Source organism: Hibiscus syriacus, unplaced genomic scaffold (genome assembly GCF_006381635.1).
Source record: "Hibiscus syriacus cultivar Baekdansim isolate YM2019G1 unplaced genomic scaffold, ASM638163v2 tig00110299_pilon, whole genome shotgun sequence".
In the NCBI taxonomy this organism is placed as follows: Eukaryota; Viridiplantae; Streptophyta; class Magnoliopsida; order Malvales; family Malvaceae; genus Hibiscus; species Hibiscus syriacus.
In genome coordinates, this window is record NW_024062668.1 from 239,912 (window position 1) to 384,090 (window position 144,179).

A 144,179-nucleotide genomic window follows, 5' to 3' on the forward strand; every position below is an offset into this window, starting at 1 on the left:
AGAAAGAAATGAACAATTTTTATGATCAAAGAACCTTTCCTCCCACCACCGATAACCAGTGGTCTAATGAAATGAGACACTAGATCCTTAAGCAAGGTCAAGGGTTCGAATCTTAATATTGTGAATGGAGCAATTAGGTTGGGAGGATCGCCCCCATAATGGGTCAATGCAATACTCGATCTGATTAGTCAATTAATACATTGGATATACTTCTAAGGGTGCGTTTGGTTCACGGAATGTAAGATTACCAGTGGGAATGTAAGATTACCAGTGAATAAGATTACTGAGAATGTTGTATTTTGTGTTTGGTTGGTTTAGCAGGAATATAAGATTATCGTGTTTGGTTAAAGAAATAAAAGATTATTGGAATGTATATTTGACCAAATTGTCCTTATTATATATTTTTTTTAACAAGTTGAAAAATATTTATATATTTTCTTTAAAAAAATTAAATTCATAAAATTTATATAATTTTTTTTTTACAAAATTGAAAATATAAAAATGTTTAATGAAAGGGTAAAATTTTATTTTAACCCTTGAACTTTATATAACATTTTAATTATATAATTTTTTTATAAATCTAAAATAGTTTAAGGATAAATTTGTAATTTAATCTTCGCAAAATTTTTATTATTCAATGACTGAAGAAGAATATTTTTGAAAGAAAAAAAATAAGGGCATTTTAGTCCAAAACGCCGGTAATCCAACAATACCTAAGGAAATGGAGGCAATGACATTCCCGGTAATATACCCAAAAAATTCACTATTAATATTCTTACATTACCGGGAATGGTATTCCCGGACTAACCAAACGAGAGAATGTGGATTCCATTCCTATGGGAATCTCACATTCCCCCATCCAAACACCCCCAAGTCAATTTCAAATAAAAACCCAAGCCCTCTGTGCATTCACTTGAGACCCTCCGGCTTGAACATCAAATCTTTTCAATCATGGTGTCTTCAACATCCCAGTAGGTGTAAAAATGGTATTGGTGGTAAATGGGAATGTTGTTTTCCCTAAAGAATTCGAGTCCTAACAGTTGTGTCTGCAGGGTATATGTACGTCATCAATAGACTAAGAAAAATTCTAAACAAATACTAACTTGTAATCACCAGACACTTCCACAATTACCAATGAATTTCCCCGAAGATGATAGAAGCCATCTAACACGGCTGCACCAAAATTCTCTTGAAGCCTGCTCCTTTGTTGTTGTTCCCTTGCTCTTAGGCCTTAACCATTCATACTTGTTTCTTTAGCTCTTTTCTTGATAATCTCAATCAACTGGCCTGCTCTTGATACAGCATTTCCGGATAAAGTTCGATGCTTAACGAGTTCTCTCGGATCATTACATGTTTTTAGCATATCAGACATCGCTTCAGCTTTCCGCATTATGGACGTCCTCCTTGCACGTGACGAGTCCTCGTCTCCGACATATGTATTGGGCAATTTTTTGGAAGAATGGACAGACCCCATCATATCACATAGTTTCCTAGCCATCTGAGTCATTCCCCTTTTCTTTAACTCGTTATTCATTCTCTCAAATGTGAGGTATTGTGGAACTATACCTCTTCGTATCATGTCCTCGAACTCTCCGAAAGCATCTTCAAACCTATGCATTTTGCAGAGCAAATGAACCAGCATGGTGCTCGAAGCCAAGTCCCTATCATATCCCCTCACCGTCATTTCTTTACTAACCTGAACAGCCAAATCCAACCTCTCCTCCTCGCACAGCAGCTTCAACAATAGCTGGTAAGTAAGTCGATCAGGAGTGTGACCGGACTGAATGATCTTTGTATAAAGGTTCATCGCTTCCTCGATTTTCCTGAATTTCGAGAAGTATCTAAAGAAATAATTGTAGGTCGTGGTGGTTGGGATGCAACCCCTGCTAATCATCATCTTAAGAACTTTACTAGCCCCTGCTAAATCTTTGGCCTTGCAATGACCTTTCACAAGAGAATTATACGTTGAAATATCAGGACCCGATTCACACAACAGAAATCGTTCCATCATCCCTAATGCCTCCTTTAATCTACCTTCTTCCCCAAGTGAATCGATGATCGGATTGTATACTTTTGAATTCGGATCCATTCCCGCTTCCTTCATTTCATCCACCAATTCCACTGCCCTCTCAACACGACGCATAGTACAGTATCCTTCTATAAGGGTACCGTATGTTACGACACTAGGCGGCACACCATTCTTTTTCATATCCGACCAGAGTCTTTCGGCATGCTTCAGCTTTCTCGACCGGAACCATCCATTCAATAGTATATTATAAACCTTGATTGATGGAACCCAACAAAGATCCGTCTCCTTTTTTCTAGTGAAATATTCTGATGCCACCCTAACATGCCCTTCCTTACATAGAGAATCCAACATTATTTCGAAAAGATTAGTTTTCTCATCAGAACTGCAAATTTGATCTAAACTGGTTACAAATTCAAACGTACGTATAGCAGCCTGAGCCATACCTGCATGATTGAATACTGCATAAACATCACTAGTACCAAAAGAACACTAATATTCAACCTTTTCCACTTAAACTGCAAACCAATTTCATATCATACAACTAGATGCATAAAAGGAAATATTTTTCATCCTACTATTTCTATCCCAAATATTTACCACACCAAATGCTTCAAAATTTCAGGGTCACCATCCTATACATCAATGGGGAACTTAAAGAAATTTAAAGCAGGTTTATTTTCTGATCATGTATTCAATTTAAGCAACCATGATAGCTTAATGATTCAAAAATAAGTCATATCTATGGATTTGTAAATTCATCATCAAATCAACGATAGAACTTGCCTTAAATGCATAAAAAAACTCAATTGGACGTCAATAATGCAAATAGTTGACACAGAAATAGAATGGGAAGGCTAGTAAAACAATTGGTCCATCAAGAATTCAAATTTTCAACATCAAACTTCTAGGAAAAAGCAAGTTCAAATCTTTTTATACAAAACATAAAGGAAATTACCTGATCGAGCGTACCGTCTGATCAAAATTACAAAGGTGTTGACGGAAACCAAATTGGAACCCTCCCTCCCATCATCACCAATCCGATCAAGAACCAAACTCCAGGCGTCCTCAAAGTTCCTAGCTTTACCAAGAACATTGACCATCGAGTCGAACAACGTTGCAGAGGATTCAAACCCAGGTTTCTTTTCGGCCCACAGAAATAAATCATGCAACAATCTTGGAGAAGAATCGAAGTGTTGGAATATTGCTTGGAGCATATCGGGATCTGGGTCTACCTCAGTTTTGTCGAGGGCGGAGTGGAGAGAAGAAGAGGAGGTAATGGTCGGGTCTCTGAGGAGATTGGTGATGATGAAAGCAGGGGTGGAGATTGGCTGAGGCCTGACATTGATGAAGGAAGAAGATGAAGAGTTGATTGGAGGATTTCGTTTTGAGGAAAGCCATGATTGATCGGAGAAGAATAGCTTCGGCAGATGAAGAACATTTAGAAGAGGCAATTGGCGTTGCTGCTGGAAGAGAGTCTTCATTCCTTTTGCTTACCTTGAAGAACTCGAGGTTTTAGGTGGGTTTTAATGATTTGCATTTGGGTAAAGTACCAAGAGAATTTGGAGATCCTTTTTTTAAGCCCATCAACTATATTACTTGAATAATTAATATGTTTTTATATTAAATAAAAATCATTAGTCGACTAAATATTAACACATTGTTAACATATCATTGTCACATGTTTATAATAACATGCGTTGATAGCTACTCAACTAATTGTTTTCATTTAATATTGATTATTTCAATTCAAAATTGGAATATTAAAGGACAAAATACTTTTTAAAAAAGGAAATAAAGTCTAAAATGATAATTCAAGTAAAGGGTTAAAATATTCTAAAAAATTGAAGACTAAAAATGACCGAGTAAACATTAGAGGTTAGTTTTCATTTTTCCACAACTGATCCAAAGGCATGCAAAGCTCAATCCAATCTTACAAGAAAATAGTGCTAATATAAAGTGGCAGGCATTGTGCATATGGTAATGGAGAGAATGTTTAACAAAATTAGTTGATACATAAACTTTGTATTAATCACTGCATGGACCTCCCCATCACCTTTCCAAGGAAGCAATTAACATCCCATACAGCAGCATCGGATAATACATAGAAAACAAGTTACATTTCCCATACGGCTGCTAGAACAACATACAAAAAGGGAGAGAAAATCCCACCACCACCCCAAATGGAAGTCATTTGCCTACATTTCCCATTTCCCATTGTTATAAAAGGTGGGGGGCAAAAGGGTAAAACTAGAAGCAAGGGGAACCGACATTTTGGGAGGGCGGTTAATAGGCCGTTGGTGTTGCCAAAGGAGTTACCAGTACAGCGGTGTTTCCGGTTATTGGTTGGCGACTGGCTGCATTTTCTAGTCGTTCCCATGCTTCCTTCCGTTTCTCGGCTAATATGCTTAGCTTTTCTTCTTCCTCCTTAAAGTGAATATGGCAAGACATGAATAGTTGATCATCCATCTCCATGAACATCTTTCTGACATTTATTGTTAAGTTAAGCACTGCATGATTCCAATGATTCTGTGCATTCTTTTCCAAGGCTGGAAGTATGACGGGTAATATCACATGCCGGTTATGTGCGATTAAGTTTACAATTTGATCATTATTCCAAAAGAAAAGTGCCCTTTCAGCCACCTGAAACAAGCATGTTAATTAGAATAAAAACTTATAATCGTCTTCTCCACAACTCAAATTAACTAGAAGGCCAAGAAAAGTTTTAATGCCAATGAATTAAGCAATATTTAGATAAGGAAAGATATGATAACCTTATAGACTTGGAGAAACAAACAAAAGAAATTGCAATCAATAACTGAAGTTGAATAATTTTGGTTAGAGATGAAGGCATAGGCAAGCACATTGTCATTAAAGCCAAACGGATGGCTACGAACACCCATTAAGATAGTTTATAGACAACTTCTAGTCAGTTATTTTTCGTTGCATTAGGTAGAGAAATCTATTGCTATAAAAGATGCAGAAATCGCCCATAGCTTGTTAGATACAATGTCTATTAGCTGTTAAGTTGGATATTTATAAGACTGAACCAGGCATTATAAGCTCATTCTCATTAAAACCAACAAGAAGGATATCAACCCCGAGATCTAGACATTATGCAAGTTACTAAATCAAGGCCTACCCCAAAGTAATTCAGAGTTGTGCACATCTCTAATCAAACATGAAACAAAAATGTTACAAGGCCAACAATTAATAAAATTGATATGCCTCAATCATGAATAAATGCAACTAGAGTTACTTCACATTAATTAAAAATGACAGGGAACAGTTCACACAATTCAAAGAAAAGTCTAGTCATTGATTTTCTTAGGCATAATGCTAAAAATAGTCAATAACATTTATCAAAACAGTCATTTTAACCCTTATTCTTTTTTTTTGAAGCATTTTGGCTCCCGACGTTTCACTTTGGGATAAAAAGCTCCCTCTATAGATGAAAACTATTAGTTAACATAGGATTAATGTTCCAAAATAGGAGCCTTTTTAACCTAAATTGAAAGGTCAATGGCTAAAATGCCCCCTCAAAAAAAGAATAAGGGACAAAGTAATTATTCTGTCAAATGTTGGGGGCCAAAATACTCCAAAAAGTAGAATAGGGGGCAAAATGACCATTTTGGTAAACGTTGGGGGCTAATTTTGACATTATGCCATTTTCTTAACACATTAATAGATACATCTTTTAATGTGATATAGTAGAAAGTTTAGCACAAAAAAAAGAGTGAGATGGAAGGTGTAGGGCGTAATAGAAACTAGTAAAAAAGGTCGGTTCATAACCTTGGATAAAAGGAAGAAAAGAACATACTAAGCATGAGATCAGCAATTAAGGAAAATTGCACATTTAATGTCAGTCAATATATCCATATCCAGATATAAAGAAAATACCTGGAAATGGAAACTGTTAATGCAATAGCCTATCCGCCAGAACAATGGGACCATAACCTTTTGGAACTCCACCATGTTAATGGCTTCCAAAATCTCTTCCAACTCACCAAGAAACATCAACTCCTTCTGGCTGTTCGTTATGGGCCAGTATTTCAACAAACCCCTTATCACGGTACTGCACAACTTCGGCTCCTTCTCAATGAACTGAGTAACACAAAACGACAACTGCTGAAAGTAAACCCCCAAAGATTTTGGCTTGTGGAGAGGAATCAAAACCCTCCACAAGAAGATCTTATGTTCCTCCTTCAATGGCAAAGCAAATCCACTGATTATACTGCCAAAAATCTCCAGCAACTCAGAAATCCCATTATGTCTCTCCGTCTCAAAAACAAACCGGTAAAATATATTGCTTATAGCCTTCCGAATAAAAGGCCTATGGACCATGAACTTCCCATAAACCCTATGCAGTATAGTCTTCAAACAATCCCTTTCCCTTGGATCCTCCGAATCAAACAAGTCAAGCAATCTCAAAATAAAGGAATGATCTATATACTTTTTTGCTACTTTTGCATCAAGGCCTGAAGAGGCGATAAACTTAAGTAGCAAATCATACACAATTTGCAAATGTGGCCATGCTGGATCAAACATCGGCTCATCATCATCATTTTCACCACCATTACTTGCAGTAGACCGATAATTAGGTGGGAAAACTCTAAACAAATTCACAGCACACATCCTACACATGGCTAAAATTGCAGGTTCGCTAAATCTAACGTTCCCAGACACAAAATCCAAAAGCTCAAGCAAAGTTTGTCTTTTAACATCTTTCTCAACTAAATTTTTAGTCGGGTCAGTGAAATCGAAAGTTACACAACACAGGCTAACTTTACTCACAAAAAGATTCATCCTCTCCGAACTGGGAACATCTTTGAACGGCAACAATGGCTCGATTCCCGCCACAACACTTGCAGGAAAAACAGCTGATGATGTCCGTTTTGGAGCACAGGGACGGGCAGAACCCGAATTCAAGCTGTTGGATCGGTGTGGTTGCGGGGTGGACCCCGCTGTTGTGCATGAGTTCGACCGAGCAAGCTCAGGCGAGTCCGATTTCCCCGATTTTCGAGGGAGCTTACTGAGGAATTGCCTTAGCATTGCAGATTTTATAGGAACGAGAACTAAAACAAAAAGGGAAATCTAAAACAAAGACCGAAAGGGGTACTAAAACGAAAACAACCACATTGTCCTGGGACTAATCTGGTGAATTACTAACACAATGTTGGAAACAAATATGGAAACCCTAACCCTAGATTTTGTTGACAGATCTGGGGGAGAAAGAAAAGCGTTTAGATCAACACAAAGCAGTGAAACGGGTTCTATAAGAGTGGTAAAAAGGAGAACATTTTTCAATCACATACATTTTCCCCAAAATAAAAGCACAAAGAACAAATTTCACAACTATCAATTAAAAAAAATTACAAACAAAAAAGAACTGAGAAAAAAAGACAGATAAATTTAGATGATGGATCGGAATCTCATTACTCTGAAAGGATTGCAAATTTATGTAAGAAACTTTCCCGAAGATTTCTTGAGAGAGTGGGAAACTGGGTGTTTGTAGAGAAGGTAAGAAGAAAGAGAAGCTGATTGCTTTTTTGAAATTTCCTTTTTTGTTTGTTGTAGATCTATTATATATGAAAATTCTAATTTTATACTTTTTTTTAATTAATCTAATTTTATACTTTAATTCTTAAAAAAAATAGTAGTAGGAGTAACTTTTAACGTTCACTTTTTTAGGTTTAAATATATATTTTCTAAGCAGCTTGGTTTTAAAGAAATTTTATTTCTATATTAGTATTTCAACTTTGATTTTATTTATTATTTTAACATTTTATTTTTATCAAATGATGATATAAAATTATTTTAAAATATTTTTTTAAAACTGTAATTAAAATTCTAATTTAATAATAAATTATCTTAAGGTCGCACCATGTTATCAGTCGCTGCACCAAACAATGTGATACGAACCTAATTATTCTTGCGTCAGGTATTAAAAACCTCAACAATCCCTTCTACAACAATTGTTGGTGTCTTTGAATCCATTAGGTATCTTCCATAGTAAAAATAATGTCATCATTTATAAAGAATTTATGTTCGAACAACTATGTCTGTAAGAGGTGTATATATTGTCAATAACTGATAAAAATTCTACACACATATTATTTTATAATCATCCTATAGTATTCTAAAAGAAAAACAACTCTTCTTGCTCCTCGATGACGTAATAAATTTTCATACTCCAAATTACATTAATGTACATGTTACACACATAAAAACAATCATAACCCACACATCTAAATCAATAATCATAAGCCACACGTCTAAATCAACGCATGCTCAAGCAAAATGTAAACATGAAGTAACGAAAACCAATTACAATTTTTATGTAAAACTATATACGATTTTGCATGTAAACTGCAAATTGAGCTTTCTTCACCAAACACAAAAGCCCCCAAAAGCAGAGTATGGGGAATCAGAGGCAAGCAGCAGCATTCATCTATACAACCTTCAAATGTTATATAGGCCATTCACCAAAGATCCCTACTTGTGTATACTTTGTATCCGCAAACACGAACACGCAAAGAAGAAAGAAAGAGAAAGGAATACCACTAGAATGCTTTGATAAAGTCAACGGGGGCTTTTCAGTGCCACGGGTTATAGAATCAAGTAAAGCGTTGTTATAAGGCAGATTATGGGAAAAGAGTGAGGAATGTTCAAACCAAGCAGTCTCATTGCTATGATTAACATCTTTAGCTTTAATGTTATAATTTGCCTCCCTTCTCATGAGAGGTATGTATGATGCTGCATAGGGATTCAACAAAGAAGTTACTAGCTTCATGCCTTTGCGGAGTAAGAAAACTGATCATTTAGACAAAAGAAGAAAAACCTATGAGAGCTCCAAAGAATGACTATATAACTTCATTTCCAAAAGAAGAATCCGCAGAAGAAAAGGGTTATATGGGTTGAAACAATTAACAATAGTATAGTGAAAGAACCATTAGCATTAGCATATCAAAATTTATATCTCATAAGAACCATTAGCATATCAAAATTTATACAACTATAAATACTCAACACGAATTGCCAGGTCTACAACAAACAACGAAAATGGGTACTGGGTACTATTATAGTATTAAATTGCAGCCCCAACGCTATATAACGGACGCATCGTAACAATTTTCAATATCACCGCGATACCGCAAACCACATCCTCGACATAAAAACATCCACAACCACAACTGCAATTTAGTACTATGGGTACTATTCACATCTGAAACAGGTTCGTTTCTGATTATGGTAACATCCACTATTAATGTATAATGTCAGTTCTAACATGCAAATTAGTTTAGTTTGTCGATATTATCAATAACTTTTGACAGCCACACCAGGTCGATATCATCAATAACTTTTGACAGTCACTCCCGAAGTACAAAACTCTGATGCATACTCGGGATCAAATATGTAAACTCTGCTAAGCTTAAGCCTACATTTTAAAAGCCTTAATAAACTATTTGGTCAAACTTAGCTTAATCAATTTCATCAATGATCATATGCTAATAGGACTTCCAAACAAGATAAACACGAACAGCAATTAGTAGAAGTCTATAACACTACAAACTACATAAAACAGCTCATATAGCAATTGATATATTACTAAAAAAATAAATTCGTATTTATTCAGAGAGAGAGAGAGAGAGAGAGAGAGAAACCTGATTGCTATCTCTCCGTGCTGAGAAACCAGAGTAGCTAGCTGGTTGAAGATGGTACCTAGCTCATGAATAGTGGATTCCACATTTTAAAGAGCTTCAGCCCTGCTCTGCATGTAACTGTCTTGCAAGGGAACCATTTGTTGCTGTTGTTGCTCCTGCTGCTGGAGCAATGGTTGACTGTCCCCATCCATCTGCTTTCTATACAATTAAGAACTAGAGATGAGTTTCACTAGTCTACAGAATTACAACTTGATATAGTTCATATAAGAGTTGAATCCAGGTAGACAAAAAAAAGTCAACAACATTTTATTGAAATGAAAATAAATAAAAGCAAATTCAACATCATTCAACCACCAAAAACAATGAATGCACTGCACGCACATGAACAAAAGATAATGTGGCTATTCTGGAAGTAAGAACAGCACTATACAGTTGTCAAATACGGCTAAAAGCATACACGATCGATTTTAAGAAACGTTTCATGAGAACTAAATAACAAATTATGCAGGGATGGCAGCAACTCGGATATATGCAATTTCTGTAAAATATGAATCCGCAAATCTGCTTTAAAATCTGAATCTGTTTATTATCTACATTAAATCTGAATATTACTATCCAACTCTAAATCCACATTAATTATTTGTCAGATTTCCAAATCCACTAAATATTCTCATTTAGTAAGTAAAATAATATTTAAATAAAAATTTAAAATCAAGGTGGGTATAGATTCGGATATCAGAATCCATTATCCAAACAAATAAAGCAGATCAGGATTATCCATTATCTGCAAAAGTAAGCAGAGTCAGATAATGGATATTCGAGAGTTAATATCCGCATCTGCGCCGAATCTGTTGTGACTGGTGAATGGTAATTAGAATGTTCAAATTTGAATACCATTTGAATCCACAAAATCCAAATCTGCAAAAAGCATGTTAGGTATCGGAAAATATCTGAAAGTGCACAATCCATTGCCATCCCTGAAATTATCGTCGAACAAACTTGGGGGTCCCTACAGAAAATTCATGACCAAATGGGCTAAACTATTTTCTCCAGTTAATGAGTCATATGTATATCACTTGCACAAAAAAAGAAAAAAGGAAGTCATGGGTATATTTATGCAAAACATTTGATAAGCCATTACCTGGGAAACAATTGAGACGAAGATGCAGAACCATTAGCCCACTGAGGAAGGCTCTTTGAAGCTCCAGTTGCTGATTTGGCAGCCAGGGGGCGCTGACGTATAAAGGATTTGGAGAATCCTTTGAAGCAGTAGAGAAAATAGCTGTCTTCTGTTCTCATGTACCTTTAAATTCTGTACAAGGCAATTCAATTACCATATATTGTAAAAGGATGTGTTACCAGAGACATAACATGAAGGAATAGTAGTAAAATAACTGCAAGTGAACTAAGTGAGCAAACAAAAACACACGGCCTTACCTCTGTTCGCATGGTGAGTACTTCTTTGAACTCTTTTGTAGCACTCATCAAGCGATTCTTCAAGTCATCTACGACTGTGGTTGAATGGCTAGACGTATCACTAGAGACACTACCTTCATTTCTAGAATTGCAAAAAGGCTGAAGATCTACCACTGCAGAATTAAGTGCAGTGATATCCTGCTTTATAAAAGCAGTGAGCTCTTGGATTTCCATTGTAGGGTCATCAAAAACTGAAGTCCTCTTGGCCACTGCAAAGTAAACAAAATACAGGATTTCTTTATCATATTGAATGAAGAATATGTGGGATCATAGCAACTTTGACAACAACATCCATGACAAACTGCTACAACATCGTCTGTTTATCTTCTCCTACAATCAGTCATTGATGGTTGAGCAAAATGGATTTCACCAACTTCAAATGCAACAATAGTAAAATCTAAACCAAGATGGGATCTTTTTCTACTTCAATTCTAATTGACAGACCCTAACATTTGTTATTTCAATTCCTATCAGACCACAGACAGAAAAGGAAAAGGAGAGGCACAGAGCTGCAGAAGCATGGTTTGAAGTTCTGTTATTAATATTTTAACTTTTTTCTTGTAATTATTTTTTTATTTATTAATTTAAGATAAATTAGAATCTTAAGATTACCCCTGATATTTTAGTACTCGAATTCGATACCTCAAGAAATAATAACAATTTTTTTTATCTATGAAATCAATTGATTTGTGTTTTTCTTGTCATAACCAAAATAGCATATAAAAAATACCGTAATATTATAAACAAATATTGGAATTGGTTAAGTGGTTAATTTTTTAATAATCAATGAAAATTAGATATTATATGAATTAAAAAAATTTAAAAAAATCCTTACATCATGTAGTGACATATGTCATCATTTAATTAAATATTATTTTTTTTAAAATAAATTAAATTAAATATTAATTGATAGAATATGTAAGTATTGAAGACAAAATGTATAAATATACTATTTTTTTATAACCATATCACCTCCTTCATTAAATGTTAACGGTATTGAATCAAAGAAAAAAAAAACGGATTGGCAGCACTTCAATAGTTAAATGATCTTATTGACAAAATTAAAAGATTAATGTTTAAAATAAAAATGAGAAATAATTAGATGGCCATACGTATAGTTTACCCTCCTTATTTCAATGAAATCTAATATATAATTTACAGTGGAGATCATTGAATTTAACTTCAATTTTTACTTGTAAAGTTTTAAATTTAATTTAATTACAACACTCATTTTTTTGTTAATGATGAATTAAATTATCCATACTAAAATTATTAAATAATTTTAAAGAAAACTACACGTTTATCAACTAAATTATTATATTTGTTCCGTCTTTACATTTAAATTTTATTTTTTTAAAATTATATATAATATTTAATTTAAGTTTTAATTTAATACTCATCGTTAAAAACTCGACATCAATGACGTAAAATTAGTTTTCCTTTTATGATGTTTCACACGTATATATACATAATACTTTTCCTCTCCCTCTAACCTCTCTTCTAATACCATGGACAAACCTCACTTTCTCTGCAACTGCTTTTTACTAGTTTTCTTTTCTGAATCTTTTCTCTTCTTCTCTTCATCTAGAAATGATCTTGGGTTGCTGAGAACCTACACTCAAAGCAATGGCATTGATGGAAGGCAAGGAATTCCAAAACGTCTCGTTCTTGATTTTGGACCATTTCTAGTGAAACATCTTGATTCACATTTTGCCAAATATTGGTTCTGATGCACATTAGAAGCACCAGAGTTCCTTTTTGATCATCTTAAGTTAGATAAAATATCGACATCAACTGTGCGTTGATCATTCTAATTCTCTACCGGTGTTTTATATCAATGGTTAGTTGTACAAGTGATCAAAGCTCGTATCGATTCAAAAAAATATTTATATATATATATATATATCATACATAGTTATAAAAAGTTGTTTAAATTAAATTAAAATAAATTAGTATTATATTATTATAACTATTTATAATTAAATTTAAATAAAAATAAAAACAATTTAACTATACTGAATATTTATAAAACTCAAAAAATTTCAAATAATATTTATGTTATAAAATAAAACTAGTCAATATTAATTAAAAAACTTTTAATTTGACTCAACTTTTTAGTGCTCGCTCTGATTAGCCGGTCCATTTAACAATTAATTGAACTTTTTTATTTTCACCACGTCACTCTGACGCCCAACGACAGCAAACTCGCGGTTATAAGTCTAAATACGTGGCACTGCTCACATATTACCCCGCCACGTGTTCACAAAAAAGCGAGTTCTCTTCACGTGTCATTCTAGCGAGTGACTTTTCTCACTTGCATAATGGCGCCTACTAAACTCAAAATCCTGGTGGCATTGTTGCTATTTCTTCTAAACATTAGGGCTATTTACCTAATAGAAAATGGAAATGTGGAATAAAACCTTTTCATTTCCATTCCAATCTACCGATTTGAGCAAATAGAGCTGCTTAACTATCCCACATCTCTGATATTAATTCAAGATCTTGACCGTCCACTTTCAGAATTGCCGATCGTGGCCGCTCCTTAATCTCCTTGTTTTCCACGAAAATATCGATCCGTATTAATTAATCAGGCAACTTTAAAACAAGATCCCCACCGCAAGTTTTAAATCCGACAGTTAATAAATTGCCACGTAGCTGAATCGAGAAGCCAAGTTTAGCATACATTTTACCAATATTTTCCATTTTCTGATTTGGTTACTCTCGTGAAACCGAAAGAAACTCTAGACTCATCCCGTCTCTCATGGTAAAAAATATAAAATAAAAATAAAAATAAAAAGAATTTCAGAAAACAAAATTTATCTTGAAATTATTATTTTTTTAAAAAAATCGACAAATCTATTAGGGATTTAGGGTTCCAACTCGCAATCCCTAGATTCTAACCCTAGCCTAAACTCGTACTCTTGATATCCACGATTCGGCGGAGAAATTGGTGTTCTTTTTTTGCACCGATCCAGGTAAGTAATGCATTTTAGTTCGTTTTCTTTTCTAATTGTTTGATTTGTTGAATAAGTAAACTGAATAAATGGGATATTGAGATTGATCGCTGAATTTATGGGAAATTTGAGGGATTTTTCATTTTTCTCGTTTTTTAGGTGCAATTTTGGTTTTACAGATCTGAAACATGTGTGATGTGAATGTGAAAATTGGGAGATTCAGTTTTTCCTGTTTGGATTAAGGGTTCGTTGATGGAAAATAGAATAGGAAACTCTCATGGAGCGGAAATTCCTAAGAAATCAAGATCTCTGGATCTTAAGAGTTTGTACAAATCTGGTGATTCAAAGGAGTCTTCTAAGAATAGGAGTTTGAAGAGGAAAGAAAGTTCACAAGAGTGTGATGGTGAGAAGAGGAGTAATAATAATTCCAAGAGAAAGAAGAGTAGGAAATCTCTTCCTCTCAGTAGTTTTAGAACCGTCCATGATAGCAATAGTAGCAAGAGTTTTACTGAAGTGTATAATGGTGGATTCAGTTCAAGATTGCATGATCCAGGAAGTTTGAATGAGTTGAGCTTGAGTCAGAAATCAAAGAACGGTAGCAGTACTGATGAGGCTCCAGCTAGTTTGGGTAACAATGGTACAAGGATCCCAAAGCGAAAGCGGCGGTTTGTGGGGTGGAGCAAATTTGAGGATGGTCAAGTGTTGAAGTTGGCAGGGCGATCTAATAGTAAAGAAGTTGGTAATGAGGAAGTGAAGTTAGCTAGTGAAGACTCTGGCACTCAGAATGAGTCTTTGAAGGTTAAACAGGAGAAGATTATTGATGATTTTAAGGAGAACCGGAACAGTGTGTCAAGTTCAATTCAGCATTTGAAGGAAGAAGTTGGTATTGCTGGTTACTCAGCTGTAAATAATGACGGGGACTTTTGCAAAAAAAATCACGGAGGAAGCCTAGGAAGAGGAAGGATTCAGTAAAGGGTGATAAAAGTGTTGCTAACAAGGCTGAGAGTTCAGTAGAGGCTTGTGATGTCTTTCAAGAAGATGACGAGAATCTTGAAGAAAATGCAGCAAGGATGTTATCATCACGGTTTAACCCAAGCTGTACTGGCTTTTCTTCAAACAGCAAAATTACTGTGTCACCATCTGAGAATGGATTATCTTTTTTTACATCTTCTGGTCAGAATGCTAGTCCCTGGTCTAAGAATTTGTCTGGCTCTGAATCTGCTTCTGCTGATGCTTCTGGTAGGATATTGAGACCACGGCAAAGTCATAAAGAGAAGGCCAACTCATGGAGAAGGCGCCATTTTTATGAAATTTTCTCTGGAGACTTGGATGCGCACTGGGTGTTAAATCGAAGGATCAAGGTGTTCTGGCCTTTGGACAAGAATTGGTATTATGGCCTTGTCTACGACTATGACAAAGAGAGAAATCTTCATCATGTAAAATATGATGACTGTGATGAGGAATGGATAGATTTACGGAATGAGAGATTTAAACTCTTGCTTTTTCCTAGTGAACTTCCCTATGAGTCTCAACGGAAAAGATCTCGGCGAGATAGAGGTTCTGATGATAGAATCAAGAATGTGAAGCTCAACAAAGAGAAGGGTAAGAAAAATTTCATGACAGAAGATGACAGTGTTAACGGGAACTATATGGATTCTGAGCCCATCATCTCCTGGTTGGCTCGCTCCAGTCATCGTGTCAAATCCTGCCCTTTGCGTTCCGCGAAGAGACGGAAACAATCTGTTTTATCTCTTAGTTCTCCTAGCCAACAATGTTTGTGTAATGATGCTGAAGATGAAAATGGTGGTCTCTATGGAGGTCCATTGAAGGGAAGTAAAGTTAAAATTTTCAACACCACTGCATTGTCGGACAGACCTGTTGATAGTAGAAGGGTTGAGGATTCTTCCTTGGATAGCACTAGTTACCCCAACAAAAAACATCCTATTGTATATTTTAGAAGGCGTTTTCGCAAGATGGATAAAGTATTGTGTCAGGCTTCTAAAAGCAATTGTATTGGCAGTAATGTGTCTGAATCTATCACATCCCTTGGCTGTGTTGATGAATTTCAGGATTTGAGTGGACTTGATGCTTGCGTGGGATGGTTGGATCCTGAACGAGATTTGTTGCTTAGTGATAATGCAGGGCAGTTACAGTTAAATATTTCATTGATACATTCAAAACAGTTCAGGTTTGGGTTGAGCGCCCCTGTGCTATCTGTCTCAAATAACTTATTTGGTACAAATGGCCTTTGGCTGCTTCGGACTTTATTTTTACTGCAGTGTGGAATGGTGATGACTGTCTGGGCAATGGTTCACTTGGAGATCCTTTTTGTTGATAATGAACTTGGATTAAGGTTTTTCCTGTTTGAAGGTTCCTTGAAAAAGGCTATAGCTTTTGTTTTCCAGGTCCTTATGGTATTTTATCGACCTACTGAGCAGGGGAAGTGTCCTGATCTGCAGTTGCCTATAACTTCAATCAGGTTCAAATTTTCTTGCTCTCAAGATCTTAGGAGGCAATTTGTCTTTGCTTTTTACAACTTCCATGAAGTGAAGCATTCAAAATGGATGTTACTGGACTATAAGCTGAAAAGACATTGTCTGCTTAATAGGCAACTACCTCTTTCCGAGTGCACTTGTGATAACATCAAGGCACTTCAGAATGGAACTAATCGGCTACTTGGTTCTCCTGCTTGCAAAGGCTCCTCAACAGTTGAGGTATGCTTGTTCTCCATGTGATTTTGGTGCTAAAACTTATGATTGCATGGAAATACTTAAGTTTATCTTTTGCTTTCCCCCCCTCGTCCATGCCTCAGAAAAAAACTCCATTTAGTTTTAGTTTTTAGTTTTTAGCTTTATGTTCTGTCATTTTTGGTTATTTAACTATCAACCATGAGCGCTGGTGAGTCTTACAATTGCCTTACAGTCATATTAATACTTTCCCTTTTTTGTGGCTGTATTAGATGGTATGAAATTTGTTTGTTATTGACCAGGGTTTAAGGAGGAGAAAGTATAGGCCAGGTATCAGCCGTATGGGTGTCTCCAAAGAATCTAGTTTTCTGGAAGTTGGCCAGTTTTCTTGCAATTCTGAGAAGCATAGAAATCTTCCTCAGTTTGCCCTTTCTTTTGGTGCTGCACCTACGTTCTTTCTTAGTTTGCATCTTAAGCTACTTATGGAACGTAGTCTTTCTTCCATCAGCTTTCGCGATCATGACTCCATTGAGCAACCAGGAACCTCTGGGAATATGTTGTTGGATGACAGTTGTAGTAGAGATGACTGTATGAACAATTCTGAAAATAGTGTAGAAAAAAATCTGAAGGATTCATTAAAGGATGTTGCTTTTGATGCTGAGTTAACAACTCTTGGTCTCTCTGTTTGCGGTAATGTATGCCTGGAAAAGTCCTCACAGAAGTGCAAAAATGGTGATCAAATCGTTGATGAAACTTCCGCTAGCTCTCATGAACCTGAAGAAATTGGAGCCATAGCCATTGGTTCATCAGAGAAGCAACAATGTGACATTTCAGTGTCTCAGCAACTTGTTTTGTCATCAAAGTCCCCAGTTGATGGTAATAAGAAGAATGGAAGCGGCTGTTCTGTTTTGAATGGTATTAGGGTTGAGATTCCACCCTTTGATCAATATGGAAAGCATGTTGACAGTGAATTACCCAGTACTCAACAGTCTACCGATTTGATTTGGAGTATGACGGGTGGCATTATCCCAAGTCATAATCCTACTGCTCCTAGAAGTACATGGCATCGAAATAGAAGTAGTTCATTGATTGGTTATCATGCTCATGGTTGGTCAGATGGAAAGGCTGATTTCTTCAACAGTAACTTTGGAAATGGACCTAAAAAGCCACGAACTAAGGTATCATACTCGATGCCCTTCGGAAGTTTAGATTACAGCTCAAAAAATAAAGGCCAGCAGCAGAGAGCCCTTCCTCACAAGCGAATTAGGAGGGCTAATGAGAAGAGATCATCTGATGTTTCTAGAGGCTCCCAAAGGAATTTGGAGTTACTATCTTGTGATGCAAATGTACTAATTACTATTGGTGACAGAGGATGGCGAGAATGTGGAGCGCAGGTTGCACTAGAGCTTTTTGATCATAATGAATGGAAGCTGGCTGTTAAAGTGTCAGGGTCTACAAGGTACTCTTACAAGGCACATCAGTTCCTGCAGCCTGGATCCACCAATCGTTTTACACATTCTATGATGTGGAAAGGAGGGAAAGATTGGATCTTGGAGTTCACAGACAGGAGTCAGTGGGCTCTTTTCAAGGAGATGCATGAAGAGTGCTACAACCGTAATTTTCGTGCTGCTTCTGTGAAGAACATTCCTATTCCTGGGGTTCGCTTAATAGAGGAATATGATGAAAATGCGACGGAAGTGACATTTGTTCGTTGTTCTCCAGAATATTTGCGCCAGGTTGAAACTGATGTCGAGATGGCTTTGGATCCATCCCGTGTTTTATATGACATGGATAGTGATGACGAACAATGGATTTCGAGAATTCGCAAATCTTCAGAAAGTGATATTGGCAATTCTTTGGAATTTTCTGATGACATGTTTGAGAAGGTTATGGACATGTTTGAGAAGGCTGCATATACTCAACAGTGCAGTCAGTTTACTTCTGAAGAAATCCAAGAGATCATGGCTGGAGTTGGGTCCGTGAACGTAATCACAGCAATCTATGGGTATTGGCAACAGAAGAGGCAGAGAGTTGGAATGCCTTTAATTCGTCATCTCCAGGTATCTTTTGAAAAACTTTGGTTTTCTTATTCATGCATATGTTTCTTTTAGTAAATGCTTTTTAGTTTTACTAGCAGATTGAATTGTCAACATCTTTTTGGTGCAAGGTCACCTGAAGTACTTGTTTCTGCACAGATGTATTCAGTAGTCTGAATGGTGTTCATTTATCGACTTATTCATATGTAATTTCTTCACAAACACATGTACTTTCCATCAAGATCATGGAAAGAAAAACAGAATCTTTGTTAATTATTGTTCAGTTATTTAACTAATTTTGTTTGTTTGTTTCTGTTATTTATTCATTTACTTCTTTTTTTTAAACCTAATTATTATGGAGTCTATGATAGGTTTATTGAATTGTATTCCATCTATTTCCTATCCTTTTTGAGAGCCTGAATATTTCTCAAATTCATCTTTCAAGGCTCTGATTTTACCTGACAATTTTACTATGTTACCGTGGTTTGTTTGTTCATGTGTTTTGTTTTCTTGAACATTTTATGACGTCAACTTATTTGAACAATATTTTGCTTTTTATTCAGCTGCCATTGTGGGAAAGGTACCAACAGCAACTGAGAGGGTGGGAGCAAGCAATGTCTAAAGGTAACTCTAAATCCATTGAGAAGCCACCCATGTTTGCTTTCTGTATGAAACCCCGGGGTCTGGAACTTCCGAATAAAGGGTCAAAGCATAGATCCCAGAGGAAAATTTCAGTTTCTGGTCAAAACCAACATGCCTTGGGAGATCACGAGGGTTGTCATTCCTTTGGTAAGTGTTCTTTACACTCACTTTACTCGTTTTTTTCTTTTTTATGTTTCCCTTTGCAAACTGAATTCATTTGTTGTCATTTCAGGCAGAAGATCAAATGGGTTCCTGTTTGGGGACGAAAAGTTTCTATATCATGCGCATAACTATGATTCTTTAGAATATTCTCCGCTGTCTCAAGTTTCACCGAGGTTATTTTCACCACGAGATGTTGGTAGCATGGGGTACTTCCCAATGGGCAGTGATAGGTTTGATAAGAATCATCTCCATAAACTTCAAAGAAGCAAGTCAAAGAAGTATGGCACTTTTCTTCCATCAAATGAAGCACAGATGGTGGATTCATACAATCAGAGGCTAATTGGCAAGAGAAATGGAATTCACAGATGGAACAGCGACTTTCTTCAGTGGCCAAGCCAGCGGCATTACCTTCCTGATGGCTTTCAAAGGCAGGGCCCGGAACAGTGGGATAATTCTGATATCGACGAGTTCACATTGCATGATGCATCTAGCGCAGCGCAGCATGCACTTAAAATGGCCAAGTTCAAGAGAGAAAAATCCCAGAGATTGCTTTTCAGAGCAGATCTTGCAATTCACAAGGCTGTGGTTGCTCTCATGACTGCAGAGGCAATTAAAGAATCTTCCAAGGACTTAAATGGTGATGATGGGTAGGAGAACGACCCGATGAAACTTGGAGTGTTGATTGAATGAAATTAGCCAGCACCATTCAGTTCTCGAGCTGATGAAATACGTAAAGAATCAAACATTCTTTTCCTCGAAATGGTGGCCCGGAGTTTTGATTGATTGAATAAGCATAAAAGTGCCAACACGAAAGCTGTGACCGGTATTTGCTTCTGCCACATATAGTTGCAGTTATTATGTGCCAAACTTCACAGCTCTACCGGCCTCCGTATTTTCTTTTTAATCCTCGCAACAGGTTACACAGTAGCACAACCGTTGTTTTGATTCTTCCTGTAGGTGGTGTATGGAATTTTGACAGGTGATATCTGTACAGATTTTTTTTTCTTTTCCGGTCCATGACCTCTTAGTTCGATCGCTTATTCGTCTTAGCCTCGATATGATCATATCACAGTAGCCCAGATTAGCTCAAATAATACAAGCATGTCTTTTGGAATCAAATTGATGTACCCCTATGCGATTGAAATGCTTGGAATTTGGCGCATTTGGTAGAGATATATGCATGAAAACAAAAGTCTACATCTGAATTGAGAAACAAAAAAATGCTGTAAGTATTATTATTATCATTATTACCATCATCTTATAACATGTTCACAGAGATTCATTAGGAGTCATTTCTTGGTTTGGCTTCCCCATTGTTGTGAGATCGTTTTATTTTGAAATGCCATCGGCATCTGGTGAACTTGGTCGTCATCCTCTTTTGTGCGTGGGTGTATCTCCCACTAGGAGATTGAAATTTGAAACGAGGATAAAAATTCGATTCGAATTGACTTGAGAAACTTTCAAATAAAGTTCTTATAGTTAGTAGATTGATTTTTAAATTTGAGTTGTTCTTTAACCCCGACCCGAGACGGACGACGGCGGCGGCGCGCGAGAGTCCCCCTTGTTCTCTATCACTCAACAAGGAAGTGGGAAAGTCAAGCCTTAAATACTATTTCCAATAGCGTTTCCAATATTATGTGGGATTGAGCATTACCAACACTTGTTTCCAATACAATGTGATTATTCATGAAACAATTAACAATCATGAACCTTAAAACAACTTAATTAGCAACCAATTGCATTAGTATTATATGATTAAATATGTCATAATTAAAAGTCAATCTACAATCAATCGCGATTATTGCAATTTTAAGCAAAACATTCAAAAATAATATCACTATTTAAGGCTCAATCCCATATAGTATTGGGAACAAGTGTTGGTAATGCTCAAATCCCACATAGTATTGGAAACACTATTGGGAATAGTATTTAAGGCTTGACTTTCTCACTTCCTTGTTGAGTGATAGAGAACAAGGGGGACTCTCGCGCGCCGTTGTTCGTCTCGTCTCGGGTCGTGGTCGGGTCGTGGCCGGGGTCGTGGTCGGGTCGATCTCCACTATCGCAACGCGAATTTGCGATAGTGGAGATCACAATGCGAATTAGAGATCGCATTGCGATTTTGTTGGTCATTTTCGCAAATCCAAAAAAAGTTGATCAAAATCGTATATTATCTGGGATTTTTGGTCACTGAGATTATTTTATCTTTAATAAATTATCATACTAAAAAACATGACCAAAATTAGTATTATTTATTGAAAATAATTTAAAATTCCTTTTATCCTCCTCTTAGAATTTTTATAATTTTTTCAAAATAACGAGAATGCATGTGTTTCCCTAGGGTCTTAATGAATCTGTCCTGGTGTCTAGATTGTAGAAGGTTTCAGTCCTCATCGATCTTGGTTGGGGTATTTATAGTAGTTTTCAAGTGACAACATCATATATAAGACTATTATGACTATTCGTAAGTTAGTAAACTAGATAAATATGATAATAAGTTCTTAAATTTTATCTTGATAGATCATGTGAGCATGTCATGAATCATGTATAGAGTCTTCTATTGTTGTAGCTTGAAGATTAATGATGCATTCGTTCTCGGAGGTCAAGGATCTTATAACAACTCTGGTGGGAGGTAAAGTATGTCTAAATCTTTTAGTTGATAGAGAGTTGATAGTTTATAGATATCATCTTCGAAGATATAATAAATAATAATAATAATAAATTATAAAATACCCTAATTATAACTTTTGTTTCATTTTGGTCACTCAATTATTTTTTTCAAAATCATTCATAACGTTATGGGTAAAGTGCACAAATGATCCCCGACTATAAGTTGTTGTTTTTAGTCCCTCAATTATTAAAAGTTATAAAATAGCCCCTTAACTATAGGGTGTTACTTTGTTGAATCATTTGACTATTAAAAATTACAAAATGATCACTCGGCTATTCATATGTTCCAAACTCATCATTTTTCCGTTAAAAAATTACTCGTCTGAGCTGGACATTAATATGTTGATTGAGATATATAAAATAACCCCATAATCGTTTGAGCTATATTTTGTGTATCAAACTCTTCATTTACACCGAGCTAGTATTTGAAAGCAACGGTGATGTCAGTAGACATCATTAAAATATGATTTTATCATATCCTAATCAAAGTTTATGTCTACTCATATGAATGTCAATTTTTAACAGAAAAGGATGAGTTTGGAACATATGAATATTCAGTAATCATTTTGTAACTTTTAATAGTTGGACTCAACAAAGCAATGTCCTATAGTCAGAGGATCATTTATGTACTTTATCCTACTGTTATGTATTTGTTTTATTTTGATATTCACTGTTAAAAAATTAACAAAATTGTTGATGTGATTTTTTAAAAAAAACTTTGCTCTTAATTTTTTTCTTTATTATCCGAGGTGATTACAAGATAATATCTTTTCAAAACACTCGACCATTTTATATGAATGTTCATACATCCTTACATACGTCAAGCACAAACCCGAGATCTCAATAGATAATAAGCATCCCTTTAATCACGGAGGTGATTTCGTTTGTGCTCTTGAGAATATATATGTGTGTATATATATATATATATGGGTCAGGATCTACTTACAAAATGTAAAACTTTTTTAGGTTTACATAAATTTAGAGCTGTTGAATGAGTGAAAATAGATGACTAAGATTGAATCCTTGTTTTTTTTCCAGTAAATATATTATCATTTCTTACTGTTAATCTAAGTCATATATTTTTACTCATCCAACCATCTTAAATATGTGTAAAACTAAAATAATTTTAAATTGTGTATTGGATATATTAAAAATAATCTGGAGTGATTACAAAATAATATTTATTCAGAACATTTTTAAACTATAGACAACTTATCCACACTCTACAAACGAATTTACTTAAATTCAAGACCTTAAAAGAAAATAATATTATTTTAATCATTGTATTCACGGGATGAATTATGCTCTTAAAAATATATAAATACAAGAGCCGTGCCCATCTAGAATTTTGTTAAGATTAATAAAGCAGCATGAAATTCACATTTCTACAATTATAATCAATAATTTGTGTGGACCCTTCATCTTTTGTGTCACATTTTAATTTAGGCACCTAACTTTACAAAAATTATAAATTTAGGTTCAAACAACCCCTCAGACTAACTAATTTAATTTAAATTTTAAAACAAAGTTAGTTAATTGAAGAATAAGTTTGATTATAAAAGGACAGGTAAATTCATTGAGAAGATTCTGCCAAAGGAAAAGGAAGTTGGTGGAAGAAGATGATAAAAGCTTTAAACAACATTAACATGGAGTAATTTTAAGCCACGTTTTTCATTAAGAAAAATCTGGATTTCTCTCTTCATTCACCATTATAACCAGTAAATAAGCAAGGAAAGGTCAACCAATGCCAAAATATATGCTGAAGAATCTTCCCTCCGCTCCATTATTTTCCTTTTGATTCTTTCTCTCTCTTCACTTTTTCTCTCCTTTTTGGGTGTTTCTGTTTCTCTGGAGCTGAAACCAAGAACATTTATTACCCTTTCTTATCAACAGTATCGGCATCATGTGTGTTAAAGATGCAGAACAGGTCAGCCATGAAATGGAGGACCTTGGTGACAGCACCAACAACAGAAAGCCTTGGCCTTTCCTTTCTGGGGGTGATTTTTTGTGTACCCAGATGGTGAATAGTGGCAGCAATCAAGTTAGTATCCAAATTCCATTTCTGGGTTTTGGTTTTTTTGGTTCAAGTTGAAATTTTTGCTGTAAATGTGTACATGGCAGCATTAAGCTCCATATAAAATAGCCACTTTTGATGTATCTTCTTTTCTTGCATGTTTCATGAATTATATAACCCTTTTACATCAGCTACTTTGATCCTTTCTTCCTTGGTTTTTGGAGGGTGGTCAGTGGTCATCAGCAAAACTGGACACCCCTTTATTCATCTGTTCATGTGTTCAATATAGTTTCTTCTGCATTTGTTGTATCCTTGTAATTGATTTGACTTTTGGTTATCAACAGAAGGAAAGAAAATAGGAGAGGATTAGGTCAGATATACCAATTATTTATCTGGATCATCGTTTTTCTTTGTTTTATAATGCCTTAATTAGTTGAAATTTAACATGTTCCTTTTTAAAATAAAAAATAAATAAATCGTGTTTAGATTTATACCATGTGTTTCTCCTGTTCACATTGAAAAAAAATCATGAGATTGGTAGGTGGCAGTGAGCTGTATTCACCTATACTCGGAATATATTTGGAATATGTGCAGAATTTAGCTTTATATAATCTGCAGAGCGTTCAATTAAGGGAGTCTGATCAGCCTTTTGTCAATGGAACTGGTATTCATGCATTTAGATTGTTTAAGGCTCTATTTCTTGTTAACCTCACCTGTGCTTCCCTGTAGTTATACAAGACATTGCTGCTGTTTTTGTGAAGTTTTACTTCTTTGTAGAACTATTGATCATTACAGTCTGCACATTCATATCTTAGGCAGTTGTAGCTGGATAGGCTTAAGTCCCTTTATTTCCTCGTCTTCCTTGACAATGCTTCTTTGTAGAACTATTGATCGGTATAATCAGCACATTCATATCTTAGGCAGGTGTAGCTGGATTGGCTTAAGTCCCTTTATTTCATCGTCTTACTTGACAATTCTTCTTTGTAGAACTATTTATTAGTATGGTCAGTACATTCATATCTTAGGCAGTTGCAGCTGGATAGGCTTAAATTCCTTTATTTCGCCGTCTTCCTTGACAAGGCTTATGGTAATTTTCTGATATTGTTGTTCTCAGCTTGAAAGCATATCTGAGGATGCAGTTTCCACAGACGGAAAACACAGCCTGTTGATGAATTTTGTCCCGGCTCTTCGGTCAGGAGAGTGTTCTGACACAGGGGGTCGTTCGTATATGGAGGATACTCATATATGCATTGCAGACTTGGCTAAGACATTTGGCTGTAGTTTAATGAGTGAAGAAGCTGTTTCCTTCTATGGTGTAAGTTTGTAAACCATCCTTGTCCGGTTAGACTTTCCAGTATCTCTGCCTTTAGTCACAAGAATATGTAACATTCTGTTTTTGACATGGAAAACAGGTTTTCGATGGACACGGAGGAAAGGGTGCATCTCATTTTGTCCGTGAACATTTGCCGAGAGTAATCGTTGAAGACGCGGATTTTCCTTTAGAACTCGAGAAAGTGGTCACCAGGTCATTCATGGAGAGTGGAGACTGATGCTGCCTTTGCAAAGTCATGCTCACTTGAGTCTACTCTTGCTTCTGGCCCTACTGCTCTTACTGCAATGATATTTGGGAGGTAAGCACCTTCGAAACCCTTTCCGGTTGGCCTTGTGCACAAATACAATCCGGTATATGCGAGTTCAGAGAACTTAACCGATCCTAGAGTCTTTCTAGTGTGCATGTAACGGTTTGTAATTTGTTGACAGGTCTTTACTTGTGGCAAATGCCGGGGATTCCAGGGCGGTACTATCGCGGAGCGGAAAAGCCATAGAGATGTCAAAGGATCACCGGCCTTGTTGCATGAGGGAGAGGATGCGGATCGAGTCTCTAGGAGGATTCATCGATGACGGTTACCTAAATGGTCAACTGGGTGTCACTCGGGCACTAGGTGACTGGCACCTTGAAGGTATGAAGGAAATGGGCGAGAGGGTTGGTCCTCTAAGTGCTGAACCAGAACTCAAAATGATAACATTGACCAGAGAAGACGAGTTTTTGATCATCGGTAGCGATGGAATATGGGATGTATTCACCAGTCAAAACGCCACAGATTTCACGAGAAGACGGCTCCAGGAGCACAACGACGTGAAGCGCTGCTGCAAAGAAATAGTCGAAGAAGCGATAAAAAGAGGAGCAACGGACAATGTGACGATCGTTGTGTTGAGTTTTCACTCGGAGCCGCCTCCCCCGTCTGTCATCACGCAAAGGGCAAGAGTCGGGAGAAGTATATCGGCTGAGGGTCTTCAAAGTCTCAAATTTCACTTGGAAGGTTAGAGCTCTTTCACATTTGTTCATCACTTCTGATACGCGGCACAAGGAGAAGTATATCAGCTGTTCAGGTAGTATCTTCCTGTATATAAACGTTCACCGATAGCGGAAACAGAAATCGAAAACTATTGAATTATGATTCATAATTTCATAGTTTTATTTCTCTTCTCTGAACATTCTTATTGGCTTCTGATGAAGCTCTTGGATAATTTGAAGAACAGAAATGATTTGTACATATGGATCACAGTTGATTGTAATTGTACTTCTTTTAGAAATATATACACACACACATGGGTGTACAATTCACATGATTTTATGTACAAATCCTAATTTATGAAACTTTAGTCGGAAATAGATTATTTTAGAAAATAAAAAGAATACTTAAATTATATAAAAATTTGTCATTTTTAAGAGGATGACCGATTTGTAACATTTTTTGTTGCTGCAACCTATCCAACTTAAAACGTTGCTCTGTCTAACCTAAAAAGATACACTCTTGATAAGATTTTTTCCGCTTTTAATCTTGTATTAATCAATTCTTACTTTAGATCCTGATTAGGTTGCTTCATTCATATTGATAGTTCTTACAATCACCCAAATATATCATGTTTGAATTACGATAAATTCAATTGGTGAAATAGTTGTTATTATTATACCTATTTTATGTTAATGTTGATGATATTTATCTTTCACCTTCGAAGAATAATATTTATCATTTTTTCTGCACAAAAAGATTAAAATCTTTATTAATAATAACAAGTCATTAAAAACAAAATAATCAATCAATCAAATTAACATTAAAGAAGCACAAAGCAAAATAACTCTTACAGAATAAAAGACATCATACTGCATTCTAGAAAGGGATTGATTGCCATTACCTCAAGCTAAGTCCAGGGGTGCTTATTGTTCAAGTCAATCGTGAGTTGAGTAGTGTTCGATTCATGGTCGTTAGAAAATTTGTTGTTCGACTCGATTCATTGTTCATTAAGTTTGATAAAATTTTGCTTGACTCATACTCATTAAAAAAATTGTTGCTCGACTCGTTGTTTGTTTAAACTCACAGAATTTTGACATTGTTTTTTTAACTATATGTAAAATCTAGTAATAATATATAGAGCTTAATATAAACATAAATTAACAAATTTAACCAAAAAGAATCAAAAGAGTGTATGAAGTAATTTCAAAGTATAAACTTCAAAATTAGTAATCTACAAATACATCAAACTAACATATAATTAAAATTATAAACCCTAACTGAACCTAGCTAGGTACTATATACATTTGAACATTAGTAGAGAAGGCTAAAGAAGTAATTAAACAAACCCTAAGCTGTATTTTGTTTAAGAAACAGAAGATGTGGTTGAGGACAGAGTACAAGACTAGGAGGTTTCAACTTTCAATTAATTGGGAAATGTAATCAGCAAACTCCAAGATTAGCTCTTGGATGGAGCTTAAAGGCAAAACAAAATTAATTAATAATCCGAAATTAATGAGTTGAACTAGGCTAGTGCTGGATGACTAGTGTTTGTCTGTCTAATTGTTTTGTCTTTAAAAAACCTAATTATTGTTGGTAGCCAATAATTTGTGATTAGTGGAGCAGTTGGGCATGTTTGAATCCCAAAAACCCGTCTTGCTTTCCTCCTACATGTCTGTGTTTTTACCTTTCTTCTTCGTCAGGTTGCTGCAATAGAAGCACCGCAGATTAATGAGATTTACCGGAGATTTAAATTACGGTGTGGTTGTGTTTTTAATTGTGTTACGTTTCACGATTGCATGTATAATGGTATTATTACAATGATTGCAATATTGTGGTCATGTAATAACGATTTTTGATGGTACCGTTACCATCATATTGATAGGTATTAAAAATTAAGATTGTAAAATTATAATTATAATTCCTATTTATTTCATTTTCTTTTGGTAACATTCTCTCCAAAGTTGTAATTAAATTAAATTTATATAAATATAAAATTAATTAATATGTTTTTTTTTCTAAATGTAATAGGTAAAGTCAAACATAATCTGAATGCAAGTGGATCCTCTCAAATTTTCTTGAATTACAAGGATGCTCTTTGGACTTCCAAATTAGTAAAAGTACACATCAACTTGTGCTATTGCGCTTGTGGAGGAGAATCTTTTCTTTTCTTTCTCAAAAAAATGTATTTAAATATTGAGGTTTCATAAAAAAATCATGTACTCTTATGATTTGAAAATAATTTATACTTTTTATGAAAAGTATTATTTATTTATGTAATTATTTGATGCATTTATGATAAAGATGTTCTTAATTTATATAGGAACAGACGCTGTATTTTTATTTGAAGTGCAATCTTAAGAAGTTATATTAAAAATTTATGAGGTAATAAATGTGAACTTAAGAAGTTATATTAAAATTTTCAAGAAGTGTTCAATAGAAAATATAAGAAAAATAGAAATTTAATTATGTGGAGACTTAAAATTTCGATAGATGTGTCCTTGATTTTATGTGTATTTAGTTAATATTTTAAATGAAAAATTTATCTTTATTACTCGTTATTTTGTATTTTTTCTATTTCAATCTTTTTATTTAATATTATATCAAAATATAATTAATTATTTAATTATTTTAATTACTATAAGTTATCTATAGATTTATATTCTAATATAAACATATGCTAAAAGATACTAACATAAGTGAATTCATTTAAAAAAAAAATTCATGAATGATACTTATTATTTTTGTTTGTTTTATTTTTTATTTTTTTATGTAAATACATGTTAATATTTGGAAGTTAATTTCAATTTCATTATATGTATTAACTTTGAGATGGTTTTATTGTTTTTACCTTTTCCATTGTTTATTTGCTTATATATTTTAATCAACTTCTTTTCTGTTAAAGTCTTCTAAATAATGGTAATTAATTAATTTTAATTAAAAAATTCATAATGATTAATATATAATTAAATTAAATATAAATTTAAAATACTTAATTTTATTTGATAAAGGCAATTACTAATGCCTTAGTTAAGGCCTCTTGGAGTATATACATATATTCTACTCGCTGCAGTCGTTACTTACCTTTGAAGTCATACCGGAGATATATATATATATATATATATATACATAATTTTTTAAATTGTAATTTTTCAAACTACTTTAACACAATTCACATTCACGTCTAAGTGTTATTTATATTTAATTTATTAGTTAATTACTTTAAATTACGTATTTTAAATATTTATTATGGAGTAATTTTATCAACTCAATTTATTTATGCTCAGCGTCATCATTCGAAATTGATTACCTACTGTGTTTATGCTTACAAATTGCTTTAACTTTCACCTTTATTATAAAATTGTTGTACATCATCAGATCTGTTGTCACTCTTCCGTTTATCAAAGATTTTAGAGGAATTTCTCCGCTAATCAAAATCTTTGAAAGATCTAAAAATTTTCAGAATTTATATCCTCTGACTAGCTACAGTCTATTAACATGATCACTGGTCGATAAAGTGATATATTATAGTCAAATATATTCTATGACAGTCATATCTATTTGTCTTACTAACTTATATATAACCATCATGTCTTTAAGTTTGACACCAATACTAACAATCAATATATAAGTCGTCATATAAGATTGGAATAACATCATTTTCCCCTTGATCACACAATCTCTCTCAACTTTTCAGTATTCATCGTCTTCTTCAACTTAACATTCTCCATCTCTTTCACAGAATCACCGACAATGACTTTCATCTAAATTAGAAATAATAATTACCTACGACCTCCCGACCCATTTTTCCATCAACAAAAATATACCCAAAGAAAGTTCAATTAGTAGTTCATTAACTCAATTGTTTCCAACAAAAGACCGGATATAGAGCCAAGCCTTTACACCAATCAAAGAGATGATAATGAACTTGGTTTGGTTTAGTAGAGAAAAAAGCAAAAAACTATAGAGTTCAAAAGGGATGGTATAGTATGGGAGACATGGAAACAGCTCCCACGTTCTCCTCATACTGACAAAATGCAGTGTATTTCTCCAATGAATTTTTAATATAATTCCCCCTTCTCTTTCTTCACACAACCTCCATAAATACTCTAATCACCATCGCCATTTCCCTCTCTTGTACACTGCTCAAGGAAAAAGGATCTCTTCTTTCATGGTGATCATGCTTAATTTGTCCCTTTTTTTCAATCTCTTTTTCCTCTATCAAAATTGGATATTGATTTTGTTTTTGCTTTGCCATGGTGTGTGTTTAGGGGATTCAAAAGCCTGCATGGTTGGACGGTCTCTACGCACAAAAATTCTTCGTGGGGTGCTGTTACCATGAAACAGTGAAGAAGAATGAAAAGAACGTCTATTGCTTGGATTGTTGCATCAGTATCTGCCCTCATTGCGTACCCTCTCATCGGTTTCACCGACTTCTTCAGGTCCGTCGATACGTCTACCACGACGTCGTGAGATTGGAAGATCTTCAGAAGCTTATCGACTGCTCCAATGTTCAGGTTAGCCACGTAACCGTTCATGTCACTCACTATTGGTCACGTTTGGTAATTGATGCTGATGATGAACATGAAATTTGACTTGACTAGGCCTACACTATCAACAGTGCTAAAGTTGTGTTTATAAAGAAGAGGCCTCAAAACAGGCAATTCAAAGGTTCTGGGAATTATTGTACTTCTTGTGACAGAAGTCTCCAAGATCCTTTCATCCATTGCTCCCTTGGGTGCAAGGTAACAAAGTATATTCACTTGAATTTACAGTCGGTAAATTAGGTTTGGGAGGTTTGGATTTGAGTAGTTACGTCTGTAGAGTGTTCGTTGTCAATGATGACTAAGACAGATCGTCTACAGAAACTACTTGACTATTAAAAAAAAGTTTAATCCTTCTATTTTATCAGGTGGATTTTGTGCTAAAACACTACAAAGACCTTGCTCTATTCTTGAGGACATGCAATACTTTGACACTCAGCCCGGATTTTCTGATCCCACCGGACATGGGGGACGAGAATGAGACGTCGCATTCAACAATCAGCGACGAGCTACAAAACTGGTCGTCGGGGTCCGAGAACTTTAGCACGGCGATGGCGGACAATTCCGATCATAATAATCCTCAATATCAAAATCGACATCATCAGATTGTGAGGAAGAAGAGAAGTGGATGTATTTGTGTGGGAGATCAGCTACAAAGGTGTCTGATGAGGACATCGCTACAAGAATGAGTAGAAGAAAAGGCATCCCTCATAGATCTCCTCTATGTTAATAGTTAGCCAAAAAAAAGCATAAAAAATAGTGGTAATAATAATAATAATAATAAGCTCAAGAGTTTAATTTAGATTTTATGACCGAATCATTAATTTCAAAATGCTATAAGCTCTGTCTGTGTCTCTTTTCAAATTAATTTAATCACATGGTCGGGGGTTTTGTCTTAATTAATGGCGTGCATCACGTGATTCCCAATTCCAAGTTAAGTGTTGTTACAATTTCTCAGTGTTGTTTTCTCTTCTCGAAACCATACCATTATTTATATTTATAGGTTTCCAAGTTAAGATTGTTTTATTATTAATTCACAAAATTTATTAATTTTTTATTTATATTTTTTTCTTTTAATATCGTCTTAATAAATATGGAACATTTATGGGTCAAATTGGTTTTTGATCCACCTGAATCAAATTCAAACATTACACCCTTTACCTATCATATGATTCGAAATTAAGAAAGTTTCATCCGATTATATTTAGGGCAAAATTTATCCATGATTTGACACAAATATACGTATAATCTTTTTTATTATTAAGTAAAATAGAAATCTAAATGAAAAATTTAAAGAGAGGATATTTTTGTCATTATCTCTAAATATTCAAGGGATAATTATATTATTATTTTGTAAGATATTTTTTTATCTTAAACTTGAATATGATCCATTAGATCTCATTCTTAAAAAAAAATCATCTTGATTTGACTCAAACTCAAGTATTAAAAAGCCTGATCCTTTAAAGTTAGATTGGATCAAAATCCCGAATAAACTTAATTATGTTACATAAAAATAAAATTTTAAATTTAAATTCAAGATTAATAAACATAAAATAAAATACCACTATAAAATAAATACACAACATTTCTTCATTTCCATTTTTCTATTTACATTTGCACGTGAATTACTAAAATTGGAATATTTATAATAAAAATATTTTAATTATTTTGATGTAATATTTTAAAAACTCGTAATTGCTTATTTAATTATAAGTTAATTTTTATAGTTATAATTATTAATATAAAATATATTTTCAATAGACAACATAAAGTTGATAATATTATAATTATCTTATATTATCAATTTTTTATGTTATAATTTTTTGTTATTTTATCCATAATATTTTTTATTCATGTATTATATATTTTTGACCAGTCAAACCCTACCACTCTTAGCAACCTTTAACAAATAACAAGCAATTTTTTAAGAACAGCTGTATAGGAAAACAAATAGTTGTAAGGCTAGCATTCACGGATGGATCAAGTGTCCTTAAAAATTTAATTGTATATATATTTTAGATATTTTATATTATTTATTAAAAATTTATTTTCCTCCTTAAAATTTTACAAGTATATATCTCCTTAAAATTTTATGAATTTACTCCTTTAACATTAAACTATGTGTTCGTCTCTACTGCTATTACCTAATAGAAATGAAATATTAACTAAGTACATAAATAATTAGTAGGACCAACCATTGCAATGCCATATATTTATCTATGAATAGAATTCAACAAAATTTTAATTAATTCCTACACCCTCAAGCTGGAGGTTTGAAAATGTTTTAACCCCAATTGTTTGGGATTCCCAATCTATTAGGTTGTCTCTTGTAAAAATAAATCTAAATTCAAATTTTGTTCAATCAGCAAAAGATGTTGATTATTTGTAATATGTCATGATAGTGTAATAACCAGGACCGTCTTGTAAATTTTGGTGGCCCTATATCATAACAGTAAAATAGGCCTTTTAAAACTAAAATATTAGATATATAAAGAAGTTTACTAATATTTTAAAATTTATTATAACTATAATAAAACGTTAAATAGTGGTAAAAATATCTTCATGTAATAATGTGGGCCTTTGACTTGAAAATTTTTGGGTCAAACATCCTAAATACACATATATACAAAAGACTTAAAAAAATTTAGAGGTCTTTACAAAAATTGGGCCCTGTGCAGTTGGGAAACCCGCACAGGCTCAAACCCGACCCTGATAATAACAGTACTTTTCTAAAAATCTCAACTCGTAGTTGAGGGATGATCGTCCACATTATAAAATATATTCATTCTTGAAATATGTCTACCTACAAGATTAACACGCTTTACATTTTTCATATATGATGTATCCTTCACAAGTATGGGTTTGTATTAACAAATAATTGAAGGCGGGGATGGCGAGAATAATCGTGGTGAAGTAAAAAATTCAAAATGGTTACATAGAAAATGAAAATACGTGCAACCGAGCTACACATTATAATATATATACAATCTCGGTGAGTTTATAATATAGTGGAATGGTTGATGATATGATTCATATTATAATCGAATATTTATATAAGTTTACAACCGATACGCCACACTCTTGAGATTCTGCTGGTGGCTTTTGTGAGCAGTTGGGCTTTCCTTCTTTGCTTTGCTAAATCATTTTCTTCCTCACGGCAGATGGGTTCCATGGACTTTGGAGAGAGGCTGAAGCCCTCAAATTCACTTTTCATAGCAGCGGGGCCGTTATCTAAGCTTGGCAACAGCTCGTCAAAACTAGGCCCACAAATTATTATCAATGTTTGTGCGGACAACATACGTGTAGAGAATATAAATGCGTTGTCAATAATTAAAAAATTTAAATAAATATCATATCGTAATCTTAAACTATTAAGAAAAGAGTAAAGTATACAAATAATCCATTGATTATTAGGCATTACTTTGTTGAGTCCCCCAACTACTGCTTTATTGAGTCCATCGACTATTAAAAGTTACAGAATGGGTTTTCGACTATTATATGTTCCAAATTCATCATTTTTCGCTAAAAAAATTGGCATCCATCTAAGCTAAAATTTAACATGTTGAGTGGGATATGATAAAATTTGATCATATAACCATTCTGTTGCATTTGTTGGATCGATTCTTCGTTTACATTATTTCGTCAAGCCAATGTTTGAAACATTGTGTCGTCGAGCCAATGTTTGAAACCAATGTTGTTATCGATAGACATTATTGAAATATGATTTTTATCGTCATTTTTTAAAGAAAAAATATGAGTTTAAAACATATGAATAATCAGGTGGCCATTTTATAATTTTTTAATAACCAAAGTACACAACAATACAACGCTCTATAATTAAGGAATCATTTGTGTAGTTTACCCTTAAAAAAACTAAACCTTTACCCCCGGTGAAAAAGGAAATGTATTTTGAATTATTAATTAGGAATTAAACCCTTAATCGTTGGTTTGTTTGAAATTCGGAATTTCAAAGCAGTTAATTGGGCAAAGGACCACAAAGCAAGTGGAGGCCATTGGACCATTTCCGTTCTTTGATTAGTTGCCAATTGCCATATACAAACAAAACTAAAGTCATTCCCCTCTCTTACTTTTAGGTTCTACGGAAAATTAGTTTTGCTGAAAATGTATTTTTTTAAAAATATTTATTTAATGAAAAATAATTTAATCAACAAAAGAATAATATATAAATTAATGAAAGACAATATTATTTTTTTAAAATATTACTGAATAATAAAAACAATTTGTAATATTTCAATTTAAAAAATATAAAAATAATATTTTACTAATTATTATACTGACAAAGATAATATTTACTAATTATTATCGTATTTTAAAATAATATTCTTGAATTTAATAATAACTAGTATCATTAACATCAAAAGAATTATATAAAATCACCCAAACACTAAAAATTATAATATTTTCTAGAAAAATAATTCAATTTCTAAGAAAATAATATATTTTTCAAATTTCTTTTACCCTAAAATATGTTTTAATATTATTTGTCTTCATTTTCCAAGTTTTCTTCCTCAATTAGACGATACTTTGAATCTTTCCTTTGGATATTTCAGGTCGTTTGTCATTTCCTACAGCTGTATGGCATTGCCAATAACCTTTGCTTTTCTTTTAGGCTTAATATCGAAATTAACCTCCAACTTTTATCAAACTGATTATTTCGACACATATTCTCTTTTTAGAGTATTTTGACTTCACACATTGTATTTTAGGATAAAAAAATCTCTAACATTCGATTTAATAAGCACTTTAACCCTTATTCTTTTTCTTCTAGAGTATTTTGTCTCATAGCATTTTATTTTAGAGTAAAAAGACTCATATTTTATAACGTTAATCGTTTGTTAACTAACAATTTCTATCAATAGATGGGTCTTTTTATCCTAAAATATAATATTAAGGGCAACAATACTCTATAAAAATAACATAGACTAAAATGATCACTTTGATAAGTGTTGGAAACTAATGTTGGTATTATGCCTTTCTTTTATATATGTGTGTGTGTCAACTACTTTTAAATTAAATGAAAGAAAATAGAATTACTGGTGGAAGTATGATTGAATATTAAAAGAGGTTGAATTATTAGATTTTAAAAATATAAATATTTGTTTGATATTTAAATTTAAAACATTTGGGATGATTTTTAATTTGTTTAATATTTAAATCGACATCAGATTAAAATATTTGTTTATTATTCTTATAATAAACACACACAATATCTCATTTAAATTAATCAACAATGGATTTAACATAATTGATTATATTATATAAACCAGGTAGGAATCAAATATTTTATATTACTAATAATATTTTAACAACAAAGGGTAATAATAGAGGATTGGTGCTAAAATTTTAATTGTTATTTGTGATTTACATAAACATTTCTAAGGTCTTGATTAAGGAACCGAGATGCCTTACATAGTAATATAATAATGAAACAAGATCGGACTGCGTAAGAAAGGGACAAGGTTTGCTACACTAACATACAGGGAACCTAAGTTTAATTATTGTCTCTCTAATGTTAACATTATCATGTTTCATGTACCTGACTTTATTTTATTAAATACATTTTTATATAAAATATTTCTTTTTTTAATTTTGATGTATACTTTTTAAATGCCTAATTAAATTTGGTGTTTTAATTTCATCCCGCTCATAATATTTAAGAAGATTTATTTTTAGATATAGTAATATCTTGTCATTTAATTACTTAATTTATTTGTCTTTAATTAGATATAATTTTTCCTAATTTTTATTCTTTGATGTTGTGGAGCATGAATAGAATTCATCTGTACCACTATATGCCCCTATATATGTTCTACCATTTATATTATGATACATGTATCAGTGACGCATAAGTAAATTAAGAAAGTTTATCATTTGGTAATATTATTTTAAAATTTTAAATAACATTCTGTTAATTTTAGTGAATTTTATTTATTTATTTTAAAACCTTAAATCCCAAACCAAAACCCTAAACCTTAATCATTACACTCTAAATCTTAAACCCTAAAATCAAAATTAAAAATATAAATAAAATTAGTTAAACTGAATTATTATAGATTATTTAATAAAAAATAAAATTTAATAATAAACAAAAAATAAATTAAATTCACTAAAACAACATAATATTATTGAAAAAAATTTAAATTTGAATTTGTTTTTATACAAAAATAAAAAATTAAATGAAAAATAAATAAATAAAACGATAAATATTTTTAGTTTGCTAATAATATATCATTATTACATGTATCATAATATAATGATGGAGTGTATATAGGGACATGTAATAGGGCAGAGGAATTCTATTCTTGGAGCACGTACCCAAAGGCTTTGTGACGAAAAATGAAAAATACTATGCAAAGGCAAGTGTACTTTCCCACCTTAATATTAACTGATTAAACAAAGAAATCAGTTAAGAAGGAAGATTAGCGTGGGATAATTGATTAATCAATTATTAATTGGACAAAAGGAGCAAGAGTTGCCAGACCAAGAATAGCCTGACACGTTTTCTCAGTTCTGGCATGCCCCAAACATGTAATAAAAAAACATTAAAAGGAGGTTGAATTAATTGATTAATTGACTTTGTCAAGCCACCCCTCCTTGTTCCATTTGATTTCAACACACCACGATGGCCTTACGTGTCATTCAATGTAGCTTTTGTGGACAAAAAGAAAGAGAATTGGATCTCAGAAACTGCCGCTTTCCGTCGGTTTATTCATTAGGTTTGTAACTTTTGTTTTTGTTGGCTACATTCATCGACCACAATAATAGGCCACCAAATTCATGTGTCGGTTCATTTTTGCTGCCCCTGCGACAACACTACACCATTCCATATGATTTGTTTATATATATATACTTTTTTTAGAATCGAAAGTAACCTAATATATTAGATTATATATGTCCAAAACAAATATAGAGGACATAAAATGTGTCGTGAACAATGCCTCGCCTGCAACGATTCACGTTTAAGAGGGTCCTATCGCGCGATGCTAACCAAAAGAAGCAGCGCACCCGCTCCGGAACAACGAGTTGCCAAATGGATTTCCACATTGGCTCGGGTACAAGCAAGGAATCCTTTTTCACGTTAAGATATGCGCTCTTCAAGCTCATCCAATGATAAATGTATAAGGTGATACGTTACAAGGTCATAAAATTTAGAGATCTGCCACATAAATATTATTTAGATTTATTTATATATGATCTTTTTGTCCTAACGATATTTTCGTTTGAAGAAAAAAAAATTCGTTTAATTCTCGAGAAAATGACACAAAAATTATAAATAGATACTTTGATAATATATTTAATCGTTTTTATGATGATTTTTGATAAAAACATCTCGTAAATTTCTAATAATTTCAAATTCAACAAATTAATCTTCATTTTCAAACTTTTTACGAGTCTTATTTTTAAAATTAACCACAGTCTACATATCATTTGGGATGTGTCTGACGCTCATGACCGTGAAATACCTATGTATACCATGATTCCAGTAACATTTGTCTTTCGTCAGCTTGAGCTTTCGTAGGGAAAATGCTGAGAAGGTAGGGTGTGACCAAACGACTTGAAGGGACCTCCAAAGTGGGGAGCAGTTTGGTCTAGTAATTGATGTTGTCTATATTCAATTTATTATTTAATTAATTTATATCAGATATTATAAAAACATGTTATATAAAATATTTTAACTTAATTTTTTTCATTTATAATATCTAAATTCGAGTTCAGCGTCAGATCATAATAAGTATATAATGAAACTTTGATTTTGAGTTTTTTTAATAATTTTTTTAACTTGTTAAGTTTAGTACTTTTTAAAAATATTTTTATACATTTTAATTGATTTTAAAAATAAAATGTCAACTATTAAAAATGAAAGAGCATAAATGGTTATTAGTGCAACAATGAAAACTGATGATGAAGGGGTAATAATAAAAATAAGTTAGAAGAAATACATATAATGTATAATTTTTTTTATCAATCTGAAGTCAGTAGAAAATAGTATATATTAAAAAAATAAGTATAATATTTTGTATAATATTAAAATATTAATGTTAAACTTTAAAAAATGGAATCACATTATTACAACATGTAAAGGTTATAGGCTAAATTTATTATTATATCAATTTTATCAACACTTAAATCTTTAATATTATTTTTAATAAAATATTTAATTTTTTATTCTTTTAAAGATGTTGGATTCATTGACACAATTTGAAATTTTTAAGTATTATATATTAAAAATATAAGGTTTATATGTTTTTGCAATCGTTAAATAGATAAAAATGAATAAATGAAATTAATAATAAAAATAGTAAAGATTTGCAAAAAATAAAATGAATTATTCATAATTTAAATTTTCAAATTAAAACTATTAAACTTATTTAATTTAACAATATATATATAATTGTCAGTTTTACAGATGAATTTTCCCCTTTTAATTGATTCTGTTTAAATATTAGAAGTGCAGTAAGGGTAGAGTTGGTAGTGAGTGAAGAGGCGGTGGTGCCCATGTCATTTTCTCAAATCCGCAGGCTGGATTGAATTCCCAATTCCAAAAACCATTTGCGTCTAAACCCGAACCTGTGGTTAGATATAACGTCTTTAACGCTTCCGCCTCCACTTTCTCATTTCTCATTTACTCCCCTCCCACATTTATTAAATAAATTTATTTATTTTGTATATCGTGTTTGATATATATTAATTTTAAATTTAATAAATTGTATTTCTTAATCAATTATTAATAAATTATATTTAAAAGTTTTTATAATATATTTATGTAATAATTTTATGATATATATATATATGTATTTTTAAAATTATTATATTTATAATGTAATATGTGATATTTTTAATTAACTGATAATATATAAATTTATTTTAAATCCTAATTATAAATAATACATTAACAAACTTTTTTATTTTTCTAAGAAAAATAAGTCATCAATGGGAAAAAGAAAATAATAACAACGACCTCTGAGCCGCAACCAATAATAATGAAAGCGACAAAAATGTAAATAAACAAAAGTTTAGGGGTAGATCCGTGAAACCAAGAATTTAAAATATCAGCCCGTCAAATTTTATAACCCTCATCCCTAACCCCTTACCCTATAAATACATGGCTCGAGTAAAGCAAGGTTTGCCCAACTGAACAGCAAAACACGGCTCTTTAGAAATTTAAAAAGAAATAGCTCTTTTCTCCCTTCCTTAACTTTCTTCTCTGCAACAGCTTAATCGAAAATGGCGGCTTCTTCTAGAAGATCTAGCGCACCTGTTCTCCGGTCCCACTCTCCATCGTCTTCTTCATCCGCTTTCGCCTATTCGAGTTCAGGTTTCTCTTCTCGCTCCTCAACTTTCTTCAATCAACATAGATCTATTTCTCCACCGCGTGTTAATCTCTGCAATAAAACTCCATCATCGTCGTCCGTGCGGTTCACGCTTGATAACCGTCCGATCTCGCCGAACCGTTCGATTACCACCGTACGTAGAAACACGGAGGCGTTGAAGAATTTACAGAGCAAACTGCCGAAGCGGACTTGTATGTGTTCGCCTACAACGCATCCTGGTTCGTTCCGTTGCAGTCTTCATAAGAGCTTCAATAACTCGCACTCCGGCTCAGGTTACACGCCGAGCAATCGGCTTAATGCTCGTAGGTCTGCAATGACGAACTCGCTGGTGAGAATTGGTAGTGTCGAAGGAGATCTGGTCAGGAGAGCTTTGTCGGCTTTGATTAGACCTTCATCTCACCAGCAACGTCGACGCTCTGCTTTGCAGCCTAGGCCTAGCCGGCTCTCCGTGATGTCAAAAGCCGAGGATTTATGAGGATGTCGCATGCGGTATGTGTAATCTTTTATCGCTTATAGGTCAAGTCCGAGATTTTCCGGTAATTTGAGATCTAGCTTCGGCGTTACGCCGGCCGGTGGCGATGAAGCCAGATTCCGACGAGGAGGTTGGAGATCTGGACGAAGGATTCGAGTTCAAGTATTCTCCGGGTGACCGAAACCGTAAAATCCGAGGAACAGATTATAACATATAGTTTGTTGGTGTAAATACAGTTATATTGCGGCCAATGGCAAATTTGAGGAGCTTTTGGACTAAAAACCAACGCTTAAAATCTCTTGAAGTCACTAATCTAATCTAATTAAATCTGCTCAAACTAACTCCAATCTAAAATTTCCATACTCGATCTCCAGATTTGCTCGTCCTCGAGTTTTGTTTCCATTTGATTTGTTCTCCAAACACTATTTCATTCCATTCGATTGCAGTTCTTTACTTTTACCGTGATCGTTATTCTTTCGAGGTTTTCCGTTCCATCAGTTTCTTCTGTTTGTTTTATTTACCCATTCCGTCCACATCTTTTTTTCGTAAAATTTGTTTTTATTTTATTTGTTTTCAGTCTTTGTAAATTCATTTTAATTTTCTTCTATTGTCTGTTTTGCAGGAATTGGAGTATAAGTCGCGGGCGGAATTTACGTATACGGATTTTACTTGGACAAAAGGTAATTTGACTGATTTTTCGACCTTGAAGTCGAAAAAACCCTAGCGTTGGAGAAGAATATGAAATGACAATATTGGGCTTTGGACCCTTGATGAAAAATTAAGAGTATAACAAGTAAAACACAGATATGAAATCATATTAATTGGACTTAACTGATGCGTAAAGGGTAGAAGTAAAATGGTAATAAGGAAGAAAATAAACTACGGGGAAATCCCGCGATGGAGCCTTGCCTTGACAACCAAGTTTCAAATTAAATTTAGCAATTAATAATTATGGCCGTTTTCTTTTATATTTAAGGCCACAGGAGGCGCGATTATTTTATTAATAATGGAATAATGAAAACTAAGAGCATTGAATCTGCAATTAAAAAAATTGTATTGGTCATCAAACCATGACTAAAAAAACTGCATTATATCAAGCCCCAACAAAACGTTCCTACCTCCTAATTCCTACCGAATCTGCAACGCCATTACAGAAAATCAATACCCTCCACAACATTTTCATTCAACCCCACCAATGCTCCATGTTTTTCTGTTCAATTATATCAAAATATGATATATCGGAATTGAAAAAAGTCGGAACATACATTAAAAAGTCGAGCAATAATATATGCAGAGTATATATTGTTTCTGCATATATTGTTAATAGTCAGTAAATTATTTTCATATCATCTTTTTAAGTATTAAGTTTTTAGGGATCATTATTTTGATGTTGATTTCAGTACTTTTAAAAGCTTAGTATTTAAAAAGATGATATGAAAATAATGACTATTTTTAATTTTACCCTTTTATAATATTGGATATAACACCCCTCACCTAAAGTGGAGATCTCATTGTCAAACTTCGGAATTCTAGCCTGTAAATGAAGGCAAGGGTTTTTCGAAAGCGATAGATGTTGACGGTAGCGTCATCCTTGGGGTTTTTTCATTGTCGTCGCGCTCCAAACCCCACAACCGGGTAAGAGCGTCAAATCTCAATTGGATTCCATTTGCCCATAGTTTTCCTCAAGATGAATTAAGATTAAAAGAAAGTAACAATTTTCGGGTTTGTATTCTACCGGTAAATGAACATATCGTGTTGCTTTTGTTGTATTCTCATTCCTAGACAATAAATTACTTTATCCAGGTCGATTATTTTAAACTTCTATTTCGTTTTAACTAAATATTTATTTAGGATTTAAAGTTTAGCATTTATACATTATAAATATTTATTTAAGATCTATTTATCAATTAAACTTCATTCATTAATAAAATTTATTAAGTGATTTCAATAGTAAAAATGAGTGTTGTTATTTTTAAATATTTTAAGTTTAAATAAATACGTTTGTAAAATATGTATTATTAATAAATTAATTTTTTAAATAGACACTATTTTATAATTACTTAAGACTGTTCGAAAAAAAACTTTATCATTAATACAAAGTCACGGAAAAAATTACTGTATTAAGAACGATTTTGTATTGCTTTCTATAATTGTAAAATAAACATTATCCATCAAGGTTAATATAGAATTTCTATATTCATACAACTCGAACGGAGAAGATGAAATTTAAATGATATAACCTTTTTAGAGGAATAGATTTACAAAATATGAGTAGAGAAAATGAGAGGAAGCTGATAATTTTTTTCATTGCTTAAAACAATGAAATGAATTTTGTTATTTATAAGAAAGTGAGGGGTAAAACTGTAAAATAGATTAATTATTTCCAAAATTTATATTTTCGTATTATTTAAGTGTTTTTTCTTAACATCTTTTATTAATAATCTAATTAGATATCATTAGAATTTTATAATATTATATTTTAAATTTTTTTAATATAATTTCTTATATTCACAATACTTTCATCTCTTATGAGCATATGAGTCCTGTAGGGATAAAAGCAAAATTTTTATGTTAAAAGATGAATTTTTAAAATTTTAAAAAATAATATTATAAAATTATAGAATCATAAACACAAATTTTAAATAAAATTATATAAAAAATTAAAATAATATAATAATTTAAATTTTTAAGCATTCATTATCATATCAATTTTTCCTTGGGAGTTTCATAGTTAACATTATCTTCTTGCGGGCTTGCCCCCACATACTCTCACTCAAACCCAAAAAGAAAGATCAAATTTCCCTGTGATGATGTAAGCACCGTACCATCCCCACCAAATGTTTTCCGCCATCCAAGTGGGGAATCTAATCATCATCAATCCATCCAGAATGGATTGAGGAGATCTGACAATATAAAATTTTAATTTTACGTCTGTTTTTATATTCTATCTTGACTCAAGAAAAGGTCCTTTTGGTCTACAACTCTACTTTAAAACCATTAAAAATCTTATCAGATAAGGTGATTTCTGATATGCTAAATCCTGCAACCCTAGTTTACCTGTTTCCTAGTTTGAGGTTGGTAATCATCCCATCCAAATTCAGTGAAGGTTTTCCCTTGTTTATTTCTAGTTTGAGGATGATGACAAATGACAAACCCCATGTGCATGAACCAACCACGTGGGACCTTTGATGATTGTTTTCTCGACACGATAGGATAAGGATGGATTAATGGAGTTTTGGAAGTTTTTGTATTCAAGTGTTGCAATGCTATAGCTGCTGCTTACAAAAACAAAAGATAATGCGTAGAAGACTATGGTGTGGCAATTGGAGTTATGGAATTCAACTGTGTTGTTTGTCTCTTTCTGGATAAAACTGGGTGTTTAAGGTATCTGTCTACCTACTGGTATTTATTTCTTTATTTTATTATCTTCTTATCCCATATAATGTGTTAAGTATTAGATCAAGTGGAGTTGGTCAGATCAGATGATGTAACCTGTAAATTAATCTATTTATTTATTTTGTAACTTATGTTGATGATTTATAATTTATGATAATATTCTTCATTGATAAAGAGAATCGTTGATAAGAATAAATGATCAAACAACATTGATTAATATCATTTTTTTTTATCTTTTTGAAAATGTCAACGAGCAAAGAAAAGAGGTTTCAGACCCTTCGCTCAATCTCGTTCGAAATATTTTATAATGATATTTAGTGTGAGTGTTAGACACAATTTAATTATTATTATTATTTATAATTAATATGGTAGATAAACTTGATTGATGTGGTTAGTTGTCGATTAATTTTAACTCTAACAAATCATGTGATGCTTGTCCAAGAGTTGTGTTGATGGGGTCATAACTTCTCTAGGTGTAATATTCTGAATAGTACATGTCGGAAGATATTTGTTATGAGTTCTTTAAAAATCTTGAGATGGGAAAGAAATTTAGAAGAAGTGTAACTAAAATTATTATTTGTATTCTTGTAAATTCTGATCTTAACGGGAGTATTATCTCTTATATATATATAATGAAGAAAGCACGTTTCTACTTTCCTTACAACAGTTGAGACCTCATTGAAGCCCAAAAACATTGAACTGAACTTGTTGCTGGTGAGGGTTAATGTCTGATAATGTGACATTAAAGTGTTTCTTGCATTGCCCAAACATTTTTGGGCTCACTTTACTTGTTCTTGCTGGTCTCTATGGTGTTTTATGGAAGCTGCTAATGGCTCTTCTTTTTCTAATTGTTTTTGTACATGAAGCTATACACGTTCCTTGTCGTTCCAAAGGCAAAATGCCATATGAATATCTTCATTTTGGCTTAAAATAGTAAGCACCTTTCTCCGATTTACTTCTGTTACGAATAATGGTGAGTAAACAAACAAGATCGTACAATAAGATCGTAAAGATTTACACGAAATATTCTAAAAAAGAAGAAGAAAAAACACGGACAAAAGAGAGAAGTTCAGCATGTCAAACCTTAAAACCATAGTTACATAAATATGGTTGTACATACTAAATCCAAGGCCGTAGCTCATCACTTGTTCTTGATTTTTCTCTCATTTTATTTCTTTATCAAGCAGTCAAAAGAAAATTCGAGTAACACACTCTTAACTCTTTGTAGTAGCTCCTTCAACCAGCATTGTTTTATGGATTCATGAAAGAACTACCAAAAGGCAATTGCAACAAAACTCCTAATTCCAGCTGTTCCACAGATTTTCAACAGCCCTTGATCTTGCTATTGCCTTTTATCTTGTAATTTGCCAGTAGGGTGTGTCCCCTTTGTTTAAATGAACAGAAAGGAAGAGCTGTATTTTTATTTGTAGACAAGCATTTAAAGAATGTAGATGCCGAGGGTTACAATATTTAGTTACATTGAATAAGAGACGCTGGTATTTATTGCAACTTGAAGACGATGACAGGCAGGCTTTAATGTCTGCAACTCAAGGCATTATAAGCATATAACACTATAAGTCTATAACAGTGTCAAACCAGGGATGGATCGAGGGCACAGACGGGACAGTCATACCCTCAAATTTTTACATTATTATATATTTAAGATATATTTTTTTATATTTTCTATTGATAATTTGTTTTTGTCCCTAATATAATCCGTACCCGTGTCAAACCATCTACAAATTTTGAAGATATGGAACTGGAAACTCAAGAACATCCTAACAAACCATATATAAACCTTAAAGCATGTATAATTCTTGAAGATTTAGATTAAATGAACTCAAAATGGATATAAACTATCTGGTATGCATGGTGATGACAATCTTGGGGCTCCCTAACCTTATATCAGACTCACATGCAAAGGCATATAGGACTTGTCCCTTTGATTGGAAGGAAACATATAATGACCAAGTCAAGTGGGTTTCATGTCCTGAAACATAGCCGCCCATTTTGTGTGATCACCATAGTTCCCACTTTCTTTTTCCTTGTTGTAGTCACCATGAATCTTTGGGCTTGGAGGTCTTACATAGTTAAGAGGTGCTGATAGTTTTGGGCTCCTACATGTGAACATCAGCCTCTCCTGTGCCACTGCAACATCAATAGGACCAGATGGTGTAGGACTCCTATAACCGAGCACCAACTTCTCCTGCGTTTCTCTGTCTAGAGGCCCGGACAATTTTAAGCTCCTAGGAGGAGCAAGCAGCTTCTTCTCTTGTTCCCTGTAATCCAAGGGACCGGATTTTGCTATCTTCCTTGTTCTTGGCACTGGCTGCTCTATGTTAACCTCCTTTTCACTCTTGCACTTCCTTGTCAACACTCCCCTCCATTGATCCCGATAACGAACCGGCTCAGGAAGCGACTCGATTGCGTAATGCTGGTGGTGAACCAACTTGTTAACACACCTGTTGAAGCACTTTCTGGTTTTGTTGATTGCCAAAATGAGCTTGGACTGGCTATTAGAAGGCTGGTCAACTTCTTTCCTGGCAAGCTTGAGAATCTCAAGCCTGTGCTTGGCAACCGAAACGCCCATGCTCTGAAGAAACTGGTGGTTGAACTGTGCTAAATCCTCTCTTTGGAGATGATTGCGGGAGAAGGCGAGGCCATAGTCACGGATAAGAGAGGGGTCAAGGGCAGTTCTAGACAACCAAGAGTACCAATCCATGGGTTATACGATAGGATGCTGAAAAGATTGGAGATTGTTTCATGTGAGTGGTCCAACCTTCCTTGAGGGTTTATATAACAAATAGACAAGAAAGGTGAAGAGTAAATAAATATGGTGGGTGTATTGGGATTGTCAACATATTGAAATTCGGAAGGTAGTTGAAATTGTGGCAGCAACTACTTGTTCTATCTTCGAGTTGAATGAAATTTATTGAATAGCTTTAATGCTAATAGACATCGTTGTTCTCCTTAAAATATTTGGATTTGAATAGTTAAGTACGACGACGAATGTGTGTTATCATATGCTAAAGTAAATTCTAAACAGATATTATCTTATAATCATAGGCCTCTTCTTTTAGAGTATTTGTACTTTCAGCACCTTCATTACTAGTACTCTATCTGGAAAGCATCTCAATACATCAACTATAACTTTGTTTAAGCAAGACAAATTGCTCATTCAAATTTTCAGGGACAGTGACTTCTGTAGTGCCACTAGTGCAGTCACCGGAAAGACGATGTTCTTTTTCGACCTGCTCCTGCTTCTTTGATTCAGCTCTAGATTCATAATTACTTGAATCCAGTACTTCACGAAAAAAACATACTTTAACTCAAATCTAAAATCTAACAATAATTTGGTTCTTCATAGTTCAACTTCAAACCTAGTTTCTAACGCCAATGGTCCATCTTCTCGTTAGGATAAGTCCCGGTTGTCTATAAAAGATAGTAATTATTTAAAGACATAATGGATAGGCTAGCTGCTGTGCTCCGTGCCCAACATTCTCAAATTTCCATTTTCTCTCCGCTTAGCACGAATTCAAAAGTTAAATGTAAATGTTCATGTTTTCCTCACTAAAACGTTTGTTTGGTAAGAGGGAGCTTAAACAAGGAAAAAATAATAAATAAAAAAGTAAAAATTATCCATCAACCAATCAAGGATGATAGTTACTCGGGTTGAATTTTTAGTCCATCTAAATTCGCCTTGAAAGTTAAACCCCTTCATTCGTATTTCGATACGAGTTTTTAAAATCCCATTCAACTTAATTTTGACGTCAGAATCTATAATTGATTTAATTTGATATATATATTCATTTTTACGAAGTAAAACAAGAATTTAATTGAAAAATAACATAAAATATGAATTATCGTAATTATTTCTAAATATATAATTGATAATTATAATGTTAGGTTAGATCAAGTTAATTTTTTTTTCATCTTAGATCTGTATTGTATCTTATCTATTGGCCACAAAGAAATCTGACTTAGTTAAAATTTAAAATTTTAAAATAAAAATCGATCCAACCGAATCGATTTAAATCAAAACTCATCGGATGGGTATCCCATCCCTACCACCAACAATTAAATAAGGAAAGAAATTTTTTTGTAGTAGTAATCAAAATCAAACTCTAAAAGACCGCCATTTTTCTCGGTCAAAAACAACCGTCCTGAACGTATTATCATCCCAACTTAGTTATTATTCCATCATCATCGGTTAAAACCAAAGAAGAAGAAAAAAAGAGTTCAAATCACCAATTCACCCAAGCCTAGAATAAGAAAAAGAATCCGTACTATGTTCTCTTTGCCATCTCTCAGGAAATCCTCACCATTGATCAAACAAGTGGTTGCTAATCAACGGTCTGTGTTTAACCAATCGAAGGAATCTGCTTCATCTTCTTCGTATTTAAGCTTGTTGAAGAAACCTTCCTCCGGTGGTGGTTCCACTCGTTCCGGTGAACACACCAGTGGAAGGGAGGAATTGTTGAGATTAATCTCCACTGGGGTTTTCGTCGTTGGGTCTGGTTTAGGGTTTTGCTACTCTTCTCATTCTGCTTCGGTTTCTTTTGCCGATGCGCCCAATGGGGCGGCGACATTGGCCGCTGACGGCTTTTCCGATCAGTTCGAACATGTTCCCGAGAAGAAAACCAAGTATCTCTTTGGTGGTAATGTTGTGGGATTGAGAAAGCACCGATCTTGAATCTTTTTCCATCGCATTTCTTCATTATAAGTCTTTAATATATACATAATTTTTTATTCTAATGTTTCAGAATCATACAGGAGGAGAGTTTTCTTCAATTATGAGAAACGTATAAGGTTGCAAAGTCCTCCTGAAAAGGTAAAAGCTTTTCATATGAACTTAAAAACCGATATGTGACCACTCTAATGTGTTGGGACCGTAATTTAATACTATATATCTGAAGGGGGTGTTCTTATGAATTGTTTCTCTATATGAGTCAGGTATTCGATTACTTTGCATCCTATAGAACACCAGAAGGCGATGTTCTTATGAGACCGGGGGACTTGATGCGGGCGATTGTTCCGGTATTTCCTCCGTCTGAATCGAATTGGATTCGAGAGGGTTGTCTGAGAGGGGAACCGGTGAAGCCCGGGGAGTTACACTGCCCTCCGTCGTATTTTTTCATGCTTTTTGATACCAACAATGATGGACTCATATCTTTTGCCGAGTACGTTTCTCATTGTCTTGTTTAACTCTAGTATGAAACTGGACCATCGATAGAAAACATCGGAAAATTTGAAGTTTTCATGGGTGTGACCATACCTCAACACCCCTCGTTCAACCTTTAAGATCCTCAATTTTTGTTTTCAATTTCAACATTTGCAGGTACATCTTCTTTGTTACACTCCTTAGCATTCCTGAATCAAGCTTCTCCATTGCTTTCAAAATGTTCGACCTTGACAATAACGGAGAAATAGATAGGGAAGAATTCAAGCGAGTGATGACGCTGATGCGATCGCAAAATAAACAAGCGGCTCGCCACCGCGATGGGCGGAGAATTGGCCTCAAAATCGCGGAGCCTGTCGAGAACGGAGGCTTGGTGGAGTACTTCTTCGGCCAAGACGGCCAGACGTGTCTAAAACACGACAAATTCGTCCAATTTTTACGAGATTTACACCATGAAGTATGTGTTCCATTCAAGACAAGCTGGAATTAACATTCAGGAAGAAACTAGTTAGTAATTACCGTGTTTCGATTTTGTAGATTCTAAGGTTGGAGTTTGCTCATTACGACTACAAGCTGCATGGAACGATATCAGCTAAAGATTTCGCATTGTCGCTGGTGGCCGCTGCCGATATGAGCGACATAAGCAAGCTGCTCGATCGAGTCGACGAAATATCGAACGAATCAAGTCTCAAAGACGTTCGGATTTCATTCGAAGAATTCAAAAGCTTCGCTCATCTACGAAAGAAGCTGCGATCCTTTTCTCTAGCCATTTTCAGCTATGGAAAAGTAAGTGGGGTGCTAACCAAAACGGATTTCCAAAGAGCTGCATCCCAAGTACGTATCCTTTGCTATTTTCGTAGTATTCGGATCGAGTTGGGTGTCATATATAAGTATATTTTCAATATCATATATGTTAATGTTGCATGTTATTGTTGAAGGTATGTGAAGTATCGTTAACTGATAATGTGGTGAACATAATATTCCATTTGTTTGATTCGGATCGTGATGGGAGCCTAAGCTCGGACGAGTTCGTTCGAGTGGTAGAGAGGCGGGAAAGGGACGACTTTCAGCTTAAAACAGAGCATAAGGGATTGATATCTTGCCTGATGAGTTGTGCTACAAAATAATCAGTTGCTTCTTGAAAACCAGTACCTGTTGTTGCTAATTCATCCATGGTCTGTCGTGTATATATTTCATGGCAGATAATAAAAAAATATCATTTCATCGTGTTGGAATATTGCTACAAAATAAAAATGTTAACAATGACGGTTCAAAGAATAAATTGTTGTCTATTCATATTAAGTTTTAATATTATATTTTTTTTTACTTTCGGTTATAAAGTTTTGCCTTAACTAATCTGGACCGACCCATCGTGTTGCACATCTGGTTTTAATCTAAGTTATGTATAATACTTTCTCTAAACTTTATATCTATAGATATAAAGAATAAATATCATATAAAACTTTAAATTTAATGATATTAAAAATTCTAATCATAAAATATATTAAAATATTATCTTATAAATAAATATAAACATCCACGTAAATAAATATTCATAACAAACAAAATAATATTCTTGCCCATCCATTGATATTTTGGCATAAATTATCTTTTTAGGACCTTTCATTTTATTATTTCTTCAATCATAAATTCTAAATAATTATCTAATTCTCTTCAATTAAGGCCTCTTTTCGACACAATTAATGTCAAGGTCGATTCAACATACTAAATTAATTAATATGAGACTTATAAATAAACATTTTCCTAAATTTGAAGTTGTCGACGTAAAATGTTACAATTTATTTTAGAGTTATTTTATGAAGTTGGAAAATGAAATAAAATATAGAAATGAAAGGAAATAGAGAAAAAAAAAAGCATTGCAAGTTATTTTTTTTAATATCAGGACCAAACTCAAAAATTAAAAATATATATCTTTTTGTATTATGGATTAAATTAATAAAAAAAAAAATATATTATTATGTTACTTATTTAACTGCTACGCCATCTTTCTCTTCAGAAGTTGACGATACAATTATTGAAATGCACAAATCAAGTGACTAAAACATTATTTTTTAGAGTAATATAACAAAAACATAATTTAGTCAACAGTCAAGTGATGGTGAGTGTAGTTTATTCTAATAATAATAAAGGTAAACTATATATTTAAGGGTAAACTATATATTTAGTACCTAAATTATCAATTTTGATACATTTTAGTATCTAAACTTTCAATTTTTAAAACTATGCCTAATGTTTAGTTTTTATTTTATTTTAGTACCCGTTAAAAATTTAACGTTAAGTTAAAAAAAAAAAGTTTAGGTACTAAAATGGATAAAAACTAATAGTTTAGATACTAAACGTGTTAAGTTTTTAACGGTAGGGTACTAAAATGAAACAAAACTAAACATTAGGTATGGTTTTAATAAAAATTGAAAGTTTAGGTACTAAAATAGACCAAAATTGATAATTTAGGTATTAAACACATAATTTATCCTATATTTAATCACCCAACCATAACTTTGGTTCCATCTTGGTCCTAACTATTATTATTTTTAATTATATCTAAAGTTATGTTTTGTTTCGTTTTGATCATCTATCGTTAAAAAATTAATGGTGATATTAATATGTCACCATAAGGTAATGTCGCGTCATCATTTGAAAAATAAAAATTACCACGTTAACAATTCTGTTTTTTTTAGGACATGTGAGTAAAACATAACTAAAATGTAATATTAAGTATGATTTTTTTAAAAAAAATAGTTACATAACTAAAATAGAACCAAAGTGATAGTTGGATGATTAAATACATACTTTACCCTATAGTTGACCCCAAACTATTAAACTTGGTCCCCAAACTGTTAAACTTGGTCGCGAAGTTACCACAAACTATTAAACTTCTTTCAAACCTATATATAATTGGGACGTTTCGTCCTCACTGGGGAAGTCTTTGCCCTTTCAAAAAAGATAATTTTTTTTTACTCTTTTAATTATCTGGGTATGGCGAAATTGAAAATCGGAGGGACATGGGTTGGTGTTTTAGAGTTAGAATTGGAGAATTGGACGGTGGCTATGCTGAGGGAAGAGGTAGCCAAGCGATCGAACGGCCTTCATCCCGACTCCATCAACCTTATTTCTGCCGGTAAAGTTTTGAAAGACGGCGATGGGTCCCAGAAGTTAAGCCAATTGGGTATAAAAAACAATGCTAAGATTCTGGCCAGCCGTGTCTCCGTTGATGAAGGCAAGTCCTTGAAACAAGAGTTGATGGCCGAGGAAGAGCGCTCTCGTAGACTTGCTCGAGTCAAGTGAGTCTTTGGTCAACTCTGTACTTATTTTTATAGAAGCTGGGTGCTCTTTTTGATGGTTGATTGGGTTCTTGGTTTTATAGAAAATCATTGATTTAATCAAAGTTACCGAATTTATTCTAAATTGTGAGGAAAATTATGATCTTTAGAATCAGGAACATGTGTGAATGAAAATAAAACTACACGGTCACTAATCCATAGTTATCTCTATTGGCAGGGCATCTGCCACTGCACTTTCCAAGAGACATGTAGATGGCTCGTTACCAGTTGAAGACTTCAATATTGAACTTGAAAACCAGGGAGGGAAAAAAGTGCAATTAGGAACCGAGACTGATCAGCGGTATGCCTTTTTCTCTTTGGTTATTAAGATAGTTGACCCCATTTTTTTAAAACTAAATTAAGATATGAATGGTCTTTGAACAGGGCAGTGATGATGGGTTTGATGCTTCATGAAAATGCAAAGAATCTACTTAGGAGATTACTCTATAAAGATGCACTGGAAGTGCTTACCATGGGGGAGGTTATTTGCTAACATCCTCCCACATTTGCTTCAACACTGTTTTTTCTTGTTTGCATCTGGATTCTTAGAATAGCAGTTGATAAACTTTCTTGTCTGGAATGTTAATTGGATTTGGGGAATGCGTGTCGAATACAAATACATGTACATGGATATAATAAATTTTTCTCATATATTTGGAGGGTTGTATCTCTATACCCATGCCTAGATATGACATAGCTTGTTAGAGAAGCTGATAATATAGTTATATGTTGAAATAATTTTTTGGGTCTGATAATTAATTAATATACGTACCTTATTCTTTATTGTAGGAGGCTTTCTCACTTTGTGATCCCAAGGTCCTTGAGGTAAGACATTCTTTCTTAGAATTGAAGAAGGTTTATTTTCTGAATAAGTAGTCCATGCTGTGGATCAGTTTTCTGTTTATAGATACAAATAAAAGTTGCTTTAGCTTTTAGTTAACCCTATATATTCGTGAACATGCATATGCTATTGAATGATTGCGTGCTTTTTATAAAATCTTCCACACTTTGGCTGTGTGTGTTTGATTGCAGTTCATTGACAATGTACAATACTGCAAATAGACATTGTGTGGTGCTATTTCTTGCTTCGAGATATCAGTTGGCTTTCAGTAGCAGGAATACGCCTTGAAAAAGCCAGAGAAGGACTTGAACGTTGTCATGGGAAGGATTTTTCCCGTGTTAGACTCCTTCAAGCTGGTTGCCAACCAGAGCTTGCATTGTGAGTACTTTCAGAAAATTGCTTCAGTGGATCAATTTTTATTTTTCTGGTCTTGAATGAGAATGCTGTTGGTTGCGATGTTTGGCTAATCTCTTTTGCGTTCTATCTTTGTAGACATATGAGGTTGGAGTTGTTGGAAGGGGTGGTGGCATACCATAATGGTCAGTTTGATAAATCTAAAATGGCTCTGACATCTGCACAAGCAAAATTCTCACAGGTTCCTTTACTTATTGTCAAAGCAGCTAGTTCTTTTCAGATATCTTGTTTCGTTGTTCATCTTTATTTGATGGTTCTATTGTAAAGGGGAGAACATTGATTCTTCCCCTTTTTCTGATTTGACTGGGTTGGTCCGGGGGGACCACCACAGTGCCTCTCGTCTCAAAATACCCGTATCAGAATGCCTGCAGCCAACCTTTGAGCACAGGATTAGGTTTGGATTCAATGAGTAGATAAAATGGGAGTGTTTATTGTCGTATCTTATGAACCAAGAATTATAAGACTGGATTTGTAATTTGCTTGCCATTTCTTTTGTTTTTCCAACTTTTATTTTCTTAACCATACTTGATTGACATCCTTCTCCAACATTAAGCCTTATTGTTTGTGTGTTGATATCAGTTACAAGTGTCTGACGAAGCCTTATCTCATGTTATGAGCATGGGCTTTAAGGAACGTGATGCAAGGAGGGCATTACGATTGAACAATCAAGATATTGGGAGAGCTGTTGATTTTCTTTTTGAGGAAAAAGCAAAGATAGCACAAAAGAGGGAGGATGATATCAGGCATAGAGAGGAAATCATGTGGGTATAATATGCTTAATTTCTGTTTCAATTGTCATTTTCTTTTATGTACAAATAAAATAATGTAACAAATTTTCAGGGAGCTGAAGCAATATGGAGTAACACCATTGAAGAAGGCTGTGAATCTTGAGAAATTGAAAGAATTAGTGGCTATTGGGTGAGCAGTGTACTGTATTCTTCTTTGTCTATCTAAATCTTCATTGATGTGATATGATGACTATCATTTTGGTGTATACTTGTTGGCATCGAAAGTTCAAGTTGCTTCATAGTAATGAAAGTAAAATGGAGATAAGGACAGTTCATTCATTTAGGCTTTAGTGATACTTCCATTGTACCATCCACAAAAAGCTTAACTTTCTCCTTTTTTTTTCTTCTTTGCTTTTTCTTTTTATTTTGTTGGAAAGGCTAAGATATTTTTTATTTGGCAGATTTGAGAAGAAACTTGCTGCTGAAGCCCTTCGAAGGAATGAAAATGATTTTCAAAAGGCATTAGATGATCTGACCAATCCAGAAATTAATTCTGCTATCCAGGTTGACTCTTTTTTTTTATGAAATTTTCCCAATTTTAAATTTTATTGGCCTTGCGGCTTTCATTGACTATGTTTGTCTGCAGCTTGATATTGAATCAAGGAAAAGGAAAAGGAAGGAACGAGCCGCAAATGCTAGAATTGAAGAGCTTGTATCCATGGGATTTGACAGATCTAGAGGTAATGAGGAAATAGTTCTAACTTCTATACTTGTATTTTCAAAGTTGTTTTTCATTTTATGATCTAGATTGCTTTGTAGCTATGTTAGATATTCTAGTAACTTGAGTCCATAAACTTGACAAGGATTTTCTAGTAACATTCTGATATTTTCCCGGCTTCAGTGGTTGCTGCCGTTGCTTCCGTTCAGTTTGATGAAACTATGGAGCAAACATTGAGTCGACTGCTATCAGAATTTCAGCCACCACTCCCCGGTGTTGATGCTAACAGCATCAGGAATCCTGCTTCAGAGCCTAACCATGTGAACCCTGATATTGCGAGTGCCAATGCTGCTGCTGAAGGCCCGTCAACTTCTGCAGACGAAGAACGGGACGTGGAGATGGAAGATGAACTTGCAAGAGACATAGAAGGTGCTGATGCGTTATCGGACTACGACATTGAAGTCACAAAAGAAGGTGAAGCAATACAGGAGTATTGGACTCTTTTGGCCTCAACAGATAGTAAGGAAGCTCAATCTTCGGGATGAGAAAATAATTCTGAGCAAATTATTAGTAGTGCATATATTTGAAGAGGATGCACCACTGATACAGGCCTCAGTACAGGTAGTAAATCATAAAATAGTGTTCATGAATGTGTTACATGCATGGTATTTGTATCTGCATAAATGTATGTTGCATGCATGGTAGTGTATCTGAATAAATGTATAGTGCATCTTCATCCTCTGAATTTGTATCATATAATAATTATGTATGTCACATGCATGGTATTTGTATCTGCATTAATGTATATTGCATCTTCATGCTCTGAATTTGCATCATATAATAATTTTAATATATGAATTCAAAATATTTAAATGCGAAAAAAGAGAGTATTCACAAGTATTAGCAATCCTTGAATTTGATATACTGTTGTTACTTTGACAAGGCTTAACTCTATAAATCTATGACTAAAGTTAAAGAAGAATAACAACATTCATTGGTTTGAATCATAATTATTAGATTGACCTTCCGAGTCCATGATCATACTCATACGTGTCCTCGATCTTGGTATCCTTGTAATCCTTTGGAAGGGCATTGCAGTTAATGGTGTGCCACACAGGTCTCTCCTCTTCCTACAAAATCAGGGATAGAATCACAATCTTTTATTGGCATATCTTTTACCTTTACGACAGGTAATATCAGCTCTAAGAAACTAGCATCAATAGTGCTAAATCTAGAATTTGGAGCAGAGAGAGATTAAGACTCACGGGTGTTTGCATAGCATAGGGCTTTGAACAGTACGTGCATACTTGCATGTGGATAACTCTGTAATGGAACTAATCATTGCTCTCGGCTCTGAGCAGACAAATCTCACCTACAAACAGAAATAACAAAGCATAAAAAGATGAGAATGAATCTAAGATTAAAAATGCATGAACCTTTCCTTCCAAAGGAGATCTAAAAACCATATCACAATACTGTCACTTTGTTGCTTCATACCTCAGTTTCTCGGGGCTGATTAGTAAGATCACATAGGGTTCCATTCGAATATTGACGAGGGTGATACCTGCATTGAGACATGGCATCATTATAGTCCTTTTCTTTTATTTTCCTTCATTTAATTCAGCATAATCTTGTACTTTTCACCACTTGGAACTTATTTTTTTTGGTAAAAGTTAAAGGAACATTGTTGTTGTGATAAATGTAGTTGTGGCGGTGCACCCGTTTTGGTTTGGGTGGAGTGCCCGGATTGGTAGTTCTGTGAAGGATGTAGAGAATAGACAGACCCTTAGTGTTGGTGACAGGTCTAGGGTGATGATGGTTATCCGTAAACTAGCAGGTAAATAGATAACACTGTCAAATAGTAGTTTTTGTTCGAATGGATTACGTGGTCCTGCCAATGGTCATGTTAAGAGGTTGTAGTTAACCGGAAGATATGGAACTCCGGAGGCTTTGATAGGTGGAGTGAACGAGGAGGTCCGGAAGAGGTACCACAATTATAATAAACATACAAAGTTTGGTGCAACCTAAATTTTAAACCATACGAAATCTCACCTTTGTGAATTGTGATGCATCTTTTGATCGATGATCTTTTAATGTGGAGATGTCGGAGAGATTCTGGTTGAAAGCCGCAGTGGCCTCTTCATCATATACACCCAAGACAAATTCCCGAACCACCTGCAATAATTCCAAAATGGTAGAAAATGTACCATTGAGAAATTATAAAAGCTGCTGGTGGTAGCATACATCACAAGACGAAACTCTCAAACAAGTGAAAAAGCCCAAGTCTACTGTAAATATGAGCACCTTAAATTCAATAAAAGATCTACCTTATCATCTTCCACATGTAGTTTCCTCAACTGCTTTTGGTAGCAAAATTCAAAAGATCACCAACCCTCTTGCTGCAAAGAAAAGAGCCCACAACATAAGCATTAGAGACAGATATGAGTTAAGTGGCACATAACACCAAGGAAGAACAAAGCCTTTCTCAATTCTTTGCATTAATGTCCAATGACAGCATCATCAATTCAATATAGGCAACACCAAACAAACATTGTGAGGGACCAGGTGTCTACTCTGATAAAGCTTCTATCTTTCAGTACTTCCAGCAGTTCATCAGGTGTTTTCAGTTTAACACGTTTCTCGGACTCCACAATCATGCTACTAGTGTTCTGCTGAGTAACTGGCTTTAAAGTCTTGGTCTTTTCCACCTTTGGCAAGAAACATAAAATGATCTTTCCATCTTTATTAGGCATAAAACAGACTCCTGATCATCATCCTGCAAAATGTTCCAAACATTGTAATATTAGATCATTAAAAGTGGCAAGTCCAGATGGAACTTGATAGGTTCACATCAAAGGAAAACCAGCTCACTATTAAAGCTATATTCACACGGAAAATTACGACACGATTAAGACACTGAGATTTTCATTATTCTCATACCATTAATAACCATCTTTCAAGTTGCAATCTAGTTTGTACACATTCTCTCCAATTTCAAAATACAAACTTTCTCAAGCATTCAAACATAGAAAATAAATCATTACGCTGAAGTGTGTTGCTAGATAAAATGTATACTAGTTTATTTGAACTCGTTAGTAGGAAAACAAAATAAGTTGCAAATAATAAGAGCATGTTAAGCAGAAAACTTCAAAATAAAAATGTTCTCGCTTACATTAATGTGTACACGTAAAAGATTTCAGGATTTTTACATATTACTATTTTCAGTCTCTGGTTTACTAGGCTTCTCAAGTTCACCCTTCTATATTTAAGAACCGATAGCCTTTGATTGATCCACAAACACAAAGCAAAGAGAACATAAGCCAATTATTTGGCGTCCACCTTAGCGTGTCGGCTATGATTCATATTATCCAATTTTATCAAACAATCAGCTCTTAGCATGACTTTGTGTTATGAACTCACTCAGTTTCTTAATGATATGAACTCAAGTAATTAAGTTGTATTCCATTGAAGAACAAGAAATTACAGCAAATAGAGAAGATAGAAAGAGAAATAGGAGGGAAGAACAGAGAGAAACTAGAAAGGGAGAGAGTAACAGATTATAACAATATTTCATGCCCTTCCTTCATTGACTCCGCTATATTTTATAGCTAGTTACCGTAACCAACAAAGCCTTGGAATGTTGATCTGTCAATAATTGATAGGATTGCTGAGTTGGCATAGATGTTTGGGTCATAACACTTTGCTCTCATGAATAAATAGTCAGATTCAACACTTATTCGTAACTCTATAAAAGAACATTTGCCAAAAGGAGTTGGGGTTCACAAGTAAACAAACTAAACTCAATTGCAAAGTCTTTCTAGTTGGGGGGGGGGGGGAAAGGGGAACAATACTGATGCAGAAAACACTTTACACAGACATAAAGTCTATTTAGTTAGGGGTGAATTTATAAAATTTTGGAGATGAAAACTATGGATATAAAATAGAGAAAATACCTAAATTATAAGAGAATTTAAAATTTCATAGGGCCGATCGCCCTACCAGTCCCGCTGTCCATCCCTAACTACTAATTAACAATAAACAAGTAGCATGTCTTACAATCCAGGAAACATTCATACATCTAAAACAATAAAATCGTCGGGAATAGATATTTGAAGTGCCATCATAAGGTCTCATCATGAACTCAACTCTTCTACGTTTCACGCATGAACACAAGAATCAAAGAAAACCTAGAACTATAAAAAAAATAGATGAATTACATTTAAAAAGAAGAAGAAAAACTATGAAATATGGGCTGACCTACTTGAGATGAGAAAATCTGATCGGCTAAGACATTGCTGCCCAAGATATATACAACTGCTACCAAACTAAAAAACAGTCTCATATTTCCTTTTTTTCCGTTTTGAGGAACCGTAGTTTAATCTAGAACGATATAATTTGTGCCTGCTGAGAAGAAGGAAGTTGAGGAAGAAGAAGATGTATCCACAGCTGCTGAAGATGACACTGGTCTACGCAGGTTGAGCAATGGGATACCGCCACGTCATATAAGTGTGTGGCTAAGATGGGCTTCGTGTTGTTTTGTTAAAAAGTGTAAGCCATTCAACATGTTTATGGACTTAAGCCCCCAAAATCCTCTGCTTGAAATCTAAAATCTAGGCCTTTTTTTTATATGAAAATAACCTTAAAAAAGGATAAACTACGTGTTCAGTCATTCAATTATTTTTTTCAAAATCATATCTGAAATTATCTTTTAGTTCTATTTTGATCATTTGATATTAAAAAATTAACAGTGACGCTTATGTGTCATCAAAGAGTAATGTTACGTCATCATTGAAAAAATAAAAAAAATTACCATATCAACAATTATGTTTATTTTCAATGGCGGTTGACCAAAATGGTACAAAAGTGTAATTTTAGGTATAATTTAAAAAAAATAGTTAGATGACCAAAACAAAATTACAATAGTAGTTAGGTGACTAAATACATAGTTTATCCTAAAAAATTAGGTCATGAATCATCAACTTTAAGATTTATTTTTGATAATTTAAAATTAACATTTTAATCATGAGATTTTTAAAATAATCATTGCCTCAAATTTATCAGATATTTTACAAATTAAAAAAAATAAATAACCCTCCTTCCTAACACCCTAAATTCAATTTATTTATATACTATGCATATGCATGCTTTAAACATGTTTTATATCAGATCTAAAACGATACACTAAAAAACTTCAATGATTTTTTTTTTAAATTTGAGATATATTTTAGGAAAGGGTAAATTATACCAATGGATCATTTAACTATAGAAAAATTCTATTTTTACTATTGATATTTAAATAATATCAACCAAGTCACTTGTTAAAATTTGATGGATGTAGTTAAAAAATTAGTATACTTATATATTATATTCTCATTACTTACATATTTTATTAATTTAGTTAATTAATAGAATGTATAAGTAATACAGATCAAATATATTATTATACAAAAAAATTTAAAAACCATAATAACTTCTTTGTTAAATAATAGCAATATGTAATTTGATTGACATTATTTAAATAATTAAATGACATGATTGATAAAATCAAAAGTTCAATAATTAAAATAAAATTTATGTATAATTAAATAATCATGAGTGTAATTTATCTTTTAAAAAACGTTTGGTACAATTAATCTATTTTGTAAACAGTTTCACATTGCTTTGGTGTGGACCTAAAAGAAATATTTTAATATGATTTTAAACATTGACTTGTTACAACCATCGTGCCTCTCAACTTTCAAGCCAAGGAATTTGGACCTATTGCAATGTGTATATTTGTTATCATAGTCCCTTTGATTTGGTGCTTTTTTAAACATACAAGTAATATTTGTGATTGAATGTAGCAAAATAGAAAGAAAGTAGCAACTTACAAGTGTATTCTAATGAAAAAAAATGGTGGTGGTGGCAGTAGTCAAAACAAATCTCTGCCTCTGGCTTTTCATCAAACGTACACAACAAACCTGGAATCCCTTGGGAAAGACATAAAGCAATTTGCTTTTGAGATATAAAGCAGCCAAAAGAATTCAAACAAAGACAGCTTTTTTGTGGCGTTTACGTCAAGCTGAATTTCTGTAGAAAAAATAAACAAAAACATTAGCTTTATGAATTCATTTCCCCCAGATAAGTCTCCCGCCTTCAAGTTTTCTTCATTGGTTTTGGTTGTTGTGCATGAAGGGTCTTCCCTTTTAGCTGGAGTCGAGGGCTTGAGGATTCTTTTGCTTCTCTTTAAACTGGTATTTCACAATTCCTGGCTTGGAGGTGGTAAAGATTACATTTTGCTTCTTTTGTTTTTCCATTTTGGCATCTGGGTTTTAATGGTTTGGTGTGCTTGAATTGGTTTCTGAATCTTCTGTTCATAGTAAAAGTTGCCAAAAGTTAGTTTTAAGGTCTCCTGCCTTCAAGTTTTCTTCTTTGGTTTTGGTTGTTTATGAAGGTCTTCCCTTTTAGCTGGAGTTGAGGGCTTGAGGATTCTTTGACTTCTCTCTAAACTGGGATTTCAAAACTCCTGGCTTGGAGTTGGTAAAGATTACATTTTTTTTTCATTTTTGGTATCTGGGTTTTAATGGTTTGGTGTGCTTGAACTGGTTTCTGAATCTCTTACTCATAGTAAAAGTTGTCAAAAGTTGGTGTTTTAAGGTCTCCTGGGAATTAATTTCATCCTTGGTGGGAGGTTGCATGTGGTTTTAGCTGGTGGGGTTGAATCTTTTAACTTGTATAACAAGTTTGTTCAATATCAGGGTAGTGATTTGCTGTCGTCGTTGTCGTCGCATTTGATTTGTTTGTGAGGGTTTCTAGTTTGATTTGGATTTTCAATGGGGAAGCATAGTGGAAAGAACAAGAAGCAAACAGGGCAAACAGGTGATAACAATATGAAGCAAAACAAAGTTGGGGGAAATAGTTCGAAATCGTATGATTTGGACACGGCAGTTTTCATTGCCCTGTCTCAGGAACTGAAGGAAGAGGGAAACAAACTGTTTCGGAAAAGGGACCTTGAAAGAGCAATGATGATATATGGGAAGGCTCTCAAATTGCTTCCAAAGAATCACATAGATGTGTGCTATCTTAGGACCGATATTGCTGCATGTTATATGCAGATGGGGTTGAGCGAGTACCCCAAGGCAATCCTTGAGCTTAATTTGGCCCTGAAGGTCACACCGAAGTATAGTAAAGCTCTCGTAAAGAGAGCTCGGTGTTACGAGTCTTTGAATAGGCTGGAATTAGCTTTCAGAGATGTTAATGCAGTTCTTAACATGGAGCCTAATAATACCATGGCATTAGAGATTTCACAAAGGGTAAGAAGTTCACTAGAAAAACAAGGTTTACTGGTTGAATTACCTCTGGAATCCATTAAACCTCAAAGTACTTCGAAAAATCAGAAAGATGTCAAAGAGAAAACCAAGAAGATTAATGAGGCTGAAGAATACGCTGAACCACCAAGTGCTTCACAAATTCCGAAAGTTGTCAAGGAGAAAACCAAGAACAAGAAGATCAGTGAAGCTCGAGATAACAAGGTTGTGGATCAAATTGAGGAGAAGAAGGTTGATGAAAATGTAGAGGAAAAGAAGGCTGAGGATAAATATGTTGAACCACCAAATGCTTCCCAAACATCGAAAGTTGTCAAAGAGAAAACCAAGAAGAAGAAGAAAATCAGTGAAGCTCAAGATGACAAGGTTGTTAATCGAATTGAGGAGAAGAAAGTTGATAAAAATGTAGAGGAAAAGAAGGCTGAGGATAAACAGGTTGTGGAGGAGAAAATTAGCAGTAAAATGGAACTACCAAAGCAGAATGTCAAGTTGATTCTGGGTGATGATATAAGATGGGCTCAGTTGCCACTTAACTGCAGCCTTGTGCAACTAAAGGAAGTAATTCACGATCGATTTCCTAGCTCTAGATCAGTTCTTGTCAAATATAGAGATGAAGAAGGTGATTTAGTCACAAACACCAGTGATGAAGAGTTGAGATTGGCTGAAATAGCAGCAAAATCACAGGGTTCTCTGAGGCTGTATGTTGTAGAAGTTGATTCCAAGCAGGATCCGTTCTTCGAGAGATTTAAGCGTGTGGAAGTTCACAATCTTGGCATCAAACAAGGTAAGGCTGCTGAAAATGGTGATGCTAGAAAGGTTATGGAAAACGGGAAAGACTCATGTTGCATCGATGATTGGATAGTTGAGTTTGCTCAACTATTCAAGTACTATGTTGGCTCGGATTTTGATGCATACTTAAATCTTCATGAAATTGGTATGAAGCAATATTCTGAGGCCATGGAAGACACAGTTACAAGGGAAGAGGCCCAGGACCTTTTTGACATGGCAGCTCAGAAATTCCAAGCGATGACAGCATTAGCATTGTTCGACTGGGGAAATGTTCACATGTCAAGAGCTAGGAAGAGGGTCTATGTCAGCGAAGATGGTTTGAGAGAATCCATACTTGAGCAGATCAAAACTACCTATGATTATGCACAATTAGAATACAGCAAAGCTGGTAAGAGATATGAGGAAGCACTGAGAATCAAACCAGATTTCTTTGAAGCTCATCTAGCTCTTGGGCAACAAAAGTTTGAGCAGGCAAAACTTTCTTGGTATTATGCAATTACAAATAATGTTGATCCGGAGACATGGCCTTCTGAGAACGTCTTGCACCTCTATAACAATGCCGAGGAAAATATGGAGAGGGGTATGCAGATGTGGGAGGAGTTAGAACGGCAGCGCATACTCGAGCTTTCCGATTCAAAGAATGAACAAAATCAGTTGAGGAAAATAGGATCGAATGGTTTTCTCAAAGATATATCAGCAGATGAAGCTGCAGAGCAAGCAATCAACATGAGTGCTCTTATAAACCTGTTATGGGGTACTATACTTTACGAACGTTCAATCATTTAATTCAAACTAGTCTTCCTGTCTGGCATGAATGTTTGGAAGTTGCTATTGAGAAGTTTGAGCATGCTGGAGTTTCTCCTACAGATGTAGCTGTTATGGTAAAGAACTACTGTTCAAATAAAATTGCACTGGAAGGTAACATATGGATAGAAATTCATAAATTTTGTGTCGTCAGCTGACATCTGCATATACCTTGAAAGCATAACCTATATTTTGTTACTTGCAGGCTTGGGGTTTAAGATCGATGAGATAATACAGGCATGGAATGAGATGTATGAAGCTAAAAGGTGGAATGGCAAGATTCAGTCACACCGACTAGAACCATTACTTAGACGGCGGGTTCCGAATATCTATCATGCATTGGAGCATGCATGAGTTGCATGTTTTTTTGACTGGCATTTCCAGGGTACCAGTTGATTGAAAGACGTGCAGTACTGCATTACAGGTTGGTAAGTTGGTTCTTTCTTTAGTATGAAAAACAATTTACTATGTGACAAAATATGCTGCAATTAATATCGTGCACTTAAAATCTACTGGTTTATGACTCTCAATTACATGTTTATTCACCTCCGATACCATGTTTTTAGAAAACGTATATAATTGATTTTAAGCATTTATTTCCAGGCATAACATAGGATCTTCCCTTGTGCAGGTTTTTTATGCTATTGTCTTTTACATCAACCATCAAACTTAGACTTTCAGATTCTAAGGAAACTATTGGATTTCTGAAAGATGCGTGATTCCCTTTTTCTATAAATAGGTTACCAATACATGTTTGGAGATGACATGAAGGAGCAGCAGGGATCTCATTTTTTTCTGTTGGTTTCTGCTTTGGTCTTCATCAGTTTCCCTCAAAGAAGTAGAAAATACATGCTGAATTCTTGCTTAGTTGCAATTATGCTTGAATTGTTTACTAGATTGATCAGTTAACTTCTAGCTGCATGTTTGTCTTTCGGATTTTAAAGACTAGGTGGTTTTACACTTTTACTAAGACAGTTTTGTATTCGGTTGATGATGATCCTAATTTGCATGTTGTATTACTATATGGTTTTAAAGGATTGTGGTGAATTTGTTTTCAGGTTTTGCTTATTTTACTTGATTGTATTTCCACTCTTCAGAACATAAATATAAAATTTTGTATGTACAAAACTACAAATCCTTTTATTTGGTTTTTCACGAGGAAAATTCCAAATTCAGCAACAACAAATTTACAATCATCTCACTCACATTAGGAAGGGAGCTTTTCACATTTCAATATACACATACTAGTAGTTGAGAAAGCCATCCCCAGCTGATAGTAGCTATGTACAATTACAGCACATGTAGCAGCTTCCCCCAGACTTTTATTCTGGTCGAAAGCTGACAAGGTTGGGGAAGGCCGACTGAAGCTTCTTCAGCGGCGCTTACCTTGCATGACTCCAACGATAGTGACCATAAATTCTTTGGAGGCTTTAAATATGGCAAACCATCATTAGTTATGTTGGAGTTCGAAACATTCAACGACACCAATGCAGTCAGTCCTGTCAAAATCCACCAGTGACTTCATCAGAGAACAGAGCAAACGACTAGGATATTTTCATATTCTACAGCTACTAATAGCAAGTACCAAATAATCTCTCCATTCATCAATATTTAGACATTTTCAAGCCAACTTGTCATAAGCTACCAGACTGCAGTAAAACACTGAATTACAGGAATCCTGTGAGTGTGGGCCTATTGCCAGATGAAATAATGTGACACTAGAGATACAAATATCGTATACGTCTCTGTATCCGTTTAAATACGAATACAGTAATGCTTGTTCTAACAATGGGTTGAAGAAGACCAAAACTAAACAACACCACAGAGCCCTCGGAAATAGAAGCAAAACATACCAGAAATCAACTCCAAGGATTTGTTTGTGAGGTTGCAGTTTGGGGAAACGTTTAGTAGCGTTAAGGAGGGGAGATCTTTGATATTTTTCACACCAACATCGGTTAAACCCCCGCCACATATTTCAAAGGACTGGAGATTCTTGAAGCCTGTTTTAGCATATGAAAAAATAAAATAAAACAGGTGTAAGATTATTTAACACAAAAATTGAACACAGTAGAAAGTCTACAAAGTTATCTGTCCGAACATCTAGGAGGAAAACATAGGTTAATGGCTACAATGATCATGCGACTTCCAATTATTAATTTACTTAAGCCATGGCAATGCTTCTGGCATACATTGCAAATAACTTGTTCCAGTGTCTTAAATCCAATCCCCAAAGAGATCTAGATGCATCAGTCCAGTCAAACCTGCATAGAAGAGTAAAAGTGAAAAAGGCGATAATTTATATGCATCCTCATAACATTACATGATGGGAAGAGAGAGCTTGAGAGAGAAGCAATACTTAGAGATTGAGATCAGCAATTTAGCGCCACTTTTGACTTCGCTTTGGGAAAATAAGTCAAGTAAATATGACATCTTGATGCAGCAAAAACTGGTATGGCATTCTTAATGACTAACAGAAAGATAAACCATCTTAGCTGCTGAATAACACTATTCAATTGGTTTCAAAAGAATAGCACAATTATACACCAAGAGCCATTGAAATTGTCATTCTTCATGATGCAAGAAATATACCACCTCAACACTAAAAAGAACGAGTTTAGACCATAGGAAATTTAAGCCACTGTTTATTCATTCCAAGTTATAATGATCAGTTCAAAAACCTTCTAGTTTTTATTCTTTTTTTTTTTATCTAAGAGGTGATGTTTTCACATACATGGATGTGTTCATAGGTGAAAGCTCAGCAAAGTTTATGATTTCAAACCTGGCTATCTTGTAATCGTGTCGTGTAAGGCAAGAAACTCAAATTAGAGTCAGTTAATTCTAAAAACAACGCGATCAACATCTTAAAAATAAGACTATTCGTGAAATTATTGAGTCAAGTTGGACCTTGTTCGACTTGATTGGTTACATTCTCAAATCAAACTCAAATTTGAGTCAAGTTATTTATAATCGAGTATTGATTGATTTTTGACCGAATCAGATTCAACTACTCGAGAGTTGCTCAACTCAGTTAGCAGCCCTAGTTTGCATATTTGGATTTGATGTAATTATATAATTAATGACATATACTAATTAAATTCTTTTTAATTATTTTAAAAACAGTTTATTGCATATATTTTTGTATTAGTGTGTGATATATTTATTCTTACAAAGTATTCATCATCTGGAGTTTGTGATTTGATAATTATTTAATCTGATTATTTTTAAATTTAAAGAATTGAAAATTAAGAAAAATTTTGTACATGAAAGTTGACTTAGAATCATATATTAAAGAAATAATAAAATACCTAGTACATGGGGGAAAAGGGTATGTTGCATTATATTCTTTACTGTGGAGAAAAATAATGAAATATCTATATGTAATATGTTCTATTTCCTATCTGATCAATCAATAACCAAAAAACATCGTTTAAAAAAACAAAAACAAAAAGCAGCCAATTTTGGTTCCATCTACGGCTGAACCTTGCAAGCAGGGACAGTAACACCAGGCATGTGAACGAACACAATGGATAAAGGAGCAACCATTATCGGCTTCGCTGAAATTACATGTAAAGGCTCCAATGGAGGTATGATCCCCGAAGAATTTACACTTAAAACTTTTCCGTTGAGTAGCATGGTTTGGCTCTGCAAATTTCCGTCTTTTGCTGTTAGATGGTATTCCTCTCTTCTTAGTCTGGAATAGATGCCTTTAGGCAGCGTGATGATCGTTGTTTTATGGATTCTGTGCTTATGGTGCGGAGTATGAGAACGGTGCATGTTGTTGGGAAATAAACGAGTAAATTCCTGGTAACCGCTTCACTTGGCTTTCCATCACCTTCCGTTTTCTCCCTTCTTGGCTTCTTGCACAAGATGAAATTCCTTGCCCCTCGTGATCAAATTGTCTCCCATGGATTCAGTGCATCGGAGCTAGCGCTGGGGCAATAAAGGAAGAAATCATCGATATCGCATCCAAGAACCGGACGACGACCCTCACGAGCATAAGCTTTCAAAGAAGTATCGATAACAGAAGGAACAGGCTCTTCTTCGTTAACAACGAAACGGATCGGCCCAGCACTTCCCAAAACAGTGATGCTAATCAAGATCCTATTCCCCTTAGGATCCTGAGTCTTCTTCTGCTTGTAAAGTACCATTTTCACTTTTTTCCCCAAAATAAAACGATCAAACGAGCGAATATTACACCAAAAACTGTTAATCGAAATGAAAAAACAACGGGTTTATTTTGCTTTGCTTAGATCCGAAATAAATCTGGGTGACCGCCGGATATTAAGAGGGATTCCTGGGTATATATTTATGGGTCAAGGCCAAGACAGCGGTAATACCAGGCAGCTTTGCAAGAACCGAAAGCGAAAATAGAGACCGAAGAAACAGAGAAGAGAGTGCTCGCCCTTGACCTACAAAGGGAGAGCATAAAATTGCTGGTGATCCCAAGTGTTTCCACCATTCACAAGTCTTAAAAGAACAAAGTTCTTTATTTTAAGAAGGCACAGAAAAGGGTAGAAATGAAATCTGGGTATTTGCAGATTCGGGGAATTTCGTAGATTTGAGGAAGCTGAGAGAGGTTGATATAAATTTTTCTGGTACAAAAAATCTTCAATCTGCATCTTCCAAAAGTCAAAATTCGCAACATCGAACTTTTCAATTTCCACTAAACTCAACTCATGTGTCGCAAGGTGTGCTATTGAACGCAAGCTTTGCCCTGACCGTAGTGCTATTGTCTAGGTTGATCAATAGTAGAGTGATGCCTTTCTGCAAGATATAACAAAACTTTGGTCAAAATAGAAATTACGACTACTTGCTTTGATAATTGCATACGAGATGATGAACTTACTGATTGTTTTGCACAGTGAGTGTATGAGCGGATCTTTTCAGTACCGTTGAAGCTCGTCGAAAGAACATTTCTTCCCATTAGCCGGTGCCAAAGAAGAGCACTGCCATGGAGAAAGAACATCATCAATATTTAAAATAGATAGGCCGCGAGTCTCGTAATGAAAACAATTCAGAAAGCAGAATAACCTGTAATAGTCTGGATTTGGTTCAAAGTTGGTGGTGTTCAGTAAACCATAATTTCCACCAAGTGATTGTCTGCAATACGTTCTCGTATCATACTTTGATGCCATTCCGAGTTGATCTAAATACCAGAAGCTGAACACAAATGCATTTGTAACAAGGTGATGGCCGCTGTTGTAAGCTCCTCCGGCCTCACCCACCCAGACCACTGCTGAAGTTGGAGAACTCTTGATGATGTTATGGAGTCCGCTGAATGTTTCAGACTCACCTTCGAGAACAGATGGATCGAGAATCTTTTCGACAAGATGCTCATCAACTCCTACAGATAGAAAAATGATCGTCAAGTCCGAACCTTCTTTCATGTCTTAAGCTCCTAGATGATCCAAATACTGGATTGTACAAGGTGAATCACACCTGGTCCAAGGTTTTATATGTGGTGAGTGACAACATATACGGATTTGATTGTCTTATTTAAGTATTCTTTGAACCAATCCAAGTCATAGAAACCACCAGGTGCAATAATCAACGGCTTCAAATCGACATTCTTGTAAACATTTTCCACTACGCTTTGAAGAGCAGCAGTGTCAGCTGCATACTGGTCTGCCGAGACCCGAGTTCCAACCCCGCTCCCAGACAATTCGTTTCCTGATAAGCAAAACATAACAAACACAATTCATTTCAATCTTAGTACCGATAATGTATCAATAATTCAGACAGTTCATCAGTGGTTACCTAACTCCCAACCATGAATGGTATGGTTCTTTTCGACAGTGTAACGAATAAAAAATTCGGCATTGGTGTAGTTCCAAGCACCAAGGGCTTCACCATTAGAATGTATAGTTCGACCAGCAAGAGCATTTAATCCAAAAATAACCTTAGCCCTGAATTATGAAACAGTTGAGTTATATTAATCATTCGTATTGGTGTTCGTTATATATAATTATATATGTATGTATGTATGTATATACCCTGCTTTTTGAAAGAAGGAATTGAGTTCGTCCCATCTATCTATCCATAGGCAAACATCCTTGTGTAAAACCAAACATCTCAGATGTGTTCTTGACAAACGGAGTGCAGGGTTGTTGATTGTCCTCTGTGCCGTATATCACTTTGTCTTGTAACGAGCCCCCCAATCTAATCTTCAACGGTGAAAAAGCTGAAAAATAATAAATAATTAAACAAATAAAGATGAAGTAATTAAAGAATATCAACGTATGGAAAATGAATTAACTTACCTTTTACGGCATTCAAGAACATATTGTTATTAAGATCCTGCAAAAAAAAAAAGGAAAGATCAGCAACCACTTTTAAACTGGCAAAATTGACTTTCAAAAGCATGAAAATATTGCAGAAAAGTAAGAAACAAGGACAGTGTGGAATACCATATTGAGAAGACCGGCAAGACCCCAACTGCAAGTACCATAATCACATTTCTCAGGAGGCCACCAATCTAAAGTAGCACAAATAAAATCTTCATCTATTCTACCAATGGGAACTTTTCCATTGATAAAAACAGTTCCTTCAACACTTGCATTAGCAACTTGTGAACTTGCAAAACTCAAAACAACAAAGCAAAACCAAAAACAAAAAGAACCCATTTGCAACTATAAAACCTCACGCAGATTCAAAGGTTCTGTCTTACAGTAACACCAATCCCTTTTTATCTATTTATAGGGTTAATTGCTTGATAGGAAAGAAATATAATATTATATGAATTACTCTTCAGTATGAATTCCTACCTTAAGTTAAGAATTAACGGAAGAAACATAGTTCTGTACAAATTGTATGTAGTGATTAAATATAATATTACAAGGAATTTTCTTCGATATGAATTTTATTTTCAGTTAAAAACTATCAGAAAAAAATATAATTCTTTACAGATTAAATATAATAATTAAATCTAAAACAAACAATTCCCTCGTGTATCCATCCAATACGTATTTCATTATATTAGAACTTTGTCCATGTTTGGAATATGTTAGACACTATGACACATTCACGATAGAAGTTTTCATATTTCATTGTATTAAATCGAGCTATTACTTGGTAAAAACATTCTCATCGACATTAAGTGCAAAAACAGTTTCTAAATTAAATCAAAAAGTGAAAAAGCTGTTGCAAGCTTCTCTTGTTCTCCCACAACCTGTTGTCAGTATAACAAATGACAGATTTTTGTTCTCATACAACCTATTAGATGGTATTTATCTCTTCTTATTTAACATAGGTGCCTTTAGGCAGCTTGATTATTGTTGTTTTATGGATTTTATGCTTATGGTGCGAAGTACGAGACTGGTGCTTGCACCGCAAGGTCAATGTACTATCGAGCGCAAGCTTTGTCTGGACCGTAGTGCTATTGTCTAGGTTGCTGAATAGTAGTGTGATGCCTTTCTGCTTGAAGGTCTTAATATTTGATAGTTAGGAGCCCTTGCCCAACAAATTATCCTCAGTATCAATGTTAAGTTCCTTTATTTCATTAAAATTTCACACTTTGGTATCATTTCTCAATGTTTTGGATGCCACTTCTGAGTACAAGCCAAAGGAAAACTGAAATAAGAGGGACTTCAAATCTGTGCTGCTTCTATAAGTCTCCTTCCTTGCTGGTAGTATTGAAAGTAGAGACTGACATAATCATTCACTTTCTTGTATAATCTGGGATTTGCTTCATTGATGAGATCTTCCACTGGTTGAATCTCTTGATCCGGATGCGGAATGCAGAAGACAGCCAGAGTAATCCTCTCCCTCTCTTGAGTTCGTCACCACTCGGTGTACCACACTCCTGAATATTCCATTGGTCACTATCTGTGTGTGTGTGCAGTTCATGGAACCACAAATGTAAGTCACTTGTTAATCATGACATCTCTACTTAATTTACTGCATCAAAATCATGTTACAGAAACTCTCATCTTTTAGCAGACAACTTGTAATTGGTGTCATTGCCTCTATTTGATCACCGACATTGATCAAAAGAGCTTGAGGTACGATCGGAATGTTAAACCATTGATCGTATTTCAGGACCTGAAGACCTTCCACTTCTTTGTCCTTGCAATAGCATGGTGATTGCTGATCCATCAGCATGAGGTTTAACTCCAAGAACAAGATCAGGCCTCGGACATATAGGATATAAATTGAATCTTGCTTGCATTGTTGCTTGGTCTCCATATTGTTGCAAGAATTGTTCTCCTCCAGGTTCAGTGACCTTGCTATTGCCTTTAACAGGACTTCAAGGATCACTTGTAATTTCTAAATACACAAGAAAATTTCTAAATACTAAAATTCAAATGTCAAATTTATTAAATATTAAAACAATGAATTGAGTTGAGAGTCAAGCAAAATACTTTCTCAAACGAAATTTACAGATATAATAAAGTAACACGACAATGACCATGGGACCATAAATAGCGACGGAACGGACAGCGTTTGACGGGGCTACGACGTTCATTGCGGCTCCATAGCAAAAACCCATCAAAAAGTTAAGTGGCGTCAGAAAAAGCATGATACTTTCAACGACGACTCCAAACATTGTAAATGTTATAATCAACGATATATAAAAAGCTACCCCATTTGGAATATAAAACAAAAGAAAACTTGTTGCGTCCATTACTGATTTCCCTTGACGAGCTGCTTCGGCCTCATAAACGCCTCCCGGAGGGTTGACAACTGCTTGGTAAGTGATTGTTTGAACCAGTACAAGTACCACAAGCAATGCATTGATTGTTTCGGCTTTCATCTCTCTAACGTAATCTGACACTATTGTATCAAACCATGACTTGTTCTTTTGACAACTGCCGCCATAACTGTTCAGAATTTCCGACATCTCCCTATTATCGGCTTCTGTTTGTCTTTGTAAGACATCTGATGCTGTAAAACCGCTTTGATTGGTCTTGTTCTTATCGATTTCCTTGCAGTTTATCAACAGCGTCATCATCTGCTTGATTTGCAAGTCCATGGTTAATTGACAAAATACAATACATTTGTAATGATCAGGTTCGAGTTCCCCTATGTATGGACATTAGACATTGACCTTCAAGCGTGTTTAAAAAGTGAATATAGAAAATACAAGATTTTAAAATACAAGATTTTAAATTAGAGGTGAACTTATAAAATTTCAAGGGACAAAAATAGATTTTTAATAAAAAATATAGAAAATATATATGATTATAAATTTTTTAAGGGGCGGCTGCCCCCACCCATCCCATTTGGTCCATCCCTGAGTCAAGGGTCTCTCTCTCATTAGTTTTTTATTTTTTGAAAATTTGAGATTAGATTAAGTCATATTTAAGGATAATTGTAATAATACCGCTATATATTTTTTCAATTAGGTCTCCACTTTATATATATATATATATATATATATATATATATATATATATATATATCGAGTTTCGAGTTGAACGAAATCTCCCGAAACTTGAATCGAGTGACTAGAGAGGTAATTATACTCGAGTCAGATCTACCAAAATCCAACCCCACTCGTACTCATCCCTACCTATAACTTTCATTTTTAATATTATTAAATTTTTATTATATATTTGTTATAAATTAAATATTTTAAAAAATAAGGTATTTTTTTATAGTTGTATACTCTACTTATTTGAATCTTAAAATCTAAAGTTCTAACCCTTGCAATTTAAACCTAGACACTAGATTCTAAATTTTAAACTCTAGACTCTAATATCTAAAATTTTAAACTTTAATGCTTAAAATTCTAATCTTTAAACTTTAAATATAACATATGACATTAAACATAAACTAAAGCTTATATAATTTGTATATAATATTTTTTAAAATATTAAAAATATATTCGTTATATGTTGATTAACATAACTGCATGACTAGGTATGTATATTTGACTCAAACCTGACGAGTTTCAATCTAACTTGATCAAATTGGGTTATTTTCAAAAAACAAATTAGTTCAGATTAAGTCGGTTGTGTTTTTTTTTTTTTGAGATAAAGTTGGTTTGGGTTAGATTTGGGTTCAGGTTCAAGGTGGAAAACTTAACACATTCCAACATAATATAATATTATAATTATCCTTTATATATTTAAAAATAATTGTAATCGTACTTCTCTCTATATTATTTTTTTATAATTAGATCTTTATTTTACCTAATAAAAAATGAGATATATATATATATATACTTATATCAAAATCGAGTGTAAATTTTCACCTAAAATTTTGAGTCGATTTTCAAGTTGGGTGAAACCCTCCAAAACTCAAGTTGGATCGGGTGCAAGTGAAGTGATTTACTTTTCGGGTCAAATGGGATACCTGTAGAGATGTTTACTTTTTGAGTTGGGTTCGGATGGCCAAAAACCCGACTCATGCACGTAAATATTGTTTATTCCAAAAGGAAAAGAAATGTGTTATACCTGGTGTTGGTTATTTGCTGCAGCTAAGTGCAATGCAGTGTTTCCATCCTTATCCTGCGAGTTCAAGATTTTAGTTTTCGGAAACAGCATATTGTTGTCCAACTGCCTTCGAACCCATTGCACCATAGCTTCAAAAGCTTCAAATCTGTTGTTTTCTACAGCAATATGCAGAGCCGTTTGTCTCCGAGTAGTTAAATCAAAGATACATTCAGGACAAAGATCGAGAAACCGAGACAAAAGATGAGCATCTCCTACGAGAGCAACAAAATGAACAACAGTGAAGCCCTCCCTCCCTTTGACATGAATAAGATCCTTGTCGACAGCTAACAATTCAGTCACCATTTCTGTTTGGTTATTAAGTAGCGCAAGATGAATCGGGGAAAATCCATCCCCGTTCAGTTTCCTGGCAAACGATGGCTTCAAGTTCATCATTTCCAGTGCGAAACAAGTTTTTCCCGAAACTGCAGATATGTGTAACGGCGTGTCGAGGAACTCCATTTCATCTATACGCTTCAAAACATTGGGGTCGTCGTGAATTAGAGCATACAAGGCATCGATGTCTCCGGATTGAGCTGTTCTCTTTAACACCTCATCCATTTCGAAGAATTCAAAGTGTTATCAGGGACAAAATTGATTGAAAATTTGAAGGGTTTTGGTTTAATTTATATCCAATAATTGTGGAATAGTTGTTTCTAAGAAATTTCAAATCTTGAAAAGTCTTTCATGTCTAAATCAGATTCTGAAAGGTTGTGTTTCGTGTCCAGGTTGTGTTCTTGGAGCTTAACGAGACATACTCGATTTGCTAGATAGTGACAGAAAGTAAATGAAAAGCGATGGGACATGAGTCATTCAAACAAATTCGTGTGCTGATTTCAGAGGTAAGAGATGTTGCTAAGAAATTGTCGAATCTTGAATAGTCTTTCATGTGTATATCAGATTCTGAAAGGTTGTGTTCTGAGTCCAAGTTGAGTTCTTGGAGTTTAGTGTTTATGTTTTGTAGTATAAAGTTTGAAGATGATATAATTTGTCATGACTATTAAAGTTTTATGTTCATATTCGTGCATAGGTTTGCTGCAATTTGTGGGTGCAAAATTGGGAAGCTACCATGTGGTATTCCCAGCTGATCCGAGAAAGGTTGTTACTCGAGACAAAATAAATCAATACTTATAAAATAAATCAATTTAGTTTTAATTTATTTTAATTCGATAAAATTATGAAAACATTATTGAATTTAATATAAAGACATAAAAATATTATTTTTATTTTAAATCTTGTATTAAATATGGTTTAAAATATATATATAATATTTAATTATAAATAATGTTATATTTGTCTAACTAGTTTAGATTTTCTTATATTTCATGATTAAAAATATTATAATCTAAATAGAGTGTTATAATTAATCAACTAAATAAGGCATTTTGTCTAGTGGTTTTGGTGTTTCACTTCCAGCCTAGGGAACTTAGAATCAATCCTCCATAGATGTATATCATCTTAAATTTACCTTCTTTTATTCAATTAAATGATGACACGTGTTAACATATGATCGTGATCAAATTAATTGAATGTATAAATATTAAGGATCAAATGTGTAAGTATATCAAATTTTATTAATTGTCATGTAAAACGAATAATTTGAGTTTAATATAGAAACAAAATTACCCTCTTAAACGTAAATTTTATTAATAATTCAATGGAGTTGTATTGCTGAGCGATGATTATCGTTTTCAATTTTATTTTTAAAATTTATAATTTGATCGTGAAAAGAAGGTAAAAGAAACAGAAGATTGTAATTAATGAAAATCGATACTATCTTGCTCTCTCTTCGTTTAATTTACTGTAAATAACCACACCCAAATCCATAAACACTCCATTGATACTTGGTAGATAACCATGTCTTCCCAAACAACAATTCTGCTTCTCATGCCCACATTCACAGCCATTTTGGTCCAGCCAGGACTAGCCGATCTGCCTCGGCTGCTCCCACCGATTCCGTTGGGGATCATACCACACTTTCCGGGACAGCCTGTAACAACCCGAAAATTTCAAATAATATTAATTTGGGATTTGAAGATTTAATTGTGTAATTGGTGAAAATTTGGGGACTAAATTGAAAGATTTTAAAACTTGAAGATTGTTTTAGAGTTAAAGGAAATTCAGGGATCAAGCCCTGAATTTACCCAAAAAAGTTAGGTATTTGGTTTATATATATGATTTATGCGTGAATTGGGTTCTGAAAATCAGAACCCAATTCCTCCCAAATTTCCATTTCCTTGCCTCAACTTCCGACCCCGATTCCGACGCCGTCTGAATTCCGATCGTTGTTTTGAAAGCACCATCGTGTTCGTTATCGAGTCAGGAACAATCCCATCAATTTAATTGAAGCGAAACGCTGCCAAACGTCGTGAATTTCAAGTCAAAGCATCGACGTTTTTTTTTAGCTCAATCGCCTTGAAAATCCTAAATTCATCGCCGATCGTTGCTCCGTTTACGACACCTCCCGCACCATCGTGTTCCTTGTGCCGTTCCGAGTTCGCCGGTGTCATCCTCGATCTCCGTCGACGGCGGCGCGTGGGGAGGTGAAGCGGTCAAAGTTTCCGATTTGATGAAATCGAGCTCTCCGCCGTTCAAAAATTTGAACCGATCTTTGTAAGTATCTCGAAATCACTGAAAATAATTTTTAGAAATTTTTCCGGAATTTTTAGAGTCCCGGAAGACGTCCCACGCGCCTACACGCGCCGCCGGTGGGCGAGTGAATGTTTGGAAAAAAAAACCGGTTTGACCGGTTTTCTTAAGGGTTTGACCGGTTTGACCGGTCACGACCCGACCCGATAGTTGACCCGACCCGACCGTTGACCCGACCCGACCCGTTGACCCGACCCGTTGACCCGACCCGACCGTTGACCGTTGACCGTTGACCGTTGACCGGTGCTATTTTGGTAAATAATTCGGTTTTGGTGCTATTCTGGTAAATAATTCAGTTTTGGTGCTATTCTGGTAAATAATTCGAAAAAGGGTGCTATTTGTGTAAAATGTTCAACAGATTGTTGACCACCTTTGACCAGAACTTTGACCGGCTTTGACCGGCTATTAAACGATCGTTAATCTTTTCCGAAAACACCTATCCTGACAGTTTTCGACGTCCCGAATCCGTTTTTGGGGTCTGTTTCACCAAATTCGAACCCGAAAGTCTCCAAATCGTCAGTCAAACCCGTTGACTTTGATTTTGACCGAGAATTCGAAATTTCGGAAGGTCATACTTTATGTTTTTCGACGTCCTGAGTTTGATTCCGAAGTCCGTTTTGCCAAATTCTGACCCGAAATTCCCGAATCGAGCTTGTGAACCTAAAAAGGCTTAGTATTTTAGTATTTTGATATATGGTTAAGAAATTGATTAAGTAAGATATTTTATGAAGGTACTCGTGTTTCACTGAGCAAGGATCAGTCAGGTCCGGTGTTGTCCGTTCGTCAGATCAGTCCGAACCGCGTATTACAAGAACTACCCGTAGGTTTCCGTATATTATTTAAGTAAAGATTAAGAATATTTTTTTTATTAGAATTCCAATAAGGATTTTTCCAATTCGTAGGATCTAGCGCTGCAGCAGAGCGTGATCGACAAATCCAGTAGTAGGCTTCCCTATCCGATTTCTCAGACTGTTACAGGTGTGTTTCCTAACAGTATTATATTACTGATTTAAATGATTTATCTGAATACCGAATACTTGATATCTGATTTACTGTATATTCTGATATAATTTCTGAATTAAGGTATTTCATACCGACTTCTGAGATCTGCTTATCTGATATCTGAATTATTGATTTGAATTCTGATTTTCGTATTTCTGCATATGGTTTTTAAGCATGAAATATTTGTTATGTTTTAAGTGATTAATCATTGTTTTCATTTGAATACATTCATTGTCATTTGGGTGGGTATTGTTGAAGGAAGATTATCTGCAGACTTCTCGGCTTTGTGCTCAGGGTCTAAATGGCATGTGCGGTTGGGTGTATGGTTCTGGGGAACCTACACAATTATGATGTGAACGGATGGGGGTAGTGTTCATGTTTTAAAAACATGTTGCATAAACCGATTTCATTGAAAGATTTTATCCGTATGTTTTTATTATATACTGTATGGAGCACACTGAGCTTTTTAGTTCATTCTGTAGTTTTTAACCTTTTTCAGATAGTAGAAGACCGTAAGCTAGCAGATTTGGCATCAGGGAAGATCAACTACTTAATTTGTACGAACGTATATCTCTATATGTTTTTCAGTTGTGTTTGGTGACATGTATTTGCTATCGTTTTGGACTTATTTGTATTACTAATATCTTGTTTTGAATTATAAATAATGTAATATAAGTGTTTTAAATATAAAGAAATCTCTGAATGGGACATGTGCCCGCTTAGGTTTGGGTCTAACGTTTAGGCCGGGTCTAGGGGGTTACATTTGGTGGTATCAGAGCTTTCGGTTTTAAACACTCGGACTGTATATGGGTCCTAAATTTTGAAAAAAAAAAAAAAAACGTGTCACCATATTTTATAATTTAAAGTTTTCTCGAGATCCCTGATGCTAATCTGACATATGTTTCGAATTCTTTATGTAGAGCCTTATAGATCCAATAATGAATGCTGCTAGAGGTCGTAGGACAGGACGTGGACGTGGTACAGGGCGAGTCGCTCGACCTTCTGTTACGATAGACGATCCATTGTCACCACTTGATTCTCCTGTTCCACAAGTAGATCCGACTCTTTCTCAAGATGATCAGTTTACTCCTGTGAGAGACCCTCCTGTCACTGAAAATGAGGATTCTGAGATGAATGAAGACGCCATTAATAGAGCTATCTTCCGCATGTTTCAGAGAGCTGCTAGAGCCCCTAGTAACATGACTGCAGTGGAGATTTCAAATTCTTTGGTCGCTGCTGGTGTAATTCCATTCGAGGGTATTACTGGTGGACCTCCGACAGACGCTGAGTATTGGCTGGAGGACACAGAGAGGATTATGGATGAGATGGACCTCAGACCTGAGCAGAAGTTGAAGGGGGCCTTAACTATGTTAAAGAAAGAAAGCTTCAGATGGTGGCAATCCATTTCTGGTAGTATTCCAAGAAACCAGTTAACATGGGATCTTTTCAAAGAACGTTTCCGGAGTCGTTACGTCGGAGAGAGATATCTACAGGAACGACGCCAGGAGTTTCAGAATCTGGAGCAGGGTAATATGACTGTTATGGACTACGAGGTTGAGTTCATCCGATTGAGTCGCTATGCCCCTGGACTTGTTAACACTGAGGCAGATCGATGCTTGAGGTTTGAGAATGGACTCAGGTATGAGATCAGGAGTCGAGTTGCTACCCGGGAGAGGAATTTTGACGCCTTGGTCGAGATAGCCAAGACTGCTGAAGAAATAGAGCTATTGGGTATGGAGCACAAGAGAGATACTGATCGAGCCCAGAATCGATTCAGGAGGCCTTCTGGTTTTGTTAATTCTTTGCACATCCTAGCAAGAGAGGCAGGGGTGATTTCTTTCAGAGAGGCGGTGCGAGTGTCAGACCTGTTGCATCTGGTGCTTCAACTTTTCAGTCTACTAGACATGGTGGATCTTCTGGGTTGCAACCTTTGCAGACATGTGATTACTGTGGGAAACATCATCTTGGGGAATGCAGAAGAAAATTTGGCACCTGTTTTAGATGTGGTTCTGGTGACCATATTATAAGGGATTGTCCAGTGCCAGTTTCTACAGTTCAGACACCAGCTCGTACTCCCGCTCGATCTCAGAGTACTGTTCAGACTCCTGTAGGTGGTCGTACTCAGGAGAGAGCACCTGGATCGGCTAATAGAGGTTGAGCATCTCAAAATAGGGGTCCAGTCAGATCTGAGGCCAGACAGCCTGCATTGGTTTATACTGCCAGACTTCGACAAGATCGTGATGGGCCTAATGTGACTGCAGGTACTGTTACTATTCATTCAGTTCCATACTTTGCATTGTTTGATAGTGGCTCTACAAATTCATATGTATCGCATTCCGTTTCTGAGGGTCTAAATATTCCTGTTGAGTATACTGAGCATTCAGTGATAGTTCAAAGTCCCTTAGGCAAATCCATCGTGTTGCATCGTATTTTTAGAAAGTGCCCTGTAGAGATCAACGGGGAGATTTTTCTGGCTAACCTGATGGAGTTACCCTTGAAGAGTTCGATTTGATTCTCGGCGTAGATTGGTTGAACAAACATCGAGTAAATATTGATTTTGAGACTAAGAGAGTTGTTCTGAAGACCCCAGATAATCGAAAGATTGTAATGATCGGGGAACGACGTGGATTTCTGACGAATGTTGTGTCTTCCTTGGTAGCAGAGAAGATGATCAGGAAGGGTTCCGAGGCGTTTCTTGCTTATATTCTGGACACTAGGAGATCTCAATCAGATATTGAAGGCATCGAATTGTCAAGGAATTTTCCGATGTTTTTCCCGAGGAGTTGCCTGGATTACCTCCAGATAGAGAAGTCGAGTTTGAGATTGAAGTCTATTCTGGTTCCAACCCGGTTTCAATGGCTCCTTATCGTATGGCCCCAAAGGAGCTTAAGGAACTGAAAGTCCAACTCCAGGAGTTATTGGACAGGGGATTTATCCGACCCAGTGTATCACCGTGGGGAGCCCCAGTTCTCTTTGTTAAGAAGAAAGATGGGACATTGAGACTCTGTATTGATTATAGAAAACTGAACAAGCTCACGGTTAAAAACAAATATCCTCTGCCCAGAATCGATGATCTTTTTGACCAATTCCGAGGGGCTTCTATCTTTTCAAAGATAGACTTGAGATCTGGTTATTACCAACTCAAAGTGAAAGATGTGGATATTCCGAAGACTGCTTTCCGTACTCGGTATGGGCACTATGAGTTTTTGGTGATGTCCTTCGGGTTAACTAACGCCCCTGCTGCCTTTATGGATTTGATGCATAGGGTGTTTCGACCTTATTTGGACCAGTTTGTAGTTGTATTCATTGATGACATACTGGTGTATTCTAGAAGTGAAGCAGAACATGAGGAGCATTTAAGGATTGTTCTTCAAACTCTAAGGGAGAATAACTATACGCTAAGTTGAGCAAGTGTGAATTCTGGCTCAGCGAAGTGACTTTTCTTGGACATATTGTCTCTGCTGATGGCATTCAGGTGGATCCGAGCAAAGTGGAGGCTATTCTGAACTGGAAGCAACCTAGGAACGTCTCTGAGATCCGTAGTTTCTTGGGGTTAGCTGGTTACTACCGTCGTTTCGTTGAGGGGTTCTCCCTTATTGCAGCTCCTCTGACGAAACTATTAAGGAAAGATGTTCCATTTGTCTGGTCTGAGGACCAACAAGCTAGCTTTGAGAAATTGAAGACTGTTAACTCAAGCCCCAGTGTTGATTCAGCCTGAATCTGGGAAGGATTTTTCTGTCTACAGTGATGCTTCTCATTCTGGATTAGGATGTGTTTTGATGCAAGATAGGAAGGTTGTCGCTTATGCATCACGTCAGTTAAGGCCGCATGAGCGTAACTATCCTACTCACGATCTGGAATTAGCTGCTGTGGTTTTCGCTTTAAAGATCTGGAGACACTACCTCTACGGAGAAAAATGTTATATATACTGATCATAAGAGTCTGAAGTATCTGCTTACTCAGAAAGAATTGAATTTGAGACAGCGTCGCTGGTTGGAGCTTTTAAAGGATTATGATTTCGAGATAGAATATCATCCAGGGAAGGCTAATGTAGTGGCAGACGCCTTGAGCCGTAAGGCGATATCAGATCTCAGAGCCTTATTTGCTAACTTGAGCTTATTTGATGATAATAGCATGTTAGCAGAGTTACAGGTTAAACCTACTTTGGCCGAGGAGATTAAGGCCAAACAACTCCTTGACAGCTCGTTGTTTCCCATTATTGAACAAGTTAAGCAGGGATCGAGTTCGGAGTATACTTTGGATCAGGATGGTATTTTGTGTTTTCACGGTCGTCATTGCGTCCCTAAAGATGATGAGTTGAGACGGGTTATTCTTCAGGAAGCTCTAGTAGTCCATATGCTATGCATCCTGGCGGGGACAAAATGTACAATAATCTCAAAGAGCGCTACTTTTGGACTGGTATGAAGAAAAATATTTCAGATTTTGTGGCGAGGTGTTTGACTTGTCAGCAGGTTAAGGCAGAGCATCAGCATCCATCTGGATTGTTACAGTCAATTAAGATTCCTGAGTGGAAATGGGAGCGTATTACGATGGACTTCGTTACTGGTCTTCCTCTAACTCCTTCCAAAAAGGATTCTATATGGGTGATTGTTGATCGACTCACCAAGTCAGCGCACTTTATCCCTATTCGGGTTAATTATTCTCTGGATAAACTGGCTAAGTTGTACATTTCTGAGATCGTTAGACTTCATGGTGTCCCGTTGTCTATCATATCTGATCGAGATCCGAGATTCACTTCCAGGTTCTGGAAAGCTTTGCACGAGGCTCTGGGTACTCGTTGAATTTCAGTACAGCTTTTCATCCTCAAACCGATGGACAGTCTGAGCGATTGATTCAGGTGTTGGAGGATATGTTACGTGGTTGTGTGATTGATTTTCGTGGTAGCTGGGAAGATTTCTTGCCATTAGCTGAGTTCGCTTACAATAATAGTTATCAGGCGAGTATTCGCATGGCACCGTATGAGGCTATGTATGGACGTAGATGTCGTACTCCTATATGTTGGACTGAATTGCATGATAGGAAGACTTTGGGTCCAGACTTGGTTCGAGAGACTGAAGATACTGTCAGACTGATCCGTGATCGCTTAAGAGAGGCATTTGATAGGCAGAAGTCATACGCAGATAAGCGACGTAAGGATATCGAGTTTGAGGTTGGAGATCAGGTTTTTCTCAAGGTATCTCCATGGAAGAAGGTATTGAGATTTGGACGTAAGGGTAAATTGAGTCCGAGATTTATTGGGCCGTATTGTATTCTGAAGAAAGTTGGACCTGTTGCTTATCAGCTTGAGTTGCCTCCCCAGCTCAGTCGTATTCATGATGTTTTTCATGTGTCTATGTTAAGGCGATACCGTCCAGATCCAGATCACATCATTCAGGTTGATGAGGTAGAGCTGAGACCTGATTTGTCATATGAGGAGGAGCCTGTTCATGTTTTAGAGAGGGATGAGCGAGTTCTTCGGAATAGGCGTATTCCAATGGTTAAAGTTCTGTGGAGTAACCGTAGCCCCTCAGAAGCTACTTGGGAGACATTGGAGTCAATGGAGGTTCAATTTCCTCATCTGTTTTCATAAGGTAAATTTCGAGGACGAAATTTCTTGTAGAGGGGGAGAATTGTAACAACCCGAAAATTTCAAATAATATTAATTTGGGATTTGAAGATTTAATTGTGTAATTGGTGAAAATTTGGGGACTAAATTGAAAGATTTTAAAACTTGAAGATTGTTTTAGAGTTAAAGGAAATTCAGGGACCAAGCCCTGAATTTACCCAAAAAAGTTAGGTATTTGGTTTATATATGATTTATGCGTGAATTGGGTTCTGAAAATCAGAACCCAATTCCTCCCAAATTTCCATTTCCTTGCCTCAACTTCCGACCCCGATTCCGACGCCGTCTGAATTCCGATCGTTGTTTTGAAAGCACCATCGTGTTCGTTATCGAGTCAGGAACAATCCCATCAATTTAATTGAAGCGAAACGCTGCCAAACGTCGTGAATTTCAAGTCAAAGCATCGACGTTTTTTTTAGCTCAATCGCCTTGAAAATCCTAAATTCATCGCCGATCGTTGCTCCGTTTACGACACCTCCCGCACCATCGTGTTCCTTGTGCCGTTCCGAGTTCGCCGGTGTCATCCTCGATCTCCGTCGACGGCGGCGCGTGGGGAGGTGAAGCGGTCAAAGTTTCCGATTTGATGAAATCGAGCTCTCCGCCGTTCAAAAATTTGAACCGATCTTTGTAAGTATCTCGAAATCACTGAAAATAATTTTTAGAAATTTTTCCGGAATTTTTAGAGTCCCGGAAGACGTCCCACGCGCCTACACGCGCCGCCGGTGGGCGAGTGAATGTTTGGAAAAAAAAACCGGTTTGACCGGTTTTCTTAAGGGTTTGACCGGTTTGACCGGTCACGACCCGACCCGATAGTTGACCCGACCCGACCGTTGACCCGACCCGACCCGTTGACCCGACCCGACCGTTGACCGTTGACCGTTGACCGTTGACCGTTGACCGGTGCTATTTTGGTAAATAATTCGGTTTTGGTGCTATTCTGGTAAATAATTCAGTTTTGGTGCTATTCTGGTAAATAATTCGAAAAAGGGTGCTATTTGTGTAAAATGTTCAACAGATTGTTGACCACCTTTGACCAGAACTTTGACCGGCTTTGACCGGCTATTAAACGATCGTTAATCTTTTCCGAAAACACCTATCCTGACAGTTTTCGACGTCCCGAATCCGTTTTTGGGGTCTGTTTCACCAAATTCGAACCCGAAAGTCTCCAAATCGTCAGTCAAACCCGTTGACTTTGATTTTGACCGAGAATTCGAAATTTCGGAAGGTCATACTTTATGTTTTTCGACGTCCTGAGTTTGATTCCGAAGTCCGTTTTGCCAAATTCTGACCCGAAATTCCCGAATCGAGCTTGTGAACCTAAAAAGGCTTAGTATTTTAGTATTTTGATATATGGTTAAGAAATTGATTAAGTAAGATATTTTATGAAGGTACTCGTGTTTCACCTGAGCAAGGATCAGTCAGGTCCGGTGTTGTCCGTTCGTCAGATCAGTCCGAACCGCGTATTACAAGAACTACCCGTAGGTTTCCGTATATTATTTAAGTAAAGATTAAGAATATTTTTTTATTAGAATTCCAATAAGGATTTTCCAATTCGTAGGATCTAGCGCTGCAGCAGAGCGTGATCGACAAATCCAGTAGTAGGCTTCCCTATCCGATTTCTCAGACTGTTACAGGTGTGTTTCCTAACAGTATTATATTACTGATTTAAATGATTTATCTGAATACCGAATACTTGATATCTGATTTACTGTATATTCTGATATAATTTCTGAATTAAGGTATTTCATACCGACTTCTGAGATCTGCTTATCTGATATCTGAATTATTGGTTTGAATTCTGATTTTCGTATTTCTGCATATGGTTTTTAAGCATGAAATATTTGTTATGTTTTAAGTGATTAATCATTGTTTTCATTTGAATACATTCATTGTCATTTGGGTGGGTATTGTTGAAGGAAGATTATCTGCAGACTTCTCGGCTTTGTGCTCAGGGTCTAAATGGCATGTGCGGTTGGGTGTATGGTTCTGGGGAACCTACACAATTATGATGTGAACGGATGGGGGTAGTGTTCATGTTTTAAAAACATGTTGCATAAACCGATTTCATTGAAAGATTTTATCCGTATGTTTTTATTATATACTGTATGGAGCACACTGAGCTTTTTAGTTCATTCTGTAGTTTTTAACCTTTTTCAGATAGTAGAAGACCGTAAGCTAGCAGATTTGGCATCAGGGAAGATCAACTACTTAATTTGTACGAACGTATATCTCTATATGTTTTTCAGTTGTGTTTGGTGACATGTATTTGCTATCGTTTTGGACTTATTTGTATTACTAATATCTTGTTTTGAATTATAAATAATGTAATATAAGTGTTTTAAATATAAAGAAATCTCTGAATGGGACATGTGCCCGCTTAGGTTTGGGTCTAACGTTTAGGCCGGGTCTAGGGGGTTACACAGCCGCTCCCGCCGTCGACGGTAGCTCCTGCGGCACTCGAATGCTTTTCGACTCTGCTTAACATTCCGGGATGTATTGTGAATATTTTTGACTCTATGTTTAGTGGCCAATTTGATCGCATCGATAAAAATTGTTGCAATGCCATTTTGGAAATTGGTGTAAATTGTTGGCCCGTAATGTTTGATGTTGATCCTTCCTTCCCACCCTTGCTCAAGGATTATTGTACTCGACATGAAGCAGCTCCGCCCCAAGTCTGACTGAACGTGGTCGCTTAGTTACTGCGATTTTAAGGTGATTAATAATGTTTTTTAGTTTAGATAATAACTAGAATGGTAATAATTAACTTAATTTAGATGTAATAATTTCTTAATATTAAATATTTTTTTTGTTTTAAATATTATTATTTATTAATAATTTCACATTTCTTCCTGCTCCATATGCATTTTCTTTTTTAATATAAAGAGAATATTGTTCTCTCTAAAAGTTTTGGATTCGAAGAGTTGTATCTGCAGGGTGTGTGCATGTTGTCATTAAAAAAATTATGAACATATATTGTCTTGCAATCACCCCAAAATATTTAAAAAGTTGATTATGAAGTCATTAAGCGATATCAGTAGTTAAAAAGATTGTGTTCTCTTTACAGGTCTCATATTCGAACAACAACTACGTTTTAAAGGTGTATGTGTTGTCAAAGGCTAAAAAAGATTCTAAAGAGAAAAAGAAATGATTAAACAATTAAACTTAATTTCACTCATTCTATTATATATATAGTATCTTTCTCACACAAACTAACTTAATTTCTTGTAGCTCTGAATTAGTAAACTTTATTAAAACAAGTATACATCTCTATTGTATCATCATTCACACGGATTATCATATTAATATCGGGGATTGTTACATCAATACGTAATGGTCAACATCGCTCAAAAAGATGAGATTGATGTAATTAAATGAGTTTTTGATAAAAAGACTGGTAGAGTTTAAAAATATGAACAAAAGTAACAATTTGAATTTAAAATTAGGGTAAACTAAATGTTTAGTATCTAAATTATTATTTTTGTTTTGTTTTTGTAACCAAATTTAATTTTGTTTTAAAATCATATCTAACATTTAGTTTATGTTTCATTTTGGTACACTGTAGTCTGTAGCTAAAAACTTAACGATGATGTTTAAGTGTCACCATAAGATAATGTCACGTCATCATTAAAAAAATTAAAAAATATTACATCAAAAGTTCTGTTAATTTTTAACGGTGGGTACCAAATTGAAACATAAACTAAATATTAGTTATGGTTTTGGAAAAAAAAATTAGGTACTAAAACAGAACAAAAGTAAGTTTAGGTACTAAACGTATAATTGATCAGTAAAATTATCCTTATTTAAATTAAATTTTATTACTAAGAATTTAATGGAGTTGCATAGCTGAGCGTCGAGTATCGTCGCCAAATTTATTACCAAAGTTTAGTACACAAAATTGCAGTTTCTTTGTTTTTCATTGAAAGCAAATCACTCTCTCTCTCTATCTCTATCTCTCTGCCTATCTTTCTCTCTCTACGAGAGATGAATTGAAGGAGAATGGGTGGGAGCAGTCGTCCCCCTAAAAATATAAAATTATCATATATTTTAGATTTTTCCTACGTATTTTCTATTGAAAATATGTTTGTTTCCCTTATAATTTTATAAATTCACCCTCTCCTAAAGTTTTAGAAGTTCGCCCCCTAGCATAAAATTCTTCATATGTCTCTGCTCTTTACAAAAAGGAACGAATACAAAGAGATAAAAAGAAAATATTATAACGGTTAGAATTCATATTTAAGGCTTATCTGATATCATATTTGAAGGAAAATTCTATAATAAATATCATGCATTCACATTCACTACTAATTTTATAGGATAAAATTCACAAATGATCATTAAATTATATTAAAATGATATTTTAAATACTAAACTTTCAAAAAAAAAAAAGCATCAAACTTTAGATTTTGTTATAAAATGAGCATAATACCACTAAATGCCCTTAAATAGGTAATGTGACATGCTAAATTAATGAGAAATATCTTATTTGATCCTTTAATTGTAACTAAAATTTCATTCTACTGTTAATTTTAATTAAAATAATTTTATTAAATTCGTTGAACTGAAAATAAAACAGATGTAAATAAAATAAATATTATTTTTTATTATCATATTATAGATATTGAGCTTGTATCATATAAATTATTTGCTGCGTTATTAAAAGTTAAGGATTATTTTGATTATTTATTTAAGTTTGGATGTATTTGATGAACTAAAAATTTCACAAAATTATAATTTTAAAAAATATTTTTCAAATTTTAAAAATAAATTATTATCATATATTTTAAAAAAACTGAATTATCTATTTTTGGAATTATTACTTTTAAATATAAAACAAATATATATATATATATCAAATGAAATTTTAGTTATAATTGAGGGGTCAAATAAGATATTTTTTTTATTAATTTAGCATGCTATGTCACCCCCTTAACATATTTTAACATTTGATATCTATTTTTTTTAACAAAATTCAAAGTTTAATGTTTATTTTGTAACTTTTAAAAATTCAATGATAAATAAATTATTTTAACTTTTAACCGCATATTCTAGAAATTATTGATATTATGGTAGGAGGTTTAGATATCCTCGTATTTTCTAATATTGTAAGTTAGAAATTATTATATTCAAAACATAAGGTGTTTAGATATTTTTCATATAAAGACAAAAACAAATATGAACATACATATCACAGTCAATAATCACATTTTGTTTGCATATGTCAATATTAGTAAAATCTCAACATGCCATCGTGATTGTTAAAAAGGCAGGATGGGTATCAAAACATATAATAAGCTACATATGCTTACAAAAAGTTCATTCTTTACAAAATATATGTCCTTAAAATCTACTCATGATTAGCATTATCACTTGAGAAATCCTTATCTTCGTCAGGTAAGTAAAGAGCCGTATATCAAGCTTTATTTTAACCAAATCCCTTAATTTTCGCCTGTCTGTCCTCCCCACATCCATCTCGAGGACCATGTCCTTACGCTGCACGAATTTATGTGGCGTTTGTAATTTAAAATAGATAGCATTAACAATACTAAAGTAGTAAATGCTAACAGTATAATATTTATGTTTAGATTTTTTTCTTAATTATTGACAATACAACTATTATATACACATTATGTAAACGTATATATTCGAATTCGAAACATCTAAAGAGAATAACACTCTCTTTTACCACCAAATTCATTAAAAAATTTAAAACAAATAATTTTCCAACATCTAATGTGTTTGGGGGTCATAATTAATAAAATCATCCACTGAAATCTCAATCAATAAATAGAGAATCACAATGAGAAACTCGATTACCACTTTTGAGAGTCAACAATCATCATCGACTCCCCCCTTTGATTTACAATGATTGAATCGTGAATTTATTTTGGTCACTCGAGCACTAAATTAGAAATAGAAGGGTGATATGGTAGTTATGTGTGCTTATGTGGACTGATTTTTGTTGACGTGACTTCCAAATTTCATCCACGTCCTTTTCTCTTTTTTTTTCTTTTGATTTTATTTTTTACTTCAAAAATGAAAGTTTTATAGTTTCATCCCTAAGACACTTAAATCACCATTTTATAATATTTTCTTCGACCACTTAAGACACCGATGAACTCGTCTCATCTAGGGATGGGCATGAGATCTGAACCCGACAGGTTTCGACCCGACCCTGCCTGACCGAGTCGAGTTTTTAAAAAAAAATCGGGTTGGGTCAGGTCGGTTTTTTTAAAGGTGATGTTCTGGTCATATCAGATTCAGGTTTAGGGTGAAAAATACCGACCTGACCCGACCCGAAAAAAATATAATTTTACATTATATATTTAGGAATAATTTTCAATAATACCCCTCTATATATTTTTTTTTCAATTAAATCATTGTTTTTATTGAATAAAAATAATATTTTTTTATTAATTCGGGTCGGGTTTAGCTTTTATCAAAAAAAATGGATCGGGTTCAGGTCGGTTTGGCCGAAACTCGACCCATGCCATCCATAGTATCATCGCCTCCTACCATTATATATGTTTAGATTATTCAAAAATCACTTTAAAATTCATGGAATCCAATCCAAATTCCAAAACTCATGAAAATCCTACACTACTATGATATATGGATCGTTTCCTCCTTCTCTACGTCCCCTCCATTGGGATTTGGAAGATGTTTCATAGTCAAGAAATCAAAGGGAATATTAAACCAGGGGTTTTACACATAAAAAAGTTTTGGGGTAATTTCATGATTTTAAAAGAAAAATATCAAGTCATATCGTTAATAAGTACTTATCGAGAGAGTGACCAAAATAGGAATAAATCAAAAACCCGGTAAGTAAATTGAATTTTTTTAAACTTTAGTAAATAAAATACATATAAATAAAAAATTAAATTAAAAATTTTAAACTTTAATGATCGATTTTTTTTTCTAATGATCGATGAAAGAGCTTTAGAAAATTTTCCTTACAATTTTGGCTTAATATAAAAATAAGTGTCTAAATTATACCGTTTTTCCCCAAAGTGGTGTCTAAATATTTTTTTGGGCAAATCCATGTGTCTAATGTTTACAAACATTGTCACTTTAGATGTTTTAGGCGTAATGACCATTAAAAAATTATGTTAAGTGACATTTATTTTAGTAATTTTGAAAATTTTATTTAAAATTATATAATTTTTTTTAAAAAGGTTCAAAATTTAAAAAAAAAAACTTTAAAAAACTCTAATTTCAATCCCTAAACTCACATCGACCACCGCCCTTTTCTATAGACGAACCTCCACCCGATGACCAATAACCCCACAAACAACCACCAGAACAAGAGCTAACCGACATGACCCCGACGAATCTCAACACTACAAATCGCGACACCACACAATCCTAAAGGTCAATCGATGACAAGGACGACAAGAGATGGCAATGACAACATCAGTGACGACAGTCGTGGCCGATAAGGGAGGTAAGGTTAGGGTTAGGGATTTGAGACTTTTTTGTAATTTAAGAGAATTTAAATTTTTTTTAAATATAATATTTTTTTTTAAAAAAAATAAAATTTTTAAAATTACCAGAACGTGACATGTGTCACTTAACGAACATTTTTAACGGTTGTTACGACCGAGGCACCTAAAATGATAATATTTGTAACGTTAGACACCTGAATTAATCCAAAAAAAGTTTAGGCACTACTTTGTAATGAAGAATATTATTTAGATACTTATTTTTATATTAACACTAAAAATTTCCCACAACTTTTGACTTGAGGCGCGTACGGCTAACCTCTAATCCAAATCATAATTTTAATTAAGCTTAGTATCATCATAGAAATTTAAAAGAGTTAATTTCATGATATGTCCTCAAACTATACCTTCATTTTAAACTGGTTCTTAAATGTTTGAATATTTCAATTTCATCTTCAAACTATGACTATAATCTAAATTAGTCCTTAAACTTTTGAACATTCTAGTTTCATCCCTAAACTACGACCCTCATTCTAAATTGATCCCACACTTTTGAATATTCCAATTTCATCCCCAAATTCATCCAAATATATAATTGGTTTTAACCATAATTTAACCTAAATTTTATTTTTTTTCAAACATATAATAATATAACTTGGTCTAAAGATTTTTTTTGGTACACTAGTCTAAAGATTTTATTAACAATGGATGGATTAGTATATACGTATAGTTTGGGATGAAATTGGAATGTTCATAAAGTTTGGGACCAATTTGAATGAATATCATAGTTTGGGGATGAAATCAAAATATTCAAAAGTCGGAGGACTAATTTAGATTGATAATCATAATTTAGGGATGAAATTAAAAAAAATAAAAGTTTAGAGACCAATTTAAAATGATGGGCACACTTTGAGAACATACAATTAACTCAATCTAAAAACTATTTCTTTCGTAGGGTATTGAAGAAATCAAACGAATTGACAAATATCAGGCATAAAATCATAAAATCAATTAATTACCTATAAAGAAAACTACTATGTTCCCCTTGAGATCCCATTTTGTCGTACCCTAAGGCTCTAAGTAGAAAATCAAACACCCAAAAAGGAAAGTTATTAGGAAAAAAATGACCTAACCTTGAGAGGGACTTGCATTGCAAATATTGATGAAATGTCACATTTTATTTGCTAAGAAATAAAGAGGAGTTCACGTAAAGATACCTTCAAAATTATTGCTGATTGGGACTTCTATTTGATACTTTTTATGATAAAGTCCTATGACATAATAATTGTCCTTCGCTGGATTTCCAACTTTTTAGAGAAAAAGATCAATTTACTTTATTAAAAATCTTTCCCCTTTATATTATTGAGTATAATATGGGAAAACAAAATCGGATTCTTTGAAAACTAATAAGGTAGGTCGAGTTATCATACGACGTAATAATAAATTCGACAATTAATATTTATAATTTTTTTTAATTTACTTTGACATTTATGTGTTATGCGATATCTATTTTTTTAATTACACAAATAGGTATTTAATTGTTTTGGGGTGCAATTAAAAAAGTTGGGTGACACATAGCACATGAATGCTAAAATTAAATACCTAATTACACCAAAACATAGTTGAATGCCACATTACACGTAATTGACAAATTTATGTACCCAAAAAAATTAGGTTTTCCCTATTTATATTAATGTATGCCTATTATCCAATTCCTAAATAAATGCATTTAGAAGAAAATTTTAATTAGTCTAACAAATCTTTTAAATGTGAAATAATTGTTGCATTACATGAAAACTAACTAAAATAATTTGGAATAAAAATAGATATATGGAAGTTTACATTATATTATGCTGAAATATATATATATATATATAATTTGTTATTAATATGTAAAATTTTATGTATTTATAATGCTCGAAACATACAAGAGCTATATAAACACAGCAGGAATATACAATTTTTGTCCTACGTTGAATTATTATGGTAAATTATGTAAACTATAAGATGAATTTAGACATAATATGAACACATAAAATTTCTCTAAATTAAATCATTATGATCAATCATATAATATATTAGATAAACTGAAGTACTAAACAAGCATAACATGGAAGAATAATATAATTACACGAACATGCCAAAAACTATATAAAATAGGAGGTTAAAGTGTAAAATTTTATACTAATTTATACTATTTAAAACTAATTTGAGAATATATATATATATATATATATATATATATATATATATATATATATATCTCAAATATATATATATTGGTAAGGTAGAAAATATCTATATATTTTTTGTTTAAAAATAAGAGTAAACTATGTCCGTGACCATTTAACTATGAGATGATTTTATTTTGACCATCAAACTTTTAATTTTATAAATCAGAATATTTAACTATTTAAATAATGTCAATCAAACAATCTATCGTTAACATTCGACGGAGGATCTGACATGAAGGATAACAAAATTGATATAATTATACATTTAGTTATTATTACTTACACATTCTAACAATTTGATCCTAATTTTAATTTAGTTGATGAAATGTGTAAGTAATGAGGACTAAATGTGTGATTATACCAATTTCTTTAACCACATTAGTTCTTCCATTAAATGTTAATGACATATGGCTTGATTAGCATCATTTAAATAGTTAATTGATATAGTTGATATAATTAAAAGATCGGTGATCAGAATGAAACACTCTCTAGTTAAGTAGTCACGAATATAGTTTACCCTAAAGATAATAAGTTGGTGAACCTCCAAAATACAAGGACTTTCCTTGCAAAAGCAGCCAGCTCCGAATATTTTGGAAGTTTCTTCATTTTAGGTCAAACAATCCCTAAAGCTTTTCCTTTTTTCTTGGATGCTATTGGCGGTCGTTTGCTTCCATTGAAGAATAGGGTATGTGGTTAGTGGATGACAGTAGCTGGACAGCTTAAAAGAAAGGGTGTCTTAGGTTAAAATCTCTATCCACCCATCAGCATAATGATAAGCAAAAGCAATTGGCCTTAACTAACATTGAATTAATGGAGCTGTTGGTGGTTTAATTCCCTTTCGGTTTAGGTACATAGCCCCACACCAGGGAAAGACTGCTTTGTTGAATATCTCCAACAAACTAGTTTGAAAAAAAGAGAAAAAAACAGTAAGGGGACCAATATTTTTCGATTACGATACGAATACGATATGACTTTAAATAATATAATAAAATTAAAATTATTATGTGTTTAAGTATTTTCAAATTTATAATCTTTAAAATATTATAAAAAAACAATGATATTAGTTGAATTAAGATTTAATCAAAATATTACTATGATTTTAATTTGAGGGGAAAATACTCCATTTGAAGGTAAGTCATGATGTAGGTATTAACCTAACAAAAAGTCTTAGAAGTTCATATCTATATCCATCACATTAGATTATTCAACCACTTTGACAATAAAAATAAAATAGTTTGAAAATTATAATTTAAAAACCAAAGATGAAAAATGAACCAAAACCGGGTGAAAAAGTTCAATTTTGTTAAAAATAAGATAGCAATAAAAAATATTCTTCAAATTTTGATTTTTTAAAAAAATTTCAGTTCAATTTATATTATATGATTAAATCATAAAATCAATGATAGACCGAGAGGAAGACAGGTAAGGACGGCCACTCCTTTAAAACAAAATTTGAATTCTTATATATTTTAGATACTTTTTATTTTTCGTTGAAAATATGTTTTCGCTCTTCTTAAAATTTTACGAGTTTCTCTCATTCAAAATTTTATAAATTCACTCTCTAACATAAAAATTCCATATCCTTACACGAAAACCGATGAATTGAATGAATCAATTTTAATTCGAATAATTTCGTAATCTTGATATAAAAACTTCTTTAATATTTTAAAATTTTAAAAAATATTTCTTTTATTTTATGTTATTAAATTATATCTTTTAAGTACTTTTTTCTTAAATAAAAAATATTTTATAGAATATTTACATTTTAAAATTTTTAAAAAGTAAATAATTTTAAATTAATTAAATGTTACCACATTAACAAACTTATCAAGTGTTTAACATTGGCTGAAATTAGGAGCAAGGTCGGAAACACGTTATAGATGGGAAAGGTTGTACTAGTTTAATTATATTTTAAGTCATTGATAGTTTAAAATTATTAAAACTAAACCCTAGTTTATAAAAAAAAATATTTTTTAAGACCACTATGTTTCCCAATTAATGAAATTAAATTAATTTTTTTAATTTTTATGATTTTATTGTTTTTAAGATCCTATTTATTTTAAAATTAAATAACTTAACTTCTTATATTCCAATCATGACTATATACTTGATTAGGAGGACTTTATTTGATCCTATTTTTTAAATAGTGATTCATTTGATATACAATTCAAACCAATATTCACTTTATTTTAAATATAATTAAAGGGTCAATTAAATATTTAAAATTAAAAATAATTTAACATTTTCTTGACTAATCACTTTAACCCTTATTTTTTAGAACACTTTGATCCCTCAATATTTTATTTTGTAACAAAATAATCCTTAATTTGATGCAAATAGTTAATTTCCATATATGATATACATATCAGTAAATCAATAGTTTTATATTTTATTTTTACTTTTTGGTACACATTACTCGATATATCGACATGATAATTGAGATATAAAATATGGTCTAAAAAATAAATAAGTCATAAAGTTTAAAAGATATATTTTCATTCGGTGCTCGATAATACGACTAGAGCACTAACGATATATTAAACTAAAGAAATTTTGTTTCATGGGGTCTCGAGGAATAATCCATGATTAACCCTAAAGTCTATAGTATTACCCTCTAATAAATAAACCAAATCAGACATACATGCTTCGTTCTTCCTGCTGTCGAAACGATTTTTACGCGGTGCGGGGGGGGCGAGATTTTGAAAAACCGCGTCATTTTTAATTATTCTCTTTTCAATTGAACTTTTAATTAAAAACAATGTGATTTTTAAAAAAAACCTCTCGTTTCGAAAATTTGGAAATTCCTTTACGATAAAAACATAAGGTTCGAGGAGTCGCCACCAATCTTTAATTAGGGTGTGATTGGGCACCCAACAACGTTGTCATTTTTAATAAAAATTAATTTTAATTAAAACGACAAATTTACGGTCTACGTCACCAAAATCCAAGTTCGGGAGTCGGTTACGTGTGGGGAAGGATTAGCACCCCCACAACGCCCTAAATCGGTACCCTAGTCGATTAATTAATGTCTTTGCGACGAATTTCACAAGTTCAAATTTGATTTGATTAATGATCCCTTTAAACGACAAACGTGCCAATTTGCAACATTCAAAGCAACAAAATAGATTTAATTTAAAATTACCAAGTCATTAGAAAGATAAAGAATATTCGATTATTTAAAAATATCGAGACCGGATCTTTAGTTCAGTTCTAACGACCTTTTCTCGAAAAGTTTAAATAGTCGAATATTTCCTTTTCTTTCGCTCCCAAATTTTACAATGACATATCCAAATTTAATTAGGCGTTACTGACGGGATACCATTTTAATTTAAAATCGTCAAAACAACTTTCCTGTAAGTTAAGGAAAGCCATTCTGATAATTTTAGATTAAAAGGGCATTACCCTTAATTCCGATTATGCAATAATGTCAAGTTATGCATATGAGGATATCATGCAAAAATTATACAAAGTGATGTTAATGCAAAAATAATTAAATATGCGATTAAAGTGAACGAATTCAAACATGCTCATAAAATAAACTACACCTACGTGCGTATGAACAACATGCTTAAAATAATATATACATGCATATATTTTAAAATAAATCTAAATTAACCTAACAATCATGCATAAAATATTAAAAGGACTAAAACATAAAGAATAAATAACAACAACCTTTTTCATAACATTTTCATTTCTGGGTACTGCAAACAGAATATAACCAAAATATTGCATAGGATCAAATTGAAAGCTCCTCAAATTACATATCCAATGCAAAAAACGGAAAGAAAATGGCCATAACATGATACGGGACCAAAATAAAATAATCCGGAAACCAGGAGGTAAGATTAAAATTCCCATAAAGCTCGGTTTAAGGACCAAAATGTAATGAAACAAAAGAGGAAGGACCTATTCTGTTGTTAGCCCAACGTCCTAAAACCCGGTTCTCCTTCCCTAGCCTTAAACGTTACCGTTTCATGCCTCCGTGAAACTACGCCGTTTTGGCGTTATAACAAATGGGATATTAGGGTAAACTCCTGAACCCATTCTAACCCTTAGCCTAAACACCCCTCAGCCGTTCTCTGCCTCTCCCATATCCTCTCTGCTCTCCCGTCTCTCAACCCTAAACGAGACAGAAGGCCACCGCGGCCTCCGTCGTCAAATGGCTCCGATGAGGAGCCTAAAAGGCCAGAAATCGACTCTGGTCAAAACCCACTCAAAAGAATCATCTCCAAAACTCAAATCTAAACCCTTACTATCCTTAAACCCATTTTATTTCACTTACCCAAACACCATGGAACCACCGCGGTTCTGACTCCGATGAAGGGCCACCACCTCTCTATCTAACCAAACATTCACTAGTCTTAGACCGAAACCCCCTAAATCCCTGAAACCTGAGTCTAAAACGGACGTACACGACTGGAAAACCACGAAAGATGAAGGATTTACCTTCTCACAAGCGGGGTAGGGATTCCTAGCTGGGACGACGAGAGCCTTTAGATCAGGTAAGTAAGTTTTCGGTTTACCAACGTTTTTTTTTGGATTCGTTGTTATCTCTGGTTGTGTTCGCTGATAACTCGATCTTCTGGGTATTTTTCTCTTTTTTGTTCTGTTGATGGCTGATCTTCGATTTTAGGATCACTCCTCCCCTTGTTGGTTTTTTCGTTCTGTCCTTCCCCCTCGCTGATGACTCTCGGTTTTTTTTCTTAAATATTTTGATATTTATTGCTTTTTCTTCCCTGGAAAAATACCTGAGGGTCCCCCTTTACAACATTTTGGTTCTGGTTTATATAGAACCAGATTTTACAATATTTTTGTCTTCTGATTTCTCTTTCAAAAATCCCGTGAGTCTACTGCAAGTTTTTCTTCGTTGACTTGGGTTTTGCTGCCTTGAAACTTGGTTCTGAGTCTTCTGTCGTGTTTCTCTTGATATTGCAGGTTGTTAAGGTTCACGTGGGATGGTCGACCGTCGTAATTGGGTCCAACGGCGGTGGCAACTTAGTGATCGAGATGGGTTGGCAGCAGAACGTGATCTGGACCGTTGGATGGGTCCAGATCCGAAGGTTGCGCTTCAAGGTGGCGACTGAAGGGTCCTAAAACCCTAATGACTAAAGCATGCATGCCGTTGGATCTCCCTGAATCCAACGACTCTTGATGCGCAACGCCAGAGGGTTAGGGAAACCTTATCAAAATTTAGGGTTTCCCTTAGGCTTGGATCAGTTCTGGCCCCAAACGGGTCTTGGGTTGGGTTGCTGGAATTGGATCAAATGACCCTTTGTAATTTGGGCCTGTAAAAATCAAAGACCATTTTTAGTGCATTTTTAATTGTTTAATTGTTTGCATATATATATATATATATATATATATATATATTAATACCTACAAAATACCAAACTTATGCTAATAACCGAAATTGCAATAAAAACAATAATAAAACCAGATTAAACACGAATAACACCCCGGACAAATTGAGCGTCTACAGCTGCCCCTCTTTGTTCATTGTCGTGGAACGAGAATAGAGCAAAGATCAATGGATGGTCAAATTCGTCTGGTCATGAAATATTCAAAAGATTAATCCGTTTTCGCAACTTCGGGATAGTGGGACTTAAAAATATTCGGAAAACGAGTTCGCTCCCTCATTTTTAGGGAGTATAGAACTCGAACAATTTTCTGCGAACGAGTTCACTCCCTCTTTCTTCGGGGAGTATAGAACTCGAACAATCTTCTGTCAACGGGTTCGTTCCCTCTTTCTTAGGGAGTAGGAACTTGAAGAATCTTCATCAATCGTGTCTGCTCCCTATTTCCTCAGAGAGTATAAGACCCAAACAATCTTCAACAAATCCTGTCTGCTCCCTATTTCTTCAGAGAGTATAAGACCCAAACAATCTTCATCAATCGTGTCTGCTCCCCATTCCTTCAGAGAGTATAAGACTTGAACAATCTTCATCAATCGTGTCTGCTCCCTATTCCTTCAGAGAGTACAAGACTCGAACAATCTTCATCCATCGTGTCTGCTCCATATTTCTGCAGAGAGTATAAGACTCGAACAATTTTCAACAATCGTGTCTGCTCCCTATTTCTTCAGAGAGTATAAGACTCGAACAATCTTCAACAATCGCGTCTGCTCCCTATTTCTTCAGAGAGTATAAGACTCGATCAATCTTCAATTATCGTTGGGAAATCTGCAAACATTTAAAATAATCATGCAATGTCATGATCCTATTCATGCCTACGATGTATGCAATTTAATCCACTTTCTTCTTCGAAAGAATACTATCCCCTTTGATTTCAGTGGAACTCGGTTTCGCTTTGGGCATAGAGCATTTCACCAGTTCACCCCAGTTGATACTCTCAATACTATAACTTTTGGCTTGACAAGACTTTGACTTCTTTCTTTCTTGAGGCCTGCCAGTACCCCTGACCAATCTTCTTGATAAATGACAACATCCTTGGGTCATCTATTAATGGCTGTGATTTTCTATGAATTCCAAAGTTTTAGCTTTTCGCAACCATACAAGCTTATGGGTAAAACCATTGCTAGCTTCAGAATACATGCATTTCCAGAACCTTTTGCATAATAATACAAAATGATCTCATGTACCACAAGTTAAGCTATGCGTTTTAACTTTCTCAAGATTAGATGCTTGTAAAAGGGAAATTAAGAAGGGAAAATATCTCTTTATTTATATAAATGGCGAAGAATTTTTAGGCAACTACATGACAAACTTTTAATCGGAAAAGAACAAAAGGACAGGTGTCTTCAAATATCAATAACACAAATGCTTTTGAACTGGCACGCCGTCAGAATGACTCGAGTGTAGCTTCTGTCAAAAGGACCTCCAAAATGGTGATGACACCTAAGAGTGCGAAACTCTTTCTGAGCCCCAAAATCTCCCATTATTGGATGCCATAAACCAATATTGAATCTCACGTGCATTCAATTCCTCCTCTGGTTGTCCTCATCGAGACTCATTGATCTTTGGTCTCAACCCCAATGGCCATTGTCGTTACCCATGTCAGGAGCTCTTCCTACTTCCAAAAACAATTCAGATTATCCACCATGCACGAACTCTGAATTTAAAACTCAAGTCGCCCTTTGCGGGTTTTCGACTCGAGACCTCCTTTGGTTTCAAGACGCCCTTTTCGAGTTTTCATCTTGAACCCTTCTTTTTTTCCATTTTTCATTTTTTTAATTTTTTATTTTTTTATTTTTTTATTTTCACTCATTTTTCTTCTTCTTTTTTCTTCAAGCAAATACTTCTTAACTGCGTCAGAATTCACTGGATGAGGTAATTCAGACCCATCCATCTCAGTTAAGACGAGAGCTCCCCCAGAGAAAACTTTCTTGACAACATAGGGTCCTTCCCACTTGGGCATCCATTTCCCTCGGAAATCTTTTTGAATGGGCAATATCCTCCTGAGCGCCAAATCTCCTTCGTGGATTTCTCGAGGGCGACTTTCTTATCATGTGTTCGTATCATCCGCTTCTGGTATATCTGACCGTGACAAATAGCCTTCAATCTCTTTTCTTCAATCAGATTCAATTGGTCATATCTGGCCTGTACCCATTCTGCCTCATTTAGCTTCACCTCTGATAAAACCCGGAGCGAGGGAATTTCCACTTCAATAGGGAGGACAGCTTCCATCCCATAAACTAGAGAAACGGAGTTGCCCCAGTAGACGTTCGTACAGAAGTCCGATAGGCAAACAGAGCAAATGGCAACTTCTCATGCCAATCTTTATAAGTTTCAGTCATCTTCTCTATAAGCCTCTTAATGTTCTTATTAGCCGCCTCCACTGCCCCATTCATCTTTGGGCGATAAACCGTGGAATTATGATGCTTATTTTGAATTGCTCACATACAGATTTCATCATCTTGTTGTTTAAGTTCAACGCATTGTCAGAGATAATTCTCTCTGGTAAGCCATATCGGCAGATGATTTCTTTCTTCAAGAACCTACATACCGTTGACTGGGTAACACTTGCATAGGAAGCTGCTTCTACCCACTTGGTGAAGTAATCTATTGCTACCAGAATGAAGCGATGACCATTTGACGCTTTTGGAAAAATTTACCCAATAACATCCATGCCCCACATAGAAAACGGCCACGGAGCTGTCATCACATGCAACGGATGAGGAGGGGTGTGCATTCTATCCCCATAAATCTGACACTTGTGACACTTTCGGGCATAATTGATGCAATCAGTTTCCATAGTTGACCAATAATACCCAAATCTCATAATCTGTCTGGCCATTACATGCCCATTAGCATGGGTGCCACATATTCCTTCATGTACTTCTTCAAGAATCATTTCCGCTTCTTTAGTGTCCACACACCTTAATAAGACCTGATCCATGCTTTTCTTATATAAGATCTCACCATTAAGCACATACCCTGCTGCCATTCTTCTAATGGTCCTCTTGTCATTCTCAGTTGCCTGTTCGGGGTAACTTTGATATCTTATATACTGGAGGATATCATAGTACCAAGGTCCTTCATCATCTTCTTCTTCAATGTTAAAGCAGTGGGCTGGATACTCATAAGCCTTCATCTCAATAGGCGTCATATTTGAATGCTCGTTCATCTTAAAGGCCGCTGCCAAAGTAGCCAAGGCGTCCGCCATTTGATTTTCTTCTCTGGGGAGGTAATTGAAAGTCACTTCTTCGAATTCTTCAATAAGTCCCAGAACTAATTTACGATATTCCACAAGTTTGGGATCTTTGGTTTCCCATTCACCTCTGAGCTGGTAAATTACCAAAGCTGAATCCCCATATACCCTCAGCATTTTTGCTTTGAGTTCAATAGCTGCTCTAAGACCCATAACACAAGCCTCATATTCAGCCATATTGTTTGTACAATCAAAATTGAGCCGACTGGTAAAAGGATAATGCTCTTCACTTGGTGAGACCAAGATTGCCCCAATCCCATGCCCCAAGGCGTTTGAAGCACCATCAAAGTTCATCTTCCAGTATTTACCGGTGAGCGCAACTGTTTCTTCCTCCGCGATAGCCATTAAATCCTCATCTGGAAAATCGAAGTTCAACTGTTCATATTCTTTTGAAGCCCTACTCGCAATGAATTCTGCTATGGCGCTCCCTTTAACTGCCTTCTGGCTTACATACTGGATATCAAATTCGGACAACAGGATTTGCCAACGGGCTAACCTTCCTGACAATGCAGGGACCCCCATTAGATACTTTAAAGGGTCCAGCTTAGATATGAGCCAGGTAGTATGATACAACATATACTGTCTAAGTCTTCTGGTAGCCCACACTAAAGCGCAACACAATTTTTCAATTGGTGAGTATCTGGCCTCACACTCGTGAACTTCTTACTGAGATAGTAGATAGCCCTCTCCCTCTTCTCAGTTTGATCATGTTGCCCCAACACACATCCCATTGAATTGTCATAAACGGACAAGTAAAGAATTAAAGGCTTTCCTGGGATAGGTGGCGCTAGGATCGGAGTATTCGAAAGATATCTCTTTACTGCCTCAAAAGCCTCTCTGCAATCTTCACTCCATTCTCCTGAATCATTCTTACGAAGAAGGCGGAATATGGGATCACATCTTTCGGTCAGCTGCGAGATAAACCGAGCGATGTAATTTAATCTCCCCAAAAATCCTCGAACCTCTTTCTGTGTTCTTGGGGCTGGCAAATCTTGAATGGCTTTTACTTTATCGGGATCTATTTCGATTCCCTTTCGGCTCACTACGAATCCCAACAGTTTTCCGATGTCACCCCAAAAGTACACTTATTTGGGTTAAGTTTTAGTTGGCACTTCTTTAATCTTTGAAAGAGCTTCCTCAATTCTCGACATGTTCCTCCTCCGTCTTGGCTTTGACAATCATATCATCGACATAGACTTCAATTTCTTTATGCATCATGTCATGAAACAACGTCACCATGGCCCTCTGATAGGTTGCCCCTGCATTCTTTAATCCAAACGGCATGACTTTATAGCAAAACGTCCCCCACATAGTGATAAACGTTGTTTTCTCCATATCTTCAGGGTACATTTTAATTTGATTATAGCCGGAGAAACCATCCATAAATGAGAATAAGGAATTTCCAGCAGTATTGTCCACTAACGTATCTATATGTGGCAAAGGAAAATTATCCTTTGGACTAGCTCTATTCAGATCTCTATAGTCGACACACATTCGTACTTCCCATCCTTCTTTGGTACTGGGACAATATTTGCTACCCACTCAGGATACTTGGCCACTGTGAGAAACCCAGCATCAAATTGTTTCTTCACTTCTTCTTTAATCTTGAGCAGCATCTCGGGTCTCATTCTTCTCAGTTTCTGTTGTACGGGCTTGCAATCAGGCTTTATTGGTAATCTATGGACAACCAATTCTGTATCCAGCCCTGGCATGTCCTCGTATGACCAAGCGAATACATCCTTGAACTCTTGAAGTAATTCTATCAAGCTTTGCCTCCCTTCAGCAGACAGGGTGGTACCAATCTTTATTTCCTTTCTATCCTCATCTGTACCCAGGTTCAAGATCTCTGTAAGCTCTTCGTGAGGCAGGATCTGCTCATCTTCCTGTTCCACCATCTTTAGTAATTCTGAGGGTGGTTCACATCCCATCATCATCACAACCTTCGATTTCCCCTTGACATATGGGCATCTCGAAATCAATCTCCGGGTCAGAGTCATTAGCATTCGTATTATTGATATCTGAGTTCCTGAAAGGATAACGAAAAAGAAGATATATACATATATACATATGGGAGAATCTTTTCCCATATAAACAAATAGAAAGAAATAATATATGTATATTCAAACAAAAATGCATGAGGAAGTGTTTGCCATTCGGGAATTAACAAACACATCTTTTATTGAAAGCAAGTAAAAACACACAACTTAACCCTTTACATCAAATCACCTACTGTCCCAGGGTATTGAACAATAGGGAAGAGTTCCAGTGTATTACTCTGCAAAAGATTTGTAAACTACGGGCAATTCCTCCGCAGTCCAGTTGTTCAACACAAAGCCCAGTGGCGCAGGGTAAATGCCCATAGCTCTCATTTCTTTGAACTCCTCATCGGTTATGACATTAATGCCCAAGTCCTCCAAGGCATTCTCAACTATCCCTTTACTGCTTTCCAAAGTCCTTTGAAACATATCCTCCTGATACGAAAATGCTGCTCAAGGGCGGGAATGTCATGGGCTCCCAGCTTAGGTCCTCACCAGTCAATCTTGCCTTTCTCAATTCCTGAATCTTCTTGATGCTTCTCATTTTTTCTTTTAAAGTTGGCTGATACCCTAAACCGAACCTGTCTCTTTTAGTTACAGGGTAGATTGGGCCCACCAGTCCTTGCAACCGACGTCCAAACCCTTTGCCAGTTTTTGCTCCTCTTCCAAGAGTCAGCTTAAGCCCCATTTTGGTGCAGTTTGACAATCTAGGCTTCGGGATCTTCTTTCCTTCTGCCACAAACATGGCATTGACGTATTCCAACGATCTGAAAGAACATTCAACAGCTTGCTCTTCCACTTCAACGTATGGAGCAGTAGTAGAAACCGAAGCAATAATGTCTTCCTCAGCATGAATGCATATAAGCCTCCCATCCATTGCAAATTTTATCCTTTGGTGCAACGTTGACGGAACCGCACCGGCCTGATGAATCCAGGGCCTTCCCAATAAACAGTTGTATGTAGGCATGATGTCCATCACAAGAAACTCCACTTCGTATATCGCCGGGCCAATAGTCAAAGGGATATCAATCTTGCCTAGAACTTCTCTCTTCGTTCCATCAAAAGCTCGAACCACACTTGACAGCTTCTCATCAGGGTGCTGTCAACTGGCAATTTTTTCAGGGTCACCAAGGGCATCACATTTAACGCCGAACCGTTATCTATCAGTACTCTGGATAGAACATGCCCTTTGCACCTAACTGTGATGTGTAGGGCCTTATGATTGCCAGTCATCCCAGAAGGGATCTCGTCCTCAGAAAAAGATAAAAAATTATCGGCCTGGATGTTGGCAACTAGTCGGTCCAGCTTTTTTGTGGGTATCTCCTTCGGGACAAATGTTTGGTTTAAAACTTTTAACAGGGCGTTGCGATGAGCCTCTGAACTTAGAAGAAGTGATAGGACAGAAATACGGGCAGGCAGCTTGTGCAATTGCTCAACAATACTGTATTCACTATGTTTCAGAAATTTTAAAAATTCCATCGCTTCATTCTCCGTTACTGGCTCATTGACGATGGGTTCATCTTCTCTTATCTGCACATCGATACTTTTTCCTTTCTCGACAGCAATCTTTTTCTCAGGTTCTTTGTGATAACATCTACCACTCCTGGTCATGTGTCCCACTTCATCTACCTCTTCCTGTTGCTTTGTCACCTCTCCTATTTGACAAGTATATCTCCAGGGTACCTATTTATTGTCTTTGTACAGGAACGGAGAGGGAGGTGTAATAATCACCTTTGGAGCTACCTTCTCAGCCACTCGATTCTTGGGAGTAATGACGAGGGGACAACTAGCACTATAGACCTCTTTGGATGATCCCTCAGAGGCGTAAACTTCCGCTTCTTCTTTCTCAGCCCCTTCTTTGAAGAACTCGATTTCCTTACTATCCATCATCTCTTGTACCAGCCCTAAGAAATCAGAACACTGTTGTATACTGTGTTTTGTGCAGTTATGGTAGTGGCACATCTCTTCATTATTGAAATGTTCACGTGGTAGATTAGTCTTTAACAGTCCTACCTTGACCATTTGGCACCACACCCAAGACATGGGTGACATCACCTCCCTAACATTTTTTACAGTCGTTTTTCCTTTCTCTTTAGTGACTGCATTAATCCCGGCTCCTGCATGGTTTGGCAATGGATTCTGGGCTATGTTTGGCTGTTCACTGTCACCAAAATTGATGACGTTTCTTCTTCTCAGAGCTTGGACGACCTTTTTGAAAGCGGGACAGTTTTCAATAGAATGTCCGGAAACCCCTGCATGGTATTCGCACTTAGCACTAGCATCATACCACTTGGGATACGGGGGTTGTATAGGATCCACATGATAAGGTGAGACTACATGTCGATCATATAATTCGTGGAATAACTCCTTATAAGTCATGGGAATCGGATCAAATTGAGGCCTCTCTCTCCTTAGATCTCTTGCCCCTTGCCTATTGTCAATTTGGGGTGATGCTACCGTTCCCTGTGGTCGGGACACTGTGATATTATGGGAATCATACTGCCTTATTTTGTTGACTTCGTTTTCCTTCTTCCTCATCGGTTGTTTCTTGCTGGAATCTCCTCCCTCAAGCTTCCCGTTTTTAATCTCCATTTCAATCATTTCTCCCGCCGTAACTATATCAGCAAAACTTCGAGAAGGATTACCAACAAAATGTGAGAAAAATGGAGCCTTCAAGGTATTAACAAAAAGTAGGTTCGTTTCCTCCTCTACCAACGGTGGGTGGACTTGTACTGCTACCTCTCTCCACCTCTGAGCATATTGTCTGAAACTTTCACTATGCTTCTTCTCCATTGCTTGCAGCACCATTCTGTTAGGCCTGACGTCCTTTACATGTTTATACTGGTCGAGAAAAGATTTGGCCAGGTCTTTCCATGTCCTGACATCAATTCTCCTTAGTTGATTATACCATCGCAATGCTGAGCCTACTAAGTTTTCCTGGAAACAGTGGATCAACAGCTGGTCGTCCCCTACGTAACCAGTCATTTTCCTGCAGAACATTGTGATATGGGCAGAAGGGCATTGGGTACCGTCGTATTTCTCGAAGTCAGGGGTTTTGAACTTGGGAGGTAGGACCAGATCAGGAACTAAACTCAGTTCCTTAGCGTCGAGACCATATAAGCTAGTATCTTCTTTCATAGCCTGTACTTCATTTGCTAGCTGCTTATATTGCTCCTGCAACAACTTGTTTTCGTTCTTCTTTGCTTCTTCATCAAGGTCCGGGACCTGGTGATATGGGCTTTCTTCGGGATGCGAACAAGATCCAGGTTGCGGATTCACTGCAATGCCGTCAGGATTTATGTGTACTTTGGTATGGACAGATGTTCCTTGGATATTCGGAGACTGTACCGGGGTAAACCCTGGGGGGTAAAGTGGTTCTTCACTTGTTTGCTCATGGGCCTTTCCGTGCTCTGGATTTCTCCCTCCCAGCATATTTGCCAACTTAGACAACATATCCTCTTGAGCCTTAAGCATATCTTCTTGCATTTTCCTCAGATCATCTTGCAACTGCAATTGAGTTCTTTCTATTTGAGCAATCTTATCATCCATGGCCTTCCTTGTGTTATAGTGATGCTTGAAATTTCCCAGTATTCTGTAATGTATCCCTTATTGTTAATTTTAATGCTTTGAGGATGAATGCAAATTATGTAAAGTGCGATAAAATGCAATACAAAACTTAACGCGCAAATAAAATGCAAATGCATGCAGAAAGGCATTGATTCATAAGACGCGATCAGTCTTAGAACAACTTTCATTAAGGACCAAAAGCATCATTTTTACAAGAAAAGTCCACTATAGAAATGGCCTAGCTCTCATGTTCAGCTCTACTATTTGATTGACAAGCCAATCGACCCTCTTTCCTACGCCTGATGCTGGATTGGCATAGCTCTGGATGACTTTTGCTTGGAGGTCCATCTCTCCCAACTGCCTCGCGACGCCGCTTAACTGATTCATGGTCTCTCGGATCACGTGATTCACGTTTGTCTTCCAGTCTCTAAAGTGATCGTTTGAGTTTTGCCATTGCAGTCTGGTGCCTTGGACGGTGCGCTCGAGACCAGCGATTTGTGTCTGGCAGCTTCGTAAGGCAGCCTCTAAATCATGAATCTTCTTTTGCAAAGCAGCGTTCTCCTCGAGGCTAACCCTTTGATCCACTGGGCAACGCTGACTGTTTTCTGCAGATAAGGAACTTTCAAGCTGCATAACGTAGGCACTATACTCTTCATTCTTTGCCTTGGCTCGAGCTAACTCTTCCTCATGCCTTGATTCCATTTCGTGCATCTCTTGATTGAGTACCTCTATCCGTTCGCTCTTTGCTCCGCACCTCTGTATCCAGAGGAATACTTCATCCTGTTTGCCTTGGAGCACATTCTCCCGATGTTGCCTTTCTAGTTTTAGCTCTTCTTTGCTTTGCCTCTTCTCAGTTTCGAGCTCGTCGATTCTTTGCTTTCTAACCTCAAGTTCAAGTTGCATGTCATTTGCCTTCATTCTGAGTTCTTCAATATTAACATGCAATTCTTCTTCTCGCTTCTTGCTCAAGGTGTACCTTTGTCTTAACTCTTTAGCCTCTGTCCTTTCGCTCTTCAGTACCCTAACCCAGGACCTTCTCTCGGACTCAAGTTCTTGATTTCCTTTCTTCTTCTCTGTCTCTACTTCTCTGACTCGGTGCTCTCTCTCGGCTCTGACGTCTCTAACTCGACGATCCCTCTCAGCCCGGAGCTCTAACCGCCACTGCTCTGAAGTTCTCCCGAGGCCAGCAATTGCCCGTGCTCGACTCATCTTTTGGTAATCACTCTGTAAACTAGTGAGATTGGCCTCCACTTCATCCTTTCTCTTGCGCATAAGCTCAAACTGTGTATTATAGAATCCCCTATCGATGTCCAACATGAAATTCTTTTGTCTAAGGGCCTCACACTCCGCTTCCTTCCTGGCGATTTCCGCTTCGAATTCACTCTTCAGTATCTCCAACTTAGACGGTACGTATTTAAACTGTACTTCCAAAGGAATTGTTTGGTCGCGATCCGCCAACGGAAGGATATCATTCTTTCGCACCGCCCTCCATGCCACGTAATCTGGTGTCAGCATGACCTCAGCCGCTATGAAATCAGTTCTAAAGGTTGACTTCCACGCCTCTGACATTGCACGAGCAGTCTTCTTGTAATGATCTCCACAGTACACAAATTCAGATGCCTTCAGACCGGATGTAGCTGGGACGAATTGGCGTGCCCCAAATTGCCTTAGTACCATCAGTGGCGCATAACCTACTCCACCCCATAACCCTAATAGGGTTACCCAATCAGAATCCCCGCATTTGTACAACACATCCACAAAAGCTAACCAGGGGACACGCCACACTATATCATGTTCCTGTAAATTTCTGAAGAGTGAAACCCAATCTTTCCTGGTGAGATGCTCTGGCCACTCTTTAGTGAGGAAATCTTTTAAGGGTGAATAGGCCGTAGAAAACCGTCGACTATACTCTCGGTCAATTTTCCAGAAGTGACTGCGTATCCAACAGTAAGCAGCTGGACACACCCGGTGAAGCGGCTACTCTCAGCTCTTCTGCAACCGCTAAGTGCTCTGAATGTTTCAGCCAAAACCGCAGGAACAGGGTTTACCTTTCTTTCCAAACGCTCGAATAAATCGACCACTGCGGCTTCCACGTGATAAAGAACTTTCAGGAAAATCATCAAACCATAAATTCCCAAGGCGAACATCTCCATGCTCTTCTCGATATCGCTATGCTTGACGATAAGCTCCTTGAGGCATGACCAAGGGAAGCAATCGGACTCTCCCTTCTTTTGGATTCGATCATCAACCCACTTCTCTCCCATCCCAGTAATCCTTGCGAGCTTGCTCTTAAAGGATTGGGTCCTTGAGGCTTTTGAGTAGATACGGTCAAAGTGTATCGTCTCGAAATGAAACAAGGAGGTGTATTCTTCTAACGTGGGAGTCATGTCTTCCTTGTTGAAAGTGAAGCAGCTATATGCGGGATTCCAAAACTGGATGAGAGCTTTGATTAGGGGTTCGTTTACTTTCACATACAACAGAAGGGCGATGTCACCATACTTTTGCCAGAAAGAGTATTTCACCTCAGAATTCCAACTTTCCCAAATTTCGCGTAACTCTTGCAAATCGTTTTGCTTTAGACTGACCGGAGCAACCTCTGGTAGTACTGATATGTAATCTTCAGTCAAACTGTCGCCTTTCTTCCTCTGAGTTTCCTCGGACCACGACCTCACTTCTGCGTTATCCACTTCCTTGTTATGAAAGCTCTTGTCCATTTTATGACCGCCTTCTACTTTTATGACCACCTTGTGAATCAACACCTTTCTTCATGAATGATGATGCAATGCAGCGGTAATAAATAAAACACAAACAAAAATAAAACTGTGTTAGTATATACAATGAATAGTCAAAGAATAAACAAACAACATGAAGATAGAAAATATATACATCCTAAACCTAATTCACATGGTATCTACCCAACATGGCGTCTACCGAATCATGCTTTAGTAGATCCTACCCGACATGATATTTACCCACATGTTTGTTACTCATAAAAAAAATCCTAACCGCATGGTATCTAATTCACATGCATGTTTGAAAAATAAACCTAACCACATGATCTCTAGTTCGCATACTTTTTGCAAAAAAAATAAATTCGAGGGAAAAGTTAGAATGAGTTTCCCCTTTGTGTCTGTGGACAGAGATTCAACATAAGATGGGCAGAGTTTCAGTATTTCTAAAAGGGTCCTCGAATTGTCCTTTGCTGGTGCCCCCTTGGGCTTGCCAGACCCTCGATCCTCGCCCATTATAGGCTTAAACCGGATCAAGTTCAATTTCGAGAGGATACATTTCCCTATGTCCATGCGAGGAAACTCAATGTTTCACTCGTAAACATAAGGCATGTACCCCAGAGGTTACTAGCTAAAGCCCATGCGGAGAAAAATAATTTTTCTCACGTAAGCGTAGCTTTCACCCCTACCTAACGGGACAGAGCACAGTAAGAAGGCTCTAAACATCGAAATGGTTGTAACGACAGTGAGGGGAAACCCATAATCCTTTGCCTCGATCCAAGAAAAACAATAGACTAAAACGAAGGTCAGAAAACTGAAACATGTAAAACACACATTAGTACAACTATTTATTCATTAACCAAATTACAAATTAAGATGTAAATAAAACAATTCAAACAAACAAGGGATCAAAAACCAAATTAAAGCGAACTTATAAATTTCGTTTGCAAAGACAGTTAATTAATCGACGATCGGCCTGACTCTCTAAAAAGTCCCCAGCGGAGTCGCCAAGCTGTCGAAACGATTTTTACGCGGTGCGGGGGGGCGAGATTTTGAAAAACCGCGTCATTTTTAATTATTCTCTTTTCAATTGAACTTTTAATTAAAAACAATGTGATTTTTAAAAAAACCTCTCGTTTCGAAAATTTGGAAATTCCTTTACGATAAAAACTAAGGTTCGAGGAGTCGCCACCAATCTTTAATTAGGGTGTGATTGGGCACCCAACAACGTTGTCATTTTTAATAAAAATTAATTTTAATTAAAACGACAAATTTACGGTCTACGTCACCAAAATCCAAGTTCGGGAGTCGGTTACGTGTGGGGAAGGATTAGCACCCCCACAACGCCCTAAATCGGTACCTAGTCGATTAATTAATGTCTTTGCGACGAATTTCACAAGTTCAAATTTGATTTGATTAATGATCCCTTTAAACGACAAACGTGCCAATTTGCAACATTCAAAGCAACAAAATAGATTTAATTTAAAATTACCAAGTCATTAGAAAGATAAAGAATATTCGATTATTTAAAAATATCGAGACCGGATCTTTAGTTCAGTTCTAACGACCTTTTCTCGAAAAGTTTAAATAGTCGAATATTTCCTTTTCTTTCACTCCCAAATTTTACAATGACATATCCAAATTTAATTAGGCGTTACTGACGGGATACCATTTTAATTTAAATCGTCAAAACAACTTTCCTGTAAGTTAAGGAAAGCCATTCTGATAATTTTAGATTAAAAGGGCATTACCCTTAATTCCGATTATGCAATAATGTCAAGTTATGCATATGAGGATATCATGCAAAAATTATACAAAGTGATGTTAATGCAAAAAATAATTAAATATGCGATTAAAGTGAACGAATTCAAACATGCTCATAAAAATAAACTACACCTACGTGCGTATGAACAACATGCTTAAAATAATATATACATGCATATATTTTAAAATAAATCTAAATTAACCTAACAATCATGCATAAAATATTAAAAGGACTAAAACATAAAGAATAAATAACAACAACCTTTTTCATAACATTTTCATTTCTGGGTACTGCAAACAGAATATAACCAAATATTGCATAGGATCAAATTGAAAGCTCCTCAAATTACATATCCAATGCAAAAAAACGGAAAGAAAATGGCCATAACATGATACGGGACCAAAATAAAATAATCCGGAAACCAGGAGGTAAGATTAAAATTCCCATAAAGCTCGGTTTAAGGACCAAAATGTAATGAAACAAAGAGGAGGACCTATTCTGTTGTTAGCCCAACGTCCTAAAACCCGGTTCTCCTTCCCTAGCCTTAAACGTTACCGTTTCATGCCTCCGTGAAACTACGCCGTTTTGGCGTTATAACAAATGGGATATTAGGGTAAACTCCTGAACCCATTCTAACCCTTAGCCTAAACACCCCTCAGCCGTTCTCTGCCTCTCCCATATCCTCTCTGCTCTCCCGTCTCTCAACCCTAAACGAGACAGAAGGCCACCGCGGCCTCCGTCGTCAAATGGCTCCGATGAGGAGCCTAAAAGGCCAGAAATCGACTCTGGTCAAAACCCACTCAAAAAATCATCTCCAAACTCAAATCTAAACCCTTACTATCCTTAAACCCATTTTATTTCACTTACCCAAACACCATGGAACCACCGCGGTTCTGACTCCGATGAAGGGCCACCACCTCTCTATCTAACCAAACATTCACTAGTCTTAGACCGAAACCCCCTAAATCCCTGAAACCTGAGTCTAAAACGGACGTACACGACTGGAAAACCACGAAAGATGAAGGATTTACCTTCTCACAAGCGGGGTAGGGATTCCTAGCTGGGACGACGAGAGCCTTTAGATCAGGTAAGTAAGTTTTCGGTTTACCAACGTTTTTTTTTGGATTCGTTGTTATCTCTGGTTGTGTTCGCTGATAACTCGATCTTCTGGGTATTTTTCTCTTTTTTGTTCTGTTGATGGCTGATCTTCGATTTTAGGATCACTCCTCCCCTTGTTGGTTTTTTCGTTCTGTCCTTCCCCCTCGCTGATGACTCTCGGTTTTTTTTCTTAAATATTTGATATTTATTGCTTTTTCTTCCCTGGAAAAATACCTGAGGGTCCCCCTTTACAACATTTTGGTTCTGGTTTATATAGAACCAGATTTTACAATATTTTGTCTTCTGATTTCTCTTTCAAAATCCCGTGAGTCTACTGCAAGTTTTTCTTCGTTGACTTGGGTTTTGCTGCCTTGAAACTTGGTTCTGAGTCTTCTGTCGTGTTTCTCTTGATATTGCAGGTTGTTAAGGTTCACGTGGGATGGTCGACCGTCGTAATTGGGTCCAACGGCGGTGGCAACTTAGTGATCGAGATGGGTTGGCAGCAGAACGTGATCTGGACCGTTGGATGGGTCCAGATCCGAAGGTTGCGCTTCAAGGTGGCGACTGAAGGGTCCTAAAACCCTAATGACTAAAGCATGCATGCCGTTGGATCTCCCTGAATCCAACGACTCTTGATGCGCAACGCCAGAGGGTTAGGGAAACCTTATCAAAATTTAGGGTTTCCCTTAGGCTTGGATCAGTTCTGGCCCCAAACGGGTCTTGGGTTGGGTTGCTGGAATTGGAGCAAATGACCCTTTGTAATTTGGGCCTGTAAAAATCAAAGACCATTTTTAGTGCATTTTTAATTGTTTAATTGTTTGCATATATATATATATATATATATATTAATACCTACAAAATACCAAACTTATGCTAATAACCGAAATTGCAATAAAAACAATAATAAAACCAGATTAAACACGAATAACACCCCGGACAAATTGAGCGTCTACAGAGGTTTCATATTTTGCAAACTAAATCATGGGGGTTTCGTAGTTTAGGGTTTTCAATTTTAGAAGTAACCTTAAATCCCAAATCAGAGAAGTTTAGGATACTAACCATGAAAGAAAAGCGAGAATGAAGCAAAATCAAGAGAAGATTAGGGTACTTACCCTGAACGAAAAGCGAGAATGAAAATGGAAGAGAAGAGTTTCAGTGAGAACGAAGCAAAATCACGATTTCAGAAGAAGATTAGGGGAGGGGGAGAGTTTCACACAATCGTGGTAAAAAAAATAAAGCGTTTAGAATAAGCTTTGCGTTTTTACTTTTAGGTTAATTAATTAATATGATTAAAATATTAATTTTTGTGTTTTATTTATTTTCATTTTAATATATTCGAATTATATTAAAATTTTATATAATAAGGGACATGTGTCATAAAATGAATGGATAACAGTTTTTATTTAGCGGTCGTTACTCTCCAGACACCTAAAATACTAACGTTTGTAGCGTTATACACTAAGATGAGCAAAACAAACCGTAGGCCTTAATTTTGAAAACCAATTGATAGTTTGGACACTTATTTGAGAATTAAGCCATTTATTTTTTAATTGTGAGCAGCTTTTCTTATCTTTTTATTTCCACTTCCTTGTTTTTTCCCCTAGAGTCTCCATCTTTTAATAACCGTAATCAAGATGTCCATGACAATAAATACTGACTACTAGAAAGAATGATTTTGTTATTAAAACGAAAAGTGGTCATTTATTAATACGAAACATTCCACTGCACTTCTTGTGACTCTCAAAACAATATCTATGCATACATATTGAGAGTAGTAAAGCTTTCATGGCATGATGAAGTATATCAGATAAAAATTTTCCTGCCCCAAGACGATGATAAAGCTGCAAAAAAGAGAGATCTGATCAATCTTAACCACGTTTCCTTTTTTTGCACTTTTTATATATTATATACTCAAAAATATTAACATATAAATATACTAAAGGCAAGCCTAATAACATGATTAACCATAAAAACAGTTTCCTAGCTCTTGAAGGTTTATGTAAAGCTCGGATAATGTATTGTTTTTAAAAAAAATTAAAAGTTTAGGTATTAAAACGAATCAAAACTGATAACTTTATTTATATTATATTACAAGGTTGGTTGAGTAAACACTGTTTTAATCATTATAATAAAAAATTTGAATATTTTTTTAGAATAACAAAGACAGTAAGACTGTGAGATAATGATTATATTATCACATTAAAATGGGTGTTGTATAGCAGAATAAATAAAAATGAGAAGTGAAAGAAAAAAGATTTATGTATGCACAATCATTAATGTGGTTATGCATCAACCAGGATTTATTCAACTTATAAATAATTTAATATTATTTAAGTAAGATTTCATATTTGTATCTTTGTATATATAAAATTTTTTGTTAGAATATTCACCCATCAAAATTATGTGTATAATTCGAATCGATCTGAATTAATCAGATCGAAAACTAAAATCGGGAGAACATCCAAAGCTCAATCGATCCCGGAAGAGAGAGACAACATTTTATTCCTCAAGTACCCAAAAAGCAACTCTCTGCCTGCTATCCAACATTGAATTATTAGCCATTTTCACCTCTTTCTCTTCTTAATTCTCGCCCCCAATGAGATCAAATCTACGCCGTAAAAATATTGTCTACATCTTTATACGAATTTTTTTTTGAGATAATGCTTTGAAAAAAATTCTTGAGATATTGCACATGAAGAATTATTTGTTGAAATGGGGTTATTTCTACAGTTATCTGCAAGGTCGCTAGGTGGTCCGAATGACCAAGGAGGTCGTCAAGTCGTCTGAGCGACCTGTACACGTTGCTGCACGTTCGTCGCCACGCAGTCCATGCGACCATTTAGGTCACCATGCAAACCAGGCGACCAAGCAACGCCCCGTGAAACGCTGCTCCCTTGCATGTCGCTGCTCCCCTGCATACAACTATAATAGCTGTATTATTGCAGCCTTCAACAACATTCATGGGGTAGGGCAACAATAATTGCTGCATGATTTACAACACTATTCACGCATGAATAATGCATGAATTATTATAGTAGTAGTTTAGGGTTTAGGGGGTCAGTTTAGGGTTATATATGGCTTGGCCATTGGGTATGGGGGTACGGTTAAGAAGAAAGAAAGGGTGAAGAAAGAAAGGAAGAAGAAAGAAAGGAAAGGAAGAAGAAATGAAGAAGAAGAAAGGGAGAAGAAGAGATCGAGTAAAAGTTTGTTACTTTGTTAGTTTAAATTATTAGTTTGTTAGTTTAAGTTATATTATATTAGTTTGTTAGTTTAAGTTATATATTATATTATATTATATAAAAATTTAGTTAATTAGTTTGTTAGTTTTTTAATTTAAGTTATATTATATATTAAAAAATTATTTAATTAGTTTGTTAGTGTGTTTAAACTTATATTAGTTTGTTTGTTGAAGTTGAAGTTATATTATTAAAAAAAGTTAATTAGTGCTTAATTAGTTTGTTAGTTTAACTAAATTATTGTTGTTTAAAAAAATATTTTGTTTACACCTACAGGAAATTATTCTTCAACTTTTGCCCACCTACAGATTGATTTGAAGAAAGAAAAAAGAAAGGAAAGGAAAGGAAAGGAAGAAGACATAAATACGCGGGTAATTTTTTATTTTTTGTTGTTGTGTATGTGTAAATTAGTTTATATTAATTGTTTAAAAATTTTCTCATGCAAACCACCCTTGGATCTCTCGGCATCTTCACCATGCAACTATCCTTTGGAATGCTCGATATTTAAAAAATTAGTTAAATAATTTTTCATTTGAGTAAGGAGTAAAAATTGAATCGAATATAATCTTAAAATTTATAAAAATTAATTAACAAATTTGTTTGATATTTAAAAAATCAAAAATATTATCAAACTAATCATTATTAAAAATTATTATCAAATCATTAGTATCATATCCAAATCATTAAATATTTATAATAAATAATTATTAGTAATCATTATTAAATCCTTAAATATCAAACCATTAGATTAATAATAATTATTAAATCATTATTAGTAATATTAGTAATCAATTAATCATATTAAATAATTATTAGTAATAATATTAAAGCATCCCCTTTCCCCCGTGACTACCCTGCATGCACTTCTCCCTGTAGCACTGCTCCATGCCCGTGAATCTGCAGCAGTCCTCCATGCACGCATTTAAAAGTTTGTGCAATTATTAGTGCAATATTGGTTATTTTTTAATTAATTTATTTTTTATTCAAATTAATTTAGATTATTTTTTATTTTATCGTTAATATGTAATTTAAAAATATCAAAATTTTATTTTATCGTTAATATAATAGTATATTATATTATTTATTTAATGATTTATGAAATTATCTTATCATATTTTTTAATATAAATTTATATATATTTTTATTTGTAGAGAAAACAAGCAATAACTTTTTCACGATTGTCCATTATAATGGACATATTATGGAAAATGAGGTCGGAGTTATTTTCCAGTCTGAAAAACCAATAAATATGATGTTAAAAAGAGACATCTTGTAGAAATTAAGTAGAAGATAAAAAGAAAATTTCGAGCTGCAGTTGATGGTTTGATGTACAGGTTTATAATATGTTCCAACTCAGTCAGACTGCAGTATCACTTAAAGATGATGATGATATTGGAACCATGATTGGATACATGAGTCAACCAATATAGCAGTTATTGAGTTATTTGTTGATGTACGTAACATATATGATGTTCCTGGGTCATCAAGAAATGTGGCTCGAAATCCATCTGAAATGACTTTCGTTAGTGAGTTTGAGGACCCAACATACAGGTGCCCAAATAGTTTTATAGCACTACTGGAAAGTGGAAATGAAGTCGGAGGGACATCCGCATCAGCAGAGTATGAGACGAGAAACATACACCATTCGGAATTGACTGTTGATATTGATGCTGAAAATCGATGGGGAGAAATTCATGATGATTCAAGCGAAGATGAAGAAGCGACGATGATAATTTTTTCGGTGGAGGTGCAATTAACTTGGCCATTGATGAAGTTCCGACACTGTATGAAGCTACTCCTCACATGTACAAGATAGATTATGATGAGATGAGGACTCCTGAATTCCCAGACATGCCACATTTACCTCTGTACCAAATGGCTGAATCATTCAAAAATTCTGGTGAATTTTTAGTTGGGGTACAATTCAAAGGAAAAAATGAAGCTACGCTGGCGATTAAAGGGTATTGCATCAAATGTCATGTTGATTGTAACACCCCCAACCGACCCGAATACGAGTATGAGGTGTCACATTGACTTTTCAAACTTTGACTCTTGACAAAATTCAAAGAATTTTTAAACATTTCATTAAAGTAAAAGCGATTTAGTTACATAAACTGACCACAATAACCAAAATCAATCAGAGCATACTTAATTCAACTAATTAGTACATGCCAACTATACTCAAAATAACCAAAAACATTTAAATCCTCTATTTTCTGATCTGAAATTTTGTAAGGGAGGTGCTGACCTGTCTTACTCTTCTTCTATTCTCTTATTGCTTCTATAACCTACGTGTGAAACAATCACACGCTAAGTCGAAGACTTAGTGAGGCAATAAACATATAAGGTAAACGGTAACTAATAATCATACATAAACAATTACTACTATCATTTCATACAACTCATACTTTTACATGTAACAAATATATATACATACATATATGTCATTATCATTCATATCTCTTATCTCATGTTCTTATGATCTCTTATGTTCATATCATATATCTTATAAACTTAATATTATATCATCATTTCAATCAATTATACTCATTCACATATACCTTAACCTGTACTCATGTATATCATATAACATATACCATTTATACTATCATAAAACACGTACACCCAGGCAACTATAATATCATCTTCATTTTTATTAATGTTATCTATTTAATAGCCTATGATACACATGTGAGAACTAAAGATATGCGAGTACATAGAGGTTGTGCACTAATGCTGTCACCACAGCTCATATAATTGCACCGAAGTGCCACATATAATTGCATCGGAGTACCGCATAGAATTGCACTGTAGTGCCATATAATAATGTCCATAAGGACCACATATCATTCCTTAAGAATCATATACATATACTAGGGATCAAGTATGTGTCTCACCAGACTTCACACATGTTCCAAAGAATACATATATGTCCCGAATGACCACATATCATTCCTTAAGAATCATATACATATACTAGGGATCAAGTATGTGTCTCACCAGACTTCACACATGTTCCAAAGAATACATATATGTCCCGAAGGACCACATAGACCCTCGACTCTTGGCATGCCAACTATACCCCTAGCTCTCATGACACATAACATGGGCATTAATATTTATGTTAACATACATTCACATATACACATAGTCATGTAGTCCTTTCACATAGCTCATTGTCATATAAATCACATATCCCATATACATATAAACACATGGTTTACCTACGCGTAGAACATTTTCATATAATCACTTAGTCATATAATATTTCATATAACATATATTTTCTCTTTCATATATCTCATATCATGTATAATATCTTGTGATCATATAATCATGTTACTTATAATCACATAACTTCTACTCATAGGGTTCAATATCATTAAACTTAGTTCCCTTTTTCATATCATCATACATTTATATATTCTTATATGTCCTATCAATAACCTATAAACTTACTCATATTCTCATATATCATATTTTAATATAATTTGTATAGTAATACTCTATAATTGTATCATATAATGATTTTACCCAAGTACTCCTTTATAAAGTTTATATTACAGGTTCAATTAGTCTCATTCTATCTTATAAATAATTTCCACTTATTTTATATCATTTTCCTTTTCCACTCACATAAACCATCTATTTATTTAGTTCAATTTCTCATGACTTCCACAATACTCTTTAATAAAACTTTGTAGCTCTTCACTTTAATACATAAACCATAGTTTCCTTTAATTTATCAATCTTCCCTATATAACTTATGTATCCTTATTTATGTTTATGCCCTCGAATTTATATCCTCGTAGGGTCTCCTAACATTTCTCGTATAATCACTTATACCATATCATATGACTTATACTTGATTATCTTATTCTCTCATGTTCATTTCATTTCTTATGACTCTATCATATAACTTATTCCATGTTTTTTCCATTATTACATAATAAAGTTTTACATAAATCATATAGCATATACAAAACATATCATTATCTTTAGTCATGCATACATACAATCAATGTAATACAGATAATCACATATAATTATAACAACATATAATCATGTCCATGACTTCATGCATATTACTCTAGGAAATAGACTCATCGCAAGTCTTATTTCCATTAAACACTACATATCACTAGTATGCACTCACCTTGGCCTCACTAATCAATTCCAACCTCTTATCATTCCCTTGATCGATCTTACTTGCCAAATGTTCCAGAATTGCTTTACGCTCAGAATCTACATAAATGTACATTTAAGGAAATCATTAAATACCTACACCTTATAATTTGATACTAGCAACTTAAACGAACTTATTAAACCAATATTAACATTTTTCCTTTAGGAGGAATCGATTCCCTCCTGTGGGGGAATCGGTTCCCCTATGAGATTCTGGAATTTCTGGTTCGCTTGAGGGGTATCAATTCCCCATTGAATGGGTACCGATTCCCTTGAATGGGTACCGATTCCCCTTGCCCATAAATCATATTTTCAGCACGAAATTTACTTCATTTCATCTTAAACACTTCATATTTCAACCTCTTCTATATACTAAACTCAAACACACATACTTAAGCCCATTTGTACTCATTTAATCCATCTTAATTCTCAAAATCCTCTCATCTTAATGAAATTCAAGAATTATACTCAAATTTCAACATGTTCTAAATTCTTTTCTATCACTCCAAATCTCTTAATTCAACTATTGACAAGTCAAATTCAACTTAAAATTCAACTTATCAACTTTATTTCAAGATTTCATTCAAAAACTCAAAATCTTTAATCTCTCCTATACCTTTCATCTTGTTGTTTTAAAACCAATTAAGCTTTCCTTAAGCTTAATTACCATCCAATGATCAAAACCCAACCTTTAATTGAACAAATAATCAACTAATGAAGAAACTTACCTTTGCCCTTGAGCTCTTACGGGAGGAGAAAGAAGAAAGGAAGAAGAGATGAAATGTTTTCATCTTCCACGTTTTAATCTCCTATTAAAGGGGATAAAAATATCTTTATTATCAAATGACCATTTTGCCCTTTACTACTTTGGATAATTACTAAAAACTTCCAGGGATTATCTCCACATAAATCATTGAACTTTTCAACTTTTCCACTTTAATCACCAAATTCTAAAATTTTATAATTTAGTCACTAACCCATAATTTGGGATGTTACATTGATGTCCATATTGCAGAGTCCAACCAGAAAACCCTATACATGAAGAGTGTTAAATATGGCCCAGAGTGCAAGTGGAATATCAGAGTGTCGAAAATTCAAAGGCATGATGCTTGGGTCATCACAAGGTACAATGGTCCTCATACATGTTTACGAAACTCCATCGAACAAGACCACCGACTATTGGACTCCGATGTAATATGCGAATACGTGAAGGCGATGGTTGAAAAGGATCCAATGATCTCTTGTTCAGTGTTAGCATCTATTTGAAGCCAATTTGGATATCAAGTAAAATATGACAAGGTGTGGATTGCGAAGATGAAGGCAATGAAGCTGATGTATGGAGATTGGGATACATCGTACAATGAGCTACCACATTTGCAACAAGAAATGAAGCGATTTATCCCAGGAACCATAGTGAAGTCTCAAACCATGCCCACATATGACGAAGAAGATCAACTTGTGCCAGGGAAGAAAATATGAGACAACAGAGGCTTGAGATTTCTTTTTGACCAATCTACGTTAATATGTCATTCGAGAAGATGGAGTTTCCTTGATATCCAATAGAGGAATGAGTATTTTGGCGGTAATTGAATAACTAGGAAGTCGTTGGATACCTCCGCATGAATATCCGACATTTTTTATCCGTCAAATTGGTAAGAATAGTATCGATCAGTTTCATAACACAAACATTCGTAGTGAGATAGTAAGTATGGGTAAGTTTTATTTTCAATATGTGTGCATTTTTATGTCTCTTTTTTAACTGAGATTTAACACAATATATTATGAAATAGGATACGAACTACATCGACCAAATTTTGATAAGAGATTGGAGAATTTGAAGGTATTTTATGATGATCAACGTGTTTGGAAGTGGGCTTCAAAAATACCGTGGGAAAAATAGTCGTAAGCATACGATGAAGGTTGGCGATATGAACACATGACCACTAACCTTACTAAGGCCATTAATTCAATACTAAAATGTGCACGTCATCTCCCAATAGCGAGTGTGGTGAAAGAGACGTACTTTAAGTTGGCTAAGGTTTGTCCAATAAAGGAAAGGAAATTGAGTGTTTCATAAATAGAGGTCAAACTTGGGCTCCTACAATGGTGGAAGCAATGGAAGCAAATGAGCGATTGGCAACATCAATGCTTGTTCATAATTTCGACCGAGTTGGTCATACTTTTGTTATGTCATGCATACGTCGTAACGTATGAGGAGAAAACCAAACATTTAGAGTTGATTTATGACACAAATGGTATGATTATGGTCGCTTTCAGGCATGGAAATATTCATGTGCTCATACAATCGCTGCATGTATGTATGCTGGTGTAAGCGCATACACTTATGTTGAAGAATGCTTTCACCTACATAGGATATTAAATGTCTACAGTTATGCGTTCAAGCATATCCCAAATGAATCATATTGACCCAAAAAGGATCATGACAAATGACTGCCAAATCCAATGTTTCGTAGAAGTCCAAAGGGTCGACTTGAGTTCAATTGTATTATACCAATATCGATTTCCATGCTAGAGAGAGAGGTCAACCAATGAGATGCAGATTATGTAGGGATGAAGGTCATTCAAAAAACAAATGTCCTAATTTACCAAGATATAGGCCTCATTAGTAATCATATATGATTTCTATGTATTTATATATATTTGATTTTGTAATAATGAACCTATTTTATTAAAATTTTATGTAATTTTTTATCTTAAATTATTAAATCTTCGAATTTAAGTTGAATTTATGTTTTATAACTAATAATTATTAAATCGAAATTATTTTTTTAATAATATTTAAGTTTGTTTTAAATTGAATTATGTTGAAAACATTTTGATATTTCGATATAACAAATAAATGTGTTATTGAATTTTAAGATTTTATAATCGATTTCAAATATAATATTCGATTTAGTTATTCAAATATTATAAAATACTCCAAGTCTTCAAATATCAATTTTACCCCTTACTAAATGAAAATTTGAGATTTATACTTAAAATATTTTTGAAACAATTTTTACAAAGTATTTCGAACCATAATCGAGTCAAAATTGAGTTTTAAATAGGGTAGTATCGTTACTACCTTAACAGTATCGATACCCCTCAAACATCGAATGAAAAAGAGGTACTGATACCCTACCCAGTATCGATACCCTTATATATAGTAGTACTGATACCATGATTATGGGTACCGATACTACTCCTTTAATTTTGACTATGAGACAAACATCAAATGCAAAACGGGTACCGAAACCATGACCTACTTTATATAGTAGTATCGATACTCCTTGTGAGGTATCGATACCGTTGGGTTGCAACGGTCGAAATATTTGAATTTTACACAGGTAGTATCGATACCCCTTAGTGGAGTACCGATACCCATACACTCCCAACAACTTTTTAAAGTGGAAAACATACAACAACGACTCTATTGACTTCATGATCATCCCCAACGTTCAGAATTCATTCAAGGGGCATTTAAACAAGTCTTGAAGCCATTGATGAAAAGAAGAACAAGTATTGAGAAGATTTCAAAGAGAGAAGTCTTAAACTTATTGTTTGAGTAAATCAAGCCAACATCCATTCAATATTCATTTTGCTTTCAAGAACACCATTTATGCTAAATTGTATTTATTCTTGAGTGTTCTTTCTTTGTTCTAGAATTGTGCAAACATCTTACCTTGTGAGGTTTTTTCTTCTAAGTTTGTGAAATTTGTAATTTTCTCTTTGAGAGAGTGTCTCAAGAATTTGGGGTATAATTCTTGAGGAAGTTATAAGGTTACTCTTTGTCCTAAAAAGAAAGACAAATTAGTGAATTTGTGGAAAATCCTTAGTGTGGATAGCTAAGGTAGGGGATGTAGACTTTGGTTGAGAAAGTTGAACCACTCTAAATCACTATGCAAATATTTTATTTTTTGTCAAGCTTCCACCAAAATTTTATTTTCCAATTCACCCCCGTTTGGCTATTTCATCCGATCGATTGACTCAACAAATTATTTTTATTTTATTTATATTTTATGTATTTATTATTTATAAATAGTTGAATTTACGTTTTATAACTAATAATTATTAAATGGAATTTATGTTTTTACCTTATTATTATTTATAAATAGTCGAATTTATTCAATTTAAATCGAATTTATAAATAGTTGAATTTATTATTTATAAATAGTCGAATTTATTCTTTTTACATTTCATGTGGAGGCATGCATATTTAATATTATAATATTTAAGTTTTAATAATATTTAACATATTTAAGTTTATTTTAAATTGAAATTTATATATTTAATTTAAGGTTAAAAAATTCTAAATACATAACTTATGTTTACAAAATAAAATACTAGTTTTTGTTCAATATTTAATTTTAAACAAATAACAATTGAGTTTATAATTGTTGTCGATGCCGGGGCATTGTTGAATGATAATGTCAGGGCAGACGTCTAATGCGTTGTAGCCGTTGCGGTTGCTCAGGAGTATGGTACCCATCCTCCTCATTCATTGGGGGCATTTCAACTGGTGTTGTAAATATATTCCAACCAATATGATTTTTCATTCCACCAGTTTTCTCTTCCATCCCACTTGGAAACGTTGACTGACAAATACTGGCATTTGACATCATAGATGAAATTTGGTCAAAGTCATACGTCGACTCAAACATGGGAGGGTAGATGGGTGCCTGAGGCTGCACACAATCTGGTACGTATGTCGAGACAGTAGAATCATCAAATGCATGATGCAACGATCCAACTTCGTCGAACGATTGTGGTGCGCTATTATCCACGTGGGTTATTTTCGCTTCAAGTTGTTGAGATGAACTTCCAGTCCCACTCTGTAGAGAGTATTCAACTTTTCCAAATTTTTTCTTAAATTTCAAAAACTGTCGTCTTTCTACCCTTGTTGTCAAAAACGACTTTCCATTATCCCAATAATAATCAAGGTAAGTCAAAGTCTCAAAATTAAAGTCATCATCTTCAATGGGATCAAGAGTTGGAAAGAATGAAGCCCTATTATTCCAAGCATTAATGTAGCTTGCATGCTTCTCAACCCAATTCACCTTTTCTTTACGGCGACCATCTAATTTGTGGAGGTGGTCATGTGTCTCAACCCAATTCACCTGACGGCGACCATCAAATTTGTGGAGGTGGTAATGATCCAATGGACTATGTGGAATAGGTTGGTGGAAGCCGAATTGCCTCAACACTCTATCCGCAAATTGGATCTCAACAAAAGAAAAATTAATCAATGGTGTAACAGCACACCAATATTGACACCCATCAAAAACATAGTGCGGCACATACACTATAATTTCTTCATCTACATATGGTATCCAATTAAACTGTAAAATTAAAATAAGAATAAAATTGATTTAAATCAAACATTATAGTTAAATTAATAATAATTAATAATAACATATTATATATACCTCCTTTTTGCCCTTAATGTCGATCTTCAGCCTAAACTTCTTCTATTTTATGCCTTCATCTGTATATCAATCAAAACAAAAATATGATCATTTTGTTCAATATTTTTAATCAAAATAAATAATTTATAATTAAGATTTTATATTAAAATAGAGAATTCATGTTACCTTTCGGCAAGTGGAAAGTCAACCGCAATCTGACTAATTGGTGTCAAAAATGGAAGTCTATGCCAAACCCATGATTGTAGCAGCATCAGATATCCACCGATTTCTGTTGTAGTATTATTATTCACGACTAATGACGCATTGCACATCTCACGATATAAGAACACCAATATCGCCGATCCTCAGTTATATTGCCTAGTATTCACAAAATTTCTTAAAAATAGAAGATATTGAGTGTGAACTAGATTACCGGATTTATCCGGCATCAAAATTCCCACAATCAACTACAATATATATGCTCATGTTGCATATATAATTTCTTGTTCAGTACTATTTGGTTAGAGCTGAAATTGATTCTTCAACCATGACAACCTCACACGCCACCTTTTACACTTTGGTTTTACTGGCGTTTGCCCAAGAAACGCACTGCAAATTTGTTCCACATTATTGCACTCATTTGTCATTACCACCGACATCCCATTTGTTTGGACATCGAGTTGCATTGCCACATCCTCCAAAGTTATCGTACATTCTCTACACGGAAAATGAAAAGTGTGTGTTTCTGGTCTCCAACGTTCAATCAATGCACTGATCAAACCTGAGACCAATTTGTATTCTCGCACAAATATTACATAGTAAAATCCAGCCTGTTGCAAGTTTTCTTCTATCAATTGGTGTGGCTTGGCCGGAATATTTAGCCGATGACGAAGGACTCGTTGCTCGTCCTCCTGCAATTAAATAATTCAAAAAATTATCACAATCATAAATTAATCTCAAATATTTAATAATAATAATTCATTAAACAAATATTTTATTTTATTAAATAATAATAACACCATTATTCCCAAATGAGTATAAATATGTTGATTGTCAAGTCTCAGCAATGGATTTTGGTCAGCCATTCGAATGAATCTGTAAAAAATTAAACAACAATATTTAAAAATCATTTAATATAATCTAATGTTAACTAACTAAGTTACACTACACAAGAACAAAAAATAACAAATTATAACTTAAACTAATAAACTATTTTTTTATTATAATCCAACTTAACTTAAACTAACAAACTAAAAAATTAATTAACTAATTTTTTTATATAATATAACTTCAACAAACAAACAAACTAACTAATATAAATTAAACGACATATAATAAAAATTTTAATATAATTTAAACTAAAACTATATTTTAATAAAATAATGACATATAATAAATTTAATATAATTTAATACAATTCAACAGACAAATTTAATATAATTCTTCAACATTAATCTAACTTAAACTAACAAACTAATTAACTAAAATTTTGTTATATAATATAACTAACCCTAAACTATGCCCTAACTAACTAACTAACAAACTAATAATTTAAACTAATTAAAAAATTACCTTACGTACCCTTCTTCTTCTTTCTTTCTTCTATCTTTCTTTCTTCCTTCTACCTTTCTTTCTTCTTACAACCGAACCCCCCACCTAATATATAACAACCCGGCTGCAAATGCAACAAATTATTGCATGCATTAAGCGATCACGGGAGTTAAAGCCTGCAAATCATGCAGCAATTATTGTTGCTGCGGGAGCAGAGGCTGCAGGGGAATCACGTGAAACAACCTTGGTCGCTAGGATTGCATGGCGACCTGCACAGGTCGCTCGGACTACACGACGACCTCCATGGTCGCATGGATTGCTTGGCGACCTAGCTGCATGGCCCATGCACGTTCGTTGCTGCGTCTTTCTTGGTCGCTCGGACGACAAGGCGACCTGCATAGGTCGTTTGGACCACCTGTCGACCAACCCTCGAACTGTAGCAAACACCCCATTTCAGCAAATAATTCTCGGATTGCAATATGTGATGAATATTTTTTTCAAAGCATTATATGATGAATTTTGCCTCTTTATACTATGCAACGGACTGTATTTCAATCTCTATAACTTTAAAACGAGTTAGAGATGAGTATAATGATGATTATTATTATAATAATTAGAAATTTTGTTAATTTTATGAGATATACTTAATTATGACATGTCATCAATCTAAAATATTATTGTGCCGCGAAAATATGATAGAATCAATCCAATAATTTTAAATTGTCATTTTTTTATTTAAGTTTTAAATATTTTTTATTATTTATATATAGTTTCATTCTACCATACGAAATTCTAGTTTAGTTAATCAATTCTTTCGAAATTTTATTAACGATCAAGTGAATCACAAGGAGAATATAAAGAATTAGTATCAAGACTGAGAGAAAAGAGTTTGAAGACTAATTTAAATGATTTATTTTAAAAATAGGTACTTATAATATAAAGTACACACTAACCTACAATAATTACAAAAATGATTTACTTTCAACCCTAGCCTTTCATTTTGTGCTCCAAGTATGTTAAAAGAAAACCCACACCACCTAATTTACCGCAACAACTCATTTACGGCGATTAAGGGGACGAGGGTCAGTTGGGCACAAATATACACCCCTACAGCTGTGGGAGACCTCAATCTCTCAAAACTTAGAATCAAACTTGCATGGTTGGCTAAATTAGGAAGGTGTTGTTTAATGATGACTCCATTTGGGAAGCCTGGATATATGCTTATATCATTAAGAACAACTTTTTTTGGGACTTGTCTTGTCCACAAAGTTACAGTTGGACTTGGAGGTGTTTGTTGCAGCTTCGGACGAAAGCAACAAGCACTCAGAGACTGTATGGTACTACATTTTCATACACTCAAAAGATTTGGAATGAGTTGAGGGAGATAAAAGTTAAGGTGTCCTGGGAGAGGCTCGTGTGACACCCGAGCCATGTTCCCAATGTTCTATTATTGCTTCGATGGTAATTCTAGCAGATTACTTACTAAGAGTGGGATTATCTTGTTCAGAACGCATGTGAATGGTATTTACGAGCTTTGCTCAATTGAGCAGGAAACGAGGGATCACCTACTTTTTGAATATTGCTTTTCCATGACTGAAATCACGTTATACAGAATAAAAATAAAAAAATTTAGTACGATAGAGATATTAAAGTTACAATCAACAATCAGTTTGTCTAATAAGATGAGACACTATATTTTTTAACTTAAGCAAGATCATGGGTTAAAACTCTGACGTTTGCAAATGAAACAAACTGGGTTGAGAAGATCGTCCCCGCCTCTGCTATACCCAATCTAAATTAGTCATTCAATAAATTCAATGATTAATTTAAAAAGTTATAAAAGTAAACTTTAATTTTAATTATAATGATATGGATGAGTCCTAAAAGGAGAAAGAGATTGGGGGTATTGATTGAAGTTGGGCAAATCATTGGAACATAATAATACAAGGATGTGTAGTAAAGGCATGATGAGTAAATTGGATTACTCTTGCGTGAAGGAAAGTATCCCTTTGGGGACAATGATTGGGACCCAAAGGGTCATGAATATTTGTCACATCTTTCCAAATCGAATCATTTGGTTTACTTCTCACTTAACATATTTTCAACAAAGCAGTTAATTCATAATGTTGCACCTTTGCATGAATCCCAGCACTCAAGCCCCACTCTGCCAAAAGTTTAACGACTAAATTGTGTAACATAATTATTACATTTACATCGATTGAAATACATATGATTATATGATTTTAATTAACAATATATTGATTGAAAAAACATATATTGATTAAATATTGTGTAACTTTCCAGTCAATAATTGCTGAAATAATTGTTCAAAGAAAGTTTTGAATATAATAAAAAAGAATCGGATGATTTTTAAAATTGCATGCATTCCATGTTATCTATATATTATTAGATAACAAAAGATTTAGGATTATAGTTTTAATGTTTTCAAATATGTTAAATTGTATTTAAATAGATTATAATAATCATTAGCAATGACATGAAAATAAACCAAAAGTAAAATTGCGCTCTAAAATATGTTTTCATCTAATATGAAATTCTATTTGTAATATATCTGAATCATTGATTTCAAGAGTAAAAATGAGTGAAATAATATTTTTTTAAATTTAGGTCAAAAATTACAACTCTAGGCATCTAAAACAGGAAAAATGTAGTTAATGAAGAAATCATCAGCATGTGGCGAAAAGAAATAGTGATGAGGAATAGATAAAAGCAAAAGCTTTGATCACCATTTAATTAAGAGCAAAGAAACGTTGTAAGTGTACACACTGAACTAAACCCACCCACCCACCCACTGTCGCAGTCAAAAGTTTTATTTACCTTTTTTTTTATTATTATTATTAACGGGGACCGAATCAACCAAACTCCCTTTTTCCGATCCTTACATTTGCACCTTTTTTTTTAACTTTAACGACTCTCATGAAAACATGAATTTCCCACCAAACTGCTGGAAAAAATAATAAATTACACATTTAGTATTTAAATTATCACTTCTGGTTCGTTTAGTATATAAACTTTTAATCTTTTAAAAATCATATTTCAAGTTTAATTTTTATTTCATTTTAGTATTTCGCCGTTAAAAATTTAACGGACAGGCTAGTCGGCTGTCGTATCTGTCGACTGATGAAGCCTAAACTTTCCATCACTCATCTTTTTTGACCCCTTCAATGTGATTACATCCTCTGTTTCACCGAAAATGTCTCAATCTCCCCAAATCAACAATGGACTCTTTGACTTATTCATCCTCCAAACTGTGTCGTCAACCATCCGATGGGTCTAAAACTGGTCCATGTTGGATGTGGTTCATCATTCGAATTGGTCATCCGTCCACAAAAACCACGCGCCATCAGCCCTTCGATTCTCATGAAAACATGAATTTCCCATCAAATTGCATGAAATAAAAATAAAAAGGATAAATTATGCGTTTAGTACTTAAACTATCAGTTTTGGTCTATTTAGTACATAAACTTTCAATTTTTTAAAACCATACCTAATGTTTAGTTTTTGTTTCATTTTAGTACCCCACCGTTAAATAGCAGACATGCTCACCGATAGTAGCATCTACAGTCGTAACTGTCGTATTCGTCGATCGATGAAGCTCAAAACTTTTCATCCCACAACTGTTTGACCCCTTAAATGCGATTCATGCATCCATTTCATCGAAAATATCTCAATCTCCCAAATCAACGATGGACTCTTCGATTTCTTCATCCTCCAATCTCCGTCGTCAACAGTTCAATGGGCCTGAAACGGTCTATGTTAGTTGACTCGTCATTTTCTCATGATCTATAGTTTGGATTGGTCTTCCGTCCACCGGAATGGGTACTAAAATATAACAAGATAAGTGTTAGGTATAATTCTAAAAAATCGAAAGTTTAGGTACTAAAATAATTCAAAATTAATAATTTAGGTATCAAACGCATAATTTATTCAAAATAAAAAATAGCAAAGATGGAGTTAAGGAAATACGCTATCAATTTTGTTATTATTTTTTAATAAAATCGGTAAAAAAATTTCGGAAACAATATTATTTCTACCGGTTTTGTTATTATTATGCGTTTACCGGTTTTGTTAACATATCGGTAAGGCACTACCTAAAACATTATTTTTTATCGGTTTTGTTTATTGTGTATTTTATCGGAAATGTTAAAAACATTAATGTTTTAGGTAGAAACAATAATATTTTAGGTAATTTTTTTATCGATTTTATTTTAAAAAATAAAAATAAAACCGGTAGTACCTTTCTTTAGTCGTATATTAAGGCTGTCGCACGGTAGTACTTCTCATAGCGCATGCCCTATAAAGCTGACACAAATAACCCTTTGCATTTTATTTTCTCTCTTTTTTCTCTTTTAAATGTTGTAACAAATAATGTAAATTGTATTAATATTTCGGTTGTAACTTACAAAATTATCTTTAAGACATTATTGATTGTAATAAAAAAATATTATCAATTGTGAAATTTTTTAGAGTAAATAAATAACATTTTAGGTTAAAACCCGTCATAATATAACATTATCGATTGTAACTAAAATTATTGTTAATTGTACAATTTTTGAGGTTGGATAGAGTAACATCTGAAATTAAAACTCATCATAAACTAACCTTAGGTTAAACTCAGTGGTGGATGTAGAAATAATTTTGAGGGTTGGCACACATATGTTAATAACATGGTTTTTTACTGTGGTGAGAATAAATAAAATTCCAGGGATGAACATCATCAATAAAATAAATAACTAATAAAAAATTGAATTTCAGAAAAGACATTTGCCCACAGTTGAGATGCTTTAAATATATCAGTGATTAGATAGACACATAACAGAACTACCCGATTTAATCATCTAATTATATCCGTTTCTTTCATTCAGTGGTTAAAATTTCATTTTAAAAATTTACGTTAATGATATAATTTAAGGATTGAATTGAAAATTAATGTAACATCCCAAAAGTTGAGTTAGTGACTAAAATGAAAGTTTTGGAACTTAGTGATCAATTTTGGAAAAATTTAAAAGTTTAGGGGTTTAATTGAAATTTCTTTGTATAGGACTGATTAGTCAAGAAAGATAGATTAGAGGGTATATTGGTATTTTCCCAAGAAAGATTTTTTTATCTTTCCTTTTGGTGGAGTATAAAACACGTGGAGAAAGAAGAGGAAAATATAAAGAAAAGTCTGGAGACTTATGAGTTCAGCTAGCTTCTTCTTCTTCTCTTCCCGTGTCTTCCATAACTAAGGTGAGAATGCTTTCAGTTGGTTTTATTATTGGGATGTTAAGAAAGTTTAAGGGAAGATTAGGGCGGCTTAACACTAAAAGAATTTCAATTTATGGGTGTTTGAAGAAAAATGGTTTTTAAGTGAATTGATGAGAAAATGTTAATAAATGAATTTAGAAGTCATATTGGACTTGTCAAGAGTCTAATTAAGAAGTTAGAAGTAATAGAAGTGAATTAAGGACATGTTGAAAATTTAGTAAGATTCTTGGTTTCAAGAATTATAATGAGATAGTGAAGATGATGATGTGTTATATGGATATAAGATGGTATGAGTAAGTATAGTTGAAGTTAATGGTATGAAAGGAGTTCAAAATGATAGGTTTAAGTAAGCTTTGGTAAATTCTCGGGTTAAAAAAGGGTGTTCTGGGCATGGGGTATCGGCACTGTTCATTTAGTATCGATACTTCAAAGCAAAAAGGAGTAGAAATTGAGCTTGAGGTATCAATACTAAAGGAACAGTATCGATACCATATGATAAAATGGGATGAAATCTTTAGGAAGTATCGATGCCTAAAGAGTGGTATCTATACTGGTTGAAGGGGGTATTGATACCAAGTGTCTAGTATCGATACCATTATCAAGTTACAAATACATAATGTCAAAATGGTATCGGTACCGAGGAGGGGTATCGATACCATAGAAGAGTAGTATCGGTACTGTATTGATAGTATCGATACTGTTGAGTATGAAATGTTAAGTGTTTCTTTCAGCTTAAGTTATATTGATTGGTTAGATGTAATTCGAACTCCGATAATCATATAAGTTGTATATCCGTATATATATCGATCGAAGTCAAGCCAAGAAGATTTGATGCTATAAGAATGTACAAGAGTCATAAGTATTCGAATTGGCTAGTGAGGCCCAGGTGAGTGCATACTAGTAGGAAATATTATTTGATGGAAATTAGACTTGCGATAATTTTGTTTCCGATTGAAAATATAATTGTATGAGTAGAATAATGATTATGATTGTACTGTGTGAACATGCCTTGTATGCATATGTTATGTGATTATGTGAAGAAGAATATAAGCTGTGGTTATGAATTATATGAATGCATGTTATGTGATATGATATATGACTATGAGCTAGGAGAATGTTATATGATCTATACAAGGATAAGTTATGAGACTACATGTGAATATATGTCTACAAGAAGACATAAGAACAAGATATAAGCAATGTGACAAGAAATGTGAAATTACATGAAAATTTGATATAAGCTATGCGAAAGTGATCTAAGTTACTATATGTATATGTGTTGCAAGTTACGTAACAAGTATAAATGATAATGCCCATTTTATGTGATATGAGAGTTAGGGGTATAGTTGGTATGCCAAGAGTAAAGGGTTCTATGTCGTCTTTTGAGATATATATGTTATATGTGGTCCTTCGGGACAACTATGAGGTCTTTCGGGATAATTTTATATTCCCCTAGTGGGACCTTATACGAGATGTAGCGACAATATATGTGCACAACCTCTATATACTCACATATCTTTAGTTCTTAGAAGTGTACATGGGCTATTAAAAGATATAGTATAAATAAAGTGTATGCGATGTTATGTGTGTTTCTTGTGCCATGTATTATATGCTTTGTATAAATTATAAGTATAAGATTATATGATAATGAGATTAATGATAATGAAAGATTATTGAGGATGACAATGATAATATATATGTATGCATTTTGTTATACATAATATATGAGCGGTATGATAAAATGATATGAAATGTTTTTGTATTGTTAATGTTGATAAAGAGTAAACAACATAGTGGAGAAGAAAAGTAACTCTTTTTATTATATATTGTGAATGGTGAAAATACATCTTTTTATAGGAAAAGTTAGGAGTAAGTTTTCTATTAGAAGTAAACTACTTAGTAGTTATCCTTATCTATCTAACTTTCTCAGAGTTAATGTTATATTAAAATACTAACTTATCTATTGCATAACCTACACTCCCCCTCAAGTTGGGGAGTAAATGTTGAAAAGACCCAACTTGGATATAATCTCATCAAAGGTAATTCTTGGAAGTGCTTTGGTGAGAATATTTGCTAACTGATTCTTTGTTGAAACACAATTGAGCTTCACCATTCCACCATTCACCTTTTCAGAGATGAAATGTCTGTCAATCTCCACATGTTTCGTTCAGTCATGATGAACTGGATTATTTGCAATACTTATTGCAGATTTACTGTCACTTTGAAGTTCAAACCATTTGTTGGCACATAACCCCAACTCAGTTAACATTCTTTGAAGCCAAATTCCTTCACAAATTCCAAGTGTCATTGCTCTAAATTATGCTTCTACACTACTTCGAGACACCACCACCTATTTTTTACTTCTCCAAGTAACCAGATTTCCCCAAACAAATGAACAATAACCAGTTGTAGATCTTCTATCCGTTAATTCACCTGCCCAGCTTGAATCCGAAAAATTCTTACTGTTCTATCATCACACTTTTTAAAAATTAATCCATGTCCTGGTGTCATTTTCAAGTATCTTAGAATTCTATTCACATCCTCTAAATGTTCTTCTCTTGGATCATTCATATATTGACTCACTATACTGACAGGGAACACAATATCAGGTCTAGTAAGTAATAAATAAATTAGTTTACCTACTAGCCTTTGATATTGTTCTTTGTTCACAGGACTTCCCAATTCTTCTCTTCTTAGCTTCAGATTTGCTTCCATGGGTGTTCAGTCGGCTTACATACCTACATTCCAGCTTCTGATAGTAGATCAAGGATATATTTCATTTGGTTGATCACTATTCCTTCTTTTAACCTTGCAACCTCCATGCCTAAAAAATACCGTAAAGTTCTCAAGTCTTTGGTTTTGAACTCCTTCGCCAGTAGCTTTTTTAATATTTCTATCTTCATACAATAATCACTTGTTAGAATGATATCATCCACATAGACAATCAAAATTGCCTTTTTGTTGTTTGAAGATGTTTTGACAAATAAAGTGTGATCTGATTGACATTGCTTGTAACCATCCTGAATAATCATCTTTGTAAATTTGTCAAACCAGGCTATTGGAGATTGCTTAAGTCCATACAAGGACTTTAGTAATCTATATGCTTTTCTTGTATTACTTTTCACACACTGTGGAATTCGCATATATACTTCCTCCTCCAAGTTTCCATTTAGAAATGTGTTTTTGATGTCTAACTGATGAAGCACCAAATTCTCATTAACTGCTAATGACAGTAACACTCTCACAGTGTTTAGTTTTACTACCGGAGCAAACGTTTCATGATAATCAACTCCAAAAGATTGAGTTAATCCTTTCGCCACTAATCTCGCCTTATATCTTTCAATGCTACCATCAGCTTGTATTTTACCGTGAATACCCATTTGCAGTCGACTGGTTTTTTATCTTTCGGAAGATCAACTATAATCCAAGTATTGTTGTTTTCCAGTGCTTTTAATTCCTCTTCTAGTGCCTTTTTCCACTTGGGATCTTTCAATGCTTCTTCCACCATTTCTGGAACAATAATGCTATCTACACTTGCTGTAAAGTTCTTAAAACAAGCCGTTAGCTTTCCATATGCAACAAATCTCTCAATTGGATAATTTCTGCATTTTCTTACTCATTTCCTTTGAACAATCGGCAAGTCATTATCATCAATTAAAGCATTTAATTCAGTGAAAGAACTCTGATTACCTTCTTCATTCTCTAAAGGATTCTCGTTTGGTTCCGGTTCATGACAGTGTCCATGCTGTGTGGGAGACTCGGGATTAGTTTCAGGGATTGATTTAGAAATTGGTTTTTGTCGTCTCTTGTAAATCTGCAACTCGGATTGAGGTATTTGAGGTGAAGTGATATGTTGATCATGCCGAGGTAAATGTGTTTCGGTGTACTGCTTCGGCAATGATACATTTTCTGGGTTTGGTAGTGTTGTTTGGTCTAGCTGTAGCGATTTTGTAGGCTATTCGAACTGGTTTAACTAGTTTGATGGTGTTGGTTGATCAAAAAGAGCTGGCTGCAAATCAAGTGACAATTTTGTGAGTCAATAAACTAATATCATTATGACTCCCCATGAATAGCAGTTTTAAGGAAAAAAGGTATTTTTCAAAGAAAGTAACGTCCATAGTAATAAAGAATTTCTTTGTACGAGGATAATAACACTGAAAGCCCTTTTGAGTCGATGAATAACCCAGAAACACACACCAAAATGCTCGAGGATCTAATTTGGACCTGAAAGGAACATTGTTATGAACGAACACAATTCAACCAAAACTCTAAGGGGTAACAATGAAGTCATCGATTTAAAATTGGAAAAAATGAAGAGAAACATCTCTCGGACACTTAAATTGTAACGGTTTACTAGGAGAGGGTTAATCAAATAAGTAGTAGTTAAAGGGCTTTCCCCCAAAAATAGTTAGGAACATTTATGGAAGAAAGTAGAGACCGAGTAACCTCAAGAAGATGTTTTTTTCTCTTAGTGATCCCATTTTGTTGAGGAGAATTAACACACGAAGTAAGATGAATAATCCCAGTTTCCTTAAAGAAAGAATCCAAAACATTGGCAAAATACTCACTACCATTGTCAGAATGAAACATTTGGATTGAACACTGAAATTGGGTTTTAACCATCTTATGGAACCGTTTAAATATTTCACAAGCTTCATATTTGGTATCATGAGAAAGGTTCAGGTAGTACGAGTGTGATCATCAATAAATGAAATAAACCACCGAAACCCATGTAAAGATGCGACCCGAGATTGTCCCCAAATATCACTATAGATCATGGTAAATGGTTTAGATGGTTTATATGGAGAAGGTAGATAAACACTCCTAGTTGTTAGCAAGTGGACAATATCACAAGAAAAAGATTTTGGACTCTTATTGACAAAAATGTGGAAACAATTTTGCAAGATAAAAGAAACTAGGATGTCCTAAACGAAAATCCAATAACATAACATCGGTTGAAGGTTCAAGTAAAGGAAATTGTTGTATAACATGGTAGGAAGTAGATGGGTGGGAAAATAAAGTTGCTAGAAGTAGGTAAAGACCCCCACAAAGCCTAGCACTGCCAATCACTTTCCCCGAGCTAGAATCCTGAAATTCACAAAAATCTGAGTTAAATTTAGTGATACAACATAAATTGGCAGACAAATTGCTAATGGAGATAAGATTGCAAGTGAGATTGGGAACATAAAGAATATGAGATAACAAAATGTCCTGATTTATTCGAATAGACCCATGACCGGTAACACTGGATAGAGAACCATCAGCTGTTCGAATATGAGAGATAGACAGTCGGCATGAAAAGTGTAAAAGAGCCGAAGATCACCTGTCATATGATCACTTGCACCAGAATCCACAAACCAAGTAGGAGTGGTGGATGTATTAGCCAAAGTAGCAAAAGAAATTCTACCTGCAGGTACTGATTGGGAATGAGTGTTTAACTGACTAAAAAACTGCTGCAACTCTTCCATTTGTTTTTTAGTAAACGAACTTTCTTGTAAATTAGTATTCACAGCATAGTTTTCTTGAGTATCACGTTGTTAATATTGTTTTGAAGACTCCCCATCAGTAGGCTTGCCATGTAATTTCCAACAGGAATCCCACAGATGGGCAACCTTCTTACAATAGTCACACCAAGGTCTCCCCTTCTTTGGTCGAGTAGTAGTTTGAGAGTGGGGGATATAATTGTCACCATTCAATTGGTGACAGGTGATAGAGGTTGAAGAAACATCAGAATTGGGTGAATTAATGAGGAATTCTGAAGTGACCTCCGATGAAAAAGTGGTGGAATTCATTATCGACGGCTAGATTTAGGGTAAAAAGGGAAAAATAGGCTAGATTTAGGTGAAGGATTGGTCGCCTAGCTGATACCATGTTGATAAAGAGTAAACAACATAGTGGAGAAGAAAATGAACTCTTTTTATTATATATTGTGAATGGTGAAAATACATCTTTTTATAGGAAAAGTTAGGAGTAAGTTTTCTATTAGAAGTAAACTACTTAGTAGTTATCCTTATCTATCTAACATTCTAAGAGTTAGTGTTATATTAAAATAATAACTTATTTATTGCATAACCTACAATTAAGTATTTAAGTTTCCATTATACGTTTTATTATGCCTCACTAAGTCAATGACTTAGCATGTGAGTGTTTCACACGTAGGCTCCGATAAGATGAAAAGGGATCGAAGATAGGCAAGCCAGGTCAGCTTCTCATTTCTAAAGATAAGATAAAAAAAGACTTGAATCATATGTATTTTGTTTTATTGAAAGTAGTTGGAATGTAATTTAAAGATTTGGATCAAGTATACTCTGATAGGTTTTGTAAAAGCAAACGATTTGAAAAGTCAATGTGACAATTCAGATTCGGATCCGGGTTGGATACGGTTGGGGTATTACATTTAATGGTATAAAAGCTAATGTTTAGCCGATTCTAGGCTTAAACCGAAGTCAAACAAATTTTAAAATATGTACATGCCAACACAAAGTGAAACTTTTCTGATATGATAGAGTAAGGAGTTAGATGTCTTGTTAATATAGTAGGATTATTATGTTATATTAGAAGTACAGTAATGAAAGTTTCGAAGTAAGCGAAAGGTGATAGACCTGATGATGGTAGCAATTCACATGCCCTGGCCAGGCAGGATGAAGAGGGGACACCTCAGGAAGTGTCTTGTAAGATCAAAAGTTGTTTTCAGAAAATTGAAAAATGTTAGAATAACATTAAAGGGTATCCATTTCTTTGAATCGGAGAAGTTATATGGAGTAGTTTCGTTATTATGTGGATAAGATAGAATTTGATGGACAAATGTCACCATAAGAACGTTAAATATCATGCGATGAGGGTATTATTTTAGAAGAGTACATGAATAAGTATATCGATGATCAGTTTATAAGACAAATGAAGTGAGAATTTTTGAATTTGAACAAAGGGGATTGCACCGTGTATGAATAAGAGTACGGGTTTGATAAGTTAAGAAAATGGCTGATGAATTATTCTGACTGAAAAGAATGTATATGATTGGTTTGATGAGGATTTACGTGCTATACTGAAAGATTTGGTGATAATTAACAATGTTATGTGATGGTATGGGTAATAAAGTTGTAAGATTTGAAAAGATATAAGGTTAAGTTAATTAAGTATGATGTGGATTTGGATATGGTGGTGTATTCTGATCATGTAGATGTGAATTAGTCAAAGAGATAAAGATTCATATATCTGAAGGAAGCTAAGAATGTAGTAGAAAAGTTTGAGATGATAAAAAGAATATGATTATTGTGATTCGAACAAGGATTTTATAAGAATAAGATTTGTGCAAGTAGTGTGGACTATGAGAGTTATGAAGACATGATAAAGATGGGTAATCAGATATAAGTATAAGTATATGAAAAGAGTATGAGAGCATGAAGGAAAAGATACGATTTATGTTTCCAAGAGATTTTGATTTTCGGAAGTAATAAATAGATCAGGAAATGAAAGATGGAATTTAAAGGATCAAGTATGACAAAGGTGATACTGAGGTGAACATTTCTTAGAAAAGTAAGAAAGGTTATATGAAGAGATTGTTTGATTTCGTAAGGTATATGTCTTAAAAATATCTGATGAAAATTTAAGGTTGTGTTTCTTGGTCAAGTAGAAGTAGTCAGGGAAAGATAAGGATTTATTTATAAAGTTTAAGATACAGTCCAATGATTATATTTCCTTTGATCAAGTTGTTAAGGAAATGTATGTTATTTTTTCAATAATAATAAAATAAAGATTTGTGTTATATTTCAAGGCAATTAGAGAATGACGTAAGAAATCAATTAACTCATGATAGTAAATAGTAAGTATTGGGATTACTGTCTATGTGATGAGTGACATTATATGGATTAATAAAGGTCGAATGTAGATGAATAATTGAGTGAGGGAAAAAGGTAAGTCTACTAGCGGTGAATAAGAAATATTAAGTAAATGAATCAATATGAGAACATTAGAAGATATGTGTAGACAGTGTTCTTATCGATTTGTGCAGTGAAAATTCGAGGACGGATTTTCTAAAGGGAGGGAGATTTGTAACATCCCAAAAGTTGAGTTGACTAAAATAAAGTTTTGAAACTTAGTGATCAAATTTGGAAAAATTTAAAAGTTTATGGGTTTAATTGAAATTTCTTTCTGTATGACTGATTAGTCAAGAAGGAAAGAAGAGATGGTATATTGGTCTTTTCCCAAGAAAGATTTTTTATCTTTCCTTTTGGTGGGGTATAAAACACGTGGAGAAGGAAGAGGAAAATAGAAAGAAAGTCTGGAGACTTATGAGTTCAGCTAGCTTCTTCTTCTTCTCTTCCATGTCTTCCATAGGTAAGGTGAGAATGCTTTCAGTTAGTTAATTCTTGTATGTTTTGAGTTGATTTATTCTTGGGATGTTAAGAAAGTTTAAGAGAATATTAGGGTGGTTTAACACTAAATAATTTTGTTGATTTAATCGATTGACGAATCGCCAAGAGGGGGTGAACTGGCAATAAAAATTTTGGTGGAAGCTTTTGCAAAAATTGAAAAGATTGCACAGCGATTTAGAGTGGTTCGACCTTACTCAAACAAAGTCTATGTCCACTATCTTAGCTATCCACACTAAGGATTTTCCACGAATTCATAATTTTTCTTTCTTTTGAGAACAAAGAGTAACCTTACAAATCCCTCAAGAATTATACCCCAAATTCTGAGAACGCTCTCCCCCAAAGAGAAAATTATAAATTTTGCAAACTTAAGAAAAAACCTCACAAGGTAGATTGTTTGCACAATTCTAGAACAAGAAAAAAACACTCAAAGATGAATACAATTGAGCAAAAATGTTTCTTGAAAGCAAAATGAATATTGAAGAAAAATTGGCTTGAATTTCACAAACATGATGTTGATACTTTCTCTCTTGATTATTTCTCAATTCTTATTGATCAATGGCTTCAGAACTTTTAAATACACCTTGGATTGATTCTGAACGTTTGGAGATCATTGGTGAAGTCAATAAGCCGTTATGGTGTGAATATCATTTAAAAACTCTGTTGGGAGCGTAGGTTTATCGATACACCATCAAAGGGTACCGATACACTCAATATAAAATTCAAATATTTCGACGTTATTTGACCCAGTATATCGGTACACTAATTGCATTCGATGTTTCTCGGAGCTAGAGGGGCATCGGTACACTCGGCTGTGTATCGGTACCCTAATTACATTCAAATTCAGGGGTATCGGTACATCCTATGGGTGTATTGGTACCCCTTACTTAAAAAACATTTTTGGCTCGATTAAGGTTGAAATACTTTGTAAAAATTGTTTCAAAAATATTAAGATTAAAACACAATTTTACACTTAAGTAATGATTAAAATTGACATTTGAAACTTAAAGTAATATTTTGATATTCGAATAATTTAATCGAATATATAATTTAAATTGAATATAAATCTTAAAATTCAATAATACTTTATTTGTTATATCAAAACAACAAAATGTTTTCAACAATCTCCCTTTTTTGATATGACAAAAACATTTTAGTATTTTAATTGAAAATCATTTTAAAATCAATTTTGAAAATTACTCCCCCTTTTTGTTAAATCAAAAAGACTCTATGAAAAAGTTTAAAACAAGTTTTTAAGAAAAATAGACAATTGATTTATATAGATATAGCTAGGCTATAGCTGCTAAGATCACAATCAAAAGAATGTTAGCCATTAGTCCATAAACAATATTCATAATGTGTAATGGTAATGATCATTTGATATCTAATATGAATGATGCATAATTTAACATGAAAATTTAATTGAAGTTCAAATAACTAATATTCATTCAAACCAAAAACAAACAAATCAAAACATCCACAACACAAACATCCAAATTAGTTAAAATGTTTTAACAATATTTAAGTTCAACATTCAACACAAGAAAACAAGCAAGAAAGGTTCAATCATCCATCGGTGGATCGGGAGAAGGAAAATGTGCTCGTAGAGCAGTCATATCGAGTGTAATCGTCCATAGCATTGAATCGATATTACTTCGTTTAGCTCGCATCTCCCGTTGGTTCTCCAATTGTTGAACCCCCATAGCGGTTAACTAGGACTCTATGGATGCAAACCTCATATCCAATGTCTCAATGAATGGCGAAGTATGGAGGCATCGAACTATCTTGCTCGACTAGCTCTTCCTCTAGTTTGCGGGATTGGTGACATCCTAGAAGTTCATCTAGCTTGGATCATTAGCCGGTATCGGTGCAGCTCGGAAGAACTAGCACCCGGTGTTTCTGGGTCAATCGAACCATTGATCCTTTTCCCCATACCATCCCAATTTTTTAAGGTTTTGAGATTATTGGCTTTTCAGAGGGATGGCTACATCAAGCTGGACCCTAAGATTGGATTGATAAAGAATTACTAAGAATACAACTGTAAACTAAGGTTTCTACGTGTTTAGACGAGACGTTGCTTACGGTTTCAACTAGTTCAGAAAAATAATTTGGCAAGTTTATTTTCTTATTATGTTGAATAGAATGTATCCACCATAAATCTAAAGCTCTAAGGGTGGAGTACCTATCTCCGGATGTCTAAAACCACAGAGATGATCAACTAAAGAAACGCTCATGGTGAGTTGACAATGTACTCGCATTAGCCTTAGCTCTATAACAGGTAGCCACAATTTCTCTCTTATCTAAACCATCGTTATCTAAACCAAATACAATTGGCCTAAAAGATTAAGACTGAATATGACAGTGGCAGTTTGGGACTCGTTTTGGACACAAACCGCATTAGAATAGAAAATG

General features: G+C 34.6%; 8 protein-coding genes, 1 long non-coding RNA gene and 6 pseudogenes across 10 annotated transcripts; 7 read left to right on the top strand and 8 right to left on the bottom strand.

The window, feature by feature from the left end:
* Nucleotides 1-872: 872 nt before the first annotated feature.
* LOC120116507 (pentatricopeptide repeat-containing protein At5g11310, mitochondrial-like) lies at nt 873-3,530 on the bottom strand. The gene is made up of 2 exons (XM_039136981.1): nt 2,985-3,530; nt 873-2,472 (listed from the first exon to the last, which is right to left on the bottom strand). The coding sequence occupies exons 1-2, from the start codon at nt 3,508-3,510 to the stop codon at nt 1,232-1,234; spliced, it is 1,767 nt and encodes a 588-aa protein (XP_038992912.1). The 5' UTR covers nt 3,511-3,530; the 3' UTR covers nt 873-1,231.
* A 645-nt stretch (nt 3,531-4,175) lies between these two features.
* LOC120116508 (serine/threonine protein phosphatase 2A 57 kDa regulatory subunit B' kappa isoform-like) lies at nt 4,176-7,466 on the bottom strand. Its single transcript, XM_039136982.1, has 3 exons — nt 7,229-7,466; nt 5,927-7,087; nt 4,176-4,669 (listed from the first exon to the last, which is right to left on the bottom strand). Exons 2-3 carry the CDS (start codon nt 7,076-7,078, stop codon nt 4,313-4,315), a joined length of 1,509 nt encoding a protein of 502 aa, XP_038992913.1. The 5' UTR covers nt 7,079-7,087; nt 7,229-7,466; the 3' UTR covers nt 4,176-4,312.
* A 1,029-nt stretch (nt 7,467-8,495) lies between these two features.
* LOC120116579 lies at nt 8,496-11,427 on the bottom strand (annotated as a pseudogene).
* A 3,739-nt stretch (nt 11,428-15,166) lies between these two features.
* LOC120116510 lies at nt 15,167-20,799 on the top strand. The gene is made up of 4 exons (XM_039136983.1): nt 15,167-16,834; nt 17,110-18,867; nt 19,407-19,632; nt 19,718-20,799. Exons 1-4 carry the CDS (start codon nt 15,191-15,193, stop codon nt 20,296-20,298), a joined length of 4,209 nt encoding a protein of 1,402 aa, XP_038992914.1. The 5' UTR covers nt 15,167-15,190; the 3' UTR covers nt 20,299-20,799.
* Nucleotides 20,800-24,037: 3,238 nt separating this feature from the next.
* LOC120116513 lies at nt 24,038-56,654 on the top strand (annotated as a pseudogene).
* On the top strand, nt 30,736-31,956 carry LOC120116514 (annotated as a pseudogene).
* On the top strand, nt 40,309-41,273 carry LOC120116515. Its single transcript, XM_039136987.1, has one exon. It carries the CDS (start codon nt 40,413-40,415, stop codon nt 40,992-40,994), a length of 582 nt encoding a protein of 193 aa, XP_038992918.1. The 5' UTR covers nt 40,309-40,412; the 3' UTR covers nt 40,995-41,273.
* LOC120116580 lies at nt 46,360-47,109 on the bottom strand. Its single transcript, XM_039137028.1, has one exon. It carries the CDS (start codon nt 47,107-47,109, stop codon nt 46,360-46,362), a length of 750 nt encoding a protein of 249 aa, XP_038992959.1.
* LOC120116581 (calcium uptake protein, mitochondrial-like) lies at nt 48,625-50,773 on the top strand. The gene is made up of 7 exons (XM_039137029.1): nt 48,625-48,817; nt 48,851-49,045; nt 49,151-49,218; nt 49,341-49,567; nt 49,726-50,023; nt 50,104-50,400; nt 50,505-50,773. The coding sequence occupies exons 1-7, from the start codon at nt 48,676-48,678 to the stop codon at nt 50,691-50,693; spliced, it is 1,416 nt and encodes a 471-aa protein (XP_038992960.1). The 5' UTR covers nt 48,625-48,675; the 3' UTR covers nt 50,694-50,773.
* On the top strand, nt 52,500-56,208 carry LOC120116512 (NEDD8 ultimate buster 1-like). The gene is given in 12 exon segments (XM_039136986.1): nt 52,500-52,868; nt 53,086-53,208; nt 53,292-53,388; nt 53,697-53,732; nt 53,940-53,952; nt 53,955-54,126; nt 54,241-54,343; nt 54,742-54,923; nt 55,003-55,080; nt 55,352-55,454; nt 55,537-55,630; nt 55,792-56,208. Coding segments are annotated over 12 exon segments (1,668 nt in total). The 5' UTR covers nt 52,500-52,563; the 3' UTR covers nt 56,154-56,208.
* A 574-nt stretch (nt 56,655-57,228) lies between the features above and the next one.
* On the bottom strand, nt 57,229-59,287 carry LOC120116582 (annotated as a pseudogene).
* Nucleotides 59,288-62,306: 3,019 nt separating this feature from the next.
* Nucleotides 62,307-64,489, top strand: LOC120116511 (protein PHOX1-like). 2 transcript variants are annotated; one of them, XM_039136985.1, is made up of 2 exons: nt 62,307-63,173; nt 63,333-64,489. In XM_039136985.1, the coding sequence occupies exons 1-2, from the start codon at nt 62,421-62,423 to the stop codon at nt 64,485-64,487; spliced, it is 1,908 nt and encodes a 635-aa protein (XP_038992916.1). In that variant the 5' UTR covers nt 62,307-62,420; the 3' UTR covers nt 64,488-64,489. The 2 variants fall into 2 exon arrangements, with proteins under 2 accessions (XP_038992916.1, XP_038992915.1); XM_039136984.1 differs by having other exon boundaries at nt 62,307-64,489.
* A 1,365-nt stretch (nt 64,490-65,854) lies between these two features.
* On the bottom strand, nt 65,855-66,727 carry LOC120116517. The gene is made up of 3 exons (XR_005515557.1): nt 66,695-66,727; nt 66,359-66,505; nt 65,855-66,004 (listed from the first exon to the last, which is right to left on the bottom strand). It is a non-coding gene; the product is annotated as an uncharacterized LOC120116517 (long non-coding RNA).
* A 1,245-nt stretch (nt 66,728-67,972) lies between these two features.
* On the bottom strand, nt 67,973-71,128 carry LOC120116584 (annotated as a pseudogene).
* A 949-nt stretch (nt 71,129-72,077) lies between these two features.
* Nucleotides 72,078-75,562, bottom strand: LOC120116585 (annotated as a pseudogene).
* Between the last annotated feature and the right edge of the window lie 68,617 nt (nt 75,563-144,179).

Excerpts from the sequence above, each read along its gene's own strand:
- LOC120116581 (XM_039137029.1), top strand. The coding sequence starts at position 48,676 with ATGTTCTCTTTGCCATCTCTCAGGAAATCCTCACCATTGATCAAACAA. Across the intron at positions 48,818-48,850 it reads GAAGAAACCTTCCTCCGGTG|GAAGGGAGGAATTGTTGAGA; the intron begins GTGGTTCCACTC and ends AACACACCAGTG. Across the intron at positions 50,024-50,103 it reads TACGAGATTTACACCATGAA|ATTCTAAGGTTGGAGTTTGC; the intron begins GTATGTGTTCCA and ends TCGATTTTGTAG.
- LOC120116510 (XM_039136983.1), top strand. The coding sequence starts at position 15,191 with ATGTTATCATCACGGTTTAACCCAAGCTGTACTGGCTTTTCTTCAAAC. Across the intron at positions 16,835-17,109 it reads AAGGCTCCTCAACAGTTGAG|GGTTTAAGGAGGAGAAAGTA; the intron begins GTATGCTTGTTC and ends GTTATTGACCAG. Across the intron at positions 18,868-19,406 it reads CTTTAATTCGTCATCTCCAG|CTGCCATTGTGGGAAAGGTA; the intron begins GTATCTTTTGAA and ends CTTTTTATTCAG.
- LOC120116580 (XM_039137028.1), bottom strand. The coding sequence starts at position 47,109 with ATGGATTGGTACTCTTGGTTGTCTAGAACTGCCCTTGACCCCTCTCTT.
- LOC120116511 (XM_039136984.1), top strand. The coding sequence starts at position 62,421 with ATGGGGAAGCATAGTGGAAAGAACAAGAAGCAAACAGGGCAAACAGGT.
- LOC120116515 (XM_039136987.1), top strand. The coding sequence starts at position 40,413 with ATGGCGGCTTCTTCTAGAAGATCTAGCGCACCTGTTCTCCGGTCCCAC.
- LOC120116508 (XM_039136982.1), bottom strand. The coding sequence starts at position 7,078 with ATGCTAAGGCAATTCCTCAGTAAGCTCCCTCGAAAATCGGGGAAATCG. Across the intron at positions 4,670-5,926 it reads TTAACAGTTTCCATTTCCAG|GTGGCTGAAAGGGCACTTTT; the intron begins GTATTTTCTTTA and ends TGCTTGTTTCAG.
- LOC120116507 (XM_039136981.1), bottom strand. The coding sequence starts at position 3,510 with ATGAAGACTCTCTTCCAGCAGCAACGCCAATTGCCTCTTCTAAATGTT. Across the intron at positions 2,473-2,984 it reads CAGACGGTACGCTCGATCAG|GTATGGCTCAGGCTGCTATA; the intron begins GTAATTTCCTTT and ends TCAATCATGCAG.